The 144,179-nt window shown below is 35.6% G+C and overlaps 6 protein-coding genes and 1 pseudogene across 12 annotated transcripts in view; 2 read left to right on the top strand and 5 right to left on the bottom strand.

The window, feature by feature from the left end:
- Positions 1-1,487, bottom strand: part of LOC124635044 (E3 ubiquitin-protein ligase sina-like) — a 21,462-nt gene extending 19,975 nt beyond the window's left edge. The window contains exon 1 of one of the 6 annotated variants that reach the window (XM_047170813.1): positions 1,335-1,487. In XM_047170813.1, coding sequence (XP_047026769.1) covers positions 1,335-1,368 — 34 coding nt within the window. In that variant the 5' untranslated portion in view covers positions 1,369-1,487. Of the gene's footprint in view, positions 191-845; positions 988-1,334 lie in introns of those variants that run through there. The other 5 variants (XM_047170812.1, XM_047170818.1, XM_047170815.1 and 2 more) reach the window with 5 other exon arrangements.
- Positions 1,488-45,120: 43,633 nt separating this feature from the next.
- LOC124635199 (methanethiol oxidase) lies at positions 45,121-64,001 on the top strand. The gene is made up of 11 exons (XM_047171020.1): positions 45,121-45,213; positions 51,376-51,530; positions 55,058-55,243; positions 59,238-59,397; positions 59,492-59,603; positions 59,826-60,023; positions 60,385-60,482; positions 60,722-60,909; positions 62,007-62,162; positions 63,224-63,342; positions 63,707-64,001. Exons 1-11 carry the CDS (start codon positions 45,204-45,206, stop codon positions 63,753-63,755), a joined length of 1,431 nt encoding a protein of 476 aa, XP_047026976.1. The 5' UTR covers positions 45,121-45,203; the 3' UTR covers positions 63,756-64,001.
- A 27,602-nt stretch (positions 64,002-91,603) lies between these two features.
- On the bottom strand, positions 91,604-93,463 carry LOC124635089. Its single transcript, XM_047170875.1, has 5 exons — positions 93,322-93,463; positions 93,067-93,119; positions 92,644-92,826; positions 92,247-92,377; positions 91,604-92,039 (listed from the first exon to the last, which is right to left on the bottom strand). The coding sequence occupies exons 1-5, from the start codon at positions 93,341-93,343 to the stop codon at positions 91,664-91,666; spliced, it is 765 nt and encodes a 254-aa protein (XP_047026831.1). The 5' UTR covers positions 93,344-93,463; the 3' UTR covers positions 91,604-91,663.
- Positions 93,464-93,725: 262 nt separating this feature from the next.
- LOC124635087 lies at positions 93,726-96,446 on the bottom strand. Its single transcript, XM_047170874.1, has 5 exons — positions 96,294-96,446; positions 95,468-95,520; positions 95,050-95,232; positions 94,315-94,445; positions 93,726-94,231 (listed from the first exon to the last, which is right to left on the bottom strand). Exons 1-5 carry the CDS (start codon positions 96,316-96,318, stop codon positions 93,853-93,855), a joined length of 771 nt encoding a protein of 256 aa, XP_047026830.1. The 5' UTR covers positions 96,319-96,446; the 3' UTR covers positions 93,726-93,852.
- A 2,778-nt stretch (positions 96,447-99,224) lies between these two features.
- Positions 99,225-108,738, bottom strand: LOC124635395. Of its 2 annotated transcripts, XM_047171279.1 has the most exons (5): positions 108,604-108,738; positions 107,057-107,109; positions 106,403-106,585; positions 102,109-102,239; positions 99,225-99,769 (listed from the first exon to the last, which is right to left on the bottom strand). In XM_047171279.1, the coding sequence occupies exons 1-5, from the start codon at positions 108,626-108,628 to the stop codon at positions 99,394-99,396; spliced, it is 768 nt and encodes a 255-aa protein (XP_047027235.1). In that variant the 5' UTR covers positions 108,629-108,738; the 3' UTR covers positions 99,225-99,393. The 2 variants fall into 2 exon arrangements, with proteins under 2 accessions (XP_047027235.1, XP_047027236.1); XM_047171280.1 differs by lacking the exon at positions 107,057-107,109.
- A 5,277-nt stretch (positions 108,739-114,015) lies between these two features.
- On the top strand, positions 114,016-116,971 carry LOC124635183 (annotated as a pseudogene).
- A 2,172-nt stretch (positions 116,972-119,143) lies between these two features.
- LOC124635101 (sodium-coupled monocarboxylate transporter 2-like) lies at positions 119,144-127,823 on the bottom strand. The gene is made up of 10 exons (XM_047170890.1): positions 127,549-127,823; positions 125,594-125,718; positions 125,124-125,276; positions 124,676-124,895; positions 124,150-124,420; positions 122,517-122,605; positions 122,313-122,421; positions 121,890-122,051; positions 121,345-121,526; positions 119,144-119,468 (listed from the first exon to the last, which is right to left on the bottom strand). Exons 1-10 carry the CDS (start codon positions 127,752-127,754, stop codon positions 119,174-119,176), a joined length of 1,812 nt encoding a protein of 603 aa, XP_047026846.1. The 5' UTR covers positions 127,755-127,823; the 3' UTR covers positions 119,144-119,173.
- Positions 127,824-144,179: the final 16,356 nt, after the last annotated feature.

Raw genomic sequence — 144,179 nt, 5'->3', positions numbered from 1 at the left:
TCCGGCCCACAACAAACGTAACTAGTTCGCGTCCAATACAGTTTTATGCTTCGTAAACACTTTTTGATTCACACGTACTGATGTAAAGCGATTAGAACGTAATCGTTTAGCCATTTTCTTTGATAAGACAAGTAGTATCTGAAGCGTGATTGTGGTAACTCGGTTTTGTTGTTGGTTGGCGACACTGAACGAGTCTATATTTATGCCGCAAGGTCGCTACTAAGGGCCGCAGTGGCGAGAACGGCTGACCAACTGCGCTTCGGGTAGTCACGCATCTATACGCAGATTATGTTTGGGTGAATGCTTTAGTGTTTATAGGGCAGAATTAAATTATGACGTGATAATAAATTCAATTGAATGCACAGACTGGCTGACTTGGATATTCTTGAAATTGGAATCGATTCCAAACATCATTTGATAGCACATAATTTTTCACAATGATTAATAATAGGTACATCAATGATTCTGAAAAATTGATAAGTTCCTCCTTTTTTGAGGTCGATTAAAAAAACATTTTGCACTGCTTTATTTGAATGATCATGAATGTAATTTGTCCGTGAAAAAGTCATTTTACAAATACTATAAATACATGAAGATAATGTTCTTGGAGTTTATTTTATTTAGTTAAAACTATTATTATACCCCATGGATGGGTGACTACGCTTAAATTAACGAAATGGACACGTCAGTAGCGTTCGCAAAGCACTTCATTTCCACGGTGACGCGTTTCCAAATGTACCAAATTATGCTGTCCTCGTGTTCTACGTAGTTATCGATAATATGGATACCTGTCCTGTTCTGATAATACGCTATCTATACAAAAATACTGCATTGAATATACGCACCTGATTACGTCTTTGATAATGTCACTTTTATTTTTTAATTGTTTTTTTGCAACACTATGCACTAATATTTACTTAAATACTTATAAATCACTGATTTGTGGTTTAGATGATGGTTTGATTCTATCACAGACAATGCAAAACTTGGACTGATTGCCTATGTACAGTCTAGCTAGAGTATAAAATGCTTTGCCAAAATTATTCTACCATTCAATCGTCTAGTTGGACTTGTGTATTTAATACAATTATTATATTATATACAAATATTATACACCTGTCAAAAATATTTGAATGGACAACAAAATATTTATGTCTACATCGAGTAGTTCTATTAATTAAATAATTTCTTACTGAATAGTGGTAAATATGAAATGGATTATTGTTTTTGACTTGAAAAATGCATCTTGAATCTAAGTTATAGTTTTTAACTGCCAATTTTGTGTGTTTAAACTAACTGATGTCATTATTGTAAGTAGAAAAAAATATTTTCACCTGACAAATCCAATTTTGATCCCATAATACTCATTCACAAACAATATTTTTATTTCTTTCACTCACTGAATATTCTGACCCGTGGTCTGACCAGACTACTATCAGACTCAAAGTATGAATAGCTTGGATAAGGTGTATACTTTTATTTTATGTATTCGATTGTAATTAGATGACGTAGGTACTTACCGCATAGTGCGGGGAATCTTAGATAACCTTAATGTAATCTATCTTTAAAACAAATCTTATCTTTTAAAGGTACACCGTTGGCTTCCTTAGTACGAAATTAATTTTCTTTTTTAATTTTGTACAGTATTAATAAACACTCGATGTTATAGTATGATTTACTTGTATTAGTTTATAAGGGCTTTTTATATTCCTTACCTGTTAAGAGTAACCCACTTCTTGTTTTCCTTAGAATGTACTATTATATCAAAATATCTTAAAAACATGAAATTGATAATCAATCAGATATACAAAGTAGGTAATTAGTTTTATTTAGGTAGTTTAATTATTATTAAGTTCAGTTTAGTATTAGTTTAAACAAAATAAATGTTTTTCTATAACCATTTGAAATTCTAGTCTTTCAAATAAACAAGTTAACTCGAAAGCCTTACGTTACTTAAGATCAGTATTATAAAGTTAGTTACAATATTGTAAACACTCAATTCAAATAGACTTATCAAATAGCAGAAATTGGTTTTGTAAAGAATATTTGTATATTTTGATTAAGTTTATATACAGTAACGATTATATAATATGTCGGAGACTGTCATTAGTACGGACACTAAACGTCACGCAAGCGCGCCCTCTGGTGGCGTTTCCGGTGAAACAACAATTTGGCGCGCTTGGCAGTCGTGGTGGTCAGCGTGGCGTCTTGGTTCAGTCTTAGTTCAGTCTTGGTCGAGTCTTCATTGAGTGTTCGTTGAGTCGTCGCGTTACTGCCTTTCGTTACGTGTAGTGTACCTAGTGTTATTGCCTAGCGTTGTAGTACCGTTGTAGATCCATATTGTAAAGTGTAAAGGTTCTTCCAACCTAACAGACAGACATGTGTTGCTGGGGAGTTTGTTCCGCCACTTCTTCTCCCCAGCCAAAACACATAGGAAGTGGTGAAGGGCGGGCGTTTTGGGGGCTGTCTTTTGTTCTGACTAATTTGAATAAACGTTTTTGAGTTTTGAGTTTGATTGAGTTATCTCTTTGCTCGATTACCCTAGCTGATGTCGGACGATAGTGCCATCCTGATGTTCGCCTCCGACATATATAAATAAATGTATCATCTTTTTCAGAAACAACCTGGTACTTGAAATTTAATTTTTTAACGATATCCAGGAATTATGTAATAGAATATCATAATAGGTACTAAGCTTCACTATTTTCATATTACTCCTAGAGGGCCGAATACGTATAAGTTGTTGAAATAATCACAGTATTGATATATTTTGCTTTGTATCTCTCAATGTTTTGGCCACATTGTAAACTATCAGCCTTTATGACCAATTATGAAGTTGTCTCCAGTTCAAATTGCATGTCGTTATAATACTGAGAGCACTTACCAATAGGTAGGTCAACGGCGTCCATATTACGTAACGGGATAGCAATCAAATGCTTTCTTTAAAAAGCAATAATGAAATAAGTCATCGGACTAACAACAAGCTGATGTCATGAAAAACTAGATTGTTTCTTTAGCCAATTATTTCATTGCCATTATCATTTATATGGTTTATTTCCATACATTGCTGAAAATAGTTTTCTCCCAATGAGCATCAACAATTCTAGTTTCAGGCAGCCTGCATCCATTCAGCGACCGCCTTCTTCTTTATCATTGGACTGTGCAGGCAACTTCTTTGCTCAACTAAATTTAATATCAAACGACACTTGTTTTGCATCTAAACTAAAACAAATTGTCATTACGACTGTTACTGAATAGGCAGTAGTGTTACATTTCACATTTAGTCCCGATCTATTCAGAGACGGGCCCCTAATTGGACGGTTTCGACTCGATCAGACCCAAACAGCGTAAATGTACGTACATTGTAAATTGCTAATTTTGCTGCAGTATGTGTATTGAAAATGGGTCGTGTGTACCGAGTAGGCGATTTAATATGGATTACGTCACACTAGTGAAGCGTAATATAGGTAAGTACCTATGCAGTGCAGTTATAATACCCACATACATCCCTAATAAATATAAATATTCTATCATTTGCAGTATAGCTACTAACTGAGGTAAAGGAAAACTAAATCAACTTACAAATGTAACAAAAGTATTTTTTAATATTTTATCAAAACAGTTCGCTTGCTATACTTATCTAACTGTGATTCCCTCAGAACACATCCCTGTTTGATCGTCAATTGTCATTTGCCTTCCAGGGTCAACACCAACAAGTCTTTATAAGTCGCGGAAAAAAAATAAGCAGAATTTTTGTCTAAATTATGATGCTCATTTATGTAAAACAGTACTTTAGAAGACATCATCATACTCTTAATCTTACAACTTTAATTTAAATACCAAATAGACCACACCCTTAACGATACAGTTTAACCCTCCCCTAAATTATTACTAGTAATTCGTACTTGTCTATATCAATCGCACAAAGGCCGGTCAACTCTAATTGGGGTACAAATGTCCAGTCATTCCTCTTATTGGACGGCCTTTACTAATTTCACGGGTATAGAAGATGCTCTAAATAGTTTTATCAAATGCTCTCTGGTATTCGGGTCAATTAGATGTCGATCAATCAAGTGTATTGTTAGTAACAATTGATATCGTTGTTATTCACTTAGTAATGTAATTTATACAAAGTATTTACACAACAAACACCCTCAGTAAAAGCTGGTAGGTACTCAGCTGCTTCCGATGAAACTGGAAGCGGACCTCAACATATGTAATTGGTAAAAGGCTAGGCAGATACCTACATACAAGTTTTTATTTGTTTGATCTGATAATTATTGAGAAATAAAACCGTACGCGAGATTGTTCTGATCATCACTTAAGAGATAGGTTTACAATTATAACAGCGATTTCTAGCAGGCGGCAGCACCAAAACTACAATTTGCAGTAACAATACGGATGGGGTGGTCGAAAATTGCTGCCATCCACGGAATTGCATTCCAATTCTTGTAATATAATATTAATTGAATTAATTGGTAAAAAAACCGCAACTAAACAAATAAATAAAAATCAACAAGCCACAACAAAAACTAATAGCTCCGGAAATCCTTTTTTCCAACCGTCCATAACTGTCGTTCAGAAACGCAAAGCCAGTGACGTTGTGAATTTTTTAGTTTGACTATTTCTATTTGTTCCGGAAAAATACCAATTATTTTCTCTCTAACCAAAGGCTCGTCAAGGAACGGAAAGGAATCGGATTTAACTAACAAACTTTGTAACTCTAGAGTCGCACTAATTTGATGGTAGAAAATACGGATTCGTGTGTACTGAAAAATACATTTTCTTTACAAAGATTTTGCATTACAGTGTATTTTGCATTTACGTTCTGAAATTGGCGTAGGTAATTAATACGTCGAGTGTTGATCTGATGAAAGTACTAGGTAATTCTACTCGGTAGGTAGGTAATATTTGAAATAATACCGGACAAAAAAAAAGATGTTGAGTTCCCTCCAAATAAATGCTTCTCAGAATGTAGGTTCTCTATTAATCACTTTAATGCTGAGCACTCTAGCGCAATATTAAGTCAAACTGGTAGGTTAAGGAATGCTAGCGGCCCTGCTGTTAACATATACTCGAGAAGGCAATATGTTGTATATTGGAAATTCTTCCCCTCCGTATACCAGTCTATGGTGTATGCCTCATAAGCCTGGGGCGGAATTTCGAAAATAAAGTGACTTTTATGGTAAACTTACACACTTAAAAATTCAGTGTAAGGGATGAAGGAAAAAACATGACGTTTAAAAGAAAAAGTTACTCGAAAATCTATATTGCATCACGTTTAAAAAAGGTAGGTATATTCATACGAATCAATAGCATTCCATTAGATTCAGCCCAACCCGGACGCAGTTTTGCGTTCGAAATGAACGAACGTGTTAAAATTTCTTTTTTTTATAGGCATACCCGCATACGGCCTATTTTCGACCGTAAAAATACGTTGAAATCCGATTGGACAGCAATCACAATTTAAAAGAAAAAGATAAAACAATAAATATATTTTACAAAAACAAATCGAGTCAAGATTTTGGTAAAATGTGTTCGTAAACTTTACAGTATGTCTGAGTAACATAATCTGTGTTTCTAAACAAAGCTCAGACTTGTTCAAGTTTCACACACCACTTTAATAGTTTGAAGAATTTGAAAATTTATTTCGAAGCTCCTAGATCAAGTTTAAAAAATGCTTTAAAAAAATAAAATAAGGTAGGCACAGAAGTCGTTCTGGGGATTTGGAAGATCACCATAAATCATCCGAGAAGACCTTTTTTAAACCCTCATTAAAATGCCAAGTATAAGGGCTGAATCATAAAAACGACTTGAAAATAAATTCTGTTTTGTTTGCAAGAGTTTATCACGAACTGAAATATAATAATGGACTTAAACCCGATATGATCTGTACGTTATGGGCAAGAATATTAGCTTTAAAAAAAGTAGTTTTGGTAGCTGCTATTTGAGACTTAAAAGCAGCGTGTAAGACCACTTTCAGTGGCTTTCCTATTGGACATTTAACGAAAGCAAAAGCTCTCCAGCGAAAGTCTGTAATAAATACCAATGAACGATCCACAATACAGAGCTTCACAATCAAAAATCACTTTAACCTTAAACAACACTTCTGAAAATGACAAAGAACCGAAGAACTGACATTACGCAAGTGCTAAATTATTCTGTGTCCAAAAATCCATTTCGTACAACCACAAAATGGTTACTTGACAAATTATAATTCTTGAATAAAACTTTTTAGGCGTATTTTGTTTGAAAATTCGCCTTTGTGTAAGAAATTCACGAAATGTAGGTGAAACAATGTGAAGTTTCAAAGTCAATTACCATGTCTGAGAAAGAACGACAGTTTTGTAGCTTTCGTAATTTCTGTCTCGGATACTTTGAAAAGATTTGTGTTATTAAAAACTGCAAATTGGATGTTGAATATTTGTTGTATTAATGGAATACATTTTTGTAACACTGTTTGTCACAGTTTTTGGATGAATACAATACGTATGTCATGGTATTAATATCACTTAGGTAACCACGTCAATTTCACAGATATTTATTGATTGATCCATGCGAAGTATAATAAGAGGATATAGGAAGATGATAATCATAACACAATACCATGTTTTAAAACAATATCTTAAATTCCAGGTAAAGAAAAAACTGTTGTTGAAAAATCTTCTTTTAGTCGTAATCAAATAATTATTATTTATATAATTGATCTTATTATATGTATGTCTCTTCCAGACCTCGGGACTATAGAGTCCCGGATTTTTGGGAGGCGAACGTGGGGCCGAAGCCAACACGCTGAAGCCCTTTTGAGACAACTTTAATGAAATGGTGACACAAAACCAACGATTATCCCTGTATACACTATAGAAATGTACCCAAGGACAATCCCCGGTTCTGTGCTAAACTATTGCTAACTATGGATGAAAACTACTTGGGCTATTGTGATGGGATGCTAATGGACTAGGAATGGGGAAACTACGGGAACTATGGCACCTGCCGATGACAATGTATTAAATACATGTTAAAATGGCAGGTGGAGACTCGCCAACTCACTTACTGGGCCCCCGGGAATCAGTCACTGAAAAGCAACAAGAGGCCAACAGGGACATGAGCGGCTGAGAAGGGTCTTATTACTTATTTTATTTGAGTCACTCGTGAAGATCTCACAAAAGGTGCAATGAATTTAATTAAACTTGCTTTAATGAAACCGTTCTAAAAATGAAGCTTTAAGTTCAATTATTCAGCTAAAACGATAAAACTTAACGATCTCTATCGTAAACAAACAATTAAGGAGTTTAATTTATTTTTAATAGGTTCAGTAGTCTAATTACTCTCTTATTAAAACAAGAAGTGATTATTACTTTTTCGGAAAAATATAAATAATATTATCTTTATTCAAGAATCGATATTCAAGCCTCTTTAGTTGATCTTGTCAACTTTTACTTTGCTGGGGATTTTGTTTCACCATTTCGTCTAATAATATAAAAATACATAGAAAGTGCTGAAGGGCGGGAATTTTGTGAGTTGTCTTTTTGTAAAATTGACCTTCATAAAGTACTTCTAACGTATGTTTAACTATTCATTTTTTTACTCATTCATGTGTGCTTAATGATTTAGTCTCAGCTCTGGACAGAAACTTGTAAATGAACAGATATGACATACATAAGTAACGTTTTATCCTACTGAGTGGAGCAGAACCCAAAGTAGCTGCAAATGATAAAAATCCGCCAATTTCTGGTCTCTATTTTTTCATACTCTGTGGGCAAAACCAGACAGTAAAGTACACACTGTTCTTTTGCTCATAGTGTTCCGAATGAACATTTATCCCTTTATATCCTAATTTTCGTATACTCTTTAAAAAGCATTTTAATGCTGGTAAAGGTTTTATTATATTTTTTATCTGCGCGTTTATTAATTTTGGTCTGATGCACATTTTTATTACGAACGTAGATATTTCTTTTCTTTTATTGTAATACGACTATTACATTTTGTGAGTATCTTATTAATGTGAGCAATAAAATACAAGTTCGAAAGTTTCTCCAAGTTGTAAGCACTTCAATATTTTTTCTTGTTTACGTTAAATTGAAAATGCTGTAAAAAAATCTTAAAAAGTTATAAAAAAATCGTGTAATAAATCTAGTTATTTTACAAACGAATGGTTTTATCTAGAAAAAATCTTTCTAAAAAAGGATTTTAAGGGTCAGCGCCAAGTAAAACCTACTTATCTGTCTGGAGAACTTTATCATTAAGTATTAACGATAAGGTCTTCTAGTTGACCTTTCTAAATAAATGTATTATCGATCCAATCTCGAAGATATTTATTGATTTTATGCATTGAATGCTGTTGTAGGCTATTGTGGATTTATGAAGCTGAGATTCTTTGACTAACAATAGGTTCTAGGCTATCATGTATTTAATATTTTTGTTAAGAGGATTCAGACTTATACAGTCATTTATTTCAAGTGAAAAAATACAAATGACTACTTGACAAGGTGCCATTTCATTGTCCACGAAGCAGACACAATAGAAAAACAATCAGTGTTTCATGTATGACTCATGGAATAGGGAAGTTACTAACTGTACGCAAGAAGTACTCAATTAGTATTAAGAATACAGAATTCGTTTATTTAACTGTTAAATATCATCTCGGATGGTTCAGAACACTAAACTGACTGACTGATTGAGACATGTAGTTTAAAGTGTATTTACAAAACTACTTTTCAAAAACTTACTTTTCTTTTTTGACGACCTCGATGGCGCAATGGTCACCATGCCGGACTGCCCAACCTGAGTGGGTGGGTTCGATTCTCGGCTCGGTCGACATTTGTGTGATTAGCATGCTTGTTAGCCGTGGTCTGGGTGTTAAAATATGTATTTATAAATATGTATATATGTAGCTATATGTAGTTTATCAGTTGTGTTAGCACCCATAACACAAGTTAATTAATAACTTACCAGTGGGCTAACCGACCGTGTGTGAAAAGGCGTCCCGTCCCGTCCCGACATTATAAAAACTTGGAGAAAACATAGGATGTACAAATCTCACTAAACGCATTCCTTTAACAAGATCTGTACCAGTTCTAATCTCATTTGTAGGTACAAATAAATATTTACTTATAGTCCGTTCGTGACACAGCCCTGTCTGCCAGAATTTAATTGACAAACAGAAGCTTCTTAGCAACAGTGATAAACATTGTCAATATTATTTTCAAGTTATGCCAGTGACATTAAAATGTAGGCGACACGTGACAAAGTCGTGTGTAATCTCCTTATCAGTTGTTGTTTTTGTCTTACTGAGTTACTTAAGACGTGGTTTCACCACGCGAGATAAATGACCCCGAATGTTACATGCTGTGTTAATGTTTACCAAGTGTACATAAGATCGTTTGGTTACTATTTGAATATTTTGACGATGGATTTGTACTAAGTAATTATAAAAAGATATAATTCTTAGCTTACCATTCAATAAATGGCTCGGATTTACAGGCATAGCTTGCAAAGAATGTTAACGATAAAAAAATATATATTTCAACCGCTTCTAAAGTTACTTGTTTGGATTAAATGGTATAAGATAATTAATATTTTTATTAACTAATATTTTTCAAGTATCTAAGAAAATACATTGAAAAATATAGCAAAGATTTTAGTAAAACACAAGTTTAGCAAGGGTAAAATTTCAAAAAGGCATCAATATATCCCATTGAAAAAGATCCTTAGAGCAAGAGCGTCTTTATAAGAACAACGAAGGATTGTAACCATGCCAACTAAACTAAGCCTTATTGTAACATTGTGTACATACATTTGGTTGATGTTAATCCTAGCTTTTACCAAGATACGGTTTTTCTATCTGTTTTGTATTTATCTTATATAGAGAGTACATGGTACATTGTTAGAAAAAATATTGTTTACTCTGATTCTTTGTACTCTCTACCTATTTTATATCATAGACATGACATTTTTGATGGATGTGTTGTTGATCCAGATAAAACTCTGCTGTGCCTTCCGGTGTTCATATTGCAAACTATCTCAATGCAATGTAGTAAGTTAAAAAAAAAAAACAATCTTTAAGAAATTAATTAATTCCCCCTTCTATTTTTTCTTCCAAAGACTTACATATTTTTACAACCGATGCTTATAATTATTATTTCACAACTACTTATTCAGAAAAGATTTAAAATTCTCGTGTAGTAGAACGGCACTTTAAATTTATAGAGGCTGATTCGTGGATGACAATGAACTATGACATAGGTCCTGATATCGTCTACATAGTATTTTTAAAATTAAGGTTAAAAAAAACTTATTATTAGAAAAATCTGTTTATTTTTAAGTATAAAAAGATTTCAATGAAATGACTTGTTTTTTTTTTCAGTAAATTCAAGCCGATGATAGTTGGGAAATTGTATTTTTTACTTGATTATTAAAAGAAACATAAATAGCGTTATCCTAGATTATTTTTTTAATTCAATAATATTATTGACGGGGTTCTTGCTATATTTAAAAGCTTTATCTGATAGAAAAGTATTTTAATGTGATATCAAGTAGACCAATGTGAAGAACAGCAAAGTTCTCGAATTTAAAATATCGTTGTTATGTTTAAATCTATCCAGACTATTACGGAATAAACCCTTCCAAAGGGAATGCCCTTTTCATAGATGAATAACCTACAATGTCTCGAGGAGCAAAAGTCAGTCATAAAACTGAGATTCGAAATTGTAAACAAGTGGGATTCCCACTCGTGTATATTACATACGATACGTATATATAAATACAAAGTGCTGTCAGTTCGTTCACCGGTATATTGTTTGTATACAAGATTCACTTTTGTACGGGCGCTTTTAAAGTTATTAAAGGTAAAGAATGGATACAAAGATTGATACATTAAAAAAAATATTGGACTGAGAAGACTTTATTCCACGGTTGCAGTTAAAACTTCTTTATTTAACCTTTTTTTTAATTGAAGAAATATGTATAGCAATAGATATGCACACAATTACACATAGAAACATAAGATGAATTATGATGTAATCCAGGTGGACATTAATACTCCTTTTAGGGTGCCGTAGTAAACTAGGAACCCTTGTAGTTTCGCCATGTTTGTCTGTCTGCCCGTTCGTTTGTCTACGCTTTAACTCAGTGACCATTGGCACTAGACTTTAGTAGGTACCAATACGTATATCTAAGTTTTGGTAAGAAAGAAAAATGCAGATTATAATATGTCATCTAGAGATATAATTATTAGAATATGTTGACAAGAGCAAAGCCACGAAAATAACGTATATTTATCAAACATACAAACGTGACTGTTTCTCATTTCCAATTAGTAGTTAATTAATCTAAATATATTTGATAATAGTGATAATGCGTGGCTAAGTTCGAGAAAAGGTTTCCACTAGATAATTTCTAGAGCCTTCGATAATATTTTGATAAAGTGATTACGCTGAATAAGATAGACAAATAATTTAATATAAACACTGTAATTGTCTCTTTGAGATTTTAGATAACAATTTTACATTGTGCTATTGAGGATAGCACAATTTCATTATATTTTAACCTACAATAGTTTGCACAATATTTTCACATTTCTACATCAGAAAAAAAGAAACCCCCTTATTTTCTCTTACAAAAATAGCACGTACAATCAAAACGACAGCATCCCCGAGATTTCTGACAAGCAGCCCATTCAGACCACACAACTTGCGCCCACAACATCCAGCGATCCCTCATCCCGTCATACATATCGTATAGCGTTTATCTAAGAGGTGCATGTGTGTCGGCCTGAATATATTGCCCCTCTACATCAACGACATTCGTGACACTTGCGAAATTCACGACACTACAGGTAATGTTGTGTCGTTTTTGTTTATATACGTTGTTAGTAAAATGCTTGGCGACACAGTTGTGTGTTGTCTTAACTTTAACTCGTCTGTATATTGGTTTTAATTTTTCACAGTTGCATGTTCAATGATCTTCGGTCACCATGATTGTAAACATAAGTTTTTATTGGGCATTTCCATATTATATTTACAAAAAATACGCTGTTCTCTTGGTCAGCTTTAAACGGTCGAAAATTAAGATATAGGGAACTAAATAAAACTTACCGACATTATCAAAAAGTTTTAGAGAAAAGAGATCTGAGTCATATTCTATTTGGATGCTTCTAATCCAATCATAATAAAAATAAACGCTGGGTTTTACAGTAACTATTAAATAAAACGATAATGGTCTTCAAACACGTCGTGTTATTAGAACCAGCTGACGTAAACATAATTAGATTAAATTGAGTTTTTGAACAGTTGAACATAATTAAAGAATTTCAACAAGTATATATGAAGTATGAACTTGCTATAGCTTTGAAATCATAAGGGATAATGCAACATTCCAATAGTTTTTCTAGCTATTAGTATAGTAGTTTATAGTTTCTAGCTATTAATAAATCTAAATACAAATCTTTCCTCTTTTAAAAAGTTAATATAAAGACGAGTTAATAACTCTGGTACTTTTTCCGTAAAGTATAATATATACAGATATGGCATTCATAAACTGTTATGACGCAACATTTTCATGTTCAGTGATCTAAAATCCAAGGGTGCAAGAGATTTATTGGAGCCTCATATTGCATTGGGGGTGAAGACATCTTGACATATCTCCCTTTTAGAGTACATCAATGTTTGAAACGAAATAACTTGCTGAATAATATTATAAACATGAACGTGTGAGTAACTTGGAAAACTGGATGAAGCGATTGTGCTGAAATGGTGGGTCATAGGTTTTTATCTAGGGAAAAATATGGTGTTATCTAGTTAAAATTATAGAGCTGATGAATTTGTTCCAGTTCATTAGCTTTGAAAAAATATTTTCCTACGGGATGCAGTTGAATGCGCTGGCGATAGTTAGTAGGTGCCATATACAAGGGTATGAAGTGATATAAAATGAAACTATGAAAGTAAATCTAGTATTCATTTGCTATGCTTGAGCTTGCGCAGCAAAAAACCACTTCACATAATATTCACTCAAAACAATAATAAAATAATTAACCTTTGACTTACTGAGCCGATCTAATCCGCTTTGATTTTTGCATTTCACTGAATTGTTGCTGTGTTTTATGTATTTTGTAATAAGCATAAGATAAATGTATGGCACGTGTTAAGCTGCAATTAAAACAATACATTGAACATTATACCTCTTCTATTATCACAAGAACATAATATTATACACCTAAAATTACTAAGTAAATGTTCTTTCTTTCTCTAAACTATATTCTCCAAACATTTTCAGATGTTTGACGTAGACGATTTTTATATTTACTGTAGGTAAATAAGCTCTGACTCACTCTTCACGACTATTAATTTGAATTTTTAAAGAAAATCCTATGTTTTAATTATACCTACAATTTTTTTATTTATCATGCCTAACAGCTGTAGCCTGAAGTCCTGCCTATAAATAGCCACCATCACTCCCAGTGTTCACAACCCCATCGTCTAGGAGCCCATAATGACCCGTTGCACCAACTAATGCGGACTGCCGTGAGAATCCAACCAAGTGTCTGGTTGTTATGTTTTCCACGTCTAAAAAAATATAAATGCTTCCTTATTTATGTGACGAGTAAAGATAACAATACTTTTTTTTATTCTGCTACTTATTAATGGTCACTGCAGTTGTTTATGTTTATTTTTATAAGAGGAAAGTTTGTAGTTATTAATATTATTGTGTTAGTCATCAAGTGGTTAGTAAATAGACTACTCTGATGGCTTAGAACAAAACATAAGATTAAGATTAAATCATCAATGCGTACTCACTTTTGCCTACTCAGAATAATTTAATATTTTACGTAAGAAAATTCGTTAAAAAAGGACATTTATTTGATGTTGATAAATATGGTGATAAACAAAAAAATCACACCTGAAAATCTTTACTATGAAAAACAAAAAACGAAAGGTCACAACCGAGAACAATGGAAAGTTTTTCCGATATAATCGCGTGAACTTTCTATTCCTGTATGTGTCCTTCATTTCTAATAATTACGCCTGCTAATTATAACGGCTCTGATTGTGTCCACTGCTGTTAATAATACACTGTTATCACCACCAGTCTAGACAGGGGATGGCTGTACATTTGTGACGTGGATCCGTCTGACTTGATTGTACCACTGATTATTTTTATCGAAGAGGCTGAGCACACCCACTACAGCTTATTATATAAACAAATCCTATATAAACGAATCCTCAAAAATATATTAATTAGGCTAATGCTTCTTATGGCCATTGATCCTGCTAGGACAGCTGAAATTATATTTTACTTGTAGGTTTTAACGGTATTAAATAAAGACTATTTTAATTAAAAACTTTTTCTTTTTTAATATGTCGCTAATCATTTGAGAAAATTAAATAACGATTCCTTTGACATTTGCATTTGCCCCGGATTAGCTTTTGTGACTTGATGAAACGGTAAGAGGTGCTAACGAATCTTCACTGATAGACTTAAATGGTCAGAGAGCTTAAATGATACCATCGAAAGCTCGTTTAACTAATGATTAAGCGTTGGAAATATCTAAAGAGTAAATATTACTTATTTTTTGTTTACTCCCTCACACGATATTTGACATAATTAAAACTAATTACACACAAATCTACTCACAAACAATCAGGGTCCGTTGTACCAACCACGAATTTTTAAAAACAACTCGTTATCTAAATTCTATAAATATCAAATCGTTACAGACTTGTCTTGACACCGAGGGCCCTCCGACTTGTTGTTTTGAACTTTTGTATGTTCTGTTGTCACCGTTGACACAGGTTATCGAATCTATTTATTCAGAGACATCGACTGTATCGCAGTGTAGACGGAAGCGCCAGTTTCTCCCCCGCCAGTCAGCAGATACGACCTAAACTCCGCTCAACATGATCCCTCTCAACGCCAAGTTCGCTATTGTCATATACGCTGTATTTTTGGTCGCGGAAATTGTTGACGGAAATGAAAGGAATTCGGGAGACTCCCTCACCATGAATACCATGATAAGGGATATGTGCAGCAGATCACTGTCAAGACTCATATACCAGATTTGTACGGGAAATGTGCAGATTAGTGATTTACCGTCTGACAGACTGTCGAATGTGCGGGGGAAGAGAGCAGCCCTGTTGTTCAAGGAGAGACTGAAGAGACAGGTTGCTGACGAGTGCTGCCTAAATCCTTGTTCAGTGTCGCAACTTATTGAGTACTGTCCGGACACTTGGTGAGCCAACAGACGGCCTTGGAACTATCAGTGTAATGAAAGTGTTAGTGATTGTCAATCGTCCACGTGGAGTGACGTCGACCATAGAATCGATAATTTCTGATGTGAACTTCATTGATGACCCTGTGTTGTGCAAATTTTCCCTGATGCGCAATCAGTGGGGTCATCGGTACAATGTGACTGTAAAGTGCCGCTCGTGTACGAGGGGTCCTAACCCTTTGAACGTGGAGTTTGAAAGCTTGTGTAAAGAAGCGATAATTCTTCGAAAATGTACGTGAAGAGCTTTTAGAGAGCGCTACATCGGAATCGTGCTATTCGAAACACGCGACTCCAGCGGATTTACTCCGGAGAGGATTTTTGGTACATCCGTTTTGAGTTTAAGTGGAAAAGTATACGACTTTTGTTTTAATCCTGTAGCAGGCTTAGCCGTATTTTTATTCCTTTGAAACCTATCTCCGTCCAAAAGTAAGCCTCAAAAAGGTTTATTGCCTACGCTATTTTAATATCCTATTAATAATCATTATTTACTTTGTAAATACATCATGTATGCTTGTCATTTAATAGCAGTCTCACAATATTTATTATAGTTATATTTAATTTCATAAACATTCGCTTGTTGTTTTTTAATAATTCCTATTTATTAGCCTTTCAAATATTGTGTAAGAGGTAGTCAGACATTGAGTATTTCTCTCGAGATTATTATAATAAAGTACACTTCGTAGTGGAATGAGAAAACTTTTGAATATGCATTGCATTTCCTATTTTAAATGGTAATGAACAGAAAATATGTATGGAGTATTGAGTTGTTTCTGTTTACAATTGTAGCATATTTTTATAAAAAGCACTGACTTATTCATTGTTTAAAGAAAACTGTAAACAACAATTTCATGCTGTATTAATGTCTATTTACGTTAAGTCAATTACCGATTTTATTAAAACGAGTGTTAATGAGGGTAAGATCCCAAAAAGATTCCACGACAGTATCGAAGCTATTAATTTACTAGATAAACTATAATTACAACAACAATATAATTACTGAGTAAAATGAGTAATTTGTTATGATATAAGTCCTTGTGGCCAGGATAATGAGTCAGTTACTCTTGGTTATACGCACGCCCTACATTTTACATTTGTCTTGTTTACAACATTTATTTATAGTTGACCGAATTTCAACAAAGTACAATAAAGAAGATTGAAACAAACAGTCCCAACTCGAAGATAACAAATTGTGAAAAACAAAATTGTTTATTTCAATTGGTAATCAATAAAAATACTTGAGATATCAGTTTCGTAATGTAATCAAAGTTTATGTAAGAAGAAGTGTAACAACAGCCGTATGTATAATTTTAACTGTTGCTCTCAGTCAAAACAAAATAAGTATCTATGTGAATGAAACTTATAACCAAGACTCATAACGTAAACAGTATATTATGTACTCTTATAACTACCACAATGATCCTTCACAAACCATATTTATTTATTAAACAATACGTTATATTACGGATTGTTTTTTATTTATTTACTTATCCTTTATTTCACTAAACTACAACGAAACAAAAGACTATGAAATATTAAGATTAATCGTATAGTTGGCAACAATGGTCCGTCCTGTCAAAAGCACGCACGCTACTTTGACCTTTATACTCTATATGATATTAAAACGAAAATGGAGTACATAAATATCGTTAGAGATAACACAGTGTGTCTTCGTGTATAGATTTTTATCACGTTCTATATATCGGAGTGTTGTCCCTATTATTCCGTATTTAGGTCATGCATCGCTGTGGAGTGGTCTAATCGGCCTTTAATTTGATTTGCGTGCAGAATGGCAGTCCGATAAAGCGCTTAGCAGAGGCAAAATGGGATTTATGGTATGGATGACTCCAGCAAAAAGGGCCCAAATAAATCTTCACCCTAACTTAATAAAGTCCCCGTTGACGGTTTTATCTGAAGCTGTGACCACGAACAGACTTTTTTAAATAAAGTAGTATCGTATTTTTACCTAGAAAAGAGGGAATTGTTGATATCTGATGTTTGAACAGAAAAGTTTTCACTTTTTATATTAAGACGTAAAAGTTGGGAAAATTGTTCTTTCAATACCCTGTGAATAAGTTATTTTACCAAATTAAGAAATGTATAATATAAAAGCTATTAGTAATCTCTATTTCCTAACAGTCACTTATACTTATGTTATTTGAAAGAAACATTGGATGGATTCAAACCACTTACCTCTACGTGAACAATAAGATCATCAAGCCATCTTCCACTAAAGAAATACTAACTGCACCTAAATTACACACACTTCTGACCTTCACAATCCCACTGATACCACCCAGGCGTGAACTGGAATAATATTAAAATAATAAAAAAAGAAACATATTGCGCTTGTATTTTAAATCTAACATTTACTCTAGCGTCAGCGAGGTATCCGATTTTTGTTCACAGAATCAAATTCAAATGCAATCATAGTACCCACGTATTCGTTTTCCGATGCGTCTGGGCTGTGATTGGATATTTCCAATATATGCCTTGAGGCGAGGCACAGACACTGGAATCTCATATCCTCATATCCGTCACGTGAGAAACTCTTTTGAAAACGACATTTTTATACGTCTTGTTTTCAATTGTTGAAATGCGAGTTTAAAAATATATGTTTAAGGCTAAGAACCAATAAATAAATTCCATTTTTCATAATTATAAAGAAGAAACATCATCGTCATATGCCTAGCCTTTTCCTGACTATGTTGAGACGGCTTCTGGTCTGGATGCAGCTGAGTACCAGTGTTTTACAAGGAGCGACTGCCGATCTGACCATCTCAACCCAGTTACCCGGGCAACCCGATACCCCAAGGTAAGACTGGTGGTACGACTTACCTTAAAAAAAAAAAATATATAATATCTAAATTTTATTTGATTGTTTATTCATTTCAAATGCCGTAGGGAATATGTAAACACAAGGGTAATTTACTCAAGTTACAACCTATCTAATGTTATGATAGGCGTCAATCTATATGTCTTACTTGATTGGCAGGTGGAATATCCACCTGAAACTATTCATATATTATATATTAATTGACGTGGAAATTCTACACCTATGTACGGTGAATATAATGCTTCATTGATTATTATTTATTCTTGAGGTAGACTTTACTTAATCAAAATAATCGCGTGTTGAGTGTTTTATTTAAAATCCCCAACAAAAGACGATCAGGCTGGAACGACTGTAACTTGATGACGTCATAAAAAGGTTTGTAGTAGAATAAGAGATCATCATATCAGCCAGTTGAAGTAAACTGCTGAACGTAAGCCTCCTCTAAGGAACGCCAACCATCCCTCGCCAAGGTCATGAGAAGAAGAGATGATGTTACGCAACCCAATATAAAATTGGTAAGTACCATGATATCAAATCCCTAAAATCATCCCATATTATGGGATATATATGTAATATTATATCACATCTATCTATCCTAAGCACATAATTACGAGAACTTCCATAAAACATATTCACATAAAGCTCGACATTCACAAAGCGACAAAATTGCGTCGAGACAAAAACAGAAGCTGAAATTAAAATCTGTCTCGTTAAAGGGGCTCGGTAAATTAGTCCTATTCATACCGCGTAGTATAATCTGTGGCCGACGTACACTAGATGAGGCGATGTGCCGAGGGCTCATCTAGTCGCACATGGAACTAATATCGGTCAGGCTCTATGGAATTTTCATACATGATTAGTTCTTTGACGAGATTTTGAGCCAAAAGTAGATGATTTGGAATGGAAAAGTGAATAAAATGTGTCATGTAGGTTCATTAAAACTTAATTTAAATTTCGGAAACTTAAAAATTATTAAGTTTTTTATTTTTCAAATACAAGCAATTTTTATATAAAACCCCTACCCTATTTTAACTGTGTAGGATTAGTACAAAGATTTTTAAGGATATTCTTTAGAGTTTAATCAAATACTTTTTGTACTAATTTTCCAAGTTTTCGTTTAAAACCATATGAAAATTTGATTATCCGAACATAATCCTAACATATCATTATCTCAGTTATATTAAAAGACAATCAGATCTCTTTACCAATTTCTACGTATTAATTAGCAATGCCAAAGCGAATCGCGAGTAAAGCAAAGTAATCCATTTTGCTATAATACAAATAATAGAAATTGTTCGTACGTCTGTGGCGGTAGAATTGCTAACGTCACTATTGATAATTAGTTCCCTCCTTTGTTCCGCTGTTAGTTTACTCCAAATATTAGTTATGTTCAAGTTTGGGATACCTTTAAGAGCTCCACACTGAAAACTTTTAGTCGGCCGATAGTATCTTTGGACTTATAAATCAGTACACGGGTGGTAGTACAGAAATAACAGCTCAAACTCAAACTCAAACTCAAAATCGTTTATTCAAATTAGGCTGATAAATCGACACTTTTCGAACGTCAAAAACAAAAGACAGCCCCCAAAACGCCCGCCCTTCACCACTTCCTATGTGTTTTTGCTGGGAAGAAGAAGTGGCGCAACAAACTCCCCAGCAACCCCATCAGCAAAGCCATCAGGTATTTGGACGGTATGAGACCGACTGAAAACTTTGATTAGAATCAATATTTTTTTTAACTACCGGAGTTGGCAATGGTCGGCCGACTGTTTAGTCTGCAGTTTGCGGTTAATTTTAGGATTAGAGGTAGAAGACAGTTTCTGTAAGTGTTTGAAGAGAATCTGAGTAGAGTTCTGTTTTGATAACACTCAATGCAGGTGTTAGAGAGTTTTGAAATTTCAAGATTAGTAATTGACTAGCTTTCATTAAATATTTGTATAGCATGCGATAAAGAATAAAGCACATTAATTTTAGGTAACTTTAGATGAACTTATTATGTGAGAAAATACTACATACTATTAAAAATGGCGCAAGTTTGGTTCAGTCAGAAGCAGCGATATATAATTTTAATGCCTTAATTGCATTTGCGGTGCATTTTCCAATTATATAAATTAAAAATACTTAATTGAGTGCACCAGTTTAGTGCAGAATGGACAATGGGTATAGCTCGGTTAATGGAGACCCATTAATTTCGGCGTACGTGGTCTGGGCGTTCACCTATCCCGAAATACGAAGTTTTGCCAACCGATTTTATTTAAACGATCATTTATAATTTATCTACTGTTTAACCCAAAGTTTATGAATTAAACGTACGATTCTAGGTATATTGTAAACGGGAAAAGTTTGGTTATAAATAATTTATCGACATGTTTTCAAACAAAAACAATCGACGTAATGCAATCTCTTTGTCCTGTGAAGTCCCAAAAAATAAGTTCTGAATTGGTCGTAGCGTGACAAAACTTATATTACACCCGAAATATCTATTAACCTCTTATCGTTGATATACCTACTCTTTAATATAGACTGGCAGGTAAAAATAGATCGATGAAATAACGAACCGACAAAAAAAGGCGAAATAAAAACCAGTGGAATGCCAGGGACCGAATGAATGAAGGCAGAACGGAAGGAACGAAAGTCGAGCGAAACAGTGGGATGCAACAGCCGCATAGCTCGATCCTAGAGGCCGGATATTTCAAAATATGGCCGCCTATATTGTTTCAGATGACATTTTGTGGGGAAACCGTTGTTCAAATAAAAAAGTTATTTGAAACGGTGTTATTCTAATTTATAGCTAGCATTATTTATCATATATTCCTTTAGTATACCTATTTTACTACAAAAAGTTGTATTATTTTTGTGTTGGTGAAAACGGAAGTGGCGTGCACTTGGAGAGGCCTATGTCCAGCAGTGGACTGCGATAGGCTGATGATGATGATGATGGTGATGATGAAAACGGAAGTCAAAAACCTCAAATGTGTGTCAGCTCGTAATAATATATTTTTTCCTGTCCTTTAGGTATATATTACGAACACTCATTGAATATCATTGAATGAGCGCCTTCTGAGATTTCCATTTTTAAACGTAGTAACTCACTCCGCGAGTCCCTAATGGTGCCAACGCGATATCTAAAAATAAATAATTTGCAAGCAGTTCCCGATTCAGGTAAAAGGTACCTCTTTTCCCGCGTTCCATAAAAAATGTCTCTATCTTAAATCTTATTTCTTTTGCAAGTATTTTCATGATCGTTAATCTTACTAAGCTACATCGACCAGTTTGCTTGAAGGTACGTAATTTATTTGAAGTAGGTTTAACCGGCGCGGATAATCAGTTAAAAGCTAGGCGTGTCTGGTCCAAGGCTTTGAATAATCGGAGCAGGTGGGAAGTGCTTTAAGCTGTATAGGTGCTTATTATAAAGGCTTTTAGTAAGGAAATTGAACTAGGTTGTGGACTAAATTGAGTTTTTGTGCGTGGGCCAATCGAATTCCTTATTAGGAGCTTTTATCGCAACGGTTTTTTCATCTAGTGGCACCTACTAAAGCGCAACCATAGCGTTGAATATACCTCCTAGTGATCCTTCTCAGATCTTTTTCCTGTCCTGTTGGATTGCCTCTCAGTTGGATTACCTATAAGAGTGAGGGAAACTGTGTCTCCAAAAATGCTGATGAAAACTCATAATAAATATTGATTTAAACAATAACTTATGTAATACATAATTGAATCACATCCGTGGTAATAAGAATGTGAACAAAATATTTACCGTCACCTATAAATATGCGTAAACAGTTTAAATTCGGACTTTTACCCACGATAACTAAACGCACTTCTTAGTTATAACATAAACAAGTTTTATCGGCATACATAATATTTTCATATTGTTAACAAATTGTTTGTCGTAATTTTGATAGGCAGTGCCTTCAATATATTTTTATAAATATAAATATTTTTGACAAGTCACTGTTGTATATTTTCTTTCGTATGTATTAAAACATTGAATTAAGCGAACCAAACAATTCGTCAGGCCTTGCGTCTGCGTTATTCACTAAGAAGCAGCTTTCATTACCTAAACCCGTTTAGTTAGGTCTTTTGAAACTGAGGAAATAAAATCGGTCTGTTGCAGGCCAAATACTTGATTGTTATCATGTACGTATTACAATACATCTTCATATTTATATAAATCCCAAACCAACTGTCCGCCGACTAAAAGTTTGCAGTGTACTATTATGTATCAAAATGAATCTATTCTTGCCATTATTTTCTTGAGAAGAAACACGTCTGCACTTAAGCAGTGCAATTCAACGCAGAATTTGTTTCCAAATTAAATATGGCGGCTTATTGTTTTGTACCATCTGCTTATCACCCCCAACAATTTGTGATGTAATTGAGGAAAATCGCTCACAAAACGATCCGGGTGAAGGGTTATCTATCTGTGCGTATAGGCCTAGTGATCTATTGTTTTGAACAGATTTTAGGAGGAAAATCACGAGTTTTGTCTTATATTGGCTCCTGGAAAAGACAGTAGGATTTATGTAGATTTTTTTTATTGCGTTACAGAAATAGATTTAGTTTTTTTTTCTATTTTTACATATAGGTAGGTTTTTCAAAATACCTTGCTTAGAAGATATACAGATATTGTTATGCTGCGCTTCATAACTGACATTCTGCAGGTACTCTGTTTGCGCTACATCGCTTTCACTTTGTTGATTATTTAACAGTTAAACGCAATTTGAATTTAGATACTGCGTTCTAAAAAACATTCATCTGCATAACCTAGAATGGAAGAGCTCATTGTAAAAAGATGGTCACCCATCCAGAGACTGACCACGCCAAGTATTGCTTAACTTTAGGATGAATCGAACCGTGCGGCTTTGACCTAGCCACGAGCTCTTTAAAAAACATTAAGGGTATTCGTTTCTGATACCATCACTTGTTAACTCTCCCATAACTGACTGGAAACCTACTTTATTTACGTCCAAGTTCAACGTTACACACCTATCTTCCTAGCAGAAGTGAGAAAATGAAATTCTATTTACACAATAAACTGCATATAAATGTTATGTTTTATCGCAGGAGCACTCGACGCTGTCTCTTTATGTCAAGTTATGGCACCCATAGGACCTCTTGTTGTTAACATATGCTGAACTACATAGTTGTTTATGTGAATATTTAACTGTTACTTAAGGTTTCTAAGTGTGGAAGATATGTTTTGTACACAATACCTTTAGTTCAATTTAGAATCAATAACAATAAAGTTTTTTATTCAGTTTAACATACCTACTGCAAATAAGTTTCGAGTAAATTACAAAAGAAAATTAAGTCTTTCTTTCTATTTTATGAAACACTCTACTTTTGATTCTCTTCTTCTTCTTTCTTTCTTTTCTTCTTTTGATTTTCATGTTTCCTTTACAGTGAGTAAAATAATAGGTATCTAATAAAGTTCATGAAGGTTTTAAAAAATATACTTATTTTACACCTACCAGATGTCTAGTTCAAATATTCACGAAATAATCTCCAAACTTTTTCCCCGATGATTCTTCGTCGATTTTCTCCGAATTCGAATTCACGGCCTTTCAATTGTAATTCAGAACTATGCGCTGAAATAAAACAGAGATCATAGTCTCATCACGTCGCGAGGGATTGAAAGTTCGAGCAATAACCTTCTAACGCTCGTTTACAATGTCTTATAGAATTTGCAATACTCATGTCGGTAGTTAAGGCAAATGCTCACAAATTGCAAATAATTTTAGCCAGTAGGCAATTTTAGCCACATTTGTCCTGATACCTACGTGGCTGTAGAAGCACTTCGACCTTTACCATAATATCAAATATTGCTAACTGCTACTGAATTTTCTTTGCAAAATTTGAAGTAAAAAAGAGTGTTCCATTTTGCAGTTAAAGTTTAAGTAGTTAGACAAAACAGACGAAATTATTATTTATTTATTCAATACGTAAAACTCTTGATGCAAACAGCTGGTTCTCCCCCCGAGTTTCCCAAGCAAGTCGTAGGCAAAAGTTGACTATAAATAAATAAAAAATAGAGATGTCCAGTGCAAATAAGCCGAGGTTTTAACACACCAGACATGTCCTTTAATTCTAAAGTTTGTGTTTGTTTCGGTAGCCCGCAGAGGATTGGGTCTGTGAAACTTTTTACGGGACTTTAAAACTTTTTTTGCGACGTGATCACTCGGCCAGCGGTGTAAACTTATGTGGGTCTAAAAGGAGAATTATTTTTGTTTGAAAAGAACTAGAATTTATAGTGGTATATTTTTCTACTCGCTTGTTAGTTCGAGCAAATGGAATCATGAACGTTTGCTGTTTCTACAGTGCTAAAAGGACCGAATGTGTTTCACAGAACATGGTTGGAGAAAAATATTCCGATAGCCATTAAAATACACGTTGAGGTTATTTTAAACTTTATCTTTGTATAGCTTCTGCCAGCGGTCTCACCCGTATCCCGTGGGAACCTCTGCACGAACCCGAATAAAAAGAGAAAATGGGCTATCTAACACCGAAAGAATTGTTCAAATCGGACCAGTAGTTCCTGAGATTAGCGCGTTCAAACAAACAAACAAACACACTCTTCAGCTTTATAATATTAGTATAGATTTTCTATAGTGAAATCACTACATAACCACAACACTCAAACCGATGAAGTTAGTATTTCAAGCCACTATGCTAACCATTCGATAAAAAAAATACTACCCCTTATATAAATTGATTTACTTATCATACGTGCAGACTAGTGTTCTCGCCTATGAAAACTCAACGTGTGTTATTGGAACATTTGCCTCTTTATATTCATTCGACGATCCCACTTAGGGGGCTACATTATTGGCATCGATATAACACGGAGCATCCCGCATGTCATTTCGTTGCCTCCAGGCGCAAGAAATTGCATGAAATACATCTATGATACCCGACCAGTCTCACAAGACCTACCGCGCCCCCTTAAGAGTGAACAAACAGCTATTGCGCGGAGCAACAAGGTGTGAAATAAAGGGTCTGTTGATATTGGTCCTGTTGTGCTGTTCGTGTGTGCTTCGTGCACCCTACAGGGCATATTGGACGCAATCTGTGATACCTGACGTGGCTGGGAATTTCATTATAGTGTATTGACTGCTCATGACGAGAGTCTAGATTGAAGTGTGACGGCAATTGTTTACTGCAAATAGGAGATGCGTGTCGCACGGTGTACGCTTGGAGATTACGTCCTATGGTCCCAGAGTGCTGAGTCGTAAATATCCACCCTTTGTTGATGGTCTGAAAGGCAAAACGGCACGTTCGTCGCTAAATAAGCTGGTTTATGGCAGAAATGCAGTTGGTTTTGCTTTTTCAGTCGCTTTTGATGTGGTTGTTTGTTTTGTGAGAGAAGTGTCTGTATTTCAAGAGAAGACAACTTAAGTTTTTTATTAAATCCTACAAATAATTTTGAATTTCATAGGGTAAATTTACAAAAACATATTTGAAAATGTTTCAAATGCGCACAATGGGACTACAACTGCTGACGTAGCTATTTAGTATTTACAGTCTGAAAACAGAACCACCCAACTAACATTCCATACAATTTTTGCACAGTCCACCCAAAACTCATTTTTTTATAACAAACAAGCATTTTTTAACAAACGCCCCTATACGGGTACAATGAAACGAACGTACTACAAAAAAACGACAAAACAAGTTTTCAAATTATTACTCAGATTACAAACGAAATCCCCCAACAATATCCGGGAAGTCATGTCAACAAACAAACAAGGCTACGAACATACATACATGCATACAGACACACATACATACATGTCTGTAGGTACACAGGCCCTCAGGGGACATGACATAGCATTTTCATTGATTCCCTCAACGGTCATCGTCCTGTGTCCTACGATAGACGGTTGCCACTAGCATTTACCGCTGAATAATTTTATTGCTGTTTTATAACTTGCGATTTTTATTATCTAGGGGAATAATAAATCTGAGTTTGTGTTATATTGGGGGGAGTTTGTGTTTGTTTGTGAATATTTTTGAAGAAGTATTCTGATACCTTCATTATAAAGTTGGCATTTTTGTTTGAAATCGTTAGAATAATGTTCTCATTGTTAAATAGCTTATTTATTGAGGAATGGAGACAAGTCATTGTAGTTAAATTGCTGAAAAATCAGTATTTTGCATAGCCTGAAAACCACTTTTTACAGGTTCTCACAAAAAAATGGTCTGTGAAAAGTGGGAAAATAATAACGCATAATTTAACGAAAAGTTTCAAAGAGAATTATTAAAGACAATACACCAAGCAATACCGGGCTGCACTGACAGTAGTGTAGAAATAATAAATACTTTATGGGCAATTTGTGACTATAAAACTTCATAGATAAATTGTTTTGTACTTTTTCAAGTTCTGAAAATTACGGAATAAAGTCCTAGTGCTTCTACGCATTCCGTAATCATATTTTTTGCAATAAAAAATTAAGTGAAAAATGTCTTCGGAATCGACGTTCTTCTCGGAGAAATTCATGACCCTGTTTCTGAGAAGCCTCGAGATAAATGACATTATATTTAGCACAGTTACAGACATAATATAAATGCCATATTTATGAATACAGAAATACGATAAAGAATATGAGTAAAACCCAAATGCGCATTCAGTTTCACTTTTTGCAAATATTATGTGATTTTGGTGATCAAAACAGAAATTAACGAATGATTTTTTCGAAAATGGAAACCAGTTTACCCATGTTTGTTGTGATAGCCGTCTGAACCATTTAATCGATAAATCAGTAGCAGTGTAAACCCATGCACTGGTGTATTATGGCGTGTTCATCAATCTGCCGGGCAGCGTAATTACCCGAGGGAAGGCCCGATATAACGATCTATGGAGACACCACTATCAAGTGCTGTAGCTGTTTAAGTAAAGGACAAAGCCTTATAGGTATGGTGGTCTATATTAAATTGCGTTTGGGAAATAAATTTAAATTGTACTTACAGTACAGATTTTATATGTAACTTATTAAGAAAACGCAAGAATTCATCTGAAACTGAATACCGTGACTTAAATTCTGACAATCATCTGGATAGCTTCTCCTGAACTATGTCTTACATGGCTTCTAATCTTATTAGACGCAGCTGGGCACCAGGGTTTTGAAAAATAAACACACAATACTAGATACCCCAAATTTTAATGTGAAACACTTCAATTTGCGGTTTTTAGAGTCACAAAAGGCAAACAGACAGGTTGAAATAACAAAGAGCTACAAACAAAAAAATAATCAACACAATATCGTTAGAAAGCGAATTTTCTACCTCCATTTAATTGAACTATTCTAGGAAAGCGTCGATAAAACGTTCAACAACTAGTTTCAACTTTATACATTCTTTTTATCCTTTCGGCTGAAACTCCCCAGGCTGTTATTACAACTATCAGTTATAAAGAAACTATGAAACTATACCTCAGTGAAGGAAACTTCCATTCAACATGATTGGTTCCGGCCAAACCGTTGATTGTAAAAATTAATAGTTTCAAACTTCGCCTGCTAAGCGCTAGATAGACTAGGAATAACTTTTGGATCTGACTTTCAGTTAATTATATCTGTAGATCTAACTTTTTAGTGTTAATTTTATTTCTAGCAATCGGTTTTTTAAATAGTATTTCAAAATCAAGATAGATCTATGTGCTTCAACATATCAGCTATAAGGGAGAAAATAAATTAACAATTTCTATGAATGGATTAGTTTCTGGCCCATCATATAACAATTATAATAACCGTGATCAGAAAATACTAATAATGACCTCTTAACTTAGTACCTAGTGGTTCTAACCATAGAGTGCAACCACAGTTTTGCTAATGTCACGTACCAAAACTTAACAAAACAATTTTGGGATAATTTGATTCAATTCAAACCTATTAGCTGCAGAATAGAATGTGTATACCTAGTCATGAAAAGGTAAAATTTATCTGCTATATAGATCATCAGTTTATATTGTATACTTTCAATTATAACAAAGTCTTTCGACGCGTCTGTCTGTCTACAATAAACTTAAAAAAATATAAATGATAGAAAAACCACACAGATTTATTTCTAAAAGAAAACACAAACACAAATCAACAGTAATACTAAAAGTTCTACTTCACTTGAAGATCCAACTGCAGAGTTATTTACGAGCATTGTTAGCAAACCATTACTGTGTCAGTAAATTACCTTTACGTTAGTAAGACTCAATTGGAAGTAGTTTTATTGCAATGTTCGTCTGAGCATCCCCTATTGCAATCTTGGAATTCCATTTCATTAGATAATATGAGGGTAAGAGAATGTTTTTGGTATCTGGAAATGGGTGAAGTAATGATCAAATTGCTGTAGTTTTTTGATTTGAAACGCCTATTTATGTGCCTATTACTATTTATTTTTTGGTATCGGTACTTACCCCATTTTGTGGTTTCGGTATATTCTCCCCTTAGGATAAAAACAATATTGAGCGCTTAGAATGTGTCCTTATTTCAGTACTTTTGAATCACTAGTGTCTCTACTATGTTAACAATAGACTATTTTGATGTTTACACGTGTCATTCAAAACTTGTATCAATTTACACAAATCACCACATCCATTCTACACCGCTGAAACCTTCATAAACTATTAAAATCAATTACACTCAACACTCCAAAACAAAAGCTTTTCACATTTCCACGAAGCTGACAACAAACATTGAAAGATAATCTTCGATCCTCGTATGAGCTCCGCATCGCGCCACGCCTTGATTAAAAGGCTTTGTTTCTAAGAATGGCGCGCTAAACAAGAAATGTTTACTTCCCACTCGGTACAGACCCAAAGAAGTCGCTAATAACTCTATTACTAAGTTTGTAACACCACTCCGTATTGTTCACTCGTCGTATAGCCGGACAAAGGAGATTTACAGCAGCAGTGGGTTTACGGGTTTGCTCAATGTGTTAACGCGATAAATTCTCGAAAATGTGCGAAGTGGCCAATAAAGTACACTTGCGGAGAAAAGTAACACAATTTTGCACGAGGACGAGATACATTTAAAAAAATCAGTGATTTAGAGACAGCAGGGATTGTTTCTTTTTCAATTAGCTATATGATTGACTTTGCGTTTGAAAGAAGTATTCATTTACAATTAGGTATCTAATAATCAAAGTCGTACATATTCTATAATCAAGAGTAGGTACATAATCAGTACTTGTAGCAGTAGTAAATTTTGGAAATGTCGACTTTTATGATTGAAAGGGCGTTCCGCATGAAAAGTTTTGCCATCGATTTTATTTTCATCAATATCCCGAGAGACAGGATTTCGTTCTATTTTACCAACATAAAAAGTTTTCATTTGGTAGGTAAATATGAAAAAATACCAAGAAAAAAAAAGCAATAGAGAATATTGTCAAGAAGTATACGTAAATATACGTAACGACTTTAATGTCGATTGTAATGTTCACAAAATACATCATTCGAGCACTAAAAGTATTCAGATTGACTTTTACGTCGTAACACATAAAAGTCGGCCATTATCATTATCATTATTTTTCGGCCCAAATGTTCAGTGGCGGAGTTTTCAGCCTCATTCACTACGCCAAGGTCATTTGCGTCTCGGGAAAGTATTTGCTTGAAGAGAGACAACGTAAAGTTTTCAAGGTAAGTTATTTATAAGCGAAAGTAAATGATTTAAGGACAAAAATGCATTAAAATATGAAACCTGTAAATCCTAACTCTTCTTTCTCTTATTTTCTCTTATTTCTTCAACTTGAAATAAATATTTACGCAGTGGTTTGGTTTTCCTATGGATCACAATATACGTGGGTTTCCGAAAAAAATATTTTCCAAGTTAAAAATGAACTTAACTAACTAAAATTAAACGTACCTGCAGACGGCTTAAACTTTCAGTTACCTTCATCTTTTTAACTGTAACTACGTGTGTCCATCACTTAGTAAAAGGATCCGCAAAGTGGACTTTGAAGGGGGTTGACTATGACCAAGTTTAACGAAAAACTAACTTTTCTTTGTAAGTCAAATGCGTTCAGAAAATTGAGGCAGCTTCAGACAACTAAATTCAGCGGTACGAACAAGTTTCCAACAAGAATATAACATTATGTACATAAAATATAATTTTAAAAACTCCTATTAAAGTTTTCAACGTTCGGTATAATTTTATCATTTCGAGAAGTTCAAAAATTTTAAATGAAAGGAAAAGTTTGGATCTCTATTCTTGGTCTATTGATTTAATTGTTCATTTTTTGTGTAATTATATAACCTACGAATTTCTTATGCCATGTGAAGGTTGAAAAGCGGGACTGTCTAGCCATATAAGGAACATCAACTTTTATGTACGTTCCTGAAATATAAAAGCGAATTCCTTCGAGGTGCTATTTGGTTAAACTTTGTACTACTCTGGAAACTGACGTAGATTCTACTTACCCTATCTTATTGGGTGGGGGCTGGATGGTACTTGAAAATTCGGAGTTCTCAAAAATATACAAAAAATAACATCCTACAAAAACCTCACATTTTCTTGTAAAAAAAAGCTCTGAAGCACTCAAATAGTTTTAATGGTAGTCCTAACAATGTACTAAAAAGATTTCTCAAGATGTTAACACTTTCGATTCAGTTAGTCAAGGGAGGGTACAATTCACTCCCAGATGGAGAGGAAACTTTGCACTCTCGACTTCCCTCTCTGGCCGTAATGACTGAAGTTTTGTGTTTTTCTTGTCTTTGCCGCTTTACGACGATTTACTAGCACCATTGTTTTTTTTTGTTCACAAAACTTTAAACTCTTTGAAATAATCAATTTATGCTTAAGTAGCACTTGCTTCTGAGACTGACAGTTTAGTAGCTCCAAACAATTGCAAGTCTTGAACTGTATTCTGTTATTCTAGAAATAAAACAAGCAAAGCGAAGCTTAATATAAAAATGTGGGTATGCCCACAATTGAGGGCACAATTTGAGGGTTACCCAACGCATTCACAGTTGGATGAACCCGTGGGCCAACTCTAGTAGTAAATAACTAAACGCAGGGAAATCTACGGACAAAAAATTCATGCATTGCCCCAAACTTCGAACCTTATGCTCGGGCTCTAGTATAAGCTAAGCTAATACTATCAGCATTTATTAGTTCTTTGTTGGAACCTGACCAAAAAGTTATGATGTTAGATAAATTATATCAATTCATACATTGGAAAATGTTGCCGCCATCCCCAATACAATATAATATTACGACTTACCTACTTAATTTTCATCTAATCGCCCACAGTCCAGTTACCCGCATCCTGAAACTCAGAGAAGCGTGCCTCTCGCGTCACTTCGCCCGCATCACTCGCCAAACGTGAAAACTATCCAGTAGCAAGTCAAGTGGAATGGAACTACGCCAAAAGTAGCTTTCGTTGGAGTCCCGACTTTAGTGTGGCCTCCCACCGTTGCCAATGCGTTGTGGGATTTGATTTATTCCTATTCAGGCCTCAAGTGGGACTTTTGAACTCCACCGCTTGACCATTGCTTGGCAAAAGGGTTCCGTAAATTATGTTCGGCACTTTGTTATGCATGTTGATTATTCAAGGCCCTCGGCTGTGCAGGGACAAATATTTTATTTTTTATTCGGAAATATTTTTGCATACTATTTTTTGGATGATTAACGAGCCTTTCGGGCTCTTGAATTTTATTTTTTCAGTTCATTTTTGGTAGCGTATGTTCGGAACGAGTCTAGTTAATATTTGTATTTTTTTGTAGACGCAATATTGTTGCATAAAATGAAGCATGGAAAAATACTTGAGTGATTTTAAAAGCTAGGTGCCTTCTTACATACCTACAACTATGAAGGAGAAAATAGGTATACTAATTTATCATTGACATTCAGTAAATTAAATTGTAATCTAGCTGTAATTTAGAACCACGATAGCTTCTAATCACTAGTTAATAGCCCTCGAGGGGACCGCTCCCTAAACGCCCAGAGCCTATAAACAATACTAGCACTTCATATATTATGACATTATCATATTAACAGCAACACGCCTATTTGTCAATTTGACCTTTCAATTCTTTTCATAATATTCACACTACAACAATAATGGTACCTACCACACACATAGTAAATTCGACCCCCTAATGGACTTAACCAGAGAACTATAAATTCCAACCGCCCCTTTCTAAAAGGATAATCACACAGACAACTCAGAAGCAAATGGGAATTTAGGACTCCCAGGGCGAAGTCCTAATTGACAAAACATACTCGATTACAGTTCGTCCCTTCAAGTTGGTAGTGAAAACAAATTGGTGTGGCAATGACTTTTGTAACAAAATTAATTAGAGGCTGCGTGATTCTGAACGTTTTTTGTGACGGTTCAGAGCAGCCGTGACTAAGGATTTGTGAAGTAATTTTGCGGTTGGAAAAATTACTTTTTCGTTTTCAAGGTTGAGTTAAAGGGTAGCAAATACATGTTTGATCCTAGATTTGTATTTTTAGTGCATTAGCTAAGACTTTCAGTCCTTCTTTTACATGAAAACGAGTAGTGTTGTGGCAGGGCAAGCGACAATATATCTACTTTAACTCCATTGTTTACGTCACAAGTTCTTCAGCTGTGATAGGCAAACGAACTCACACTGCGCAAATTGTAATTTATATACCGTTTATTGAAATAAAAACCATAGAGAGGAATATAAAAAAGTTACCTTTTCCGATACAAACAAGGTCAGCAAACGCCAAAAAAGTGTTAAAAATTTTCCGAAAGGTTATTTATACCATTTGAACCGACAGCTACTCGATCAATCGATTACAAAATATAGAAGGAAAATTATGACATCAACTTTTTCAAGGACAAAATACATAGCTGGGTTTGTGTATTTTTACTCCATCAAAATGGTTGGTAAATAGATATAAACTTTACCATAGGTGCTGTTAGTAAGCTTCTGATCTAACTGGAGTAATTCATACCTAGATTGGGATGAACATAATACCCTGTAGTACCAATAATCTTAATAAAGGCAACCTATAATCGTAGCGATCTAATTTTCATCAATTAATTTTTTATGTAAGTTTGCCGTCCTTAACCACTATGTTTTTATTAGGAAATCATTTATGATGAGATCCTAGAGAATATACCTCTCTACCTTTGATAAACAGATCCAAAAAATATTTTTTACCACGGTATTTATCATTCCTTACTACTTTAAGCCTAGCAAGAAAGGAAATTGTACTAAATTGCTTTTTTTCAGCAATCCATAAACTGAATGGCAGACTGATTAATTATTTGTAGTGTCGGATAAAGCTGTATAAAATGACGTATGTTTTATTGGAAAAGACGATAAAAAATGGCTTCGAGGGCAGACTAAGTTCATCGATTAATCAACAAACCTTTTCCAATAGTCTGGATCTTAAGCATATTTGAAATATGAACACAGTAATAGGCAGAGAAATTCAAGTAATCACTTTGATAACGGATGATGAGAATAAAAATTGAGCTCTTGAAAATTGCTGTTTCATATTTTAAAGAAAATTGCTTTTTCTCACTACTTTGATTACTTTTGTGTTTATTTTTTTGCTGTATTTTGTCAGTTAATTAAGTCCGCAGATTCTTTAATATTTGGCCTAATTATATTTCCTAAGGAACGTGTATAACGCTATACCTACTCGTATGTTACGAGTATCTATGGTGAACATCCGGCACATACTTGACAAATAGGAAAATCTTACAAACACATTACTTATACCATTCTTTCAGTCTATCTTCTTAGTATAACATATTGGCTGCTTTCTAGCGTTGTATTATTTTACTTTCCATGTGGTCATTCTAGGGCTACAAACCCTGAGATAAATGTAAGCAACAAAGAACGGGTTCCTCGCCCTCTAATTCTAAAGTTACAATGTAATAAACATCAATTAAACACACGCCTACAAATGTACCCACATCAAACTAAGTAACAGTACTTGACTATCGTCGCTTCAACCGTTAACTTGTTTCATTTAATACAGAACTTGTAAAAGCTTGGAAACCATGGAAAACAAAATAACTCTATTGGAGGTGCCATAACGGAAAATCTCCTAAAAAAGTAGCGCGCTAAAATGCAGGTGTGTAGGGGACGAGGAAGGTTACTGTTGCCGCCCTTATACCTACGCATTCTTTGGATCCGAACATTTTTTTAATACCAAAAATCGTTGACAAAATAAATGTCTCATAGAATCCGAACGCCTCGTTTAGTTCACTCGTAACTGATAGTTTTGGTCATGTCCACTGTACATATTTGACTTAGAAGAAGACGCCTGACCTACTAGCGTTATGGCATATCCACTCATCTTTCCTTACTCCGTGTTACAAACTCATACACACTAAACACTCGAGTTAATACTCCGAAGTTTGCCAAACAAACAAAGCACGATACAATGTGAATTAATCGATGCAAAATGCTCTAATCGATGGTCATATTAGTGCAGTCGATGTATCGAGATATGAGGTGCAGTGCAAGAACAACAATTTAATAGGAACTGTTTTTGTGTGATTACAGAGCTGGGTTTTACGTCCATTAGTACCTATTTATTAAATGTATTGTAAATGAAATAAGACAGACAAAAAAGGCTTACTTTATACGGCACACATAACATCTGTGCTATTCGTATAAAAACAACGCGTACTTCACAAAAAGAAAACTAATTTATTACCGAAAACTACACTGTTTTTTTTATTATATATTTCATTCTGAATACATGTAGTCCAAATTTTTCGGAAAACTTCGTTACTTTTGCTTTGTGTTTCCCGGTAATTACTTACAAAAGGTAACTGATATGCGCTTAATAATAATTGTCGCTTCAACAAACTTCTAAAGAGTTTATAAAGGACCAACTTTTGCTACTGGCATTGTGTTCCACTTAACAATGAAAATAATGCTAAAGGTCGTTTGGAAGTAGTCCTTTTTAATGGAGTTCTCATAAAGGATGTGGTTCTCAATTCGAATATTTGTATTTTTTTTTAGGTTTGATATCATAAGATGACTACTCCCGTGGCTCGCTGTGGAGGAAGTGTCAGACTGACTAGAACCTACCGTTGTTCCGTCTGTAGCCCTTTATGTACCTACCATGGCCGCGGTCAATCTTTCGAACAATCCCTCAGTCTGGCAGGTTTAAAAGAGGTCTGTAGATTTTAATTTAGGGAGTGCGTATTGTAAAGTCGTGGTGGCCTAGTGGGTAAAGGACCAACCTCTCAAGTATGAGGGCGCGGGTTCGATCCCAGGTCAGGCAAGTACCAATACAACTTTTCTAAGTTTGTATGTACTTTCTAAGTATATCTTAGACACCATTGACTGTGTTTCGGATGGCACGTTAAACTGTAGGTCCCGGCTGTCATTGAACATCCTTGGCAGTCGTTACGGGTAGTCAGAAGCCAGTAAGTCTGACACCAGTCTAACCAAGGGGTATCGGGTTGCCTGGGCAACTGGGTTGAGGAGGTCAGATAGGCAGTCGCTTCTTGTAAAGCACCGGTACTCAGCTGAATCCGGTTAGACTGGAAGCCGACCCCAAAATGATTGGGAAAAAGAAGGCTCGGAGGATGATGTAGTTGAAAGTGCTAGTCATGAATGATATTAACTAGACTGTGTTATGAACTCTGAGGCTTTCAATGTATTTCTAGAGATAAATTATGGAATTTTGCCGATTGGTAACACAGAGAGAGAATATAGTAAAGATTTTCACACATTTTCCATAAACATATATAAGGTCAAATCTTTTTGTTAAAAAAATTTCAACTTTCTGGGACTGCATACAAACCATACGACAACTGGTTTTACTTTAAATGTGAGAGCAAGACGTGGCCACTGGCAGTTGCGTTGTTTCACAAAAGTCACTCAGCGTGCTATAGAGCTAAACTTGGAGTTTCTTGGAGGATTCCAAATGGAATTATCCGGAAATAACCGGAGTCCCTGACATAGCTTTCACAGCTAGAAGTGCCAGTGAGTCGGCCATGTGCGTCGAAGGAACGATGGCTAGTGGAGCAGACTAAATCGTGTGTGCGAAACGTTTATTGGCAGGGAGTTTAGAACATCTCCGGCCAAAGTAGTTTCTAGTTATTTAGGTGAGACTGAAATATATGTAACTATGTCGAAGGTAAAATATATTGAATACGAGTAATAATAGGTGGTTTGGTTATTAGTGTACCAGCCAAGCTACAAAATAAAGAACAGCTTAACTATACATAGGTACACACCATCTTAAACTCTCGTGTTTATCACGACTTCAATTCTCACAAAAAGATAATAATCATTCCACAAACCAATCCATTTCAACACACAGAATTATCTACCGATCTTGTTGCCATAGCTGCCGTTAGACATTTTATAGGCTTTGTCCGCCAAAAATCAATTTGAGACAAGGAACTTAAAGAAGGGGTCGCTTATCTATCGCTGGCAGCTGTGCTGAACAACTCTCCTCGTGGGTCCAATGTTTTTATTAATATCGAATTTTTTGTCTCTCCATCTTATTTTTTTGGGATTACGGAGAATATTATGAGAGAGATATTAACTGCGTTACTCACACTTTTGTCGAAATTTGAATGGATTAACGTGTTAGTTTCTGAAATTGTATTTCGTTGATATTGAATTTGTTTAATATAAATGCATGTGTGACTTTTATTAAATTATGTTTTTCATTCAAATTGAATTACTTTATTGGTATTAAAAAACTGTCTCAATTTAAGTCCGTGTATTTGTTTAACAATTTAGCAGTTTTTAAATTCAACAGTCATGTAATTCTTGTTCAGATGAATCTTATGAAACCTCTTCTAAGAATGACCTCCTTCTGAAATATTACACTAGCATTTTAAAATCTATACATATAATAAATCTGTAGAAAAGTAATTTTTGTACATTGAAGAAATTGACAAAAAAAATAGCCAGCATGTTAAAGGATAACTAACAGAACCCATTTCCATCATTTTTGTCATTTTTGTCTGTTTGTCTGTTTGTCTGTTTGTCTGTTTGTCTGTTTATCTGTTTGTTTGTTCGGGATTCACGTAAAATCTACGAATTAAATGCAGACAATGCTTATATACAAAAATTCTACGTAACTTGGGGTATTACTTAGTTTTTGTTTCATCGAAATCGATTCACTCTATCAAAAGATATGATTAATTTTGTGAATTCAAGATGTAAAATATTACGACACGCAATCTATTTATCATAACTGTACATTTGAATGTTGTACTTATATTAATTGATCGGCCTATTATTAATCTTTACACCGAAAATCACACCTTTATAAGTAACATCGGAAGAAAAAAAAAATGAAAATTTTGTTTAGCCAAGGTTAAAGTAGCTCCATCTGTGGTAAATAAAATACATCATCAATTTGTCAAAGGAGCGAGGTGGTAAATGACAATATTACCATACATTCTTTATAGAGGATTATTATTTCAACACATGGAGTTGTGTATTTTCTGTAATTCACCATATTTTAACACGAAGTGTAATTTTTCGATAGACATTTCAATAGTGTTTGTCAGTTTGCCGTGCCACATCAAAATCCAACTATAATTATTACCTTGATGAAAGGAAAATTAATAGTTCTCGGCCAAATTTAAAACGGTGCCATCTAAATAATTTTTTGAACATTATGTCAAAAATGATGACTTTAGTGGAACAATTAATTATCATTTAAAGTTACAGATGGAGTTCATATCAGGATTTTTTCATAAACATAGTTTAGCTTATCTTCCACTAATGTGGTGGCCTTAAAACAAAGTACTTTGAGTGAGTAGTATTAAGTAGACCTTAATTATTTTTTCTGATGCAAAATATGTAAACTTAATCCTAGAAGAAATGAGGATCTATCTCTCGCAAGCGCTGCTAAGCGTGAGGAAGGTAATGTAGGATTCTGTAGCTTTAAAAACAAGCCCAGATACAAAGTGCAGATAAGAAATGGGAGCTCTCTCTATTTAATACCATCATCATCCTCCGAGCCTTTTCCCAACTATGTTGGGGTCGGCTTCCAGTCTAACCGGATTCAGCTGAGTACCAGTGCTTCATAAGAAGCGACTGCCTATCTGACCTCCTCAACCCAGTTACCCGGGCAACCCGATACCCCTTAGTTAGACTGGTGTCAGACTTATTGGCTTCTGACTACCCGTAACGACTGTCAAGGATGTTCAATGACAGCCGGGACCTACAGTTTAACGTGCCATCCGAAACACAGTCATTGGTGTCTAAGATATACTTAGATAGTACTTACAAACTTAGAAAAGTTGCATTGGTACTTGCCTGACCTGGGATCGAACCCGCGCCCTCATACTCTATTTAATACCATACACACGTAAAATGCTTTATGCGTCTGAAAACGTACAAATTACGCGTCGCATACCAGAGACATGCTTACTTTCAACTTCTGATCGCAAATACACTGTTCACGATTACGAACAGTCTCAGTAAGACCCGAGCCAAGTCTAAAAAAACACTAACTACGTTTGATATCATTTAATCACAAAGACAGAATTGTTCTCTGTTGCAAATCCTATCCACCTATATCCTATCCTAATCCAGAATGCATTGCAGGTGTGCATTGCACAAAAACCAATGGTATCCTATTCGAGAAGTCAAAAGAGTTGACCTGCCAACGTCAGCTTCTGCGCTAAGCAAGTGTTCTTAATAGTACCATCAGAATTGATCAGAATTACATTCATCGTTGAATGAGGTGAATAAATTTTCAGAAACCACAATAACAGTAGGAGCCAAAGCGTATTATCGCTTCATAGAGCTCTGATTGGTCCCAGGTGACCAAGTCAGGTCTGATTTGTTCGTTCATCAGATCTTTGAAAGTGTTTCGGTGGATACTTACTGTCGTCCTGTTTACGTGTGACACAAAATATGGTATATAAACGTCCTCCGCAAGAGCGAAATTTTCCCGGTGTGCGGTAGTGACGCACAGTATACAACACTTATGTTTCTTTTGATTTGCTGGCTCCACCAAGAAATGACAAATTGCGAGCGTACATTCTGAAAATCTTGGCAAAACTACAGGTTTCAAGTACGAACACATGAAGTGGACTCTCACAGATACGTACATTTTGCCTATTCGTGAACTAATGCAAACATTTCGGTGGAGTCCCGGCTTAGGCCTCCCCCACATTAGGCGTGCGCGATCCTCGGGCGTGTGAGTAGCGCGGGCGCCGCGCGTGCGTCGCGAGCGCGTTGCGTGAGCGTCGCGTTTTGTTGCCCTGCGGCATTTGCAGCGCGCTCGCGGCGCGCAGGCGCCGCTCTCCTTGACGTTTAACTGCTAAGGCGGTTTAGCGGGCGGCGGGGATAGCAGGCGAAGGGGTAAGAACGCAACTCGAGCGCCGCGTGCTCGCCGCGAGCGCGTCGCTTGCACTCTTCACAAATGCCGCAGGGCAGCAAAACGCGACGTTCACGCAGCGCGCTCGCGACGCCCGCACTACTCACACGCCCGAGGATCGCGCACGCCTAATGTGTGGTCAGCCTTACCATGAGTAAGTGAAACTATCCTACCCTATGCGCCTGCTGATGATGATGACTCATTTTATCTTCCATCCAGCTATTCCCCAACTATGTTGGTGTTGGCTTCCAGTCACCGAATCTGTTTTAGTACCAATATTTTGCTTGGAGCGACTACCTATCTACAATCCAGTCAACTACACAAGACGATATCCATATTATGGTAAGACTGACAGACTTTCTGGCTTCTGATTAGTCGCAGCAGCTGCAGAAAATGTACAAATGACAGCTTTATCAGACTCAAAGCATGTAGACATAGATTATAGCTGTTTCCTGTGAAAATTACTTACGCCCCATACGTAATAATTTTCCAAATTGGCTGAACAATGTCACAAACTTTACTTCTTTTGTTTAGATAAATGGTCACATCCACAACACAACCTTGATCAATGAATCTATGCGACTGCGAAGTGCTAATCCTAATTATACTGTCACGTGAAAGAATGCACCTACGGGATAAGTAGTATTTTGACGATTCTATATTGCCCACGCAGACGAAGTTGCGGGCAACAGCTAGTCTACTAAATAAGCACTTTGATATCAAAAAACAGTTACCATAAAAATGTTTATTTTACAATTCGATTCAACATTTTCAATTTTGTTATAGGTACGAAATTATTTTACAACAGGAAATGTAAATCCATCAGCAATTCCGTTTCATTTAGTGATCCGACATCCTTAGAGGTTATTTACATTATAAGTTCTTGGAAAATGTAATTGTTTACATTAAGCTTCATTTGGAATACTAAGAAGAACTTTTTGAAAACAGCCTTGACTTTAGCAATGGTACATTCCTTGTTGTTTAAAGTGACGAAAATTATTGGGTATTTCTTGTAATTCCAAGGTCCTGGTTTCCACTTTTTGCATCTAAATCATCTCTAAAAGTTGTTTAAAGCTGTGAGATAAATCATGTCAGAACCAAACGTACATCATCTCCAAAGCCTTTTTCTCAACTATGTTGGCATCATACGTAGCATACGTACATTCAATCTAAATCAGTATTCTGGGAAGGACGCTTTATCTTAAGTCCTAAACACATAAAAAGTGATCTAACAAACTAAACTTTAAATCATCACATTATTGCTCCTAAAACTTTAGAAAACCTTGAAGAGCGCTATTCTATGCCGTCTATCCTTGTTAAGTTTTGTATGTACCTGTAAGTCTTCCATATTTTATGTAACTAACAAATAAATAAAAGGCACAACAGAAAATATGTAGGTACGATAGAACTTTATAGAATGTAGTTTTTTGTGTCAATAATACGACTATTGAAAATCCATTCAAATACAGTCTATTGGTAACAATAATGGTCAGCAATGGGAATGACATTTGAATTTCCTAGCTTCGTATTTTCTCGAAATCGGACCACATGTCGAACTCGAACTCAATATACATTCGATTTACTTAGATAACCATCATTGTGCGATTTAGTGTATTTGACTCATTGTTATTGCAAAGTCGACAAATATCTAGGTACATCATAAGATTACTTTCACACTAGCGGATTTCGTCGCTTGATATTTCTTTGTGAGACACGTTCCGAGTGGAAAAAAATCTGTCACGCGATTCCAAGGATCATCTTTAGAACCGGTAGCTGTGCATTGTTTGTCCGTAAAATTCGGGAAAACCTAGCTGAAAATTCCACTAGCCTCGAAACGGTACTGCTAATTACAAACCCACTATTCCCCTTAAAATATCAGAAAATACTTTATTTGTTTTAATTTTTGCTCATCAACGTCCCAAACATAGTTCAAAAAAAGAATAGATGTCCATTCATCCATTAGTAGCTACTGAGTAACAGCATGCTAATACAAAGCATATATATTAAGTCATAAAGTTCAATTTTGCTTAGCTTTGTACACTGTAACGCCTGCGAACAATGTGATATTACAAGTAGTAGAGTAAAACAATGTTAGAAAGATATCGACAGGCGCTTTAAACTTCGACCCCTTGTAACGCAATAAAACTAAAGATATCGAAGAAATGTTACCTTGGGGGAACGTTCTGTTTTACTGTTAGTGGTTGATTATTTAAATCAATGCTTACTTAGTATTTTTTATCATGCCTTCACAATGTAGTTTATGTTTATAGTTTTTCTTCTTTGTTTATTTTGAAACGTTAAACAATATAAAATTGCAATGACGTGGAATTTCAAAGTTGGGTTGTAAATCAACCAAATGAGTCCTGAGTATAATTGACAATACGTGAAAACCCATGTAATAAGATTGTGCCTCATGAAAAATACTTCGATGAACACACCGCCATAATATCAATGCGATATTACATTTCATATAATCAAAGTATATTTCTCAATTAAATGTCTTCTACCATATGGTAGGTAATATGTAAAATAGTAAAGAATATATTCCAATATAAAAAGGCTATAAGTACCCTACTTTTAGGATCGACATAAATCGTGACCGATAGTGAGATAGTGACGTGAAAATATGTCTGCTTCATTTTGTAGTAGGTGAACCTTCTCGTTCCCCCTCCATTACTTACGCACCTTGAGCCTCGGGTACATTGAGTCCTGAAAGAATAAACTTCAAACTTTCACAATAAAATGTCTCAAGCACTAATTTTTGGTAAAAACTTTCCGAAACCACAATAATTCACGATAATAGTCTCCAATGAAGTTCACGGTGCAGGCAATAAAAATGAGAAATAAAATTCCGAATAACAGTTTGCGTTTCAAATAAGGAATAAATTATCTTATGCGTGTACTCTACGCTGCTATTGTCATCTCTAATAATAGCAAATTCCTAAAACAAATTAATTTAGCACTCTCTCGGTTTCCAGACATCGAAAATGACAGTTTAATCGCTGTCATACAACATTGCGGTTTAATTACACGATCCGACCCGCGTCGCAAAGTGTTTAAGTATAGCTGTCACATCCAAATAAAACGCCCTTTCCCACATCCAAGAGGAAAAGTCATTGGGGAAATTCGTGGGGTGCGACGCACCGGCGTGTTTTCACTCCAGCCAGTGCCGTTTTCGCCGACGCCGCGAGAGGGCGCCGTCCGCGCTCCCGTACCGACCACGTGACTTGTTGCTCGAAACACAATCCCGACGCTCGCACACAAACAAAACATGCATCCCGATGCAACGTGACGTGTTTATTATGATACCGACATCCTACAACTTACTGACATGAATTTCATAGCCAAACCCCTCTATAACCATGCTCGTCTCCTCATGCTATTAAGTTTCGTGCTCGCAATTTTACTCACCGGTGTTTTTTTCCGCACAAAAAATAAGCAATCACAAATCACAAGTTTGGACGAAGTTCAAGAGCTTGAGGACAGCACTGAATACGAGTCTATGATAAATACGAGCGCAACGGAGCCGAGGAAAACGCGAAGAAAAGAATACCTGTACCGCCTTTTGACAAATACGACCCGTTCCCTCATACAAATGGAAATAAAAGCTAGGAGACTGGAGGAAAATATGCGTAGGATTAAGGAGAAGACTGCAGATTTATTGTGGAAGAATAAGGACAAAGCTTTGTGGCATATCTTGTTCAAGAATATAAGCAGACATATTTCAATCCGACATGAATTCCACCAGCACGCGAGTCTAAGACGGATAATGCTGGACAGTAACACCCACTCACACAATAGGAAGGCTGGAAGGAGAAAACTTTTATTGCGTAGACGAAGATAAATGCATCGATAGTTGCTAAGTTTACACATAGACGTTTGTATACAAATTACGTGGGAGACTTTTTAAATTCTGAACTGACAATAAGCGTATTTTAAGTCGTATTGTGTTTCTTCGGAGTGCGATTGGAAGCGGAGTGCAAGGCGATTGTATCACAGAGCACGTATGTACGATATGTCTGTCTTATTTCTTCATGTAGCATTTTATTTTGTGGAGCTACATCTTCGCCTTGCAGGTTCTTAACGATGTTACGCTCACAGAATTATATTATTGCTCACATTTTACTCGCAGGAAGATTTCGTTTTGTCTTGCGTTTGGCTCAGGTATCTTGATTAATAGCTTTCTTGATGATTTCGTTGGAGATAAAAAGGAAATTCGAATATTTTCCGTGGAGCAGACTGACGAAGCTAATTTTGCTTTGACAAGATTAATTGGTGGAGTATTATTTTTGTATTAGGATAAAGTTTCTTTTGAAGTACAAGGTATTTTTTGGAACCTGGAATATCGTTTTTCTATTCTTATGCTTCGAATCATTGAGTTTTATAATTTTAAGGATAAAGAAGTCTAGTCTGGTATTGTACGGGAATACTTTATTATAACTATGTTTTATCTGCAAGCCTTTAAAAGAAAATAACTACCAAATTATAAAACCTTATTTCTAATGCAAAAAAATTACACATAGGTTACCTCACTTTTAAACGTTAACTGGAGACCAAAAATATTAATAAAATTCTTTTTAAAACCGAAAATCTTTGCTTTTCAAGTTTTATATTTACTACATAATCTAAAAACGCGGGCGCCTCTGCGACATAGAGTAGTAATCTAGGGTTAAGAATTTATTTTGCTCCATTACCTAAGGTTTACAATTCCATTATATTATGTATTTGCTGGTTGATTTCTTTGTTGTTATACTCTTTATGTTATATGTTATCCTTGGCTTCATGAAATTACTTTTATGAATAACGTTAAAGGCCTTTATGTTTTTTCTACTCGCAAGAAAAGGAGTTTAGTACTTTAGTTCGACATTTTCTTTTATACGCGGTTTTCTTCAATGTATATAGAAATTATTTCGTTTATTTATAAGAAATAATTTTCTCCATTTTAATGTGGTTTCTGGTAAAGGGTTATACAAATCTTACCTTACTTAATTTAGATAAAAAAATAATAATAAAAATCAAAGTTTGGGTCCACTTAAATTCTAATCAGCAGCGTTTCACACACGGAGTGACTGAGTATCTGACGTCCTTAACTCAGTTAACTGTGCAACCTGATACACTTGGTAAGACAGGTTGCCAGACTTTCTGGCTTCTGTACACCGGTAACAAAGGCCAAAGATTTATACCTATGTGACATCAGGGAATAACAATTTAAACTTTTCTCCGAAAATAGAACTCGCTATGACTGGTCAGCCATCTGTGGACAGCGCCAAGCGTTGGTTAACGCTTGGCCAATTCATTATTAAGAGTTTTATTTATTCCATGAGCTCAAGCGGGTAGTCAGAAGCCAGTAAGGCTGACCACCATTTTTACTGAGGGTATTAGGTTGCCTAGGTAACTGAGTTGAGGAGGTCTGATAGGCAGTCGGTCCTTGTAAACCACTGGTACCCAGCTGCAACCAGTTAGACTGGAAGCGGACCCCAACATAGTTGGTAAAGAGTAGGCAATCTGCCTGCTTACTTACATACTGACTTAGAATGAGCTCCTCAAAAACTAAATAATTCATCAACTATTACTACTGGAAAATTATTATCAAAACATTCGACTCAAGTCAAGTTCAATATTATTTACATACACATTTTGAATCTTGTTGCTACGTACAATCATAGCTGCGCATGAACCGGTACATCTTATTCGTTTTTCTAAAGGGGATAGAAAGAGATGACGATATCTGTTAGTTTATCATCAAGTTTGGTTTGCATAATCTACTAGTTGTTAACCCATCATCGCTGTGAACGGCTGCCAGTTAAAAATTACAAAAATGTCTTGTTGTAAGTACTATTTTTTGATTGTTTATCAATTTTAAACCTAAAATGCACCTCATTTTAAGGTCCATAGTTGTTTTATATCAGATTCTTTTAGTTGAAAACTGATATTCAATGTATTTGCGTCATTTAGTTAGTTTGTTTTGTTAAGTTGATTGTTTGTATTTGTTGTGAGATTGTAATTGAACTGTTTTCACATCATTTCGTTCTGATATTATCGTATTTTGAAAAGTAACTCATATTTTTAGTGTAATATATGCTTGGCTAAATTGTCGTCGTTGTTTTGAATGTGTTTTTATAACACGCTAGCCGACTTCACTAGCAGTTTCCCGAGGTTCTGCTTGCGTCTAGATGTAACTTTTTCCTGCAAATGGCAACCTATGTCCTTTCGCAAGAATTACATGTGTACCTACCAAATGATGGATTATTCCTACTGTCAGATCGTAATAACATCATTCACAGAAAAGAATGAGTCGATTAATTTTGTAGCACTATGGGTAAATTGTCTTTACCCTTGCCAGAAAATGTGAAAAATAGTAAATAAACTTAATAATGAAGATAAAAGAATAATACACATACAGTGACAGTAATCAATGAATCAAGTAGTGATCCTTCACCATTTTATATGTCAGAGTTATTTACTGGGTACTCCACAATCCAAACACTATTAATTTATATTCCATTGATAAAAGAGAGTAGAATAAAAGCATTGTGTTTGTTTTCCGGTGACACAGGATGCATCTTAACGCAGACCATTTCCACTTCACCATCTCACTGATTGGGGTTCCAAATGCAGGGGGTTTACGCTTGTCCAAGCAAAGTAAATTTAAAATACTAAAGTGAATTTTCTCTTAGCAGCTTTTATAATGACACATGATGAGTAGGTATCTTAGACCTGCTTTTTACCAATTTTAAATATTTTATGATAGTTAATTAGTATTCATGTTTTAAAAATATCAAAAATATATTATAATTTATGTAAGTTAAGTTGTAAATATAAAATACGAGTGTGTGTCATTCATGAAATATCTAGTTCACAACAAACATAATTTTCCCATAAAACACAGCAGCACGATCAGCCATTTTGAACTCCAATATGCTCAGAAGTCATGTTCCACCCGGCTGCTCTATTCGGCTATTTGTCAGCTCTTTAACAAACTTATTCGTCCGTGTCACATGATAAGCGAAATAAAAGACCAGTAAAAGGTCATGGTATGAAAAAAAAAGTGTCAAAAACATCAAGCGGGTTGCAATTTATCATCCCAGCCTCTAGGCGTGCCTTCAAAGCGACTTAAACGTCCCTCAAACGAACCCTAGTGATTTTAATCTCACTGTTTAGATAAAGCTCCTTTTTGTGGATAGAAAAATTTAAAGAAGTCCTTTGAATATTAAACTTGGCATGGATTAAAAATGTCCCTCAGAGCTACGGAAATAAGTGGAGACGAGCACTTGTATTAATTTCAGGACGGTGTCGATATAATCTTAAGTGGGGTCCTGATAAGATTGAAAATCTGTTGTCTTTAATATCTTTGAAACAAAATTGATTTATTCATCTCCGCTGAGATTTCTGTTCGTCTCGGATACTCAAGAGAGGCGAATTTAATTTACTTAGAATTCTTTTTCGAGTTCGAGTATTGAGTATACATACTATAGATTAGATGGTAGATAATATCATCTATCGACTGTTTAACAGAAGTTTAATTATTTCTTACTCATATCTTATCACATATACACATACGAAGTTTTGACTGTTCAATAAAATCAATATTTCAAGTCGTTCATTTCCTCACTAGTAATTTGGCCATGTCCATACCTTTTAAAGCTCGATATAGTCTATGTAATGGTTGTGTGAGCTTCACTCATGGTAACAAAATGGAAATGCAACAGCTATTTGTCATCTTTATACGCTACCTACAAAACGCATCGTGTCCGCTGTCTAGCACTACGATATGAATTTTTATTCAGTTCTGTTCTATGTACGAGGTGTATGTGCCTCGTTGGTCTAGCTGTCGCAAGTGTGGCTGCTGAGCACGAGGTCTCGGGTTCGATTCCCGAGTCGGGCCGAAATCGCTTTGTGGGTTTTAGAAGACTTTCACAAAGCAGCCCGAAGCCTGGAAGTTGGTGATTGATTCACCCGTGCATCGGAGAGCACGTAAATGTCGGTCCTGCGCCTGATCTCTTTCCGGTCGTGTCGGATTGCCGTCCCATCGGGCTATGAGAGTGAAGGAATAGGGAGTGCACCTGTGTCTGCGCAAATGCTTGTGCACTATAATATGTCCTGCGCAGTTGGCTAATCTCCTTACATGAGAACAGCCGCCGTAGCCGATAATCGGCTAGGAGGACATCATCATCATCATCATGTACGAGGTATGATATCTTGAATGTTTTTGCCAAAATATAAAATGTAGCTTCAACATACGTAACTGAAACTTTTACTACGAATTGAATTCAATAGTGTAGTTAAAATGATGACACTGAACTTTACGAAATCTTAAGATTGTCTAATACTTAGCAACTTTAAATATCTTATCATTAAAAACTGTCTCGCAACTCTACGTATTATAATAATACTTACTGTTCCCAGGACGTCCTGAACGAACTACTTTCCATTATTTTATTCCATTATTTATTCCATTAAATTGCCCTCGTTTTCAGGATACCACATATCACTACAAAAAAAAACATGCAAATCGCCTCAAAGGACATTGTTCCGGCTCCATACATGTTCTGCCTAAGAACCGTTCGAATCGAAAGTGTATCGAAACTTATATAAACTCTTAAAATTATATGGAATCCTATGAAATAAGTTTTCACGAACGGACACTTCAGGAAACTAAAATAATTACGAAAAAAGTTAATATTTTGAGGTTATAAAAATACGGGGAGCAGTCCATTGTTGTTTGCAATGAAGTATATCTTCGTTTTCTGATACCAAAGAGCCTCCAGCAGATCCACAATTTATACAATATAAACTATATTCTGCATCCATTGTTGTAATTATAATACAACTAAATTCGATCACAGACAGAGCAATATCCGAAAATGCCAGGAAAATCCAGTCCTTTACACACAGCCGAGTCTACCAAGTACGCAATCTAATCGGAGTCCGTAATCAAGCCAAAGTTGTTAGAATAATTTAACCATCAAACGCATAGAAAATCACAAAAGAAACAATAGTCGCAAAGCAATCAAAAATTGAATGAAACACTGGATAAGGTATGAAGTACACCAGTGTTGCCAATTACGAAAACTATAATACTCGAATGCCAAGCCAGAAATTCGCGATTTCGCTTAAAAAATATAGAATACTAGTTTTTTTTTTCTAGGTAGTCAATTTAGGCATTTAAATGAATAAAGTGTTATCAACTAATTAAATAACCGACTTCAAAAAGGAGGAGGTTCTCAATTCGATCCGTATTTACCGAAATCGCGAAAACTTCCGAAACTGGCAGCACTGGCTGACGGAAAACATTTTATAAGGCATCAATAATTGACTCAACTTTTTATTTGGAATTTATTTATTTGAAGTGTCCGTGAAATACTAAAATATGTTTCAAACAATATAAAAATAAATGAAAATTATAGTATAATTCATATTCACATCGGTTCTTAGGCCAAAATTGAACAATGTCCTTTATAGTAAAAAAAAAAACTCAAAAAACCATTACCATCTCTCATATTTGTATTATTAACAGTTAAGATATCAGTTATTCAACGTTATGCGTATCACGGAACGCAATGACATAAGTACGTATTATGCCGTTGTTATGTATTCCTAGTTCATCGCCTCTGCATTAAGCAAACTATCAATGTTTGACATTCAGACAGCTCGTCGGATAAGATAGTTTGCTTGTTTATAGGTGGATAAGTAGTGTTTTCAAGGTCATTTTATATGCGTAGTTTTTGCAGGGGTACCGATATTGAGAGTGTTTTGGTTGGGACTTATAACTCGATTGCTAGATCTGTTTAATTCGTATGAATAAGGCAGTTAGTAGGATCCTCCCGTCAAAATCTGTAAATATTTTTTGTTTCTTTTGTTTTTTGCGAAAGCAAACGATTAAAGCACGTTTCTGATCTTTGGATTATTAATAATTACTTTATTATTTTCGTTTGAATGAAACAGCATGGAATATGCACTATTTTCCAAATCTATAAATCAAGTTTCGTTACGACATAATATTGTAAACACATTTGTATACTAACATAGTCATCAACACCTAAGTGTTGTTTTTGATTAACTTGTAACTTACCATTTCCTTTTAACGACAACCTGCTATCTACATCACAGTCCTTCATTTATCAACTGAAGCACTAATACAAATTAAAATAAAATAGTAAATTATGATCGCGTGAGATAGCTAGTGTTGCCTCGAAAAAAAGATCTAATCAGATTAAGGGGTAGACTAGATAAATTGTTTGCGTAACGGGCAATTAATGTAATAAATAAAAGGGTTCCTTGATAAAACATACAGACCAAACATTGTAGTCTATTTATCTAGTACTAGCCGTTTTCCCGCGGTTTCACCCGTGTCCCGTGGGAGCTACTGCCCACACCGGGATAAAATACTTATAGCCTATGTTACTCGCAAATAATATAGCTTTCTAATGGTGAAAGAATATTTAAAATCGGTTATTTTTGAGTTTATCCATCACAACCAAACAAACAAACAAAGTTTTCCTCTTTATAATATTAGTATAGAAAATATTCTTCGTTCCATTTAGGTTTTGACGGTTTGACATAATTTTAAATTTATTTAATGCTGTTGTGGAATATTCCTTCCTTCAGTTCTATATATGTATGTACTAAATAAAATACTAAAAAAGTCGTGGTGGCCTAGTGGGTTAAGGACCAATCTCTAAAGTATGAGGGCGCGGGTTCGATCCCAGGTCAGGCAAGTACCAATGCAACTTTTCTAAGTCTGTATGTACTTTCTAAGTATATCTTAGACACCATTGGCAGTGTTTCGGATGGCACGTTAAACTGTAGGTCCCGGCTGTCATTGAACATCCTTGGCAGTCGTAACGGGTAGTCAGAAGCCAGTAAGTCTGACACCAGTCTAACCAAGGGGTATCGGGTTGCCCGGGTAACTGGGTTGAGGAGGTCAGATAGGCAGTCGCTTCTTGTAAAGCACTGGTACTCAGCTGAATCCGGTTAGACTGGAAGCCGACCCCAACATGATTGGGAAAAAGGCTCGGAGGATGATGATGTACTAAATAAAATATTCCAACCACTTCGCCCCCTTATTGTATCGATATATCAATGCATAGAATATGCAAGGCCATATATTTACCTACAACTATAGTTCGGCCATTCAGAGAATGCGTTCCTGACACGTCGCGATTGAACTGACGACGTAACTTTGCAATGGCGTTGCAGTTACGATAAAAATATTTTTGCTGGTTGTTTACCGTTTTAACAATTGAGGAGCATTAAAACAACATTATTATATCAATAATCAATGAATGTAGTTACGTCGTCAGTTCAATCGCGACGTGTCAGGAACGCATTCTCTGAATGGCCGAACTATAACAAGCCATGCAATTTGTAGGCGAAACAATAGGTTATTGATGGGATTAAACCGAACAAAGGAGTAATTTATATGCAAGCATTACCTGACGTGATTACCCAAATTGCGTGGGGCGCCATCCCCCGATGTTTGTCCGCACCCCCCGTTTACGCGGGAAAAGAATAACGTTTTGATGCCTATCGACGATTTATATGGACTGACAGTTCGCTTTTTGAAAGAAAATTGAGCACCCTAAAATAAATATTTGGAGGGAAAAGCCATGAAATTGATTTTCATTATTTGGCTCGGATCAGCTTATTATTCAGGTGTTCGGGGATTTGTTAAGACTGCTTTGAAGGTTTTGAATTGAATATAAATTAGATTTAAATTAACTTTTTTTATCATCTAAAATAAAAGTTTGAATATTCCCAGTTTCTGATTTTAGTGTGAATTTAGACTTACGCCGCTGGGAAATTTTACCGTGGAAACCTTATTGACAAAAAAAGTATTAGGTATTTCACTAACCTAAACAATACTCATAATTAATTATTGAGTATTGTTTAGGTTTTCATTCAGCAATTATTGTCCATTAACACTTTAAACAACTTGTACCTATTTATAATAATTACTGACATTATTTTTACCCTACTTTTCTTCACAGGTAAGCTAGGACCGGGCTACGCGTCTCCTTTAGAAGCCTTCACGAAGGGACCTAGGGAGAAGTTGATATACGTGGTCTGTGTTCAACCAGACACAACCAAACAAGACTATTTAGCTACCGTTGACATTGATCCAGAATCTCCGACCTATTGCCAGGTTAGTATGAAATGTTCAGACTGAAAACTATAAGCTGCCTTCCTAGAAACCGAGTTCAATGTGTTCGAAAAAAAATGCGATCCCATGCGAACTTTTTGTATTTTAAGTAAAGATTCCTAATTCAGTAGGTACTAGCAATATATGGTAGGAATAGTATTTGGCATACCAATGAACAATTTTTTGATTTGAAGCAATAAAATTCGGCTTATAGGTACAAAACCAACAAGGGGTTAGAAAAATTGGAATTAGAATTGGGGATAAAAATAGTTTAAAAAAAAAACTAAAAAACACGCTTTTTATAGAAAAACGAACTAAAAATTAGAAAATAAATTTTAATGGATTTAAATTAAGAAAACAGTGTTAAAAATTTCAATGAATATAAATTAATAATAGTGTGAATACAAAAAAAAATATTTAAAAAAGCGTGGGGTGCATGGTGTCAATAGTTCTAAATATTTTATTGACAGATATGAGTACAGTGATTTTCATTTCGATAATATCTTAAAAGCACCCCACGCTTTTTTTAAATATTTTTTTTGTATTCATACTATTATTAATTTATATTCATTGAAATTTTTAACACTGTTTTCTTAATTTAAATCCATTAAAATTTATTTTCTAATTTTTAGTTCGTTTTTCTATAAAAAGCGTGTTTTTTAGTTTTTTTTTAAACTATTATTTATTTTCTACTTTTTAGTTTGTTTCAAAACTATTATTTGTTTTGTAGAATTAAAATTCTCTTTAGTATACAAAAAATTGTCAATATTAGAGAAAACGGCTAAAGATAATTATTGGAAATAAAAATTTACATCGAGTCCTGCCTTATCGACTGTAGAGAAAAATTCTAGAAAATTTTAATTAATTTTCTTACCTTATCGACTATAGATGAAAATTATATAGGTAAATTAACAAAAATCATATTTTGCAAATTGAAAAGCCTAGAAGTCGGTGTCTAATGGATGTTACTAAGTTAATTTTGCCACCGACTTCTAGGCCGGTGCACCTAAAATTATTTTTTTTTTTGCTTTTTATTGTTTTGGGAAGTCGGTTTAATTTTTTTGTAAAAAGGTTATTTATTCAAAGCTTTTCAGTGATACGAATAGTTGTCACTATCCATACATGTGGGAAGTTCTCATCAATACAAAGAATATAAGTCCAAACGAGGTATTTTACATGTTCAGTTGTCGAGTTCCCTCGACTTTCTCTGGTCTCCATCATCAGGTCAGCTCCAAATCTTCACTGTTGCATAGGTCTTGTCAATACGAATAATCTAAGCCCAAACACGAGGTAGTTTACATATTCAGTTGTCGAGTTCCCTCGACTTTCTCTGGTCTCCATCATCAGGTCAGCTCCAAACCTTCACTGTTGCATAGGTCTTGTCAATACGAATAATCTAAGCCCAAACACGAGGTAGTTTACATATTCAGTTGTCGAGTTCCCTCGACCCTCTCTGGTCTCCATCATCAGGTCAGCTCCAAATCTTCACAGTTGAATAGTGCTTTTAGGCGTACACCTGAGTGTCAAGTTTTTACCCTATGTATGCCTACAACTTTTGAAGGTTGCCCTCGATTTCTCAGGGTTTCCATCTTCAGATCCTAACCTGATGACTATGGGACCAACTGCCAGCTATTCCGAGTCGAACAAAAAAAGAATCACGTAAATCGGTCTATAAACCTCGGAGTAATCGATGTGTATGTGTAACCTCCTCCTTTTTGGGAAGTCGGTTAAAAATGGAATAATTTTATCAAATTAGTGTATTGTCATCGGTCCTCAATAAATCTACAAAGTTTGAACGAAATCTGGCCATTTAAAGTGGGTCAAAATCGCGCCCAAAGAAGTCGGTTACAAACATACAAACATACAGGTGAAGCTAATAAAAAGCGTGTAAAAACGAATCTAGCTCTGACTGTTTATGAGAAATACCTACTCAAAAATAAATATTATTCTAACTTTTTCAGTAACTTAAAATTCTATTTTTCAAAGGTCACTTACTTTCAGCTTTTTAAATACATCGAAAGCCCTTAAATTGTGACCATTACCATCAATACATTTAATCAAGCAATAAAGTACTTTGACTTTGAAATCAAAACTTAAGCCGGGGCAACAATTTACCACTCTCATTTCCGTGAATATTATACGAGTTCCTATTGAACGATATTCGATATAAAGGTATCGGAAGGATTTAATTGATTACTGTAACCTCGATACCCGAGCTTGATACTTGCGAGCAACCCGCGTTAACCTGGGAGGCAATGTGATAGGAATGTGAAATTAGAGGGTACCTACTAAAGAACCTAGTGGTTGAATTTTATCGATAGGTGTGATTGGTGGGTTTTTGTAATGTATGTATAATGTATTCGATCACATTTCTCATTATTGGTTATGTGCCCTCTAGACAAACCCGAAGACAAAATTATTATGAACTATATAACAATTTTCTGTAAAATGAGATGAGGCATTTACTAATGTTAAAATTCATTAACAATTTTGTACAATACAAGGTATTTTCCTCATACCAAACACAATTACAAACACGAAAAACAAAATCCAATCGTATTCGAATAATAATTACCTTCCAAATCTGTCTGCGCAACAATTTTCCCAGAAAGACGTTACGAAACAAGCAATATTATACAGAAGAAAATACCAATTACGCACTACTTTTGTATAAGCGAATAAAACCTTACATCCTGCCATTTAGAATACTTGCACACTGAAGATTAAATAGTCGGCCGAAGGTTGAACCGATGACCACCAATTTTTCTTTTTCAAGAAAATCATTGCTTCTACACGAACTTTTCAGTCGGTCTGATACATCTAACTTAATGATCTCAACTTAATGTAATGTGTGTCCAAATCGTCTACCGGCCGATTAAAAGTTTCCACTGTGCGAAAGTTTCACATCGATTTTATTCATACTTGAGAAAAAGATAAGAATTGCAAAGTTATTATTAGAATAGGTACCATTTTTTTTTTCAAAAATAAACCGAACTATCGGCCGACTAAAAGTTTGCAGTCTGCTCTCAGTCCGGCGATGTCGCTGGGCAATAACGTACCAGTAATCCGAGGATTTCAGGATTTAGTAGGAAGTATTATTGTGTACTTTGCCATTGCAATGCCAGGCGAGACTAAATTAACAGGCGGAATGCAATATATTGTGCGGGATTTGTTACTTGGATTCTACGATAGATGTCTTGGGTTTTTTGTTTGGTTGGTAAGAAGAAAGAGCGGCGTGTAAATGGGGTTATGGTAGTTGGGGCGTTATAAAAGGATAAGCAATCGAACTGGTATTGTAACTAGGTTAAGATGAATGCAACAAATTAAAGGCTTTTTGGAAGCGGTAATTTCTATAATGTTCTATGGTTTTCATTCTAGACATTAAAGAAAATAATTGAATTATAATTTATTAACATTATATGTATAATCACGAGCAGAAAGCAAATTATTTACATAAAAATACTGGCACCCAAACTGGGACCAACCTTCATTCAAAATCCCCAACACTGACACAAACTCCTTGGTCACAGGTAATAGCGCGCACACACACTGGCAGCACAGGTGACGAGCTTCATCACAGTGGGTGGAACGTTTGCTCCAGTTGCCATGACGACCCTTCACTCAAGAGGGACCTCCTTATCCTGCCTGCTGTGAAATCCGCGAAGGTTTTCATCGTGGATGTCGGCACGGATCCTCGAAAACCAAAATTGCATAAAGTAAGTGGTAATTGTACGCTCTGTGCGTTGAGTGGCTGGTGAAACCTTTTTTCGTTACTGTACAGTGACTATTGGTACGTCATTAGAGTTGCAATTGCAAATTTTTATTTACCGTTTTTTAGGGTTCCGTAGCCAAAATGGCAAAAACGGAACCCTTATAGTTTCGTCATGTCCGTCTGTCCGTCTGTCCGTCTGTCCGTCTGTCACAGCCGATTTACTCGGAAACTATAAGTACTACAGTGATGAAATTTGATGGGAATATGTGTTGTATGAACCGCTACAAAAATATGACACTAAATAGTAAAAAAAAGAATTGGGGGTGGGGCCCCCCATACATGTAACTGAGGGATGAAATTTTTTTTTTCGATGTACATACCCGTGTGGGGTATCAATGGAAAGGTCTTTTAAAATGATATAAAGTTTTCTAAAAAACATTTTTCTTAAAGTGAACGGTTTTTGAGATATCAGCTCTCAAAGTCGTAAAAAGTATGTCCCCCCCCCTCTATTTTTATAACTACGGGGTATAAAATTCTAAAAAAAATAGAGGTGATGCATGCTAATTAACTCTTTCAACGATTTTTGGTTTGATCAAAGTATCTCTTATAGTTTTTGAGATAGGTTGATTTAACTGTAATTTACGGAACCCTTCGTGCACGAGTCCGACTCGCACTTGGCCGGTTTTTTTTTTATCATAATATTCGCGAAAAAGTTTTCTAATACAATTTTTTGCCACCACAATTTTATCCCATTAAAGAAATATTATTACCAATAAAAAGTAGTAAAAGTATCAATTCCTAACTACGTTGCAGAGACCGCATCTCCATACCGCTATGACCTTAATTGCCTTGATTGATACTCCAACTTTCATGGGAAGATTACCTACTATATAAGTGCTTTTAATTTCTAGAGAGGATTGCAAATCTGAACTTTTAGGTGGTGTTTATAAGGATGATTTTTGTGCAATGCGGTGGTCCGGGAGAAGTTTTTAAAGATGTATTGAACGGGAATTATGATTTAGAACGAAATGAATATAATTCCTAGTAATTTTTTCTTCATTCAACAACAACAACATCACATCGCAGTAAAATATAAAACACAGAAACAGTTCAAAAATAAAGACATTCCTTTCGTGGAAACTTTAAACCGAGCTACTGAAGTTCCTAAACAGGTGTGTAGAAGGAATCGAATCTATTTTCAAGGAATCTATTTCCAAGAAAGCAGTAAATAAACATTGGCATCAATGCCTCGAAGGTGCGCTTAACAATAGGTGCAAAGAGTTTAAACAACACAAGTGTGGACAAACAAGAACTTCTGGAACCGGGCCAGAGTTCAAAGATATAGTCGATTGAGTTGCATGTAAAGTTGCAGTGTTTTGTAAGTAAAATGTTTAGTTTATGTGGGAGTGTTTTCTATGAATTGAGTATGAGGAAAATTCAATAGATTATGAGTAGATTTTTGAATTTTTTGACGAGAATCTAATAACATATCAAAGGTTAATTAAGAAAGCAGGTAACTAAGAAGTTCTAAAGGCTTAAGATAAGCTAGAACCCACACAGAAAATTACGATAAAGAGGACCTAACTCTTTACTGATATAAATAGTAATTCACAACAAAGCAAGCTTTATTTTAAAATTTACCTGCATAACAAAGTGGTGGCTGACCACAAACAAAATTAATTTATGTGGTGGTGTTAGGGTGATTAAGGCATTTATCGATAAATCAATAGCGGGCCCAATTTACGGGCTGTGCAGGATTCCTGAACGCTGTTCGCCGATCGTAATTTAAATTCTCACACGGAGCACTTATCCGTGTTTTTTTCTAGATTGTTTGTTAGATTTATGGTCCAATTTTACGATCGGCTTGGCATCCAAGCGTGCTTCCAAGATTGAAGAGTAAACAATTTGTTTTGGTCCTTAAAAATGCAGTTGTGGTCGTGTGGTCTTGCGAACTTCGTACGTGCGATATAGTTACGGGTAGCTAGCTGGTCATAAAACGGCATTTTTATGTCAACAGATCTGGGAAACTTTTTTTAATTCTTAGCTTTTTATGTTCCGGATTTTCCGAACCAACTACAACTTTATTGCGAGAGCGTAAAAACTGAAACAAATGGTTGTTCGCCGAAGTAAATTGTTGTTTTACTCTGAATGCAGATTTACGAATCAATTTATCGGCAGAAATTGAATCAGGGAAAAAAGGCTACTGTTCAAGCCAGTTGATTGAATTTATTTGATTTTCTTGAGTGATAATCCAAATGATGCTGAAAGCTAGCTAAGTGTTTATTGGTTTATTCCATCTTTTATGATTATGATACACTTTTGTTTTCCTGTAAAGTTTCATGCTTTTCACAAACCAAGACAGTCTGAAATTCAATCACAAAATTAGGCAAATGCCATATGCCAGACGAAATTAAATATGTAATTTCATATTCGATCTAAAATATTAAATTCCTATATTGACTATAGCTTGTCAGTATTTTTATACCGTATTTCATAGGTATATACTCCAATTTCATTTCAAATAAAACTATATAACAACAACATACGAACATGTTACGCCAGTCTATTTAACTTGATGTAAAATAAAATGAGAATCTCCACTGCATTATTAAAATGCAATTTCATTTAATAAAGCCACGCTTCAAGTAAACGTCGTGTAAATAAAAACGTCAATTTTATCATAAATTGCATATTACATCAACATGCTGCTCAAAGAGAGTCCTGGTTCTATCAAATAACGTACTTAATGTAGGTACAGTTTATTTTCTTTTTCTACTCTAGCGAAGTCAATATTTATTTCATGAATCAATTTTGATGTTTCAAGCTTTCACGATTGAAGATTCAGGTGTAAGAGTTCGGAGTTTTTGAAATGGATTCTAATTAAAACCTCTCAGTTTGAGCCGGACTATAATTTTGAAGTATCCACTCAACTTACGGAAAGAATAAAAAAGAAACTCTTTTCCGGTACTTGGTTTGTTCCCTTGAAACTTTATAGGTAGCTCCTAATTTCAATTTAATTGTTTTTTGTTTAATAAAGAGTTCAAGGAAAATTAACTTGGTAACGGTACAAAATAACCAACATACAAATATGACAAACTGCTCTCTCAGATAGCAAAACATTAAGTATATTCTTATAAATAAAAAAATATAAAAATCGAAATGTACCGAGAAATAATCCATTTAAATTCCAATATTGGATAAGTACAAACGTTTCCTCATTTAATTAATGGGTTCTTATCTAGACATCTGTGGACACACTCTGAATTTAGTTTCTATACCACGAAACTTTCGAGGTTTTCATTAACCAAGTTTATAAAGGTATGCGCTAGTGCGCTTAGCTTCAATTCCCGGAAACACCCCAAAACTTATACTTCCAAATTATCCCTCATCGCTGATTGCCTAATGCCCAATATCGCCATAATTATTGTTCCAAGACTCAAATAGTTGGATGGCGCAATTTTCCCAACTAGCTCTCCCGAAGTCCAGAATCTGTCGTTAAACTTGCAACATTCCGAGTCAAGCCAGACAGTTCGCGAACTCGTTATATTGGCCGTAGGACCCCAGTTTGTCCTTTTCACACATAATACTTTGTACTCAGAATTTGGAAGTTATATGGAGTTTCGTGAAATTATGAATGTTGGCAGTTAAAGAGTAACTCAAACACGCAAGCTGCCTGGTTGTTTGGTAGCAGACAGGTCTAGCAGATTTTATAAATCTTTCAAATAACACAATTTTCACAGTAGGTATACCGTTTTTACGAAAAATAAATAGCAAACTCGAGTCAACTATTTCTACAAATGTTAACTAAACTGTTTACTAAAATAAAAACACATAACAAAATGTAAGACACACGAAAACACCTGAAAGTGTTTCTCCTAAAAGTTTATACCAAAGAGGCCAACTTAAATGTAAATCCCTTACTATCGGGGAAACTGCTAAAGAGCTCATTCTCTCAGCTCCCTTATATAGAGGGTTCATAGCGAAAATCTCATTACCAGGTAATCGACGGCTCAGAGATGAGGTCATTCAACTGCAGTTACCCGCACACCACGCACTGCCTAGCAACCGGCGAAATCATGATTTCGACGATGGGAGATAAAGACGAAAACGGAAAAGGGGATTTTGTGCTCATCGATTCGAAGACTTTGAAAATGACAGGTGAATTGTGAACGCGTCTGTACACAGCTTGACGGGAGGGGCCAGTTAATGTGGGCCATATTGAAAAAACGTAAATCTTTTCGTGTATTTTTAGGGGCGTGGACGAAGGGAAGTAAGCATGCCAAGTTTGGGTATGATTTCTGGTACCAGCCTTATCATGATGTTATGTTTGCTACTGAGTGGGGCACGCCAAGGAAATTTAAATCGTAAGTGCATTATTTTGTACAAACTTTTAAATGTAATTTATATACTTACCTTCTTCACTGTACGTGAGCGAATGGATTTATAAACTAGAATGTTTGTTTAATGTTTTCGAATTCTTATTTGAGCACAAGCCAAAACATTTCTCGAAAATCTCGGTCAAATTCGGGATACTATACTATACCCATTTATTATATCCAAATATAACAAGAATTATCTGTCCCCAGTGGCTTCCACCCCGAAGACATACCAAACAAGGATCACTACGGCACATCGTTGAATATTTATAAATGGTCAACGCAAGAGTTACAACAGGTCATAGATTTGGGCCCGGAAGGCTGCGCTCCCCTTGAGATCAGATTTCTCCATGATCCTAAAGCCGCGCAGGGATTTGTCGGGTGTGCGGTGTTTGCCAACGTTTACAGGTATGTATGAAATTTGCGCAGTTTTGTTAAAGTTACCTTCGTGTTTTGGTACGTTTGTATCGGATTTGTTGAGCTTGATTGATAATGTTGTTTCGTGATTCTGACACCAGACAGATTATGTAAATGTTCATTTATATATTATTAGTATTTTAAACATTCAATAGATAGTTTAAAATAAAGTAACCAATTTACTCAAATGTACACTGAAAATGTAAATGCAAGATAGTACAGAGTAGCTGTATCTATCTCATCAGACTTAAAAGGAAAACGAGGCAAACCAAGGAAAGGACCGAAGATCCTGAATATTTCACAGCTACTTAAAGGAATAACTAAGTAAAAGCTTTCAATTAACTTTATTTAGGTTCTACAAAACATCAGACGGATCGTGGAAAGCCGATAAAGTCATCGACATACCAGCAAAAAAAGTTTCTAAAGATGGCGTTGAGTCCGAGCTTAACGGTAACTTTTCTGTTCTTCTTTTATTTTTCTCTAGTTACCAACATTTCCTTTAGGGTAAATGTCTTGTTACGCTTCAAAAGACTTGGCAAATACGCCACACAAGTTTGACTTTGTAAATTTCTATTTAAATCTGCAGAGTCGCAATGTCTCTTATAATTGAATATCGATTTTGCTTGATACAGATTTTACCAATATTTTTTGCGGTACCAATGAGAGTTATAAATATAATTTCGTTACAGGTTTATTGGGTGATGTGATTATATCTCTGGACGATAAATATCTGTATGGAAGTTGTTGGTTACATGGAGAAGTGAGGCAGTATGATATTTCCGATCCCGAACATCCAAAATTGACAGGGAAGCTTCAACTGGGAGGCGTAATTGCTTCTGACCCTGGAATGAAGCTGATTGAGGACAGAGAGTCCGAGGTAAGGCATTCCTTTTTTCCAATTGTAGGTAATAGGTGAAATTAACGCCTCATGACTTCACACAATTACGTTCTCGCTGTGTCATTCTTTTCATTTAGAGTTTTTACCCTCTGATGTTTGCTAAATTGCTTTTCAACGTTTGTTCCATTAGTGTTTGTTTATTGTCGTTTTATTTAATGGCATTTTATTGTGAAACACATTTAGTTTATTACTTAATTCTCTCATATCACTCGGGTTATGTGCACCAAGCCTTTTTTATATAATATAGTGTTTTCGGAGTCTCGTGCAAAGCTTATCGATAAATGTTAAGGTTTTGGGTTTCAATCTTACTAAAATTTACACACAGAGACGGATGAGTATTCTTCATTATTAAAATTTAGATTTCGTCAAGTCATAAAAAGCTTTGTTTACATTCAGGCCATTACTTTGCATTATAATTATGTTATCAACAGCGTCACACATTAACATTCATTTATTTATGAAAAAACATGTCGTGTTTATCTTATATACCAAACTATTAGGTAGTATTATAATGACATTATTGACCACTGATATTTCAGTAACACTCAATGATGACTGGCTTTTTTTATCAACAAAATACATAAACAGTTTATAAATAGACCAGCGTTTATTAGACATGTTTTTTTAAGATAGGTACTTTTCATTTAGATATCATTGAATATGATGAAGTAAGGTCAGTAACTTCAGTCAATTAGCATTCCTAAAATACAAAATAACCTTGACATCTAAAGTAACTGAACACATTTAATAACATACTTAACACTTAGTGAAGGATTTCTTTGACAATCCTGCCCATTTTCACCAACAGATACCTAAATTTAGGGATCCCCTAAGAGCATTTTTAGCGAACACTCGATACGAATTTTCATTTACACCAAAGTTTAAGTGTCTCTTATAACCTTTATTATTGGGGGAGCCCTTATTCTAACTGACACTTAGTTAGGGAAACGTTAAGAGATTGTTGGTGAAAACGGACATCCGTCACTAAGGAGTGACTTAAGTAATCATTAAATGTCTCTGAGTGCGGGGCTAGTCATGAAATCATGTAAGTTAACATTGTGTTGTTCTATAATCAGGTACTGGTACAGCCTCAACTGGTTACTGTAAAAGGCCAGGTTCTGCAAGGATCGCCACAAATGCTGCAACTGTCGCTTGATGGAAAGCGTCTGTATGTCTCATCGTCTCTCTTCAGTACGTGGGACAAACAGTTCTACCCCAAAATGACTCAAGAGGTAAAATAATCTAGATGTAACATTTAGTTTTCATTAAGCTTGACGCTTTGCGTTACCAAAAGGCTAGCAACTACCTAAGACAAAGGATTTAAGCATTGCCGTCCAGGATTGAATGCTGCCAGCCTATTGGGCATGTTCCCAGTCGACATTGACGAGAAGGAATTTTTGGCGGTTTTTAAGTTTTAATATAAAGACTTACATTATAATAGGTTATTTCAAAAACTTGTAACTTACTCTTCAAGCTTGTGGTTTAGCCTAATATTTCGCCTTTCCAAAACTACGCAGTTTCAGGTGAATTTTGTTGAAATTCTTCAACTGAAAGCGGCGCCCAAAAATGTAGTCCCAGAGACTTTATTAAAAGTCACATGGCCGAGTATGCGAAGGCTGTAGACAAAGTATTTTATTGGATTACGTCCACATTCACCCCAGCAGACCGCAATAAACAGCCCTTATCTCTTATATCAAACCTTCGACCCCCGTCTTATTTACCGCGCCCTTGCAATGTTTTACAAAGTTATTTTTCTTAGATACATTCTGTGAGATATACGTCACCGGGGATTGATGAATAATTCATGAGACGCGTCGCATATTTTGTCATACAAATAACTGACAGCCGTTGTAATTTTAAACCAAGTTGTGCCAACTTTCCCTTTTTTTCCGCGTTATTTTGAGCACACGTGGATTAAATGGTTCCTCCGATTAGTATTTTTTATAAACAGACTTTATCGCATTCAGAGCAAATGTTGCATGGTAAATAAAGTAACAAAAACTGGAGCTCACTAAATAAAATTAAACCGTTTAATTCATTAGACCGAATGATTTTTACTGAGCTGAATGCTGAATTTAGAAATCTTTATATAACGAAAATAAACGTTCCTGCTTTTAGACGTTTCCATTGAAAATGAAATCCTGAAATAGATCCATTGTATTTCCCATCAACATTTCACGTTACCAGAAATGAACCGGATCCTAAACGGAATGGATCCAAAACGGAATGGATCCAAAAATTATTTTTCTGTTGGATGCCGCAAAATTCAAATACATTTGTATTGTATCGCCAGGGTGGGTGGATAATAAAGTTGGACGTGGACACTGTGAATGGAGGCATGAAGTTGGACCCGGAGTTCCTCGTTCACTTCGGAAACGAACCGGACGGGCCGGTCACGCCACACGAAATGAGGTACCTACGAACTTTTTAGCGTAATGTTAAACCTGTATGAAATTTGTATGAATAGCTAGTGATACGCTTGGTTTTTAGTTTAGTTTGCTGTTGTTTGAAAATGTATTTAGTTTTAGTTTCGAGTCTTGTTTGGATTCTAATTTTAAAGTCTGAAATATAACTGTCTGTTTTTACTGTGAAAAACTCTTGCTGTTTTGATTAAAACTTTCTTCTTTTGTTTCAATATTGAGTAAAGTTTATTTTCATGGAAATATGATAATTAAACAAGGATAGAAAGTTCCGTTGAATAATTGTCTATGTATCTGACAAGTCTGTCAAAAAAATTGGGTTATACAAGTTCTAATATTAAAAATATATTTCTCAGGTACCCAGGAGGAGACTGCACTTCTGACATTTGGCTAGCCGAAGACTAAATACTCTATAATTTCTAAAATCATGTGCCAATATTTTTGTATGCGTGTTCAAACAATAACCATATTTCATATATAATTAAATCTACGAATTTCAGTATAAGTAACAATATAAAAGTAAATAAATAAAGCATAATTTCAATCTGTTTAAGCATCGACGTAATAAATTATATTGTAAACTTGTATTTTGTATAAAAGGAACGCAATGCTCTTAGGTAGGTTTTAATGAAAATATATGATGCATAAATATTTAATGAAGTTTTATTTACTAAAATAACTAGGTATATTGCCGTTTAAGATAGCTGAGAGCTAACGAAGCCTAGGTATATTGAAAAATAGGTAGCTTCCTGCCCTGATCACAATATACTGTCGGTGCAATATTATTATATTCTACCTTTCCACACCTTTAAATATCCGTTATACTGACATTTCTTTCTCATGCATGTCATCTCTCAGATAATCCTTTAATTTTTCCTTCTCTCTTCCTCTCTCTTTCCATCCGTCTTCTTTCATACTTAACATACTCTTGGTAAGTTTTTCGTAAATAATGTCATTTTATAAATAGTTTTTCATTTCATTATTAGCATTTCAGAAACACAGGAGACCACTGCATCGTGAATACGAATTAGCAACTTTTCCATGTAATTGTCGGTACTGGGATTCGGGGAATACATTTTACTGCACTATTGTGTTAAATGTTCCCGTGAATATGCATTCAAACGTGCTGTTTTGTGGCCTGCTTGCGACCGTATAATTAGTGGAATCTAATTTTCGGGAAATGTTCTCGAAAACGCAGAACGATGGCCATCATTGGTTTAATACAGTTGAGGGATATTTGGACTAAGGCTTGTTTGACCGTGAAAGTATGAACTAATTCCTATGGCTTTCTAAGAAAATATAATTTTGGTGGTCAGTACCTAGCTCAAATATGTATCGACGCCTTAGAGTGAAAACCTCGTTAGTGCAAAAGATAAATTTTCAGGATAAGGATTAGTATTAGATATTTTTTACGATTATCTTCCAAGAAATGCAATAAAAAAATATTGAGAAAAAATGCATGTATAACTTTAACAGTAGCACTTGTGATCACCATTTATGATTGGATCGCCATTATTGTCGATAGGTATAATTTAATAATGTTTTGAAGTTTATATAACTGAGATGATGTTCAGTCAAGCAATGCAACTTCAAAAATGACGACTCTAACGATCAAAACTATCAGATGTCTGCTATTGTTATTCGAGATGCTTGTGATTCGTATAGTGATTTTTGTACCCCGTCATATCGAGACCCTGAGGATTGTATATTTATATCCAAGTAAATACACAGTCTGTTAACGTAGCAACTATTCAAACCCTACAAAAAGATAAAAATAGGAAACGAGAGATGTCAATTATTTCTATAGACAAAAATGTTTTCAATAAAATCATTTTACAGAATCAATCATATTTAAACACTAACCAACACCATCTTTCTGGGAACCAAATTCAGTAGACACTTCTATCACATAAATAAGTTAGTACAATAGATCCTATTCCGGGAGCCTTCGAAAAATATATAGCACGTTATTTATTTTATAGCCAAAGTACTCGTAAAATAGACGTGCGGTATCGAAGTTTACATATTGTCCCCCGAACGACCTGATATGAAATTTATGTCTAGCCCTAAACAATATTAGGGCACCTGATCTTGATGGAAGGTCATAATAGCACCCCGATATTGAAAAGGTGATATAAAAGTGATGTAGTGTATATTGATTCTATATAAAGGTTCAACTAGTGCTTTGTGAGCGTCTTATCTGACCTTGCATTGGGAGTCAAAACTTAAAACTAAGATGGAGTAAAATCCCATTCAAAAATATATACTTTTTGGTTTTTATTTATTAAATGTTTATATACTTACCCATGTATTTTACTGGCAAAAATTTTACACTAACTTTCCAACATTTTACTGCCCCGCCCGATTACAAAGCAGTGCAAAATTCACAGCCGTTTGCAAACTTTTCAAACGCCATTACTTTTTTATCAATTGCCTTCCTAATTACAGTTTCTTGGCTTAAGAAGACCATTACTGAGGTTTATGGTTCTGTGCAGACCCAAATTCTAATCTTGACATACCAATCAATGGGAATGGAACAAAATAGAGATTTCTTTTAGGATAATGAAGGGACTTAAAAGGGTCCTGAGTCCATGTAGCGTAAGGTCTATTCAGATTATATCATCTTTGTGGCTTGTAGGAACCTAGTTTCTTATCCTAATTCTATTGACACCATTTTCGCTCAATTATTTTTATTGGGCATACGTCAGGTATGTTATGATATTGAAGCCTATTTACGTATCGTTTTATGACCAAATGGTGATTTATGGATTCTCAGTTTCAAAAATACTCAAGGCACTTTTTTGCTGATGAAATAAACTGGGTCTTTTGGGCAGACTAATGTATACTTGTATCATGTTTCCTCCTCGAACCAAGAGGGATTTTGTGTTGGTATTTTCACAGGGTAAGGTAAAACATATTAAATTATTCATCAGACGCTACTTTTCTGTAAATAGTTAAGTGATTAGATTCGTACGTGACACGAGCCTTGCCTTACGTGTTAATAGGCGAAAAGCTTCAGTCTAAAGGTGTCAATCGAATTTTATTGAAGAAGAAAAGCGAATACAGGTAGTTAAGATAGTCTTAAGAGCATACTGCCAATTTTTTGTCGGCCAATAGTCTGTTTCGGCTTATAAATCAGTATGAAGATGAATGGTAGTACGCACATTACAATGATCAGGTATTTAGGTGGTATCGGCCCGACTGAAAATTTTGATTGAACATATTTTTCTCTCACTTTATTCTTTTGTTCTCTTGTTTTATCATGTTTTTTATGTTTATTTGCTTCCGCTGTGTCATATATGCGTCATAAACGCGAATGAACTCTTTGATTTGATTTTGATTAGAATCAAGATTTTGCCACCCATTTGGTCAACCGTCGGCCGACTGTTTAGTCGTCAGTATGGGTACTCTAAAAGTGTCGATCGAATTTTATTGCACAAGGAAAGCGAATACAGGTAGTTAAGATAGTCTTAAGTGTGCTCAAATGGTTATGTGAGACCCCAGCGGTTTTGTGGGGACTTTTTGAAGAGGGTAAACCTGAACACATCAATGGGATGATAAAAACATTAGCATTATCAGCTTTTTACGGTAGCCACATGAAAGGAAGAATTTTTATTTGGGTAAGTGTAAAATAGAAATAGCTTCCTTAAATCTATATATGTATATTAAATCATATATACTGAACTTCGATGAAGATGACAAAGTTATGGATAAATACCTACTGAAATGATACTCAATTTTAAAAACAACAGCTTAAACATTATGCTATATTTCTTTGAAACATTTCAGCAAATTGGTGCGGCAATAAGACTTTTACGTAAGCCTTAAAGATAAGTGACGCTTAAGTATTTCGAGGTAAGGTAAGTTTAGACCACTATACGACCGATTAGTACTCTCGCTACATCTATATCTACGCTGTATCCTAGAAGTACAAGCTGTTGATTTGCATCCGTGCCATATTCAAGGACGTAATTATGCTAATGATTGTCGACCCAAATCAACAAAAAAATTGGTACGTAATTTTTTTTTTTTGGAATTCCGTCAATGTCATCTAGCCGTATTTAAACTTGGCGCGTGTGTTACTGGCCTTAAAACCGTGCTGCGCCCTCACACAAACGCAAACACAAAGCATACGCAACGTTTATTCATAAATTTCATTCATAAAATTGGATTATTTCTGAAATACTTCGACATTACAATGACAAAAAAAGCAGTGCATATTAGTTACTTCCCGTCTACTGTAGTTCCAATCGATTATTTACGTATTGTATGTCCTCCTCCTGAAGTATGGCACAAATGCAAATCAACAACTTGTATTTATACCTAAACTAGCTACTAGATGTTTTCACACAAAGTACTTTTAAATTTATTTTAATCAAAACATTATTCAGGAATAAATAGTTGAGAGAGTCCATTATATTATTTTCTCATCGGTAGTCAAAGGCAGTTTTTATGCCATTTAACTGGCTTCCAAGCACAACGGTACAGCAGTTTTTAATGGTTCAAAGGAGTTAATTTTCCTTTTGCAACAACTTCGGCCTTTAATAAAATATACCAGCTTTATGCGGAAAATGCTTAAAGTATTTAGCTTATTTTACTTACTTATATTTAGCGTCAGTAGAGTTAGGCACTAAAAATAACATAAAGGCGTTAAGGAAAGTGTTCGGATTCATATTTAATTGAGATACATAATTATAAGTATGGAAAGCATGCAAAATTTTTCCTTTTTATAGCCGGCTACCCCAGCTTTAACGCTCGTGAACCAATTTACCTATTGGTGAAAACTGCATGATTATTCAAGCAGCCGTTTCGAGTGTATCGTGAATAAACAGACAATGATATTGTATACATAGTTGAACTATCTAAATTCACTTTGATGTTTATATCTCAAAGCTTTGTAGGTACCGTACCTACGATGCTACGATCCAATTGTTCAATTGTCGACGTCCGTCTTCTATTTCAATACAGTCAAATCTGACTACTGTAGAGTACAGTGAGCCACTTGACTTTGGTAACTCTCCTCTGAAGGTCGAATGGAACAATCTGTTCACGTGGGATTGGTGTGTATACCTTAAGTCGAAGTTACCACTGTACTCGAATGGGTACAGCTGTTCTGCCTAGTCTTATTCTAAGTATGTATATAGCTATAAATACTAGTTTTTTACATGAAGTGACTGCCTATCTGACCTCCTCAATCCAGTTACTAGGGCAACCTTCTCCCCCCCTATTGAGACTTGTTTAAGTAAAAACCTTATAAAACAATGCTAAACATTTCTGATATTGCAGTCAAACTCAAAAGTAACATCTTAATCCAAGCCTAATAATACACAATTCTGATTCTAACTATAACTGGGTCATTTTCCAACACGGAAACCCAATTACTTGGAGTCTGACCTAAAGATTTAACCTCAGCTGTACCGAAGCGAAGCCGGGTAACTATTACCAGATCAATGAAGCGGCTGGTCTTTAATGGGATCTAAAATTTTAGGAGCATTGAGCTTCCGAGGCTGGGGGAAAAAATCTTGAAGCCACTGATTAGAAGTGTTGTGGAGATGCTGTCTAGATAATGAGAGTGCAACCTAGAGAGTGCTTGTGGGTTTAAGATATTAAACAAAAGGTGGTTGTGGTTTTAACAGAGTAAACAATTAGAAAATCGCTTCCCGCAACTGGGAAAAAGTAGTTTAGGTTGTAGACTGTGTGTGTGTGTGTGTCATTCAAATCGGTTTAGCCCGACAGACAAATAGACGGAATCACAATGGCATTTATAATATTAGTTAGGATTAACAAAAAGTAGTCCATTTACCATTTAAGAGACATCTTTGTATTTAAATAACTGCACTTTAGTCATTGTAAACGTAGGTACCTACCTACATACAAAATCGGATAGGCAATCTTAAAACATCTATTGTACACTAAAGTATTTAGGTGCAATCTCAACACGTAAACGAGATTGCTAGCCTGCAGAGATGAAATCAAAATTTACTAAAATAAATAAAATACGGAACTCTGCAGCACGGTGCAAGTTTACAGCGAAACTCAAATAAGTCCGTCTGTAAATTCGTTTTATTGTGTTATCCTGAAACTAAAGAAATTGAGTTATAAAACGGCACAAAGATTTATTATGACGCCTTATGGTACTTCTCTTCTATACCTAGTTATAAAAACTGACCTAAATCCAGGCTTAATCCTTTATGTTCCTTATTCTGAATAACTGATTTAGATTTAATGGCCCTGAAATATCTTTAAGCCTTGAGATAGCTGTAAAATAAATTATGGACAGAGGAAAAGTGTTCTTTATTTTGCTTATCTGCAATAACAGATTATGTGCTATTATTTGTGTTGAGAAAAATAAGATTGAGCTTTAAAAAGTAAGACGTTTTCATTCTGGTTCATTTGAGTTATAAAACAACAGCTAAAAGTAAAGATGTGTGCATGATGCAATAAAAAAACAAGATAGAAACTAATTTGTTTTTTCAATGCAAATAATTCAACGACAAAAGCAACATTCGTGGACAGTTTCTTGTGAGCAATTTTACAACTGACTATAAAAAAGGACCAACTGCAAAAAAAGGGTGCATCCAACATTTAGAAAACATAAAATCGCCACCCTTTAAACTGCCTCAAATTACAGCGACAACGTCTAGGATTTCGGACATAAGGAAGCGAATAAGTCTTGGAAAACGTCCCATGTCGTCCATAAGACGTTTCCTTGCGTATTTCACATAGCAGGACCCCATCCGTCTCACAATATGTTCCCGTAATGTTACGAGTTTCGTAATTTGATTCTGCTGAAATATTAACACAGAAAATTCGCTACAGAAGATAAATGGTGTTGGATGAGGGGAGGTCTAAACACATTTGTATCATTGTCACCGTTTCTCCTCAATAATCACGTAGCTATATTAAGCCTGCCTACCTGTTGAAGCACATTTTGCAACTACTGGCTGATTTATTCCGCGCCGCATTGTTTAAGATTAAATTTTCAATTAAGTTGAGCGCTCATAACATTTTAGCATTGTGTGTCGAGTGTAATGAGAACGGTTTGCTTGAGGTTTTAATTCAGTTTTCGGCTTAATGAAGTAGAACTTTGAATAATAAAGAACAAGTAGGTATTACTTAGAGACTCCAACGATTTTTTCTTCAATGATTCAGGCATATAAAAGTGTGAATGTTAAAATCGTTGTCGCGTAGTCATGTGTGTATTTTTCAGTCAAAATTATTGTCTCACTTCTATCTAAAGTATGTGCACTTCTACGTATATTAAGTATATAATATCATGGTCTTGGTTCTCTGCTGCCCACACTTCCAATATCCTATGGAAAAATAAATTATGTTGAAATTGCTTGTAAACAGTTTTCCGATGAAGGCTATTTATTTTTTATCTTTTACATAGAATAGGTTATGTTGGAAAACAATTGCTTACTTAGATAAAACACAGATTTATTTGTAATGTATGAAACAGAAATATAATATTTTATAGATTACCTATATTATGATTTTATAGACTTATTTCCTTGAGAAATGTCGATGAATTGAAGAGTAAATAACAAGCATAGCTTATCACAGAAAAGGAAATTATTTCACAATATTAGAACAATCTGTCTTGATTTAATGAGGAGAATCCTTGAAGGTAAAACAGACTCTTAATTATGATTCCACATTATATGCTTACAGACGATGATCTTCAAACATTAATTAATTTTCCTTTTGTGTGTGCTTAAGTACTGACGAAGTACCTTGTAATAATGAAAACTTGGAATGTTTCATACACATGTCGACAATGCGGTCGTATATAAAATTACTTTGTAAGATGATAATACCCATGTAAGTACCAATAAAAAGAAACACATACTCATATATTGTGATACATGCATAGCGTTTTCCGAAGTAGGGCGAGGTCGGCTTCCAGTCTTAATAAATGAGGTTGCATATCGATACAGTACTTATAAAGATATTTCTGAAGCAGCTTGGGCCTTTTTTTTTTAACGACGTCAAAAATCATCATCAATACACTGTTTGCATTTCCACACGTGGCGTGTTTTTTTTCAGTGATACTGTTAAACGTTTTCTCCAGTCTTACAAAAACATTTTCGTTTGCAATCAAAATTGAACTTTGATCCTGTAGTCATAAGGTTGGGTTTTGAGTGTCGGTGGAGCAAGATAAGGTTTTTTAAACTAAAGGAGGTATCAAAGGGGGTACGTTTAACAATAGGAGAGGCGTGTATTGAATGTCACATTTTGTATAGGTGACACAAGTTGCAAGAAAGTGGCTGAAAAGCTGTTGTATTATAAGGCTGCAGTCGTTCAAAGGGTGTGATCGAGTTTGTATACTCTAGGGTGATTTTGTGAAATAGAAACACAAATTGATTTTGCGTATCTTGTTTTTGATGTAGTGTGAAACGTTTGTTGGGGATTCGAATAAAGGTGTTCTGGGGACAGAATCCTGGTATTTGATATATGAAAGTAAAGCAGTATTTATAGAGCGCAATTATCTTGAATCTATTGTGGTACTTGATAAACAAATATTGGTACATATTAATCCTAAATGTACACAATATTTTACACCAAACGATAGCAACTAATTAGCTAGCTAGAGTATATATTAAGTAATAAAGGTAGGCAGTTTGTTTGGAAATATCGAAAACCAATATCGAGGAAGACTGCCAACACCAACTTTTCAAGTTGTGCTATTATTAATTGTTATTCAGAATATAACAACGCCATCTGAAACAATATTTCAATTTCTCGGATTTATTCAACCATAATAATTTTCATTTCTCTAAAATTAAAACTTAAACAATTATGTGCTAACTTGCGTAGGTAGGGACAGTCGGCAACAAAAGGATCTAAACGAAAATAAATGGTATCAACATTTGGGAAATAATAATGTTTCAAGACATTTAACATCCATCCTTATTAAACTTTTAAAAACCGCTTTTATATATCTTTTTCTATGTTTTTATCGTTGCTGAAATACGTCCACTGTTGGACAAAGGCCTCACCCCAAGGTTCGCCAATTTGCTCAATCTTCAGTAACCCGCATCTTAGCTAGATCGTCCGTCCATCTAGTGGGTGGCCTGCCCACGCTACGCCTTTCGTGTATCTTCCGTTTTATTGTGTATACAAATGTGTAACTATATGGTTTCTGTTTATCGAGCCTTTACTAACAAAGGTTTTATCGGTCTAGTTTTGTTTCTTAATATTCTTTTCTTAGCGCCTCTAACATTAGTTGGCTGAAGTTGGCGTAATTCGGTATTTTAATAACCCACGAGAAGACTCAGCTTATTTTACCAACTACACAGCCCCTTAAATTAAATCAACAATTAACATTTAAGCAAATTAAAGTAAAACTACCTAACCAAGGGTTTCTATTATGTGAAGAGTGACCGTGTTGATTTTACATAATAAACTACTAACCAGTCTGTTTTAAACGAATTTAAGGGTGGTTTAAAATCTACGCATGTTTCGTTCACAGGCAAAAATTAGGGCTTGTTTAGTTCCTTGTTCACGCCGAGTAACTTTGTTTTAAATTAAACAAAGACATGTGTTACTAGCTGTACTTTAGGCTTCGTCTACCTAGACTTCCTATCTGTCATCCTCACTCGTGTACAGTCTGAAATGAATCACGTATGTAATTAACTTTTATTATCGGTTATATTACAATCTTCATCTGCCTAGCCTGTTACCAAATATGTTGGGGTCGATTTCCAGTCTAACCCCTTGCAGCTGAATACCAGTGTTTTATACAGAGTGACTTCCTATCTGTCATCCTCAACCCAGTTATCTGGGCAACCCGAAACACCTTGGTCAGACCAGTTGTCAGACTTTCTGGCTTCTAACCACCCATAACGATTGCCAAAGATATTCAAATGACAGGTTCACCCAAACAACTTCTCGCTTTGCCTTCCGAAACACGGAAGAATTCTTCATGACAAAACGCTCACCCATCCATAGACCAACCACGCCAAGTGTTGCTTAAACTTATGATTATTTAATATCATGAAGCTGAATAATATCTGAATATCATGAAATTAAAATTACATCCAATTTTAATAAAGCACCATTTTTTTCTCCGGACCGTATCCGTACATCCTTTGCAATATCAAATCAGGATATTGATACGCACACAAACAAAAGGGTACCATGCGTAAAACTCATTGTATCACAATACACTCACACACGCAAGCAATTGCGTATGTATTTTATCCGCATCGTCTAAACGACTGAAGCGATTTGTACTAATGGGGTGTCATTGTGATCGGGATTGTGTTACGAGCATTATAGTTACGATAACTGCTTGAACCAATCGATATGTTATGGCGATACCGATTTGTGTAAGTAGGTACATTGTATATTGAGTACATCAGTTATGTAGTATGGATGGATGTCTCACTATTTTTTTTGATTTTGCAAGAATATGTTTTGGTAGAAAAATTGCAAAACAAAATCCTGTTGTCTTGCATTCGAGTATTAATGGATCGCCAGCTTTTGGTATAAGAGATAGACTTTTTAAACTATGATTAGGTACCTACATCATGATACATCCCCAAGAAATCTTTTATACAGTGTCAAATTCTTATTGAGCAATACCAGATTCATGAATGGAGAACATGTTATTCAAGAAGTGTTTCTTCAAGCATTTACTTGAAACAACGACTGAACAGCGTTTAGCACTCATGCTGCTCCTTAATACTGTCGGCAGACGCAGTTTACTTCTCAAACAACGTTCCCGATTCTCAAGTACTGCAGGGTATGTAAACTTTGATTTAGGCTTGCTTAAAAATAGAACGGATGTGTGATAGACATAGGGAAATTCTTCTTCATTGCTTCACTAAATGTGAATCGGAAAAAATAAACTAGATAAAAATTTTTTTTAGCTCGTTTGACCAATAAAAATAATGTATTACTTAGCCGCAGTTCTGACATCTCATTAAACTTCATCAATAATTTTTCAAGCTATAGAAATCAGAACAATTTTGCCTTCTATGAAAATACTAATATATACCACATCTATTTGAACGTAGAGCCGTAGCTTTAACTTAAGTTATTCCTGTCCCACCTCCAAATATATCTAACAAGACCCTTCACTAACGAAAACAGTACACAACACAACAGCACAAACAATAACAACAAACCTACATTTAATTCAATTCGCACCTCGCCACTTTCACATAATCCTACGCCTGTTTAATATTCGGCCCATTCCGAGTGTAAATGGTAATGAGTTACCCAGTTTTAGCTAAATGGAGATTCAGTTTATACGATAGTAACTCCCGTAATCCACCGACTAGCTATTGAAAACGCGTTTAGTCGTCCACGAGACGTTTACGAGACGATCGATTTATGGATGTCGAGTAAATTAAAGGAGACTGTAGTCAGGTAAAGTGGGAAGATGGTGGAAAACTGTGTATCTAAGGCGTTATGGGGATTTAGGTGGCTGTGTCGTATCGGGTAATTAGTTTATCTTGTTAGGGATACTTTAGTGCTTCTGATGGGTTAGTTGTATAGATTGCTTTTCTGTATAGGAACATTCTTTACCAACAATTGTATAATTTGGATTCCAGAGCAACATTTAGACTTTTGCACTTTGATGTCAATAAAAAATTATCAGAAAATACATTTCAGGCCAACGTTAAACACAGAACATACAGGTATCCAATTAAGAACCTGATGCTCAGCAGTAAAGGCAGAAATCGCGTACATTTACTTTAAAAGTAATTAAACACAATACATCAAATGCAACTGCACCTGCCGTGCACTGCACAATTTAACCGTGTAACTTCCCCATCACGACGCATCGCGCTAAAGCTTAAATCGCTTCACTTTCCGCTGTAAAGCGTAAAATAAATTAGTTGTGTACAAAATTTTTCCGCTAAAGGATTTTAATGAATTTTTAAAACGGTCCCGGGGCCCGTATCGCGCCGACAACTTTAATTAAAAATCCTAGAGGCGTAAAAACGGCGACGATTTCAAAATAACTGGTAGGAAAAGCGCGGAATGATTTCGTTTAGTTTTGTTTCGTGCGAGCAGATGTTGTGGCCTGCCGTTCCGATACTGCACGTATTTCAAAAAGTTTAAAACCGATATCTGGCCATCGATATTCTATTTTGTGAGGGTGCTTAATTTTTACGAACCTTTGTTCTATTTTGTTTAAAATGAATATGGATACTATTCAGTATGCTGATGTGTCCACTATCGATGAAACAAAACGCAAAAATGTTTCATATACAACAAAAACACCAAACAACTTCAGGCCCTACACCTCTTACTCTCGCAATCTTTAAGCATGCATAAAGTAGGTTTCAAACTACCAAGTCTTCAACACAATCCTACAAACTTCAAAGGCTCTATATGCTACCACATCTCTCGAAAACATATCTGTCAACACGAGATCGCACTTCGCACGAGATCTGGAAACTTAAATACCCATTTCGATCAAACTCGAATCGAACGTAGCAATTCGAAAACTCGTCGAGACGTAATTTCACGATATTATGCCGCAAACGAACCGGGGGAAACGAAAAATTGCACCTAATGTAAATGTAGACTACTCTTCAAGAATTCTCTTTGCTCTTAATGCACCTGTATTAGCCGAGATCACAGCATCCCTCCCCCTAGAATTATAGTGTTACGTTCATCTTAATTAGATGGGTTTATAGCCAGGATTAAGTGTCCCCTTTTAATCTTCAGATGAAAGCTGATGGAAACCTTTTTGCAAAACCCTGGAGAAACGCAATTACGTATCTATTAAGTATTAACTGGTTATGTGATGTATAATAGAAAGGGTTAAGCGATTTTATGACCTCTATCTCGATCTTAAATCTAACGTAGCTAGTAATATAGGGTAAGGAAGGGTTATTTAAATTGTTCCGTTAATTATTCAGAGTGTTAAAGTAAAGAGGTCTGATTTCAAAGAGATTTTTATCAAGATTAACAATTTTTTGACGAGAACAAAAGTACGTTGAGACAGGAAGTTAGGGAGCGACTTGCAAATGGAAGGGAAATAGTGGAACGGAAATGACTTCATTCGGATTCCAAGAGTCTCGTGTTGTTTGTAGAATCGGCACCGATAGGTGTGCTTTAGAAGGGGCGCTTAGTTTAAAGGAAAAGTTTGTTTAAAAGACGTGTAACTTTCTAGTAGATAGCATGTGTTTTTTCACTGACGTAGTTACCAGAAGAGAACGTAATGTAATGAGAGTGACATTATACAAAAATATATCACCGTGAATTTCAAGCTACATGTTTTTTATAACTTTCCTGCTAATAGGTATATTTTTTAGTTTGTTTTGATGTGTTTTTAGCAAGCTATTTAATTTAATGTCTAGTCAAAGGTAAGATACATGTTGTGTATCTTATATTTGCGTTGTGTATCTTACATAAAACAAGGGCTCTCAAGTTTACTAATAATAAATGTCTTCTTTATTTATACTGGTATCCCTTCTCGCAGACAATTAAGCAATAAATTGTGGCTGAAGGTATCGTTTAGGCAGTTTACTCCAAGACTGAAAGCCTTATCTTTACTGAAAGCTAGATATAGAGTTAGGGGAAGTTAGGAATTAATACCTACCTAAACAACATTTGATACAATACATGATTGTATCAAATAAACTGGTCAAAAATAAATTACTTTATATTCGCATCCTGGTATAATATAGATTATATCTAGCAGTTTAGAACTCAAATAAAGTAAGTGACAAACAAAACCTCGTTATGATAATATTATATTTCATAATAGTTTAGATTCTAGCCAAATCGGTGCAGCGAAACTGCTACTTAAGAGAATAAACAATTTTCATTAATTAACTTAGCTAAGTTATGAATATTAAATCAGCCTGTTTGCTTTGACCAAGGATTACCACCGTCAGTTCTCCTGCATTTGAAGAAGTAATCCAATTTAACAAGCCTTATAATTTTGGATTCACCTACTTACTAACGTTGGCTTTAACAAGCATATTTGTACTGGTAAGAGTATTCGCACATTAGAGACTAAATAGTTGGCCGTTGGTTGGCAATTTTTTTTAAGAGGATCTTGATTTGGCAATTGTTTTTAAAGAATATCATGGTTCCAATGAAAGTTTTCAGTCGTTCTGATACCAGAAGTCAGCAGTGGCGAAATCGAGATCGCTCTGAGACAGCTCAAAAATGGAAAAGCCCCTGGCGAGGATGGCATTACAACAGAGCTTTTAAAAGCAGGAGGTAAGCCCGTACTGGGGGAGCTCCAGAAGCTTTTTAATGCCGTCCTGTTTGAAGGGAGAACTCCAGAGGCGTGGAGTAGGAGTGTTGTCGTCCTGTTCTTCAAAAAGGGAGACAAAACCCAGCTGAAGAACTATCGACCCATTTCCCTCCTAAGCCACGTATATAAGCTGTTCTCAAGAGTGATCACGAACCGACTTGCGCGAAGACTCGACGAATTCCAACCACCGGAGCAGGCTGGGTTTCGGAGCGGATACGGCACCATAGACCACATCCACACAGTGCGGCAGATTATACAGAAGACCGAAGAGTATAATCAGCCCCTGTGTCTAGCATTTGTGGACTATGAGAAGGCCTTTGACTCGGTTGAAATCTGGTCTGTTCTGGAGTCCCTGCAGCGTTGTCAAGTAGATTGGCGATACATCCAAGTGATGAGATGTCTTTACGAAGCCGCTACAATGTCCGTCCAAGTACAGAATCAGCAAACAAGGCCCATACCGTTGCATCGAGGAGTGAGACAAGGGGATGTTATTTCCCCGAAACTGTTCACTAATGCAATGGAGGATATGTTCAAGACGCTGAACTGGAAAGGACGCGGCATCAACATCAATGGCGAACACATCTCTCACTTGAGATTTGCTGACGATATCGTCATCATGGCGGAAACGCTGCAGGACCTACAACAGATGCTGAACGACCTGGCTGAATCTTCTCTACGCATCGGCCTACGGATGAACTTGGACAAAACCAAGGTCATGTTCAATGAACATGTTCTACCGGAACCGATTGCGATACACGGCGCCGTTCTCGAAGTTGTTCGGAAATATGTATACCTCGGGCAGACATTGCAGTTAGGTAGAAACAACTTTGAGGACGAGGTGAATAGGAGAATTCAGTTGGGTTGGGCTGCATTTGGGAAGCTACGTCGAGTCCTAACATCGTCGATCCCACAGTGCCTAAAGACAAAAGTCTTCAATCAGTGCGTCCTACCTGTCATAACTTACGGAGCCGAAACGTGGACACTGACGGTACGGCTGGTCCACAAGTTCAAAGTCGCTCAGCGGGCTATGGAAAGAGCTATGCTCGGCGTTTCTCTGAGGGATCGCATCAGAAATGAGGTAATCCGTCAGAGAACCAAGGTCATCGACATAGCCTACCGAATCAGCAAGCTGAAGTGGCAGTGGGCTGGCCATATTAGCCGAAGAACCGATAACCGTTGGGGTAAACGAGTTCTAGAGTGGAGACCACGCCTCGGCAAACGTAGTGTAGGACGTCCTCAGGCACGGTGGAGTGATGACTTGCGCAAGACGGCTGGCAGGAGCTGGATGCGAGAAGCCGAAAATAGATCTCAGTGGCGTGCACTTGGAGAGGCCTATGTCCAGCAGTGGACTGCGATAGGCTGATGATGATGATGATGATGATGATACCGGCTACATACCTGATCTTTGTATTGTGCGTAATACCATTTATATTTACACTGCTTTATGAGCTCAAACAAACTATCAGCCAACCAAAATATATGATTTGTTGTGAACTTCTTAGCAACACTTTTTACGGTTTCGAACCCAAAGGGTAAAACGGGACCCTATTGTTTTCGCTCCTCTGTCCGTCCGTCCGTCCGTCCATCTGTCATCAGGCAGTATCTCATGAACCGTGATAGTTAGAGAGTTAAAATTTTCACAGACGATGTATTTCTGTTACCGCTGTTACAAAAAATACTGAAACCTAGAATAAAATGAATATCAAGTCAATCTCCCATACAACAAACATGATTTTTTCATCATTTTTTTGCTCATTTTTACTCTGGTACGAAACCCTTCGTGCGCGAGTCCGACTCGCACTTGGCCGGTTTTTTTATATTTTTAATTATTTAGTAGCTATTTCATGACCTTTCTTCCTTTACTTTTTTTATGCCAATAAAATCATTTGTCTGTCTTTCTAAAAGTTTTCAGTGTGTGGTGCTCATAATATTTAGCTAAAACTGAACAGTTTCAGCAGTTACAGCATTCATTGTTGGGTCATAAACCTGTTTACAGGGAGTTGTTACCATAACGTATGGGGTAGGTAACGGTGCGTGAACCAACATTGTCGGTCCTTTATGGTTATCCAACAAAGCAAATAGTTCCGCAACCTTTGGTGGAACGTAATGTTTAATGAAGGAGCCTTGTTTTGAATTTGCATTAATTTTATATTTATTTGAAATAGGGTGCATTGGGTGCGCATGAGATACTTAAGGAGGATTAAAGATATGAATATTATTGCAATCAGCTTTGAAGGTGAAATCTATGTGAGACAAAGAAAACAAAATTAATAGCTCAATATTAACTTGAGCATCATTGAAGATGTTTTATTGAATGTTAATCAATAGGTACTTACTATAACAACACGGCACAATATAATAATTATGGTCCACATGTCCATAATCTCATAAAAATTGACATGTTTACCATGACAAGGTTAAAATATTCAAAACCTAATTATTCAGTTGACACAGAAACATATTAATGCAATCGCAACATTATTTGATCCCTTTATTATTTTAACACCCCGCCAGCAACACAAGGGTAATTAAGAAAATTTGCCCGTTTCACCCCAAATTCCGCGGAAAACTCGAATGTATACAACTTCCTTGATTAATCATACTTATTGCCACAAAGGGCACCGAGCTTAGAGTGTTAACCAACTGAAGATGCCAACAGCACAAATCTCCCGCGAAGTTAGGCAATAAAAAATGAAAGACCACTCCAGTGATGTCCAATTTTCAATCACACCATTACGCACTTACACGAAAAAATAGACAAACACAAGCATAAATAAAGATACCGCATACCTTTAGGTAACAGACGCGAAGGAATGGCACTGGCGTTTCCAGTTGGTTGAATTCTCTAAGGCACCTTTAGATGGCCTCAAGGGTGCTGTTTCTGGAATTGACGCAAAACAGTCAGATGGTACAACGTTACGACGACTAGACCCCATGATATGCCATGTATGCGGTTTCTTAAAGTTGGCCCAATGCAAATTGGAAGACAGTTCGTATTTAAAATTAGTTTTGGCCATAATCATAGTGCTGTATATATTTTAGGAAAGAGAAGTGGCCAACAGGTCAGTAGGTGAGAGATTTACCTAAATATGAAGTATATCATAACTTCAACATTTTGTCCTGAACACATCAATTCATACAATCAGGATCATACAATTCAAAAATAAAAGAAATTGTTCAGGTTACAGTATTAGTAATATCAGTAGATAGGTTTGAAAAAAAAATGCTATACTATACATACACACTGAGTTGCCATTAAAAGATAACTTTTTTTCTCATGTAACGTAAAGGCAAAGGAATCTAAGTGGACGTTACGAGCAGATGTTACGTTTTTAAACGGTTTTATTTAGCTTACCCCGTTTGTTTTATTTATTCATTCTTGGGTCAAATTTAGTAATTCAAATTTCACCCTCTTCCTGTCAACCGATTAATCTGAAATTTTGTATACACCTTTAATTCCGATGACAATACAATATAGTAATATCAATAACATTGTAAATCCAATATGGCCGCCGGCACAAAATGGCGGATAACGTAGATTTTATCAATCCCATCAATATGGGTATCAAATGAAAGGGCTCAACAAGCAGAATACAATATACTATAAAAAATTGAAATCCAAGATGGCGGCCGCTACAAAATGGCGGATAACGTAGGTTTTATCAATCCCATCAATATGGTATCAAATGAAAGTTCTCAACCAGTAGAATACAATGTACTATATAAAATTAAAATCCAAGATGGCGGCCTCTACAAAATGGCGGATAACTTAGGTTTTATAAATCCCATCAACATGGGTATCAAATGAAAGGACTCAACAAGTAGAATACAATTTACTATAAAAAATGAAATCCAAGATGGCGGCCGCTACAAAATGGCGGATAACGTAGGTTTTATCAATCCCATCAATATGGGTATCAAATGAAAGTTCTCAACCAGTAGAATACAATGTACTATATAAAATTAAAATCCAAGATGGCGGCCTCTACAAAATGGCGGATAACTTAAGTTTTATAAATCCCATCAACATGGGTATCAAATGAAAGGTCTCAACAAGTAGAATACAATTTACTATGCAAAATTGAAATCTAAGATGGCGGATAACGTAGGTTTTATCAATCCCATCAATATGGGTATCAAATGAAAGGGCTCAACAAACAGAATACAATATACTATAAAAAATTAAATCCAAGATGGCGGCCGCTATAAAATGGCGGATAACGTAGGTTTTATCAATCTCATCAACATGGGTATCAAATGAAAGGTCTCAACTAGTAGAATACAATTTACTATGCAAAATTGAAATCTAAGATGGCCGCCGCTACCAAATGGCTGATAACAATTTTTTATCAATCCCACCAATACGGGTATCAAATGAAAGGGCTTCACAAGTAGAAAACTGTCAGTAACTCCAGCGGGGCCCAACAGGGCCAAGGCCTGCCTGGGCTGCGAGATTGTTCGAAAGAGTTACCGCGGCCCTGGTACATAAAAGGCCTACGACGGAACAAAACGGTTTCTAGTCAAGAGTCTGACACTCCCTCACCGCTGCTGACCCACAGCAGGAGAGGTCATGTGATGATTTTTGGGGTTGTTAAAAAAAAAGTATCTGGAAGGGCTATGTATTGAGGAATTAGATTGTAATAAATTGTCAGGTAAGAGACCGTGTAATAATGATACACTAAATGAATTAGATAGAATGAGGAATATTCGGTACGCATTTTCATTAAATACTAAAAACTAGAAAATAAAAAATCGGTAAAAAAACTTTTAAGTTAAACGGTTTTATCTTATGTGCACTGAAAACTAGAAAATAAAAAAATAGTTACTTACCTGTCAACCTACGTAGGTGGTCCCGGTCATATTAAACTAAAATAAAAACGTAAACTCTATCGTTCGAGCTTATGTCATTATCTTATTTTTATTTATAATAGGTACAAGTTTAACAGTCAAATATGTCTACACAATATATAAAATCAGTTAGACACCCGTAGCAATGCACTTACGCAACCACCCGCTACATTAACAAGTCAACACATTAACACGTAAATAAAATATAGCATTCCACCAAAATCCGTCGCAGCTAAGGGCAAACACACACTGTCTATATAAAATAGCATTTTGAATTATTCACGTCGCACACCCCTGATGAAGGGGTTGATTATCCCCCACGCACTGGATCAGGAAGGGAAACCCAGCTTCAGGGCTGTGCAAAGGAAAAAATTAGTATCTGACATGTGGCGTGACTTCGCATAAATTATTATGCGAGTTGGTCCCAGATTTATTCATAACGTGTTTGTGGTCGGATTGATTGGAAGAATCAATGGGATCCTAATGTAAAGGATGATTTCGGACGCCATTTTGAATTTTAATAACTTTCTCAATTATATCAAAGTAATTAATGTCAGTGTCTAGTTCAGTAATTAATTTGGTAGGATCAATTCCTCCTAATTTAATTACTTACTGAAAAAGCTTCATGTCGTTTAAATCAGTTATAAAATGTAAAGAGAAAGTTTCATCAAAGTCGTTCACTTCTATAGCGAGTTAACCGTTCCCAGAATCACAATTTTCAATACGAAATAACCGAAAATCTCCCGTCGCCATTAAAACATCTTTTGAAACCCAGGTTTTCAATTACGTCGTTCTTAATTAATTTATTTCAACATAATCAATTATTTCTGAATAATTTAAAGTTACCTCGTTTTGCTTCATAGCAGTAGAAATTCTGGGATAGTGTAGATATTTGATTGAAACAGCAAAATTGCTGTTATTAGGGTACCTGAGATATGATCGCTGGATCGTTGATCCCCCAGTCTGAATACCTCCAAAGTGGCCAGTTTAACTTGGTAGGCAGAGGAATTCAGAACTAAATTGAAATGTACTGAATCCGATATGTTATTGGCGTTTCCCTATACAAGTAGCGCCCCCCAAAGCAATAGGATTATACTGGTCGCCTTGCAGTCGTATCTTGATTGGAACTATTGTTCATTTCAAGGGATTTATGGCTGATTTGTGTGTGATAAATACGTGAAGGTAGCTTTGAATGTATGGGGAGCGATGGGGACTTCCTTGATTGCTGTTAAATTGTTTAGTAGAAGTTTCCATTTAGGGGTTTGCCATTTAAAAGGGGTGTTTTGGCATATGCAGTAATTATCTCTTGATTCTAAATTAAATTGACGTGTATTGTTCATGAAGACAATATACTGAATCTTAAGTTATTGTTCATTGCTTGAAATGGAAACTAATTCAAAATAAGAATTCTAAGCTGTTCATTTTTATTGGTTCCTTATCTTAATAGACCAATACTGGTAATCATAACTAACTCAATATTTTTAATGAATATTAAAGCAAGATGACTTGTTTCACTAATTAAGAACAATGTAGCAATGCAATTAAAGTTCGGCCATTCAGAGAATGCGTTCCTGACACGTCGCGATTGAACTGACGACGTAATAACATTCATTGATTATTGATATAATAATGTTGTTTTAATGCTCCTCAATTGTTAAAACGGTAAACAACCAGCAAAAATATTTTTATCGTAACTGCAACGCCATTGCAAAGTTACGTCGTCAGTTCAATCGCGACGTGTCAGGAACGCATTCTCTGAATGGCCGAACTATAAGTTAAAATAAAAATAATTAGTGTCTCCACTTTCGCAGGTGGGGAGTGGCTCACAATTTATAGGACGGCTTGAAAACAAGTGGCCTGAAGTTTCTGTAATGTGCCTTATGTTAACTTTTTATTTTCCTTACAGCCTTATTTATGTGAATAAGTTTGTGAGTCCGTAGCCTAGTTTTGGTGTTTATGTAACTTAATTTGCAAAAACGTGAGAAATAATTTTACGATACACATTTTTCTTGGCAACTTTTTAGCAGTTGGTTTCTTTTTACTTTCGTTAATATACGAAAAAGGCTAGGGAAGAGTTGGTTCGGAAAAAAAAATCTTTGGTTAGAAAACAGATCGTTTGGGTTTAGGTACCGTTTTGTCCTAAGTTTTAATCAACTCTTAGGGTGCTTACATAAAGAAACAGGTTTCCGGTACAGACAAACCTGTACGGGTAGGTACCGATCAGTGCAGGTATAATATTTCAATACAATCCTATTCACTCACTTATATAAAGAAACAGGTAGTTTACCTGTTTCAACTTACTTGTTTCTTTATAAGTGAGTGAATAGGATTGTATTGAAATATTATACCTGCACTGATCGGTACCTACCCGTACAGGTTTGTCTGTACCGGAAACCTGTTTCTTTATATAAGCACCCTAATACAGACATCCTACTATTGACCGGCAACAAATTATGTACCTACGTACCTAGGTATAGATAAGTATGGTCAAAAACATAACGGAATAAATATTCCTTGCCCGATCTTCAGATTTACTAGGTCGAAAGGAATATGATCATTATGTTTATTGTTTCATGTATTTCTCAGGTTTTGACCTACATAAATCGAGAATATTCCTTTTGCATATAAATAAGCTACCCTCGTCAGGATAAGATGGACGGTGTGTGGAAGCCGTTTTCTTTTCTTCAGTTTTTTTTTGCTATCATTTCCCCGGAGTTTTTGGTCTGAAATGTAAGAATGTATGGACAACAAATTAAAAATACTTAATTATTTTTTATTTACCACTTGCTGTTTGATAGAGGTTACATCCACGTTCTTGAGGGAACATCTTGATGTGCCTGGACAAAATACCTATAGCCTTTGTTATTCGGGAAGAGTGTAGCTTCCCGAAATAGAAATCCTTTTAGATCGATTCTGTCGTTTCACAGCATTTTGGTACAAACAAACAAACGAAAAGAGATAATATAGCTTTCCAACAACAACAAACCGCTCTGATTAATAAATATAGTTCACTTCATTATTTGAAGAATAGATCTCAGTATCAGTATGAACACGAACATGAAAAGCCTTTTACGTTTCATTGATATAAAATAATTGGGTCTCATAAAGTGGTACTTTTCGTTGAGTGGTACCTAACGAGCACTGAAGTTTTTATCAAGCAATCCTCAACCCTAATATGCTACTGCTATAAAAGTGCCCACCATTGCATCAAAATAATTATTACGTTTTATTATGAATTATACGAGTAAAATTTTATGTTTCACAGCAATTTGACCTGCTTGTAAGTACATCACTAAATATTTTATCGCTCAACCCTCTTCCGATAAAATCTATAATCACATAAACACATTTTTATTTTATACCTCGAACCTAATCCCACACCTAACCCTTAAAACATAAATAACAGTTTTCACCGAATTGCCAACTTTATATTCACCAAACTACCCGCGGGGTACTTTATAGCGATTTACTGATGTTTGGGCCACATCGACCGGCTGTCTAGAAAAATGGACGGCCATGCATTAGCAGGGGAGGGTTAAAACGCTTAGTTGCTCGTATCGTCGGGTAAGGGTGATTTTATTTGACGGTATATCGGTAAGTAGTGCCAGTTCAGGTTTGGTATAGCAATTCAGGTTTGGTAAATTGAAAATTTGCTGGTGTAGTATTTTTAAGAGTTGGTCTACAATAATGCACTCCTTCTTTATTCTTTGTTTAGAACTCCATTGGGTTGGGTTTGAAGTTTTTAGCTTTATTTAGATCCGAGTTAACTTATTGTAAGTACATGAAATGATTTCAGAAAATATAGATTTATGAAACGATGGGCTAGTGATTAGTAAAACTGCTTCTACATAAACTTAAGTCTATTAGTTATCACTTATCACGGTGTCCAAGTAACGATGAAAACGATATTTTATACGTTGAGAACACTTCCAAAATCCCCCGTAATCCTATCGAAAAAGAAGAAAGCATATTCTTCATACACAACACTTTTCCCTATCATCTTTTTGTGAATAGAAAAAAGCTATTCAGTACAGGCCGCGAATGGCTACACCTATTTTTCGCTGATGGCAATACCGACCAACAATTGCTTTGTGTTGCCATCAAAAGAAAAATAGTAGGCCCCTAGATTGCTTTCAAGCCCTTGAGGTTGTCAGATAGGACGGTTATTTACATCCCATTGGCAAAAAACTTTAGTTTTTTTATTTAACTAGCTCGGGGACTGTGAAAGAATTGTGTTTATTTATTTCTTTCACAATAGTTTTTGTTTATCTACGGAAGAAAATTTATGCGGTTCTTGGAATCGTAGTATTGTTTACTGAGATACCTTTTAGTATTGTATGAGGAGAAATAAATAGTGTGTGGGTATTGAAAGAGGTTGCCGCTTAATGTTGATGCTGTGAAAGTGTTTTTTATTTACTTTGGAGTGAAGTATGTTTATGCTCTTTAGTTGGATATTGTTTCCAAGATTTTCATTGAATGAATTTTACGTTACTTACTTTGAGTCTTTCAGCTGCAGAAATTTACGTTGGTATGACAGTGACAGTGCTTTCACACTAGCGGATTTTTCACTCCTTCGCACGCGCTATATCTGTACGATCCGAGCAGTGGCACTTGTATAAACCGAGCGAAAAATCCGCAAGTGTGAAATCGCTGCAATAGAATGAATTTTAATATTCAGTGACGTTTATATATTCGGCCATTACATCCATTATAGAGTAGATGATTTTTTTTTCATACCACACGAAAATGATAATAAAAAATATTTCTGGATGAAATCTTACCATCAAATTATTTCTGCAAATCCACCTTTTACTCCCCCAATTGATAAAGACTTCACTTTTTATACCCCAAGTCCATCATTCCATAATGTCAATGTAGCACCCATAAAAAAGTACAGACCAACTAATAAAAAGGTACACAAAATAAATTCCGTAGTAAAACCTAAATAAGCCAATAAAGTGGTTTAATAAGCACGCATTTACGTCGAGAACATATTTTTCGGGCGACATCAGTGATATTTACTTTACGAGTGGGTCGTAAAAGGCAAATTTCATCGGGATCTGTCCTTAGCGAGTTTTATGGTGACGTATGGTGGGGGCACGTGCCATGAAACAAATGCACGGAACCGTCTTGACGATTCGTTGGAATTGCCAAAGAGGTATGTTCTCGTGTCTACTGCGGTGCGTGAATCGGTGAAGAAGACGGGGAAGATGTACATATGTATCTTTTTTGTATAATAAAGAGTATTTTTTGAGTTCTAAAATGGCAATAAGTTTGGTAAACAAGGACGTCCTATGTTTGAATTGTAATTTATCTATATTCATCTATTAGCTCTTGACAATTACATACATCCCTAGTTCTACGTTTTTGTAATTGGGCATTTATTTCCGTATACCTTCCCATTTCCATTCATATCCATTTTACATAACAGCTCTAGCTTGTGACAAAAATCCCTGAATCGTCTCTTTTGTCACAATCTTTCACTAGCAGATACAACAGATGATATCCTCTTCTCGTTTAATACGTATTATCTATAACGCTCCCCCTAAAATTGTATCAGCCTTAATCCAACCCTGAAGTGCGTATTACGGGGTATTCAAGACCCCTACACATTGAAGGGGTTCAGTATTGAAAAATGCCGTGCAAAGAGGGGGCGAAACAATTCGAACCACAATTTACAGGCTTACCTGCACTTGAATGCGATATTTTGTCAAAGTTACAATTGCTTGCAAACAAGAAAGTATGTTACTTGAAACTTAAACACCATATGGGCTACAATATTTTCAATATTTTTTCAAACTAAGATTTATTTTCCAAAATGTATAATGCTCGTTCTGTCTAGATACGAAAAAAATATCATTATACATTATTAAATAAACTGTTAATTCAACTTAAATAAACTAAAACAGTTTAGCTAAATGAACTTAAACCAAGCACACTTGAAAACTTTTCCCGCCACATCTGCGTACATTTTTTTTGCCCTAAAGTTACCTGTCCCTTTTGGGAAAATGGAGATAATAATTTCAAGCACCGCGAAGTAGTTTTAGGGGCTTTTAAAGGTATAAAAACAGTTTGGATTTTTCCACGGTTTTTGAAGCAGAAAATGGGTTAAAATAATATACTTTGCTGAAATGTTTTACGCGCAGCATTTTAATGTATTCGCCATTTTAATGTAGCATCATAATATTTGTTTCTTGTTGCAAAGGCTTCTTCATAAAAATATTTTTTTATTACAAACGTTGTCAACAAGTTACAGACGACTTATATTAATATTTTTATTGCTTGTTTGAGTGAAAATCTCTTATAAAGTAGGAGGTAATTCAACATAAAGATCTCACATATTCTTTAGTTTCAATATAATTCTTGTGCCAAACGGCCAATTTCTTCATCAAAAGTAAAAGTCAAAGTAATGTCTAAAGTAAAAGTAACGGTCAAATTCGTTTTTTCAAGGCTAAAGTGACAGCAAAACTAATAAAAAAAATGAATTTGACGGTTACTTTTACTTTAGACATTACTTTGACTTTTACTTTGGCTTTTACTTTTGATGAAGAAACTAGCTGTTAAACATTGAATATATTTGGTTAAAAATTTTGGAGTTCGTTAAAGAATACCTTAAAGTTTATGTGATAGGATTTAATGTGATTAGGTATGACACACCCGATTTACGAGTATTTAGGTAGGGACGGAACTGACTACTGTTTGTTAAATTATATAATTTAAATACAAGCTGTAAGAATAATATACCTTGATATGCTGACACTAACATACTAGTAATAGAAGGTTTATGCCTTGCAAATTTTCAATAGTCGCTGTGAAAGTCCTGTTATAAACTCCACACAAACTTCCGTTCCTATCCACGCAAGCTACAGATACAATCCTTCACACTTCACTTAAAATTCCTACAGTAGACGTGTACGTATAAAGGGACGTATTGCACGGTTGTCATGGCAACAGTAGGCACTTAGACAGGGGGAGGCTCAATATGAACTGCACCATTTGAATTTCAAGTGCTATGCAAAGCGAATCCGATCTGAGGATCCGTCGAGATCGCTTTAATGTGCTTTAGTAAACACGGATATTATTGTCTCACTCGAATACCAATTGTTTTTGAGGCTACCACCGTAATTTATAGAAAGTAAAGGTAGTAGCAATCTCTATCATAGGCTATACAACTGCTGCGGAATTATCCGAAAGAGTTACCGCCGCCCTGGTACATAAAATGCCTACGACGGAACACGACGGTAGTCAGTAAAAGTCTGACACTCCTTCATCGCTGCTAACCCACAGCGGGAGGGGTCATTTGATGATTTTTGACGTCGTTAAAAAAAGACCATACAACCGAACATTCTACTATCGAACTAATGTCATAAATCCGAAAGTTTGTAAGGCTGTATGTAAGTATATGTGCATGAATGATTGAAACTCTTTCACGGCAAAACGTTAATTTTAAATTGGGCTAATACGGACGAAATAGGGAATATTTTTAATAAGTAGAGGTATTTATATTCAACCTTTAGGAAAAAGCAACAATAGTATAGTTTTTTATTTATTAAACCAGTTTGTTAAAAAAAAAACCAACGAATCTAATACCCAAGTATCAGAATTACTGTGTAAACAATGTGAAGTAAAACTACCTTCACAATGCAAATTCCCGCTGTAATTGATCATTACGTCGCGAACGCTTCGCAAACAATTGCACGCGGATCCGTTTCAGTCATTTCAGTACTGCAGGCGCAACGGAAACAAATAGATAGCAGAATTGTATCTCAACGCTTTATGATGTTAATTATTTTTTATCATTAAAATTCTCGTACATACGAGAAAAGTTTCTGTTCCAGCATAATATATTTTTTTTTTATTGATGGGTCATTGAAAATGAAAACTTAGTAATAAGAATGTATTGTTACACGTTGTATAACAGAATGTGATTCTGAAGTTTTATCCAGCTTACTTAGGTACCCTATCAAGGCTTTAAATTCGTTGTTTAGAAATATTCGGTTTTCACTAAGTATAGGTACGTATTTTTTTTATAACTGCCAATGTTGTTGGAATCAACGCTTAGCTTATTTGTCGAGTAAGACATTTTCGGGTGAGCAAAAAGTTCAGCTCAAAACCAATACACACAAATCCTGGCCAATCGCAAAAAGTAGCCATCTCGTACTCGTTGAACAAATGTTTGATTTTATTCACGAACAAGAGCAAACTCCATGGCCGGTTGAAGACACTATTAATATTTAAACGGACAGAGCTTATTTCATACGTCAACGAGTCAGAAAATTAGAAAAAGAAAGCATTCACTACTTTTATTCTACGTTTGATAGAAGTTACGTTTGTCGTAATTTTGGTAACACATGCTTCCCCTGTTAGGTACTTGCTTATTGTCTCACATATTTGTTTAGGTCCAAATATTTTCCGTTGTTTTCTTAGACCTAAATTGTTATTATATTTTTCTTCTTCATTTTAGTACAATATATTTCTTTCCTAAGATATATTCATACAAATAACATTTTTATATCAACACGTTTAATAAATCTGAATTATGTATGATTTTATGGACAAATATGGCGCTCGAGTAGCTTTTAGTTGAGAAATCCAACTTTTGCAGACTTTCGAGATTAACAATAGACAGCAACATTATCTTCAACATCTATTAGAAACACTACAATATGCAAATGACCAGCGACTTGACAATAGCACATTAATAGACTAAGCTCTGCGCGACACGAAGCGACAAAGCGACAAATTCAATGTCGAATCCAAATCAATTAACTAGAACCAATTTGGGCGAAGTTGGACGATGCAATTAGGGATGTCGGGCTATCTGACCGAGCTAAGACTGGTCCAATGTTAACGACGTACGGGCTATCCGTAATGATTTCCATTTGTTACCCGTCTACAGTTTACTCAATGTAGTCTAACGGCCAGTTTCTTCATCAAAAGTTAAAGTTAAAGTAATGTCTAAAGTAAAAGTAACGGTCAAATTCGTTTTTCAAGGCTAAAGTGACAGCAAAACTAATAGAAAAATTGAATTTAACCGTTACTTTTACTTTAGACATTACTTTAGCCATAACTTTAACTTTAACTTTTGATGAAGAAACTGGCCGTAAGTGATATTACATGGGACAATGTTTAGGACGTTTAAACAAAAGAACGTCAGTCTAATTATAATTTTTAATGTCTCGAAGGCTTAAATTAGAACAATGTGTGTCAAAAATTTTCTTTCTTCCTTAATTTAATCTATTCTTTTTGTAACCGCTTCACAAAAGGTTGTGACCCCTCTCTCTGAAAATGGTTTCCCATTGAAGATACAATCCTTCAAAGAAAAGGTGGCGACTACGGTAAAGCCTAATGATCTCACAATTTTCTGGGTACCAATGGCTGAACATAATGCAGTACATATCTTTGGTACTCTCGTGACTGGGTTCCTTGGCTTCATGAATGAGTACTTTGGTCCTAAATCTTGGATAGTCAATGGAGTTACTGGAACGTTCTTTATTTTCCTTGCTTGCTCCACAGCTGTTCGGCATAGTAATTCTCCGAGATGTTTTTGTCTATGATGGCGGTGACTTCCCAAAAACATGAATTCGCAGCCACAGTCAACGTTGTACCTATAAAAATACAAATACTTTTTATCATAAATATTAAATACCATCCTTGGTGGATAGGTGCCTAGATTGCATTTTTTTTATTACAGTTATTTTTTAAGTAGGTATTTTTTGAATCCTATCGTATAAGTACCTAGGTTTGTATATATTAACGATTCGTATGTTACCTACAATTTTTTTGTTTCATTCGGAATACTTAATTATAATTACCTCTCATAAAAGTTACATCTGGTATCAAATTCCACCATAAGGTCAACCAGAGCCCGAGACGATGCTTGTTTACAGCGTTCTTCAGCAAATGTTTCAAAAAACGTCTTCTCTGATCCTTCTATAGGCACTTCCTAAAACATTCAATGAGGATTTTTATTCATTTTAAGCCCACTGTCTTAGTGAAAGATTGGTCATTCGGTCCCTGTTACATTGAGACTAGGTAAGTTGACGTACTATTTAAAACGTTTTTGGCTACATTTTGATTATATTCCGTTATAAATATTTATCTACAAAATTAATGTTATTGTAGCTATTTCATTTTATAACTCAAAAAAGTTAATGTCTTTATTAGTTCCTTTATAGTACAAGTATCTCAATTACTATCATAAAAGCTTACCTGCAACTTATTGAACATTGCCGAAACCACTTCATCGCTATCATTAGAAACGGCAACTAATGACATTCCGTCCAGTGCTGCGTCTGCGCACAGTTCTAACAACTCTTCCATTGCTAAAGGATTCTTGTTCACCTCTGTACCCATGCATACGGACTCATCTTGGAAGAAATGATCGTTTATTATCTGAAATACCCAAAATAGTGTATAGTTTTACTCAGGTTCCTAGTCTAATTTTCCTATGACAGAAGTGCCATTAATATGCAACATGTAATTCAATGTGTTTATTTAATTGCTCTGCCTTGTGTAAAAATTATTCTAACGCATTTTTGCCAATCGTTCAAAGCGCGCCTTCTCACGATTTTTTTCCAACAAGCACCTGCTCTATAAGCATTAGTTATTTACGGGGAAAGTCGATCAACTTACTTTTAAAGCGCCAGGTAAAGTTGCCGATGATAGAGATTCAATTCTGTATTTGCCTAAAAAATAGCAACTCTTCAATATCCTGAATATATTTATACTGACTAAGTGATGGATTAACGCACAGCCTACATTTTCTTTATATGTACCTACTAATTAATAGTTTTAAGCCTACTAAGGAATTTATATAAAAAAAAGTTTAAATAAGTATTAAATAAATAAGAACACAATGGTTTTTTTTGTAAAATAATTAACACTTACCATCTGTCGTAAACTTCACCATTGTTTGTCCAATAATCAAAATATTTTTTTCTGGAACAAAGGTCTGCTTTCCAAAATACGCCAGTGCCAAATACCGAGCTTGCCCTTATGTGTCGGTATTTAAATGAACAGCTGTATTATCTGCACAAATATTTTATGGCAGCATAATAAATAAACCGACATTGTTATTTAGAGTTTTTTGACTTCCCTAATTTGTGGGCCAATGAGGATAAATGTACCTTTGATGACACACTGTGTTATAAAAATACAATAAAAAATAATATGAACCAGGGTTGGCTTAATCAATGATTTTTTTTATTTGGCAGTAAGTACATTATTTGGCTGCGTACCCTTTTTTTTACTAAATTATATTTTTTCACAAATACTACAAAGGAAACACTACCTATAGAATAACATTTTATTTATATTTTTCTAGACATTTTTTAGATTAACAAACTAGATAAACCGGTAATACAGGATAAAATTATGCAAATAACTGAAAAATACGTATTAACTACTCTGTTTCCCCGACTAATCAATCCTTATTGCAGCCCCTTCACAAGTGGTTTCAGCACCAATTCTCTCCGAATAAGGTTTCCCGTCAAAAACAAATTCTTTTAATGGGACATCTATGATAACTTCGAAGCCCAAATCTTGGCCGACTTTCTTAGACCCAACTGCTGACCACAATGCATGGCACAGTTGCGGTGGCTTCTTCACAGGTTTACTTGGCTTCATAAACGAGTACTTCGGTCCTAGGTCTTCAGTTGTCATAGGAGCTACCGGACCGTCTTTTAGTTTCTTAGCCAGCTCCATCGAGGTTTTGCAGACCAATTTCGCCAGGCCTTTCTGTCGATGTGCACGGTGGGTCCCTAAGAACATCAGTTCGGAACAACAATCGACGCCGTACCTGAGAAAAAAACATTTTCCTTATAAACGAAATAATTATAACTTGCAGCTGCTTAATTTTGTAGGTTTTTAAAGGTCACTTACCTCTCAAAAAAGTTACATCTTGCGTCAAGATCTACCATGAAATCCATCATTTCGCGAGACGATGGTCGTTTGCATCGTTCCTCGGTGAATATCTCGAAAAATGACTTCCCAGATGCCTCCGAAGGTTTTTCCTGAAATTTTCGTTTGACTGTTCAAAAACAATAAGCCTTATCTTTCACTAATCCCTAGTATTTTTTTCCTTTTCCAAAAATTATACGTAGAAAACCTGAACCTCACTATGAAAAAAGAATTATGAGAAGTGAGTGAAATGCCATATGTTCGAGAGATCATCGACGCCATCAATATACAGACAGACCGCCGTATCTACAATTAGCTTAGAAACAATTTCCGTTCTTATAATAATGTTATCTTTTTAAAACAGACAATCATTATGGAGTTGTTTCTATTATAAACATTAATCACTTATCGGCTATTGTTATTGTTTGTTCAAATTATCACATCCAGGTCAAAGTTGAATTATTTTATCTAATTTCTAAACAACATTTTTAATAGATTTACGTAACTATTGAAATTCTATGTGCAAAAAACATATTTAAACAATTACGATACAATCAGAAATTACGATACATATATTTAATAATAATAACATTCTTAGTTCTGACACTACCGATCTACAGGCCGACCGATATGAAAAATTCTTTCACTGTTTAATAGACCATTAATCCATGAAGGCTACGTGTTTTATGCTAGTACAGATATGATAAACATACCAACCTGCAATTTATTGAAAACCACAGAGACCACTTCTCCGCTGTCATTATCAACGGCTACAACTGATAAGCCGTCCAACGCTGCGTCTGCGCATAGTTCTAACAACTCTTCTTGTGCTACAGGATCTTGATCTATAGCTATACCGATACAAACAGCTTCATCTTTCAAAAAGTAGTCTTTAAGTACCTGAAACATTAAAGTTATGGGTAAATAAATGATGTAAATGACCGATGGGGTAGGTAATAATGTTTTTATTCACATACCTAGGAGGATAGCTCGAGTATTCGTATATGTACAGTCAACTTCAGGTCAGTGGTAACAGTTTTATAGGTAAATCGTACTTATTACTATTGAGTTAAGGTGTATGACAGTTACCACTGATGTGCAGTCTACTGTACAAGGTAGATAATATAGTACTTACTTTTAATGCACCAGGAAACGTTGCAGCAGACAGAGATTCTATTCTGTATTTACCTGATACGTCACAAAATAAACCTCATTAATCATTTAAAAGCGAATCATAATTATAATGCCTAAGTACCTAAGTAAGGGTGCACCGCAATTATCTAAACAGGTTTCATTTTACCTACACAAGGAAAATGTGATGCACGATCACTTCAGTTATTGTTATTTTTTTCTCATCAAACCACAATAAATTAATTTACTTACTTAGAAACACCAGATAAATAACTATCATACATAACTATTTAACGTGCCATCCGAAATAAATCCGAAAATCCATACGTTAAACTGTAGGTCCCGGCTGTCATTGAACATCCTTGCCAGTCGTTATGGGTAGTCAGAAGCCAGTAAGTCTGACACAGTCTAACCAAGGGGTATCGGGTTGCCCGGGTAACTGGGTTGAGGAGGTCAGATAGGCAGTCGCTTCTTGTAAAGCACTGGTACTCAGCTGAATCCGGTTAGACTGGAAGTCGACCTCAACATGGTTGGGAAAAAGGCTCGGAGGATGATGACTTATAAAAACCTGTAGGTACCTAAATAAACAACTATCATACATAACTATCTAAAATTATCAAATCCTCCTGCCTTTATCCCAACTTTACTTGAAGTCGGCGCATTATATTTTCTTCTTCTATCGTAGACAGAAAAGATCTGCCCTCATCTTACAAATTATAATCTTCCTAACCATATCGGCAAAAATATGCGGTCTATTGGTCAAAATTCATTATTCACAATTTGCTATTCATTTACCTACATTATATTATTATAAATAGATAGGTACTTACCATCTTCAGTAGTATGCCACTGCATTTTGATAAAATTACACTATTAACACAGATTAATATTTATTAGAAATAAAGGTTGCGAAAAGTGTGTAAATTGCTTTTAAATACCGCGATAACTGACGCCCTTAGAAGTATAGATATAGATTCTAACAAGGAAACGCGTGTAATACACAAATGAATAGGGCGACACGACTAATCCACGCGACTTCTATCGATATCGATAGTTTTTGTCACTTGTGAGCGCTGCATAGTAAATTGTACCATGCAGTTTTCAACCACATCATTTTATCCGCACTGAGTCACTGCAGATTACCGTACCGATCCATCCGTTGTTTTTCGGTTAGATATCGAAATTTGACGTAATTTAAGTCAAATTAAATTTCTAATGACATAAGAACGTTATATCTATCATATTGTTATTGCAACCCGCAGTCATATTATATTTATTTATGGTCATTCTACGTATCGGTTCCATTTTGCAAGTAACACTTAGAATAAATTTGTTTCACTAACGAAGACACGAAAATATTAACTATCGATAGGTGAGTTAGTTCAAAATATACTTACTTTTCCTTACAGGTGAGATCTTTTGATTTTACGACATTAACTTCAGATTATTTCTGCTATAATAATAATAGATAGTGAGAAGAAAAGTGTTTAGGGGGGATTCCGTACCTTTTTCTTTGCCACCATGCCTATCTGACATTTCTATCGATAAATCGTTTTATTTAACCAGTTGTGTTCAAGGCCGTATTTGTGTTATGGTCGTAAAAACCATGGCCATGGCCATGCCTTATATTATGTATTTCTTTTGAATTGCTAATTATCGTTCGTTTGGGGATTTTTGAATAATGAAGGAAAACAACGTTGTTCAAATTATGTCTTATACATTGTTACTTTAAAGTTTTTTCTGACTTGGGATTATTGTTATACCTTCCATTGTGATATTGTTGTAACTAACGTCATTGCTAAATGAGCATGTTTAACATTCTTTAACGATTCTGCTAACCTTAAATGTTACGTTAGGCTAGGTGCTGATTGCAACTTTTCGTCACCGTGACTTTTTGTCACTGTCACCTGCTGTCACCCATGGTGCGCTCACTGAATCTGTTCTTGGGTGACAAATCGCATTCATTTTCGTATGCCGGCTGAGTGACAAAAAGTCACCAGTGAGCGGACTCCCATTGTAATGTACGTACGTGTACGCGAGTGACAGTCACGTCACTCCGGCATTGCCTGCTGCTGCAACTATTTGTCACCGTCTTATCACGTCACCATATTGAGCGCACTCAGTATAGTTTTCATTGCACTTGACTAACGGCCAGTTTCTTCATCAAATATAAAAGTCAAAGTAATGTCTAAAGTAAAAGTAACGGTCAAATTCGTTTTTTCAAAGCTAAAGTGACAGCAAAACTAATAGAAAAAGCGAATTTGACCGTTACTTTTACTTTAGACATTACTTTGATTTTTACTTTGGATTTTACTTTTGATGAAGAAATTGGCTGTAAGTGACAAAAAGTCACGGTGACGAAAAGTTGCAATCAGCGCCTAGCCTTAGATTAGTAGCAGTTGAGATAATTTGTAACATGAATAGTTTAAACCTCTGAATTAGTTCCATTCTAAGGCTCAGTTCAGACCTATTTATAAAATATTTTTCGTATTACCTCAAGTATTTTGCGACACCTTCATTTTCCCCATTCTTTTTTTTAAGGTCATGAAGAAATAAAAACTACTAAAGTTCTTAATAATGGCTGACTTAGGACCGGTAAAATTGTTTGACAAGACCCTGCGCTATGAAACTTAGACACCAAACTAACCTATTGAACAGAATAATAGCTTCCATATGATAAACTACTGGTGGGTCATATAACCAAATTCCTAGAGAATTTCTGAGATCTATATTTCCAGAAAGACTAGAAAAGATAGGACGGTTAGTAGATCTGACGAGCGAAGCCACTCACACACTCCCAACCGGTCTTTTTAGAAATAAAATACAAAACAATATATAAATAGATTCACAAATGTGTATACAAAAGAATAGGGTATCCACGCGACTTTTATCGATATCGATAAAAATCTCCATCACTTGTCAGCGCTGCATAGTAAATTGTCCCATGCAGTTTTCAAGTACTTTACTACAGATTCAGAATACATAATCTACTATTTCTACTATGGTCGGTTCTATTTTACATGTACTAGAACTACTACTTAGAAAGATATTAATAAAATATTAACTTTTGAAATAAAGCTAGTTTTACTAAAAATAATCATAACATCTGAGACCTTTTGATCTTAAGTTTTTGTACAAGTCGATAATTGCAAAGGACAAGGAATATACAATTTCAGATCATTCCTGTTATTATAATAGATTTTAAGAAGAAAAGTGTTTTAGAGGGATCACCATGCCCTCTTTAAATTTATCGATATATCGTTTTATTTAACCAATTGCGTTCAAGGACGTATTAGTATTATACTCGTAGAATGACCAATCATTATATTGAATGAACACCATATTTTAATTTCTAGTCTCATTTTTAAATTACTGCTACTTCTATTAAGCTGCTAATTGTGTTCATTTGGAGTTTTGAATGATAAAGAAAAACAATGTTGTTCTAGTTATATGTCTGTTACATTTTTCGTGACTCCTGAGTTATTTTGTTACATTTAAACAAATGTCTTTGCTAAACGAGCATGACTAACATACTTCATTTGACCATATCGTTACGAAGGCTTAGTAGCAGTTGAACTAAATTGCAACATGAATAATAGTTCAAATCTCTGAAATAGTCCCATTACATTGTAAAGCTCAGTCCAGATTTATTTAAAAATTCTTGGCGTTTTTCCTCAAGAAAATTTCGACACCTCCATTTTTACCCTACGGGTCTTAGACCAAGACATGTAGCTCGAAGGAATAAGAAATAAAAAACTGTGTCATATTAATATTACGTATAAACATATATTTATTAATATTGATTAATATGTACGTACATTATAGTACATCTATGCGATTAAATATTGCCTACGATTTTAAATGCATTTTCTACTTTTCTAATGATCACTAGTTTATGTTTGGCAACATTTGTTGCCACAGACTTTAGGTTTAAACCCTCAACGCAGCAGCTTCAGCAAACACCTCTTTGCCCAACCTTTCCGAATAGGACTTTCCATCATAGTAGAAGTCGTTGAAAGACACACGTATACCGACTTCAAAATTAAGGACTTTCCCAATCTTTTGAGTCGGTTCAGCTGTCCACAAGGCTTGACAGATCTTCGGTATCTTAGCCACTGGCTTTCTAGCAACCATATTCGAATAATTAGGTCCCAAATCTTGCACCGTCATTTGAGAAACGGGACCATTCTTCAACTGCTTCGCTAATTCAATAGAGATTCTGCATAGAACTGTGCCGAGTTTGTGGTGTCTGTGCTCGCGAAGTGTTGCTAGGAACATTATTTCGAGACTACAATCCACATTGTATCTGAAAAAGAAAATGGGACATTTTTGAAAGTATTCAAAAATAATAGCCAGTTTTGGACAGCAAAATTATTTGACGAGACCCTGCGCTATGAAACTAAGACACTAACCTAATCATCAATACGTAGAAAATCCCATATTTTTTTGAAGTAAATCCATATAAGTCCATCGTAATTCTTCTCGAGGTTATGTTTCAGCAACTTCCATATAAACTACTGGTAGGTCGTATTACATTACAAATGCCAAATTCCTGGAGAATTTCCGAGATAGTTCCAGAAAGACAATAGCAAGATCTTAATGGATCTCAACTGGCAATCAGCTAGGATGTTCTTTGTTAACGTTATATATACTGGCGCTTTATTAAGCAGCTGGCTATTCTAGAAAACAATTAATGTCGCCATTTGAACTTTAAAATAGAGGATGGTAGCTTCAAGGAGTTATTTTAGTGAGTTCGTTTTTGTCGTCTCGATCGTAATTAGGTATTATGATATTTTTTTTAGGAATACGAATGTATTTATGGAGATTTATGTATAATTTAAAAACTTATTTATTTCTATTACAAAAAAACTGCAAAATAAATATTATATTATGATTAATTGTAAGAGTCTTTTGTTTTATGCTGAGTTCACTTTTAAAACAATATTTAAATAATATTACATTATTTTAAAAAACCCTTATAAATATAATAAAAGTGCCCCTATATCGGGAACATGTAGCAGCATTTTATTGTTTAAATAATTTGTATTTTTTATTGCTTCCTAACATTCTAACTTCAGGGTTTTTAAAAGCAGATTTTTTTCAAGTAGTTCATAATCTTTTTCTACGTGATCAAGAGTAAAACATTTTGCACCTTTTAGTTCAGACTATAGAGTTCACTATCATATAACAGCCGTTCATTATGTATTAGTATGTCAATATTGTGCTTCCCTACCTCGTGATCATCGCCTTGCGTGATCTACGGCGTGGTAAGTACATACTTGTATACTATTAACTTGGCAATGACAATGACAGACATCACTTACTTGTTTGTATTGGAATTTAGTTTAGTAACTTGATATATTCTAAAGCTGATGACTTGGCTTTATACTAGCCCCCCCTAGTTACAGCCACATATTATTTTTGCAGATATGTAAATGAAAAGTAGCCTATGTCCTTTTTCAAATTTTAGACCATGTGTGTCCCTACTTTTGTCAATTATTTCAGCGGAGTAAATATTGCGATGTGAGCAACGTCAAAACTTGCGAACATAGGTCTAAAACTCGATCGGATCCTTAGATGTTTTCACTTAACACAAAATTCTGGGATTAAAAAGGTCCTAAGGACAACGACACGAAATCTGTGTACGGGTTTCAACACTAAAATATAAAACCCAATGGAGGCATATAACCACAATATGCATAAGACGTACCCATTATCTTGGCAGTTTCATTATGTCAAACGAGATTAGCAGATTTAATGAGATTCTTGCATTATGGGATCAGTTGTATGGAGATGAATTTGACGAGTATATGTACAGTTAACTGTTTGTTAGCTATAAAAAAATAAATAGATAAATAAGCTCATCGGCTGTGCATGAGGTCTAGGGTTCGTTTCCTGGATTGGGCCGAAATAGCTTTGTGGAAATTGTGGATTAAATAAACTTTCACAAAACGACCCGTAGTTTTGAAGTTGGTGATTGATATACTCATGCATCAGAAAGCACGTTTGTCGGTCCTGCGCCTGATCGGTCGGATTTAAAGAATGCACTTGAATCTGCGCAAATGCTTGTGCATTATAATATGTCCTATGCATATGACTGATTTCCTTATGAGAACATCCGTTGTAGCCGATATCGACCTTGGCCACCATTCTTACTCAAGTGGACTAGAAGATGCGTAGGTAATATTCATCATGCATATTGTAGAACCTGCCTGGTGCACACAATTGCACCCATTTTATTAGTTGATTCTAGTTAGTTTGAAAATTGCTCGAGCCATCAAGAGGTGCTACTATACAATTCTGCTTTTGATTTTGTGCATCCTATTTTAAAGTCAAAGTCAAATCAAAGTCAAACGCTTGGGATCTTTGGTAATTCTCATAATATTTTTTTGATAAGGGTTCATTGATGATGCTATTTCGGTCTTTCTTAAGAACCTGAAATTAATGAAAATCTTTGATTTAGATGATACTTTGGTACGTCCTATGCTAAAGTATAGTCCATATGCCCAAGTTTCCTGTGCCGTGGACATAGTCAAACAATCTGCGTAGCGCGGCCGCTTAAAATTGGTCTATTTGGAAATCATTGGTAGAGGCTATGTTCAGCAGTGGACGTCCCATGGCTGAAATGAAGACTGTTATCCTTACTTTTCAAAGAAATTACATCTGCCGTCTACTTCTGCCATCCACTCGATGAGCGCCCGTGAAGATGCTTGTGTGCAACGTTCTTCCGCGAAAACCTCGAAGAAAGGCTTCTCTGCAGAATCTGACGTTGCGACCTGAAACGTATAATGTTATTATTAATAATAGATATATTAAAGACAAGCTGTTCCCAAACACACATGTGTGATGTGTGACTGTTTACACACACACACACACACACACACACTCACCTACACAGGCACATAGGTACTAACATATGAGATACAATTAACTATTTTCTTTTCCCTTTACAGATACACAAGTAATGTAATGGGACTGAGCGGAGCCTTCAACTACAGGCATTTCTATGCCAAAAAAAACACGCTTTTTTTAGAAAACCGAACTAAAAAATAGAAAATAAATTTTAATGAATTTAAATTAAGAAAATAGTGTTAAAAATTTCAATGAATATAAATTAATAATAGAGTGAATACAAAAAAAAAAATATTTAAAAAAAGCGTGGGGTGCATGGTGTCAATAGTTATAAATATTTTATTGACAGATATGAGTAGAGTGATTTTCATTTCGATAATACCTTAAAAAGCACCCCACGCTTTTTTTAAATATTTTTTTTTGTATTCACTCTATTATTAATTTACTAGCTTCTGCCCGCGACTTCGTACGCGGATCCTGTCCCTTATGCCAGCGACTATGGGGTCAGCAAAATCAAAGATCTGAATAGTCGCAATAGACGTGACCATAGGGATAAAAGTAGTGATTCTAATTAGACCGCATTTAAGTTGTGTGTGGCAAAAATATTACACGTAGGTATTATTTCGTAAAAAAACATTAAATAGATGACAAAGTCGTGGTGACTTAGTGGAATTCGTGGTGGTTTAGTGGGTAGAGAACCAATCTCTCAAGTATGAGCGTGCGTCTTTGATTCCAGGTCTGGCAAGTGCCTGCCAATGCAACTTTTCTAAGTTCGTATGTACTTTCTACGTATATTTTGGATACCAATGACCGTTATTTGGAGGGGATGTTAAACTGTAGGTTCCGACTGTCATTGAACATTCTTGGCAGTCGTTATGGGTAGTCAGAAGCCAGTAAGTCTTATCAAGGGGTAACCGGGTTGTGGAGGTCAGATAGGCAGTCGCTCCTTGTAAAACACTGGTACTCAGTTGCATCGTGACTGGAAGTCGACCCTAACATAATTGGGACAAAGGCTCTTGAGATAATAACGACAATAATAATGAGATATATGCACCGCAAGACATCTGAGGCTGATGACGGGGAGTAGCGACCCCGCGGGGCTATATATACTGAGTTCTCCAGGGAGAGTATACTGTCCCCCATCTCCGGCCGGTCGGAGTGAACCATGACGGGGGTAGGTCTCACGCCTCTGGCTTGGCTTGGCCGTCCAGAGTGGAGTCGCTAGAGCAGGATTAGTGGCCCTGCTCGGAGGGTAGGTGCCTCATGGTAAGCACAGGGAGCGCGTAATCCGCGTTTAAAGTCCGCCGAGGTATCCTCACCCTTCAGCCGCTCATGTCCCTATTGCCCTCTTGTTGCTATTCAGTGACTGGTTACAGTAAGTGAGGTGGCGAGTCTCCACCTGCCGTTTTTACATGTACCTAATACATTGTCATCCACGAACATCCCATCAAAATAGCCCAAGTAGTTTTCCTCCATAGTTAGCAATAGTTTAGCACAGAACCGGGGATTGTCTTTTTTTTAACGACGTCCACCGGGGATTGTCCTTGGGTTCATTTCTATAGTGTATAAAGGGATAATCGTCGGTTTTGTGTCACCATTTCATTAAAGTTGTCTCAAAAGGGCTTCAGCGTGTTGGCTTCGACCCCACGTTTGCCTCCCAAAAATTTGGAACTCTGTAGTCCCGAGGTCTGGAAGAGATATACAAAATAATAATGAAGATAAAACGCAACAAAGTTAGAGAGTGGAGGCTCGTGACGCCACGTCTAGGTATGTAAAATTTGTACTAAGCAGTGACTTAACACGAAATTCAAGCGTTGTTGTATCTTCGTTATTATTTGTTTGTGAGAGAGAGAAAAGAAAAATGCGTGTCCATTATTTTAGGGTTATCTAAAAGACGGACTAATTACTTATTTTGATTCACTATACCTATTTCATAACATTCATTTCTATACATTTCAAGTGTAGTATTGCTCTTGAAGTTCCACATCAGGTGTTCCAGATCTTCGATGTTTACACGTCAATAGAGAGTGCTTATCAGATTGAACCACTTTTGCTAAAACGTCATATCTTTATAAGCTATAGTCTAGCTGGGCTCCTGGGTTTCCACATTAGGTGTTTTACATCTTCAATTTTTATAAGTCAACAGAGAGTGCTTATCAGATTGAACAACTTTTGCTAAAACGTCATACCTCTATATGCTATAGTCTAGCTGGGCCCCTGGAGTTCCACATCAGGTGTTTTAGATCTTCAATTTGTATAAGTCAATAGAAAGTGCTTATCAAATTGAACAACTTTTGCTAAAACGGCATACCTGTATATGGTACAGAGAAGCTGGGCTCTTGGGGTTCCACATCAGGTGTTCCAGATCTTAAAATTTATAATCTCAGCTGAAAATGCTCATCAAATGAAACAATTTTTGCCACGGCACCATATTTGTATCTCTTATAGTTTTATTGGTCTGTTGGAGTTCTGCATCAGGTCTTCAAGTTTCGAAGATAAATTATAGCCTATATGTTGACCAGGCCTAATACTGATACAACAAAGAAAAAATCATTGAAATCCGTTCAGTAGTTCGGAAGATTAGCGTGTACAAACAAACAGACATACAGACATACAGACATACAGACATACAGACAAACAGACAGAATTTTTTTTTTGGATTTGTGCTCCATTACTGTTTCTAAACCCCACCCATTATTATTTTTTTAATATATTCAATGTACAGACACAGTTTTTTTACAGATTTATTATATGTATAGATATTCATTGAAATTTTTAACACTATTTTCTTAATTTAAATTCATTAAAATTTATTTTCTATTTTTTAGTTCGGTTTTCTATAAAAAGCGTGTTTTTTAGTTTTTTTAAACTATTATTTATTTTCTAGTTTTTAGTTTGTTTTAAAACTATTATTTGTTTTGTAGAATTAAAATGCTCTTTAGTATAAAATTTGTCAATATTAGAGAAAACGGCTAAAGATAATTATTGGAAATAAAAATTAACATCGAGTCCTGCCTTATCGACTGTAGAGAAAAATTATAGAAAATTTTAATTAATTTTCTTACCTTATAGATAAAAATTATATAAATTAGCAAAATTCATATTTTGCAAATTGAAAAGCCTACAAGTCGGTGTCTAATGGATGTTATTAAGTTAATTTTGCCACCGACTTCTAGGCCGATGTACCTAAAATTAGTATTTTTTTGCTTTTTAGTGTTTTGGGAAGCCGGTTTAATTTTTTTGTAAAAAAGTTTTTTATTTAAAGCTTTTCAGTGATACGAATAGTTGTCACTATCCATACAAGTGGGAAGTTCTCATCAATACAAAGAATATAAGTCCAAACGAGGTATTTTACATATTCAGTTGTCAAGTTCCCTCGACTTTCTCTGGTCTCCATCATCAGGTCAGCTCCCAACCTTGACTGTTGCAAAGGTCTTGTCAATACAAATAATTTAAGCCCAAACACGAGGTAGTTTACATATTCAGTTGTCGAGTTCCCTCGACCCTCTCTGGTCTCCATCATCAGGTCAGCTCCAAATCTTCACAGTTGAATAGTGCTTTTAGGCGTACACCTGAGTGTCAAGTTTTTATCCTATGTATGCCTACAACTTTCGAAGGTTGCCCTCGATTTCTCAGGGTTTCCATCATCAGATCCTAATCTGATGACTATGGGACCAACTGGCAGCTATTCCGAGTCGAACAAAAAAAGAATCACGTAAATCGGTCTATAAACCTCGGAGTAATCGATGTGTATGTGTAACCTCCTCCTTTTTGGGAAGTCGGTTAAAAATGGAATAATTTTATCAAATTAGTGTATTGTCATCGGTCCTCAATAAATCTACAAAGTTTGAACGAAATCTGGCCGTTTAAAGTGGGTCAAAATTGCGCCCAAAGAAGTCGGTTACAAACCTACAAACATACAAACATACAGGTGAAGCTAATAAAAAGCGTGTAAAAAGGAGACTCCTCGACATTAAATTGTAAGCAAAAATTACTTAAAATAAACTTTTTTTCCCCACGGTTCCACAAACATAGCTTCAGCTGTTATGTCCCACAGTTTTATTCGTGTTCTTCCAGAAGTACCTACCTGTAATTTATTAAAAGCAGCCGAAGCGACTTCTCCAGTATCAGTAGCGACTGCTACCAATGAGGCACCGTCTAATGCTGCGTCTGCGCAAAGTTCCAACAGTTCTTCGGCTGCTACCGGGTTTTTGTTCACCTCAGTGCCGATGCAGACTGACTCATCTTGACAGAAGGCTTCTCTAATTACCTGGAATATTTTGAGATCACTACACAAAAATCTGGGACCACTATATACTTGGAGTAACTTGGATATCGTGTTAATTATTTAAATTATTATTTTTTTAGATAGTAAAAACTCATGCGCATAAGTGTAGGTATCGTAATTTTTCAACCACCTATTAATTCTTATACAATTGAATTAACGGTCATCGAACAGAATTTATTCTTATTTTCACAGGTTAACTGCGAAAATAAGAATAAATTAGGTACTTCATAATAAACAAATGCTGAGATTCTTAAAAATATCCCACTGTAATACTTCCTTTTATGAACCTATCTGATAAAGTCAGATTTATAAGCATTTCATAATTTAACATAAAATATAATTCTCTACAAAGTTTACAGGTGGAGAAATATTGCATTCAATGCCGAAATGGAGCATTTAAATTAAACTACGGAACAAGACTGAAGTCTTTTTGTATTTACTGAAAATACTCACTCTTAATGCACCAGGGAAAGTAGCAGCTGATAGAGATTCTATTCTGTATTTTCCTGAATGGAAAAATAAATGAAGACTGTTAAAATAGCAGCTTTTTATCTTGTAATGTCTCTGGAGTTTATTTCAGATATTTTTTAAATAGTAAATTAAAGAACTACGTAGGTAAGTACATACTATTTTATTTTTCTTACTAGGTATTGAGCATTGACTTGGAGACTTAAAGGTAAGATGGAGACGACCAAAGAAACAATTGATGGTAGATTTGAAAGACGATATGGATGAAAGGAATGCTACCAGTGAAATGACGTCAACTGACATATGGAAGAAAACATGCTGCGCTCACTTAAATAAAATTGGGATAAGGGCAGAAAAAAATATGTTTTTAATTCCTATCAAATATTATCTACATCTATTTACAGTAGCCGGGGTTTTATAATATCAGTGATTTCAAAACAGTTTCGTTTCAGAGGAAGGTATTGGATTTTTCGGTATGTAAAAGGAATTTTAAATTGAAAGCCGATAAGACTCGGTCTTGGCTTATCACATGAGACTATCTGGAAAGAAAGAGGTCGGTGGCTAGACGGTCTTTAAACAGATAATTTAGTCTACCTATGTAAACTTAAATCTATTCCATTCAATCCAGGTATATTCCTACAAGAACTATTATACTTTTTTATGTAACGACGTAAATAGATAGTTTGAAAAAAGTATTAAGGTGGTTTATTTTTTTCTAAAATTTGAATGAAAAATGTTCATAACCTGAAATATTATATGTGTACACTACACCATTGGAAAAAAATAGGTAAGGAATGTTTACCGTTTCAGATTTTTGCTACACAATTCATATAATTCATCAGTGTTAAATATACCAAATCAAAATTCGGAAAAAAATATAGTGACTCGCGTTACTAACACGATTTTACGTTATCATTGATAAATTAGACATTATCAACAGCTATAAAAGGTACACTAATCCCTTTACAGTAGTGCAATTTACTACAATTTAAAACTACAATCTGATCGTTGTATTTTTTTATAATCTTGTTTATTTTGACAGTTTACATTTATATTAGCCGGTATCAATGATAACCTGCTTTCTGTACTTATGTTTTTACTATAATAAAGTAATTATATGCCGTTATCAGCATGTAACTACTATTTGTAGGGCCATGTTATTTAGGATGGTATATTTGTCAATTATCATTCAATTAGTACTCTTTACATTACCCTAAAAAAAATGTATTTATCACTAAAGTGATGAGCACACGAATATAACTCTTATTTACTGATCAGCTTTTCACAGCTCAACTTGTGAAAACAGTAAAATATATTGAACTAGGCAGAACCTACTTACATAAAAATAAGCAGCAATAAATAAAACAACTGATTTATACACAGGTCTCATACCTACATAATTCTTACCAACCAAGTTGTTTTTATTCAGTACCAAAACCGGTCCCGTTATCGTACAAACCTACTGAAATCCCAATTTGATGATTATTTGAAAAACATATCTACTACATTAATAAATATAAGCGTGAACTAACCATCTTCTGTAGTAAACCACTCCATTTGAAATCAGAAAACTATATAATACACAACACAACAAAAACAATAGAATTTAAAAATTTAAATATGGAACGTGCGCTCGCGCCGTTCTCTGCAATCAACTGACAACAGCTGTCAACTATGTAATCCACTCGAATAGTGTCAATTGCGTTTGTGTGCTAAGGCCACTCGTCCCTGTCAGTGAACTTGTTTGTACTTCTAACCTTTACCTACTGTTAATACACCGTTTATTAGTATTGTTTTTTTTTTTATCTTAATAGTTATGTGATTGTTTTATCGCTGTACTTTTAACTTAAGGTTGTTTTTCTTACTTGTGTATGTCTATCTATGTTTGAAGAACCTTTGCAGCCACAAACAGAATCTAGTGCAGTAGTGATTAAATAGAAAATAATATTTTATAAAAAAAAACATGCGTCTTGTTAAAACACTACCTTCATCAGTATAATAGGAAAGTAGTTTAAACACGGTGTTTCTGTACCTAATTTACGTACCTTAGGTAATATTTAACAATATTTATTTAACACACTTCCTAAAATATGACGTCATTAAGTTCTCAAAAGAGATCTTAGAACTCCGAGAAAATTCTTAAACATAATTTTGATTTATTTTATGAATTTATCTTGAGCATGAATAAATTAAATTTTGTCTCGTTTAATCATAATCTGTGTTTTTGACAACTTATTTAGTAAACGGCCGATTAATTTTGTAGAACACAAAAGAAAATATTAAACAGAAAAAAATTAAAAAGAAACTCTTTCATAATAATGTGATCTCAATTCAAGACACCGCAGGCTCTTTTTAACCTAAACAAACAATCAACTTTCTGCTTGTCATAATTATTATTTTTAATATTGTCGTTGAATACCTATTGTTATTTTCTTCTCTGAAGCTTCAATAAATAAAGTAAATAAATCAATTACTTTAACGCAATTACCGTTTTGATTCTATCTGATGGGTCTTTTATTGCATTCCAAAAAAAATGAAAGCATTGAACATAGCCGCAATTTTCTTTGAATATCGGCGAATGATTTACAATGCAATAAAGTAACAGTTTTTTTCTTGTAACACATACAGAATAACTTAGTAAGACAGCAGCATTTTTCATTTAGACATGTTCATTCGGTACCCATCCTTTGGCTAGACACTTTCGACCTTCAAAGGGAAAAGTCTACCCCATTTTGTATTCAGAAAACCGTCACGTGTACGACCTAGCTGCTACACATTTTATCTTGGCGGCCAAGTTGAAATATTTCCCTGTAGCAGTCAGAGAGACCAAATTTCTCGTATTCCGTGAAATATTGAGTAGGACTGTTCTACTAAATCACACAGGACGAATAGCATGAATGTCTTTTTTAAGAATATAATTTATACTTCGGGTACATAATAACACACCATGAATTTAAAACGACAACTTCATCAACACCACCCATTTTATTATCTTACAGCACAGCACTAAACTCTTCTAATACAGAGAGAGAAATTGGAGTTAATCATCAAGTCTGCTTAATGCGGGTTGGTGATTAGGGACCTTTCCTCAAGATGTTTTCCTTCACATTTTTAAACAAAAAAAAACTAAGAATGTAGCTGCAACTGCTTTAGTTACGTACTTAATATATTTGCCCCTTCTAGACTTGAAACAAATCGCTTCTTTTTGTGGCTTTGGCTTTATGGACGGCAATCTAACGTATGCTGTATGATTTCCAAAGTAGCTGTGAAGGCTTTTGGATATAAAATTAATCCATCACTACCTTACACAGACCGACTATACATAGCTTAACTTTGATCGATTGGATTGCATGACCATTAGGAGCTGAGATGTGGTCCCATCTACTTCTTTAAGAATTTACGTGTTATAAACATGTATATAAAATATGTATTTATAAATATGTATATATGTAGCTATATGTAGTTTATCAGTTGTGTTAGCACCCATAACACAAGTTAATTAATAACTTACCATGGGGCTAACCGACCGTGTGTGAAAAAGGTGTCCCGACATTATTTATGAGCTAAAGTTTTCTTCCGAAATACTTACACCGCAATAATACTAAAAGCTGCAACACGAAGTTTCACTGATATGACAAGTCGGGTTGAGACGATATAGCCGATTCAGTTGAGAGCAATCAGCAGCCGAGCCACGCCGACGAAGTTCAATTTCTCAAGTTCTAACAGCTATTCTACCTCTAAAGTGTTCTCACATTTTAACTAGAAGGATTCCTTAGCCCTCTCACAATAGTTTTAAGAGCTTTTTACATTTCACACGGCGGGTTCCTTGATCTTGATACGATTGTACGTGCTAAGAACACTGAACAAGGCAATGTTGAAAAAAGTACAAAATTCGAAAAGTTTTGACAACGATAGCAAGTCTTGGGTTAACATGACTGGGTAACAATTTTATGGCATAGCTATTTGCCTTGTCAGCATATTTTTTGGGGGGCGTTTAAAATGTCGGCTGAAGTTATTTGAGATACGTAGTCCAGTCTAATCGGTATAATTATGTTGAAGATTATCATTATAGCTCTTCTTATTTTTTTTTTTGTATTTTGCACTACACAATAAACTTGTGTCAGTGAAAGTCTTGCTACCAAATAATAATAAAAATTAAAGCTGGAAATTGCCCAGACATGGCACCCAGGCATTAAAAGCAGCATACAAACAAAACACAACGCGTTCCTTTTTTAAAATTAACTGCCAAAATAAAAAAGGTCGTCAACGTACATACAACCTTCATGGCAGTAAAAACGTCTGCGAAATCATTGTGTTGCTCGTCATGAACTAAACTTAATGAAACACATCGCAGGGAGAGCCATCACGAATTCTAAACACGAACCAACCTTGTTAACTGTACGACTGTCAGCCCACTTCATTTCCCAAAGAAAATTGCGTAGATAATGTACGTTTTACGATAGATAAATATGTATAACAACTTTGTGGTGCTTTTCGTTTTTTTGTTAAAAAAGTTTTGTGGCAATATTCTTATTGTGTAAAATGTGACTAGTAATAAAATACAATGTTTTTAGCCTAACATTAATTACCACTTTTATACTATTGAAAACATAATTTGTTCTCAAGCCTATATAAGTAAGGTAAAAACTATTATATCAGATGTTCTGAATTCTCAACGTTTTGCCAAATGTTCCTGCTAAAAAGGAATTATCCCCCCAAACTTCCAAAGAGTTCAGCAATCCTTGAAACTAATTATTTCTGTCAACCAAACAGAATATTCTAGAAAGAAATCCTTCTGAAAAGTTTTCCCCTGAAAAGCTTCCATTCGGACGGGATTCGTTTCGCGAGACTAAAGGAATCGAATTGATCCGAGTAATTGATTTAGTTAGCTATGTCCTTCTCGATATTCTATCGTGACGGTCCTTGTTCGATGTTTGCTTTGGTCATCCAATTTGTTTTATACTTAGATAAATCAGTATTTTTTTCAACCTTATTTACCTCGACCACTTTAAATAATGATTGTATATAGTATCTTTATCTTGGATGGTCCAAAGATGGTGGCAGATTAAAACATTTCACAAGTTAAATCCACAGCCGTTATTGTGAATCCTGAAATTGAATTAAGATAAAACGACACCGCCAGTCCCGATCATATTTCATATTCTCGCCATAAAAGTATAAGACGCTATCAGCCTCCAAATTGATTTCTTACAAGACCAACTCATGTTAACCACGCGTGGCTCATACATTTTAATCGAGACGACAACGTGCCAAACTATCACAGAATATTAACACTTACTCACTATTCAATAACGCTCATTTTGCCATACCAACACAACATTAAGCGAAATAGTCCAAACACAGCTTTCAACGCAGTAAAATTTTATGCAAATACTGTGCAGAATATACGGTTGATATGCCCAATTACTCTCTTAGGCACTTTAAAGTACCGTGGAATCGTCGCTTTTAAGGTTATTTCGTAAATGGTGTTTTGTCAAAATAAGTAAAAAAGTAGCAGACGTGAGAACTCGCAGTGTTTAGAAGTGACTCGGGGCTAATTTCGCTGACTTCCTTTTGTATTCGTGTTTCCATTTTCTGCGTCGTGTACCTAACACTCGGCTCGTTTAAGCAGCGTCATTGCTTATTAACTTTGTCGAGTTTTATTATAAAAGCCTTCTATTTTTTTCGCTGTCTTAAAATATAAATGTATTTTTATAGCTTTTTCGGTGTTCACTTTTTTGGTGTAAGTAGGTATAGAACATGGTCTAACACTTATGTTTTTGACATAATAATATCTCATATACAGTTACGTGTATTCACTTAGCAAAATATTAGCGCCTGATAAAAATATATAGCAAATTGTATTTCAACCTCTTTTGTTATAGCCGGTGAACCATATAGACATCACTTTTTTCTCACTAATGTAACTTATCCCAACTCAGGTTAATTTTTTTTTTGTGCGTTCGTAAAACCGATAATCTTTCTATTTATGAAATAAAGTGTTTCTTCTTTGTAACAAAAATGCTATTGGATATATACAGGTTACAATAAATGTCAGTTATGACCAGTCAGGGATAACATCTTATCGCGAAAGAAGTAGGCTACCTGCCCACGTCCGATAAATCAGTGACCGATGTTTCGTAGGAGAACATTTTACATAACGGTAGCAATAACGCAACGGACACGACTTACAAAAAATCTGTTACGATTATCTGCTTGGTCTTCAGCAACCCGCTTCCTCTGCTTCCCGGCGTTTTTTTTGATCGTCCGTCCATCTAATGGGGGGTCTCTCCACGACTCCTGACCACGCTGCGTCTTCCAGGTCGTGGTCGCCACTCGAGAACTTTTCTGTCCTATCGGCCATTTGTTCCGCAAGCTATGTGCTCTGCCCATACCCACTTCAGCTTTGCAATTCTTCGGGCTATATCGGTGACTTAGGTTCTTCGACAAGTCTCCTGACTTCTGATTCGATCTCGTAGAGAAACTCCTAGCATGGCTCTCGCCATTGCTCTCTGAGTGACTCTGGTCTTATGAGACCCATAGTTAGCGACCATGTCTCTATGCCTTATGTCATGATTTTCACATAAATATACATTGATCATGAACCTTCGTACTTCGACACTGCGTTTGTATTAGATGATTGACATTATATATATATGTACTGGTCAACAACTTCGAACGTGCAGTCTCCCACTTTTACAGGAATAAGGCTATTTCGTAGTCCAAAAACGACAAGTATAGTGGCTGGTTATACTCTTCAGTCTTCTGTTTTATCGTAAATATTTGCAGCAGTACTGACGCGTCAGTACTGGACGTCATAATCGCTAAAGCTAGTTGCGCAGTTAAGTGTTACCGTCAACCATACAGTCCTTACTATCACTTTTAAAATCGACCACTGTTTTCGTGTCTGATGATGATAAATGTGAGATAATATCTTAATGATTCCTATATCTGCACAGAGATAATGAAATTTACACATAAAAATAATATTTAAAGGTAAATGCATGCTGAGTAGTTACAACAGAATATTCATTCTTTGTTAAGCAATGGAGTGGTTTACTACAGATGATGGTAAGTCTCTTTCATTAATTATAACATGACATACAAAATAGTTTTTAAGTAATACTTTATTTCACCGTTTCCGTTTCTTCTCCTAAAATTGTCTATAGGTACGAGAATCACTATCCACAACACTTTTGCCACAAGCTTAAACTACTTAACTATACCTAAATAAAATTATATCGTCTTTTTTGTATGTATATTTATGAATATAAAAAAAACAACTAAATATTTTATTGTTTCCTTTTTTTAGGAAAATATAGAATTGAATCTCTGTCAGCTGCGACTTTGCCTGGGGCTTTAAAAGTAAGTCAATTTCTGTAAAGATGTAATTATTTATATTTAAAAAAATATCTATTTTTTGGAAAATAAATTATTGTATTTTAACACCCTTTCGGCTTGGTACTTTTGTGAAATCTTATAAAAAGAAAAAGAAAAGAAATATAAATAAGAAAAAAAAAATATAATTAACTTAAGAAAAAATATATAATTAACGATATAATTTCTTCGGTATTTCAGATGAAGGATGAACATTTTTTCAAAGATGAACCCGTATGTATCGGAACTGAAATGAACATAAATCCTTTAGCAAGGGAAGATATGTTAGAACTGTGCGCAGACGCAGCATTGGACGGCATGTCGTTGGTAGCTATTTCTAATGACAGCGAGGAAGTCGTTTCGGCCCTTTTCAATAAGTTGCAGGTGAGTTTTATGATATCATCCTCCGAGCCTTTTTCCCAAACTATGTTGGGGTCGGCTTCCAGTCTAACCGGATGTAGCTGAGTACTAGTGCTTTACAAGGAGCGACTGCCCTGCCTGACCTCCTCAACCCAGTTACCCGGGCAACCCAATACCCCTTGGTTAGACTGGTGTCAGACTTACTGGCTTCTGACTACCCGTAACGACTGCCAAGGATGTTCTATGACAGCCGGGACCTACAGTTTAACGTGCCATCCGAAACACAGTCATTGGTGTCTAAGATATACTTAGAAAGTACATACAAACTTAGAAAAGTTGCATTGATACTTGCCTGACCTGGAATCGAACCCGCGCCCTCATTGCTGTTGGTTCTTTGCCCACTAGGCCACCACGACTTTTTGGTGAGTTTTATGATACTTATTTAGTAATTAAGTATAGTATATAAATCATTTACAGCATTGAATCATTTTAAATCATTAAATAGTGTTATTGATATCTCTGCAAAATAATTTAAAAGGTGCATTATGTATGACAGATAAGATAAAATGTCTGTAATTTGATACATTATAGTTCGGCCATTCAGAGAATGCGTTCCTGACACGTCGCGATTGAACTGACGACGTAACTTTGCAATGGCGTTGCAGTTACGATAAAAATATTTTTGCTGGTTGTTTACCGTTTTAACAATTGAGGAGCATTAAAACAACATTATTATATCAATAATCAATGAATGTTATTACGTCGTCAGTTCAATCGCGACGTGTCAGGAACGCATTCTCTGAATGGCCGAACTATAATATTACAAATAAATTGTCTATTGACAAAGAACTTGCTCAACCAAGGCAAGTATATTATAGGCTTAACTTATGATTCATGAAATTAAAGTAATAAATTAATGTGTTTATAACACACATTCAGAAAAAATAGAAACTATTTTTCTTAAATTTCAACAAAACAAAATACATTATTATTTAAAACCTAACCACAAGCGAAAATATTTCAAATTAGTTAGCAATGTTACATCCGTAAATTAATTTATTAAGTATATTGTTATTTACAAAAATCTTTTAGGAAGTACCCACAAATACATCGGAGAAGACATTTTTTGAAACATTTTCCGGAGAACGCTGCAGACATGGACCATCTCGTGCTGTCGTCAACGTGATGGTAGAATTAGATGCAAAGTGAAATTTTTATGAGAAGTATGTCTTTTATAATCTGATTTAAGCAGAAACATATAGTAATATTATTAATTAAATCAAAATTTTGTTTCTAATAGATACAACGTTGATTGCGGCTGCGAATTTATGTTTTTGGGAACCCACCGTGAACATAGAAGGAAAAACCTCGGAATGTTACTGTGTCGAACAGCAGTGGAACAAATAAGAAAATTAAAGTACGCTCCAGCCACTCCTTTGACTATCCAGGACTTAGGACCAAAGTACTCGTTTATGAAGCCAAGGAAACCAATTACGAAAGTACCTCAAATATGTCATGCATTGTGTACAGCGGTTGGGAGTCAAAAAATTTTCAAGTCTTTGGGGTTTGACGAAGTCGCCACGTTTCCATTGGCAGATTTCACCTTTAATGGAAAACCTTATTCGAAGAGAGGAGTAACAGGCTTCTGTATAGCCTATGCGATGAGAATCAATTATAGTAGGGAAGAAAGCGACTTCTGACCACAAAAGATCAAAAATGAATTTCCCAAAAACACTTCTTACAATAATAGCCCTATGACTGCAATCTCCTTCGTGGAGTAAACTGTAGCTAAAATTAGAGATAAGTCTCGGAATGATTTTTTATTTAAAAACCTCTTTGACACGTTAAACGTTTCCTAAGAAGTCTCATAAGATGTAATGCCGCGTTCTGAGATAATAATAATGGCGTCCGAGGCCGATTTCGGCTACGGTGTCTGTTCTAATTTCAGAAAAGCAGCCAGCTCCTCAGAATAAATTACCTATACCAAGTGCACAAGCATTGCGGAGAAACAGGTGCACTCCCTATTTCTTCACTCTCATAGTCCAATGACATGGCAAACTAACATGACCGGAGAGAGATCGAAGATGCAGAACTAATATTAACGTGTTCTCTGGTAATTTTTGTTGTTAAATAAATAAATAATAGCTGTGTCAAGTCTATAAATAATGATTTATCCTTTTCTGTACCAAGACAACACATTGACATCCCAACAGCAATAGCCAAAACGCATCGATCAAAAACTTTACGTACCATGACAGAACGACAGGGTGTTCATTCGTAATAATTCATAAATAATAATGGTCAACCGATTAGCGCTGCGGTAAGCCTTTTACGGCATGGGGCCTGCAATGCCATGGGACATTAATTCCTGGGCACCGTAGAGTGACGTATGTGTCTAGCCGCTTCGATCCTTCTGCGTAACACGATACGACTGTTCGTCGACACGTAGGCTTAATTTAGTTTTGTAATGATATCACGTGGGGAATAAAGGTAGTATTATGTCCTTTGCACTAGTGACTTCGTAAGTTATCCTTTGGTTGGAACGAAAAACCTACCACTTGTGGAGCATCGACAGAGAATCGTACCATAATATTATGTTGTAAGTCTATTCTATGTAAGTCTTTAACAAATTATAAGGTGGAACAACCTGTAAGTATAAACAAAAAATAGATAAAATATCCACTAAAGTGTAGCCAGAGTACTACCAACTAAGACCGTAACGATACTTAATTAATTTAGAATCAGGAAGATGAGGCTTGAACCATTCTCAGATTTAAATGAAACCGTATATTTTGTAAAACTAAACTGGAAATCTCCTCGGAATCATGAACAATCTTAATTACAAGCTCTAAATAGAATAGGGGAAACAATAATAACTGGATACTTAATTAAAACAACAATTAAAAAACAAAGTAAGATCGCGAACACGGGATGGGAATAAAAAATCGTCCTTCATTACTGTTACATACGTTTTCTTTTAGGAGTCACTCGAAGGCACTCTCAATTTTCTAGTCTAAAAAGCAACAAATGAGTCCTACAAAGTTACATCCTTGGTACTCTCTTCACCGAAATCCAACTTTATTTTATGAGCATCAAAAATGAATTTTGCTTGTAATTTTTGGTGGAGTTGTGCCGTTTAATCAGTGAACATAGTACTCGAGACAGTAGGCTCTCAGGCAGAGTTGCGGTCTAGGAATTAATGTGGCGTGTCTAAAACGTAGCACGCACCTCTACCGTGCATGTTTTTCCCTTTGTCTTATAGAAAACAATGTCTGTGGCTGTGAAGAGACGGGACTTGCTTTGTAGGCGACGAGGCAAATAGCTCATGATATGGTTTCAGAACTAAAAGGCTTCGGATTCTTGTTTTCGCCAGCTTTACGTTTTGTTTTTCAAGACGCTCTTGCAGCTTGCTTTGAAATTGCACTACTATACTTATAAACATCGATATCAACTTATCCTTAACCTAGAAATAGTAGCTTTCCAGTTCATTTTGAGCAGTACTGAGTCGGATTTGTGTTAGGGCTCAATTTTCAAAAGGGGTGTTGTACGTTGGTGAAATGTCTGTTTCGTTACATTAGTTTAGCCAAAACATTGTCAGTTCACTATATGATACCATGTAAAATTATAAAACAAAACAACCCACTTAAATTAATAGCCATCAAAAATTGCCAATGTTGATAGAAATAAGTCAGCGTAAAAATGCGATCTAAAATAAGAAATGCTTATACCCAGCAGTAATAAGCAGCATTAGGCAGGAGATGGATAGGAGTATTTAAAGAATTCACATTGACATAATGACACTCAACTATGTCATCGTAATATCATGAATAATGGGAGGCAGTGGCAAAAATTCGCCGAGAGCAGTCGACCGTGAAATCGCATTTACACTTCCACCATTAATCGAATGTCTCGAAGGGTTTCGGGGAATCCAAGGGCTTTATACCAATTGTTACCATTAGGCCTTTGATATTTCTCGTTACAATTATTTATTCGACAAATCAGTATATGGCTTTATTTGATTTCTTGAAATCATCGAGTACCTAGTTCAGTCACCTTTGGATGTAAAAATGTTGTAGAAGTAAGGATTTTTTTTTCAAGGAAAAAGGTTTTCTTTTGTGTGAACATCAAAGGGATTGAAATTATGAATACTTACTAACGGTTCCTATCGGTTTTCTTCACATACTGAACTACCTCACGCACACAAAATTGATAATCAATCAAATGGCAAAATTTAAGTCAGTAAGGAAGTGGTGCGAGCTAGAAGTATGGAGTTATAGGAACTTCCCCTCGAACATTTTTGGGTATACACACCGACATAAAAAATACACACACACATATACCTACAAAAAGTTCAAAACATTTTATTCATCGATCAATAACCTCTTTCAAATGTTTCAGGGCCTCATCCAAAGCTACGTAAACTTCTTGCGTATTCGGCCGCGCCTCCAGCGAGGCCGTCGGACTCCTAATCATTGACTTGTGAAGAATACTCTGTGTTAACGGACAGAACACATCGGGATTCATTGAATCAGACTTGGATTTCCCCGTGAGATAACTCATTAGTACTCCAATCAGGATTACTGAGACGGCACCCGCAAACGGACAGTAGGTGAATGATATTCGGAAAAGGGATTGCAGTGGCTTCTTCGGGAACTGGTTTCTGAAAAGAGAGTGTTAATATAGTTCTAAAATATTTCTTAACAAAGAAATTACACAAGTAGATGAATAACTAAGTGATATCAATAGACCAACTTTCCCTTTTAATAAATGAGGTAGGGTATCGCAGAAACTTTGGGTCTACTGCCGGTGGACTGAGAAAAAGTGGTAGTCTCTAAACCTAAAGGTCAAAAAGAAATTACTTATCTTCTAGAAGAACTCAGAACTAACATGACCCTTAGAAACTGACAGGTATCATATTATAGTGTAAACGTAACCTACCAAAAAACTTAATTAAGTCAAGACCGCCACTAGCAATTTAAATGTATTTTGCTTTAATTACTAGTTATAATTAAGTGTGTAGAATGCAATCCGAAACAATTTTCAAAGCTATGTGCAAGTTAATGAATTGTATTTGTGTATACAGAAATAGCAGTGAGTGATACCATTGGAATGGAAATAATTGTGGCCGATTATAGGCAAATTGATGTTTACTAATTATTTGTTGGAATATAAGCTACAAAGTTATTATGTGTATTGTTCATATAATTATATGAATATTCGTTTATCCTATTTGTATTTTTCAAGCATCAAGTTCTAGCAGTTTTTTACTGTGAACAATATATTTTAATCATAGTCACAAACAAGCACCTCGTATGATTAAAAACTTTCTCCAAGGAACTTCTAGTTAAAGTTAAAATAATAGTTCAAGGACCGTTTAAAAAAAGACCACCAAGAAAAGTCGTAAAAGTAAGGGGATCTGCTAGTAGTAATATGGGTAAAGTTTTAATAAGGGGGAAATAAAACTGAGCCAGTTCGCATCCAACTTACGACGGAAGATTAAAACTTCCACTTAGCCACCTCTAACCAAGTGTGAAGACTTGGGGGGCTGTAAAAATGTACGTCATAAAGTCCCTGATAAGGTTTTATTTCAGTGCCTAATTGAGTTGGGGAGTTAGTTTTGGTCGTATAAGGTCGTATGTGGCTCGTATGTCCAACTATAATCTTTGATAGATCCCTAGAGATTTGAGAGTGTATTGGATGAAGATTTGGCGTCATCAGATATTTGAAACGATACTGTCTAAATGCTTTGTGTGCGTATTTTGGACATATTTATTTATTGTATCCTTTACATTACGTAATCGTTATCCGTTTTTTTTGTGGCAAGGCATTGCATTGGCCTCACTCGGTCTTCCTTAAGGTGTATGAGCAATTCATGACCTTAAAATCCAGGTTTCCTTGACTATGTTTTCCTTCATCGTTGCATCATAACAGTTATTTGTCTGACGTACTGACTTTGTCTGAGATGGAATAAGCTTAAAGTTAGCTGGACCTAAACGCTTTATAAGCTATTAAAATCTTGAGGACATGCTAGCACCATAATATGAAATGCACTAAATATAACTGTATTAGCTAATACAAAGCAACCCATCCTAGTAATTTCTCATGCACAAACTCCACACTAATAGCGGAGTCATAGAGGGAATAGTTTATTAAACCTAAGTAATCCATTACTTGGATTACAGATTTATAGCCCCACAGGAGAAATTATTAGAAGGACTTTTATAAGGCTCATTACTGAATGAATATTTATACTGATAGCGTTTTAGAAAAAAAAACCTACACACTGGTTAAAAAGCAGCTGTTCAGATTCTAAGTTAAGTAGGTACACGATTACGCACATCACTAAGCTTTCAAGTAGTTTGAAACTATAGGTATCCGGGATCCACGAACCAGCCATGGTAAGTAAAGAACAACTTCATCTAGATATACCACTCGAAAACCCATTTAGCACACTAAATACGTACCTACTGCCATTAGTAGGTATGAGTACATAGATAAACGAAAATTCATGTATAAAATCTCATTAAAATACTTACGCGGGATTAGGCACTACGGTGGTTATATTTGCCAGTACATGCGTGTAATTAGCTTTCCCGCAACCAGAAGTGGCTAGTGGTTTGCCCTGGAAGGTCAACGCACCGGTGGCGAGCGCATTTTCTGCCCCGATGAGCAGCCAACCGCAGAGTATCAGGCTTAATAGACAGCCACTTAATGCACCCTAAAAAATATAAGGGAAATCAGAAAATACTATGAAGGTAAAAGAATAATAAAAAATATTTTTTATATTTTCGCAGGGACAGTACCATCTCTATTTTTATACGAAAACTATCTGATACGGCGCCATCTGTGTAACAATTCTGTAACTAAAATGAGTCAAGGGCTACGATGAAGTAGAAAGGGCTTTGAATCAAATATCACGCAAGCAGTTGGAAATCATTTCGAATTCAGTCAGCAGATGGCGTGTAGGCACAATTGTTTTGAAAATACATGAGTAGGTATTTTTTAAAAATTAAGTTCAAATAATGTTTTCTGTTACCCAAAGGAAATATTAATAACCTATTTAATAAAAATCAAAACTTACAGAACAATTTGCTCTAGAGAATACAATGCCCAAAGTGAACAGTCCCAGCAAGGTTCCAGCTGTGACTCCAGTGACCCCTGAAGCGACGTGCTGCAGCCGATCCAGTTCCTTCGCAAACCAGACTACTGACCCACAGTATATGCCGACCAGGACGCAGAGACACTGTAAAAAGGAAATAAGTTATAAATAGAGTACGTGGTTTGTATTGTACTTGGTTTGTATTGTAATCATCAGCGTATTTTATGAATAAATATTTTCTATAGGGAAAAAAAGCTTCAATGCTACTTATATCCGTAACGATTTTGATTTCAGAAAATTCAAGTTAAATACTAAAGTGGATTCTTCATGGCTGATACAATTTTTCGGATAAGTAAATACCAGTCAAACTCAAAGATAAGTTATGAAAAATAAACTGAAACTTACTTTCATAATCTTGCAACAAGCAATCTCATTAGTACTTTGAGGCATCCATGGCCGTATAAATTCTTCAAACAGAACCCCCGATATTGAATTTATTAGAGACGCTATGCATCTGTAACAAGTCACATCTGAACGGTAAATTAATATAAACTTTATGCTGAACTGAATAAGGATTATAATGCAACAAATTATATTCGTAAGTCTCACCCAGTCGTAGCGCTGAATATTGAAATAATGAAAATTCCGCATATTCCAGGAAACATCAAAGATAAATTGTTGAGAAAATGAGGGACAAGCTGAAATTAAACGATACAAAAATTGCTTATATATATGTTACCGTAAGATTACAAACATCGTTAGATTACAATCTATCTCGAGAGATTGTAAACTGTCGAATTATTGTGAACCGTAACATCTGATTGCAATTTAACGCATTATTTTTCGCTATATTATAATCTATCGATGAGAAATTGTCAAATTGTCAACTGTCCGAAAGCTCTCTCTGATTGGTCAGTCTTTTTGTAAGATCGACCAATCACGACCAGCCGTTCTGTTCCCATGGAGTTCCCGTAGAGTTAGGAATGAAATAGAGGTGTCAGTTAAATAAAATAAATGCTCTTCAAAAATTCTTCAAGTATTAAATTTATATAAAAATAACTCTTATAAAAATACAGTTAGGTATTTTGTCTTCAAATACAAACTAATATTTAAAAATAAAATAAAAGGGGTGCTAATTAAACAGGCTTCTTTTTTAATATCATTATTCGCCCCCAAAAATGTATGTTGCCTTCTAAATTACTAAGTCAGCCACAATTAATAAAGCGTCGAGCATCTAAATAATACTATCTTAGCCACGAGTTATCTTCCACTCTAAATACAACTCAGCATGATGGTTATTTTTTTGCATCTAAATTTGTAGCATGCATTCTAACAGTAAACTTCTTAAATACTATTAAATGACATCATAAAAATATTTATTTACCTTCTAATTTTTTAACTCGTATCTACTGAGTTTTTTGTTTAAAATATAACACATCCCATATTAATTGACCCAGCATGGAAGTAAGCATGCAACATGCAGCAAGCATAACTTCTGTCACGGCTCCGGCGCTGCGGGGCTCCGGCGGTCCCATGCGAGCTTATCGTCGCAGATGGTTTTCACGCTCACCACCGCAGCTTCGGCTTGCTGGCCGGCTGAGCCGGCCAGCCTCAGCCGCGGCGGCGAGCGCTGAAACTACCTGCGCCTCAGCTCGCAGGCCGCCTCGCCCCTCCGCGCCTACGCGGTTTTGAATTGCACTCTAGGGGTAGGGCAGACAAGACTACGTGGAGTCGGTTTTGCAGCGATTCGTTTTCGTCACTAACTTCAATTTTTAATACAATTTTTAATTGTGTGTAATTTGAGTCTTAAAAATTAAGTACAATTTTTGATTTTATAAAAAATTAAACCGTCACTTATTTTTGCACGTCAAAGAGCTGTGACACCGGGAGTTGCAAAGAACATTGTCTTTTTTGACGTTCTACCAATCAGCGCGCAAGATGCATTCCGTTCTACGCCAGTTGACAATTTGACCGCTCTACATCGCTCTCGATCTTACAAAAAGACTGACCAATCAGGGAGAGCTCTCGGACAGTTGACAATTTGACAATTTCTCATCGATAGATTATAATATAGCGAAAAATAATGCGTTAAATTGCAATCAGGTGTTACGGTTTACAATAATTCGACAGTTTACAATCTCTCGAGATAGATTGTAATCTAACGATGTTTGTAATCTTACGGTGACATATATACCACGTTTTGCAGGTAAAAGATCTCATAAATGTGTAGATTATTAGTTACCTGTTCATGTTTCTTTATCTGCCCAGTAAGCAATGGATCACAACCAGCATACCACGCATACAATGCCAGTCCAAGGACACAGGACAGAAGCTTCATAAGTATCACACCAATACAAGAAATGCTTAAACATATTCTAGCTTGACTTATTGTGGGCACAGCTAAGAGTTTCTGCAGAGTAGACTGGCTTAGAGCTATCTTCCATAACCAATTTGTTGATAGAGCTAGGGTTACTGCGAAAAATGATGTGTGGTGAGCCAATTCGGGATCTGGGCTGAAAGAAATAAGAACGAATTTGATTTTTGTTCAAGTTAGGTCAGTTGTTTTTACGAAACGGAGTACGGTGGTTTCACCAGCATTCCGAGGAAACTTTTTCCCGGATAAAACATATCCAGTGGATAGGTATAGTGTAGTTCCCTAATAGTCAAGGAATTATTCAAATCAGCCAAGCAGTAGCGGATCCTATTCATGTCAAACAAACAATCAAATCTTTCATCTTAATTATTAGTGTAGAAAGGGAGTCACTTACTCATAAAGAACTAATCTTCCACCATGACTGGCGATTTCCCACATCTTCTTGAATCCCATTGGTATGAGTGCTAAGCCACTTGGGAGGGCTGTACCGGCTAGGGCCAGGAAAGTCGTCATGATACCAATAGCTACTATTGCTCGTAATCCACCTACTGCACTGAAAGTTGCACAGGCCACGCATAGGACTGCTGTTATTCGTCCCGTTAGAGGATTTGTTACTGAAAATAATGGAAGCACATTTTATTTTCAATTTTAATCAGGTTAATCAAAAGAGTTCCTAAACTTAGACATCAATACTCGAGCACAAAAAGAGTATTTTGGTATGTTTCTCTTCACTCCAGCAGATAGGTAGGTACTTTATTTATCTTCTCTAGTCGAATCAGATTTAAATCACTGAGTTCTTCAATTATTTCTAGTGATGTGCTAAATATTCATCGTATGCTTACCTAATCTGAACGCCAACAGTGGCACATAGGGCACAATAGGTAGCAGCATCAGTTTGCTAACCACAAATAGTACTGCAGCTATAGTCCGAGTATGTGTTGAGAACCTAATCTCCAGATATTCGAAGCTTGATGATAGTTGTAGCTTATGGAACACTGGAAACAAATAAGCATTATCACTTTATGAGCCAAAAAAGTTGACCTGTTGGATAGGATGATCTCTGATAATTTGAAACAGATTCTGAAATACCTACTCTTTCGATGATTGAACCTGATGTGGTAATCTGGATTATTCAAATTACTCAAAAGGACATAAGTAATACAAGAATTCCCTAACTAATATATGACTAGTAATACTAACAACCTTTTTACCCTTCATCGTATCATTAGGCTCGATTTTAATCATGTCCTTTGAAAGAATGTCAATAACATTGTCAATAGTAAATACTGCAGTTACATAGATACGTACGTACCAGGTAAATAAATGACAGCAGTGAGGAAAGTTACAATGATGAGCGAGAGAGCTGAAGCCCAGTATTGTGTTCCTCTGAGGTATATTTCCACTGGGACACCCAGTAAAGTAATGCTGGTTAGGTGGCTGAAATAAAATCCAGGTGAATTTTTACACAGATGAAAACAATAAAACTTTATATTAAAGAGACGCCAAAACGATAGGCACAAATCGATAAGATCAATAATATAATATATCGACTTAGAAAGTAAATTATAAAACTAACAATATTAGTTGTGACAAAAAACGAAAAGAAGAAATACGAGGTGATAACACTGTTTGTTATGGTATTATAGTAATGTTTCTTCGTAAGTATCTGTAGTGTTTTATAACACTTTATAATCTGATCCATTTTCAGTAATAAAGCAGACCGATTTGTGATGTTCTGGGATACCATGTTATATTCGTTAATTATTTTAATGCAGATAATAAAATGCATATGGGTGAATTTCAACAGGTCCAATAAAATCTTCATTTCCGTGGATTTTTTATACTTCAACTTTAGAACAAGAAAAAATAGTGTTTACTAAAGTTTTTGATAAGATATGTATTCTTCCTTAATATCTAGTAGATAGCTTAAAAAACTAACGAGATATACAAGACTAAAATTTTCATGCCACGGCGGTGAAACATGCATGCACGGCAATGAAACATGCGTCCATGGCAATGAAAACTATTCCTGCAGCCATCGTTTTGACATATCTTTCTCTTTCTTTTCTTAAATACTCCTCTAGTAAAACAACCTAAGTGAACCTGAACCTGAAGTGGTGTGTGTAAGTTTATCATTTAGTGAGGTGAACGTGGAAATATCTTTTTGTAGTTGACTATATAGTACAAATTGTTTTTTTTTCTTAATGATGCCGTGGCGATGAAAACATAAGTCACGGTAATGAAACATGCGGCCACGGCAATGAAACGAAATTGTTTTACAAGGCATGGCAATGAAAATTTTTTCATTGCTGTGTATTTTTTTTCATTTCCATAGCAAATTTTGACCACGGAAACCACGGAAATGAGAGCACGGCAATGAATATCAAGGCAAAAACATCAAAAAACTAAAAATCTGTTAATAATTCACAGTAATTAACACGTCACAAATAAACATAAGATAGATGGCATTGTACCGAATGATCAATTAAGAGGACAAACTTATTCAAACAGAAGTAAGACCTATCCACGGCGATGATAGAAAAAATGTCCAGTGATAAAAAAATTGCATACTTGCATTTATGGCGCGAAAACGCAGGCACGTGCACACGTCATTCCACGTCGAACACTTGATGTCCACTAATATGCAACATTTAGCGCACAGCGGGAGGGACGCAAACCGTTAGAAAAAGGAATATTCTTAAATATGTTTAGGACATGGCGATGAATGGTGGTTCTGGGACAAACTATTTTTTATTTACCATTTGTTGTATTGTTTAAATATTTCAACAAATGTAGTCCGTAATAATACTTTAACTATTCACGAATCAAATAAAAGTAGGTTTTAATATAAATAACTAATACATTTTGATCAATAAGGTCTAGTACACATCAAGGTGACGTGTGGACAAACACGGCAATGAAAGATTTTGAGGTTTATTTTTTTTTTTTGGAGAACCAATTAATCCTATTAACAAAATATTTAGTGCTACACATAGATTACTATTTCACCTACTTAGAAAAAAATATTAGAATATTATAACAATGATTTTTAATACCGATTTCATCGATGCCACGCAATTTTTGGTCCCGGGAAATTCACCCATATTAGTATTTTAAACAGAGTAGGCCCAGCATCATAACAATCACATAAATAGATAAAATATCTAGTTAATATTGGTAAAAATCCCTCTCTACCTACTCAGATAGGTTTTGGAACTTAATCAAACGTTTAGCTCAACGTAAACCATTTACAAAGGTCCAACTTACCTCGAAATAAGGGCCAATGTAATCGATATAACCGACATATTCTTCCCACCAAACAGAAACCCAGCCACCGTGTTATACTTCCTATTAATCACATTGTAATACACAATAATTCCTATTATCACACCTAATATGATCCCGAACAAGCAATATTCAGCCACATTGAAGTAAATTGGAGAAACGGGAATAATGGTTCGTACTCTTATCATCTTTGAAGAGTTAAATACGTGTGGTAAAGGCAAGTGTTTTCATCAGAGTGTATGTTCTAACATCAATGAGAGATATTATAGATAAACGTGGATTTGTATTCAATCTTTGGGCAAATAAGTGAACTGTGTGACTGTTTGCAGTTGCTGTGAGAACGTGAAGTTCTATTTTCTATGTGGATGTTTGAGTTAGTACTTTGGTGTGTGTAGATGCGTTTGATAGGACTTGAGTTGCACTGGTTAGTGCATTGTTAGATGGGTGATTTTTAATATCACTGTTATTCTTCGAGCAAAGAGACTCACAATCTTCGTCCGTGAGTAAGTCAGTAATATCAACTTTCTTGTGACTATTTTTAGATGGCACATTAGTCGGGAAATCCCCTAGATATACCTACCGAAAAATACCTTTATTTCTCACTCTCTCCAAGATTCAACTATCGACACAAGGTTGATAATGACAATAGCTATCGGTGCTTACCTACTGCTTGCATATGCTAACAATAAAATTAAATTATTGCAGGTATTATGAAATCATCTTACTCACGTACCGTCAAGAAAAAAGATTGTAGAGATGTAACGGGAACCTGAACGAGCAACTAACACCGTAAATTTTAGATAGAATATACTAAAAGTGGCTTGTAAACTCACTCGCATCTACCAATAAGTAGTCAAGTGGCTAGATCAGAATAAAAAAAAATATCCTTTTCCTTGCTAGCCACCGGTAGCTTAGATAACATTCCCAATCACTCATCATCATTACATGAACGAGATTTGATAAGTTGGTTGCATACTATTAAAGAGGAGTCTAATTTGTTAACAGTACCTGACTAAGCATGTGCTGATGCACTATCTATATACTCGACAAAGTTAGTACTACATACTGGCGTTCAATTACCCGCAGACGTTATATCTCTCTGTAAATAACAAGAGCAAATAAAGCGTAAACTAGTACAAATACTAAACGAACAATAACTCAATAACGGTTGATAAAAGTCATATTTTTTATATGGTTAATTGAGTCACGATACTTAAGGCACAAACTGACTATCTTAAAGACAGGGTTTGCAGATAATCTGTGCTAAACTGTCAACCCACTATCCTAAGATCTATATTGCCTGAGAATAGGTACCTAAGTGGATACCTGCCTTTATTAGGTCTCGTTGTATTTAACTCGCACCATATTATGTAGGTAGTAGGAGAAATAATATGATTGCTGCAATAAAAATGAATAGGGAATTAATTGAATTAAAGTTTTTCTAAAATAAGCAATACTCGTTATTTTAAAAAGACGCCATCTAGTGGGCAACGAATACACAACAAACGTTTGATAAAGCCCAATGACACAGAGCTACGATACTACGACGACTGAAATTATTTATCTCTCTAGAGAACTAAGTACTGAACCAAATACTTCCCGATGTAGTAACTAGATGGCGCTTTTCTAAGTCTCGCATTAATTGAAAGTGGATTTTTTTAATATTAAATAAAAAATGTTATAATAACTTTACCTCAGCTTATTTGCTTTATGTGTTGTAAAATGCCGAGATTTCTCATCAGTAATCACAATGTCTACCCTATTGAAGGTACGAGGTAGTCTGGGATACCTTAGGTGATCTTCACACTGCCCCGCATCACGCTGCATCTTGCGTGTCGACGCACCTACGCGCGTTCCTGCGGGAGTGCAGATCTGCATCATCGTGCGGGTTTTTCACGCACTCACGCGCGTAGGTGCGTTTTGTAAATTCACGCACAGCGAGTTCCATTTTCAAATATAGGTGATCTTCACACTGCCCCGCATCACGCTGCATCTTGCGTGTCGACGCACCTACGCGCGTTCCTGCGGGAGTGCAGATCTGCATCATCGTGCGGGTTTTTCACGCACTCACGCGCGTAGGTGCGTTTTGTAAATTGACGCACAGCGAGTTCCATTTTCAAATATACACGTCACGCCCATTCAAAATCACGCGCGGCATTGCGGGATTCAGTGTGCCATACCTTGCGTCTCGCCCCGCACCTACGCGCGGGGGTGCGTGTTTCTCCGCATGTATGTGCGTGATCCGCATGAACGCGCGTGGATGCATTTTCAGTGTGTTGGACTATGCGTGTTTTCCATACAAACGGAGATATTTCCATACAACGGAAAAAAACGCATCCACGCACTACGCTGCATCATGCGGGGCAGTGTGATAATCGCCATACACGTCACGCCCATTCAAAATCACGCGCGGCATTGCGGGATTCAGTGTGCCATACCTTGCGTCTCGCCCCGCACCTACGCGCGGGGGTGCGTGTTTCTCCGCATGTATGTGCGTGATCCGCATGAACGCGCGTGGATGCATTTTCAGTGTGTTGGACTATGCGTGTTTTCCATACAAACGGAGATATTTCCATACAACGGAAAAAAACGCATCCACGCACTACGCTGCATCATGCGGGGCAGTGTGATAATCGCCTTAGATCCCACCCAAAACAAAAATGTGAAAGACTGCCATGTTCGATAATATGGGAATGCTTCGCCTATAAAAGAAGTGAGATCTGAATAAGTACCAAGTTCCATACACATACCTCAGTTAAAAATAGTTACTTTTTAATGATGTTACTTGGCAAGTTTTCATACACCTTGTTATAAACCTACTAAACGCAATGAATCAAGTATTTAATTTTCTATTAAAACTTGCAAAAGTAACTATTTTTAACTGAGGTATGTGTATGGAACTTGGTACTTATTCAGATCTCACTTCTTTTATAGGCGAAGCATTCCCATATTATCGAACTTGGCAGTCTTTCACATTTTTGTTTTGGGTGGGATTTGATTTATTTTTGTAAGGTTGTTTATTTTATTTTTTTCTTATGATGAAGTTAGTTAAAGAAATGTCTCATTTATACTATCTTTTAGATTTTTTAATATGCACTATGTTTCTTACAAAGAAATGAACTAGATTAACTATGACTAGATTTACCAACTGACTGACATGACATGTTATCATATATTATGTTCGTGGATCAAAGTTACACATTCGTTATTTTCGAAAGTGATTCACACTTGGCCGTTTTCAGATTTTTACTTTACTTTGACTAAATACAAACCTTTGTACCATTCGAAGATATATTATATAAATATAGATAAATTTAGTTCGTTTTAGTTCCTTAGGGGTATAAATTTACACCGGGTATAAAACACCTTCATTATTTTGAAACCGACTCACACTTGGCCATTTTCAGATTTTTCCCTTTACCTTGACATAAAGACCTACCTCCATGCCAAATTTCAAGTCAATACGACCATTGAAAGTGGTCTAGGTTTTTGATGAGTGAGTCAGTGAATCAGTGAATAAGTGAATAAGTGAATCAGTCAGTGAGTGTATAGTAAAAATAGCGATTTTCTGACGTCAATATCTCAAGACCTACAATAGGTATATTAATGAAATTTTGTATTTTAGATAAGTGAGGGGGTCTCAACAGATACTAGAAATTTGATATGCGTAAATAAAATAGATTTTGAGTTACAGGGGGGTCGAATTTGGTCCGAAATGATTCGTGTAATATAACCCACGGCCGGTGTGTCGCCTTTTTTGCTCGAACTTGGCGGACACACTGCCGTGTGTCTAGATTTCTTCAAATTCAAGAAACTTCTTTTGACATTTTCCATACTTCTTTTCAATATTTCAATACGTTTATTATTTATAGATATAATAGCCCATTGGTCTTTAAAAAGCGTTGTAGCGTAGCGTTTATCGTTTATTTTCGGACTCAAAATCAAGGCTTTGTAGCAATTTTAGTTTGGTTTCCGAGAATCCACAAAATTGATATTTATAATGAAATCAACTATTTACCGGAATAGAATTCCGAGTATCCTATCTAATAATATTTCCTCAGTGACCGTTAAATCTTGATTATTAAAATACATATATTTTTTTAGTTGTATTTTCGGTAAGTTCGGTAAGTTCTGTGATCATTCTGTATATAATTTACCATGGTATGCTAGTAAGTACCTAATTGTCAAAGGCATGAAAAAATATATGCCATAAGCTATTAGGAAAGGGCTTAATTGGCATTAACCTAGTTCAAATTCGGATTATACAAAGGCACACCTTGTTCAGGAAAACTGAAAATCCACAACACTTTGCCTGACTCGACTTGACGTTATGATTTATTTTTCAATCAGTTTTACAGTTATAACATCTATGTCTATTTCAAGAATTCAAAAACTGCATCCTTCCTCACAAACTTTCACGTTTAGGTAAAACACTAGCAGTTTCACCCAATTCTATCCCAAGGAACTTAAAATCCACTGAGTAGGTTCTTTTTGCGTGCAAAAATCACCAACATCCACACCCTTTTGTGTTTATAATATTAATTATATAGGTACGATTAGCAGGACAATCCTTAAGCATGTAGGTATTTTGATACTAATACATGTATTATCTTTCAATAATCTAACTTGATTAAAAGATCTACCAATTTACCTATCTACACATCAGCTACGTAGTATATCATGTAGTTTTATGTAAAAAGGCGTGGGAGGAGGTTATATTATTATGGATGGAGGGCTTCTACCGACATTAGAATATTGCTCTCACACCTGTCCCCTAGGCTGAGCCCGTAAATACAGTTTTTTCCATAGTTTTATAGCCATCAGGAGGTTTGCTTGCTGATTTTGGGAAGTAATTTATGGTAATGCGTGAACTATGTGTCATAATTTGCGTTTGTAATGGTGAATAGTATGGTTTTATGAGATAGCCATACTCTAAGGTAAAACGGGAAGGAACGGGAAAGTCAACTTCATTGCTTCATTTTAAAAATTCATTGCTAAAGTACTGTAAAAGTGTTACTAATAATTAAATCACGCATTGCTAATTAATAATTATTTCTTTGAAACAATATAGTCTTTATTCCAAACGAGTATAAAAGCAAAATAAATTCCTTTGTATGTATCTCAAACTTATACTAATAACGTGGAATACATCAGAGGCAGAATAAACAGACAACATCGCTCTGGAGCTTGTTAAAAACTTTTGATGAGAGGACCATTAACATCGAGTAACCATCGAACAATTTCTACGCGACTGTACGTCCTATAAATTCCCACCACGTACATACGAATACACAAATCATCTAATACACAATATCGCAAATATTTCTTGTCCAGAACACTGGGTGACACGGGGCGCCCGAACAAACGGAAGTTTGAGGGGGCGGGCGCGAGGGGGACACAACCGACGAAACGCTAGACAGGGACAGAAATACACATTTGAATTACGAACGAACAGTACGGCGCTAAAGAAAAATTAAATTATATTTCCCAATGGTGTCAGCCAGTTATTAAGTGGCCAGACGCCATTTTGAATTATTATATTTTTTATTTCTTTTTCCCAGGTTTCCCTTTTGTACGAGGAATTCCTTTTATTTGGAATAGTTGTGGGAGCGGATTGCAAATGGATTCAGTTGAAATGTGTTGGCGCTGTAAATCAATGGCTGTACTTTATGGGACGTTTGGGATCATTATACCTTAATAAACCTTAGTTTTATAAATAAATCTTTTTCTTTGGTAAGTACTTGGATGTAAAACACATATGGGAGGATTTATGATCTATTTAGTAATCATAATATGCAGACTATATTTTTATATCATCCTATTTTTTTTCTATACCTTCAAGTTCAGTTTTTCGATTTAGCGAGTCATGAGGCTACGAAAACAGCCTTTTAAGTATCCAAAAAACAAAATATACTCATTGCACCCCTAAACACAAAGCTCTTAAAACCCACTTCACGTATTTCAAACTAAGGGGAGGTACACATTTATCTCACGACACCCAAATTGCAACATAGTAGGTAAAAAACCTTTGCATTTTTTCCGCGGTCCGAGTTTGTGCCTGAGGCGAGAAAATTATAAAAGAAAAGGGGAGAATGGGACAAAGCGACGCAGCCTCCACACGCGTGATTGCACTTCCCAAAGGGCAGACGTGAGATGCTATTAATTTTACCCAGCCCGTATTTAAAATAGGATATTTTTTCTTGTACAATTTTCTATTTCAGGGCCTTTGATGTTGAACAGATTGGTCTGTTCGAGTTAGGTTATGGTTATCGGGGGTATTATCTATTTTGACAAATTGCGGATTTTTTAATTATATGTTTTATTCAAAATTCACACTAACACCTAGAATTATCTGCTTACCTACACAAAGACTATACAAATTAAACTTAAGGAAGCTTCTTACAATTAACCTGCAGTGGGGATATACTGAGTATATGTGATGAGTTTTCTCTTCCAAAACGAGTGTACAATTTATAGATATAGTACAAATCAGCAATAAATGCTGGATTTCCTACGATTACAGAATGAGACATAATGACATTTACTTTAACGTCTCGATTCCCAACCTAACAGCAACTAGAAAAGGGGGCAATTCCAGCAAAGAATGGTACTTTAATCAAACATTTAGGGTTGAAGCTTAAAATAATCTCGGGAGGAGTTACACTGGGCCCCGGGCGTATGATAAACCGGCGATAACCGGATATGAGAACGAATGAACGAATGAATTGCTCGCTCCCAGCTACGTTTTTTGCGTACTTCTGTAGTTTTTAGGATCCCATCTTTGTGGTAGTCGCAATGAGGGTGGAGACTGGCGTTAGATGACGATTATCATGTCTTGGTTTAACGCGACAAGATTTTGAGTCAATAATAAAAAAATCGTGTCCATAATACAATTAGTTATTTCCAGTGATGTGTTCAAGGCTTGGCAGGAAAGCAGGAGAGAGACAGACTTCGTATTGCAATAATATGCAAGGATGCAGTAGGTAAGCAATAGTGCCAATCTTCAGAAGCTTCAAATTTATTTATGACAAAATACACAACAATTGGTTAGTAAGAGTAATTTGCTCTTGAATCACCAAAAGATATGCCCCTAACAGTACCAACTAACATTTGCCATAACCTAATCTTAGTCCCAAGACAATACAAAGTTCCCAATAACGTATCGGATGCAAATCGAACGCCACACCAATAACCCCCTCGTTCATTTAAAGACACGTTATCATACAGTTTCTTCTACTAACGTTACTTCCCTTCCTAAGGAGTGTCATTAACATAAATTTTACGCTTTCCAAGATAAGCTTGGACTGTTGCCCGGCCCTCCTATTAGATTCTTTCCTTCGACGAAATTTACGCGATATTATTACGTATGTTATGAGGAAGTACTATAGTTTTTTGGTGTTATTACTTATCGTAAGTTAGTGCTGTCTCAGATAGATGGTACCTACTGGAATTATACGGATAGTTTTGATGGGTTTTATGGTGACGTGGCTTTTTATCTGTGACTTAGAAATCATTGAAGTTTTCTTCTGAACACGTTAAAAGAAAGTATACAATATAAAGGTATGTGATTATATCACCAATACATCTTTACTTTGACATCGATATCTAGATAAGTATTGAGCTGTACCTCATATTTGGTTGACAAAATCACAGTTGTGTTTTTTTAGCAGCGTCCACTGCAGCTAGTTCATTAAAAACTAAAAAAATTAAAGTTCTGTCCATCCTTTAAAGTTTTCACATAATGTAAAGTCATTATATTATGTTAACAGTCACGCCCGTCAACTGTTCTCCGACCTCTACTCACAAAACCTAAACAATTCTCATTTCAAACACACCGTTTGAATTAGGCATCGTAATTCCTCGTCTCTTGCACGCCTTCAAAAGTCGAGAACGAATAGAAAAATGGCTAGAGGCACACGACACCGGAATATATTACGTAATCCCACTCTAGTTTTGTATGTGAGGTAACATATAAATGTGTTGGTACAGCTACGTCTCCCGATAAATAGGTGCCCCAAAATATTTTTGTTCTGAAAATCGCTAAATAAATTGAATTGGGCACGACTCTAGGTGCCGCGTGTCGAGGTGTTAACTTACAATGAGCTTATGAAGTGGGAGGTAAGGTAACTAGTTTCATGGAAATTGTTGGTGATGGCTATGAAATTCGATTGGTGTGAGTAGTGCGAAGTATAAAATCCTGTGCGTAGGCAGTCCAAAACCATAATTCTAAAAGTCAACTAAAAAAAAGGAGCAACCAGAGCTTGCTACGATACCTATTTGGAATCCAATGATAGATTGGATCCAATGATAATATGTTATGTACGAATTAAAGGTAGAAAGTTTAATCGTCATTTTCCTTAATAGATATACCTGCAGCACTATTATTCGTAGAAATTATTAAAAAAAGAAAAACAACTATTAAAAATATCCACAATGTGCACAAGCCCTAAGCATCTTACTAACTAACCATCATAAAAGTCCCCAAACACACTTTACCGAATACAGTCACACACACAAGCAAACAAAAACAATAGCGACACACGCACACTACGAAACGCCCGCTATACCTTTTAGTGTCAAAAGTGTGAGAATATGGGTAAACAAATCCTCCAATTTCCATCACATTTATTCGAGGCGTTGCTCTGACGTCATCCCCCCCTCCCCCCACCTGATAGAGAGGAACATGTAATTTCTTTTGTAGATAGTGTGAACCGACACTCCCTATTGGCTCTGATGCGGTGTAGTGATAGCAAAATTTCGTCAACAGAAGGGACGTGGAGCCAATATTCCTAATATAGGTACTACCTACTACTGGAGTTTGTATAGAAGTGGAAACGAAATAAAAGATAAGACAAAACTTAGGTTTTCTTTGATGGTACATATTTACTTTATTATTTAAGAGTAGCTTATATCTAGTTTTCTACACATTTATCATTTTCTTTTTTGGATGTAGTATTAGTTTCTTGCACTGCACTGAGGGTCCAATCCTTGAGTATGTAAAACAAAATAGTTTCATCCCTAGACGCTGGTCGTGTGGCCACCCTTCAGCTTCATGTCAATATTGTTATCAAATGTCATGATGGTAATGTCATCTAGGTAAAGGAGACAAACGAGGTATTATGTTAATCCCATTGTAAGTATGACAATCATTCTGGCTAGTGCAATCATTTATTTAATAAACCTTTGAGGACAAATTGAAGCAACTAAGGGAAAGATTTTTGGTTTTAACAGAAGAATCAAAGAAGTAATCATATCTTTTAATCCTCTAATAATCACAATAACCTACGAAACCAATATCGCTCTAGAAATCGGTTACTAGAGATTTCTACGGAGTTAACTTTCCGATGACTAATATTGTAAATATTTGGTTTCGATTTTCAGTGCATTTGAAATTTTGTCTAACTTTCCCAAAACACAATAGGTACCTACTAATTCCAGACTTATTTAACCACTTTTAAAAAAATCTTCAAAGATAAAATGTACAATAGTAACCAGACCAGCACAACCTTTATCACAGATACTGCAGACAAATAGATTGTGAACAACAGCCGAGTAAATACAAGACCACGACGTATCTCTTTCAGTACAAAGTTTGAAGTATTACTGTAAAAGCTTCCTGTAATAAAACATGTTTATTTTTGTATTGGTATAGCTATAATGAGTATGTACTAATGGTTGTTATATACTATTTATTTTAATATTTTTTTCCGATCTATCTGGACAGGATGAACTGTTTCTATATAATTCTTCACATTAAACCAAATCCATTGTATCATTTCTCATGTCTAGACTGCTCCTATCTAAAAATAAGCGTTCTCTTGTATCCTGTGTTTGAAAAGATTCAGTGGAAGACCTGCTTAACTTTTTTTGTGGTGGAACCATTAAAGGGCAATTTATAGTTGGAATGAAAACACCATCAAATAGAACTGTTACTGTTACAGCCTTTTTATCGTCCCACTGCTGGGCACAGGCCTCCTCTCACACTAAGCTACCACGACTTCTACTCAAATAGCACTATTGAACATAACAGCCACAATACCATTGTCTCTTCCTCAACAAATATTTCAAAGGCATTTCACTTTGTACACGTGTCACATTCATTTTCGATTTGTTACCCAAACCCAATATCCTGAACGTCGATATTTATTTAACATATCATATCAGCATTAGCTTGATATATAGGCGTTGATCCTCCGTTGGACTCAGGGCAGCCCTGCGTGATTTATGCCTACATTAGCACATTGCCAAGGAATAGTGACGTCATAATACTAGAAAATACTGGTTATTTTTGTTAGGACGACGGGTAAGGAGTATGGATGGGAGTTGTAAGTGGTTGTTGAAGTAAGTATTTGGTAATTGAAATTAAAATAAGTAATTTGGTACGTACATATTTAATTTGATTTTGCAACTAACAGTCACTTTTAAGAAAAGCTATAACTTTGCTTGTCATTGTTATCATCCTACCACTTATACTCCCTGGTAAGTAGAAAATTATTTTTTTAGTGTCATATTTTCTTATTCTTGAGCCACCAAAACCGCGCCTCACCAATTATAGATTTCATCAGAACAAACAGTTTTTCATGACATCCCAAAAATAACCTTCTCTTCCGCATCCCCATGCAGAAAACTGAACATAATACCGAAAGAAATATATGCACAACCTCCCTTCGCAAAGGCAAAACACGAAAGTAATATTCAAATGAAACAACCTACATAAGAAAACTATCAACGTAGTGTTGAGTGCCTGCGACGCATCGCGACGAATTTTCTAATCGTGTCCACACGGGACGGGAAAACATCATATTTCACCGGGCCCGGGGGTGGAGGGGAGAAAAGGGGGTGTAGGGTGACGGAGATGAGTTTTTTACGCATTATTGCTACACACGGAACCAAAATTGAACCCCTACGCAGCACTAACAAATTCTAATTTCGATTATTTGTGACACTTTACGTTGATGACTGTTTGTGATGAAAATTGGGTTTTCTCGTGTTGGGCAGTTTTGCTGTTTATAGTTTATTTGGGGTTTCGGAGATTTTAGTAAATGCTGTGAATTATTCATTTGACAGTTTATTAGTCATCTTTCAGTTTTATTTTTTTGTTTTGATTGCAATCGTTGTCAGATCCAAAAGAGAATCTATGTTTCATAATTTCTTCAACACTTTTCTTAAAGTCACTACTATTGATTCTCATGATCGCAGACTGTTCATGCGTTTTTGATGACTGAAAAATGCAATTAATTATGACTTTTCTTCTTCCAATGAAGATATTCAAAGTATTCACGTAAGAAGTTCACGTTATTTGACTTATCAAATAACTAGAATAATCAAAATCAAAATTGCACCACATCCATAATGTTGCATCCCCACCAAATTCCGGAACACTCGACGAACTAACTGTAACTACACTGAAAACTTGTAGTATGCGCACCGGAGGAAATGTTAACAAACAAATTGGAAATAGTCCGGGAGATAGCAACGTTCCTAATACCCAACTTCATTTCAGAGGCACGAGCTTCTGATCGAACGAAAACATTGTTGTGTGCCCTTAACGTGGCTTGTTATGTGTGCTGGAATAGACTTGGTGTAATTCTGGTCTGCTTGTCTAAAGTGAGGGTACCTACGTGTGACTGTAAATCAAAGTATAAGTATGAATAAAGCATTATTGCACTTGAATCATCAAATTGTTGACTTAACGGCGGCAAAGTTATATGGCAAGTCACTAACAGGTATCTTCGAAGTGGTTTATAGAACGTAGTTATTTAACGAAACTGTACTAATTTGAAGAATATTTAAAGGTTTGCTATTGCACCTCGACATTATTTACAAGAAGTATCGGAACTTTAATTGAAACAATTGCCTTGACTAGTTATAGGCTCCAACTATTTCGAACCCAGTGTGTAGTGATTCGCAATTTTAAATACGTCTTGGTGACCTTATGTCATTATACGAAAACTCAAAACTACCACGACAATATTTTTGTCTTTTCCACATCCCTTACATCTGTGTCCCTCGCGATTTTCTAACATGCAGGCTGGAGGTGTATTTTTATTAATAAAGAGCTTATACTGAACGCCTCTTCAGCGAAAGCTTTTAAGCGCTCCAGCGTTCAGAGAACGTTTTCAGCGTGTTTTTGATAAACAGATGCTACTTGCACCGATATACTTGTAAGAAAATTATTGCTTCGTCCAAATATTTGGCGGTACATGAGGTTTTTGGGTAAAAAGTTTTAAGACGAGTCTTTGGGATACGGGAACTGAGAAGGCAAAGCCTTGTTAAGATAATGTACTTACTTCTAACGAAACTAATTCTTATGTGTTATAAAATAAGAACATTGAATTAACGGTTGCTGCTCTCCTTGGAAAAATCACGAGATTGCAAACGCGGTTGTCACCAATTTTGGTCAGTTACCAGCCGTCTGCTAATGGTCACAAGAAATGTTCACGTCGTTTGCATGTCAATACTTACAACAATATTAAAATGAAATTCTTCAAAAAAAGCTTCACCTATGCACAAAAAATATAGATACAACTTTAACAACTTCAACAGATCCTCCCTTACTCATCATCACAAAGTCTAAAATATGACGCACTTCTAATCTCTGACGTCAGTTTAACACATCAGCATTCGCATAATGACCGGGCACGTCACTAATCATCTGGTCAACGCTAATTCCTCGGTTAACAAGCGCGCAGTATGCAAAGCTGACGGACAAACATCTAGTTTGCTATTAGTCTTGTACGTGGAGGTGTGGGTAGTTGGATGTGGTATGTTTTAGGAGTTGTGTGCTCGCATTTGTTAGTGGGTTGAAGAATGCTGTATGGTAATAATGTTGGATGGGGTGCGACTAAAATATCTTCTCTATCCCTTTAAGGCTAACTAAAAGGTACCAGCAGGGGCGGATTCAGGCCTCAAAGATTGTGATATGGCTGAAAATTCACATTAATTCACATGCATTAATTCAGGGACATCAGTGAATGAATAAATAAATAAATAAATAAAAATAAATAAAAAAATAAGGGAGTACTATTAGAAATGTTGATTAAATGAAAGCCGCAATGAATTCAGACAGAATGTTTATTAGCGTTTACACTTATTTTACTGCACATTATATTGATCCTACGCACGCCATTATCAAAGCTCACCGGAAGAAGGGGGGAAGACAGACACTTCCTGTCATAGTGACGGTGACAACCACAGATAAAATAGTAACTTAATCTATAGTAGTATTCCAATACCCCCGCTCAAGATCAAGTCTAATTTTTTTTACAATCGTATACAAAAAAAATAATTAACTTGATATTGAACACATCCTTAACTTATTTTTATTAAAAATGGCAACATTACAATCTGTCATTATGATAGGTGGATTTATAAGAGTGGTACATACGGGAACCAAATAAAAGGAATATTTCTGAGTATACATAAGGGGAGTAGGTATATAAGGGATTTCATAAGAGATTAAATAATGGAGTATTTAATAGAGTGCACAAGAAGGTATGGAAGGTATTAGAACTTAAGATAAAAAACTCAAATAATATTTCCCATTTCACAAAACAGTCACTGCCATATCCACATTTTCCCGCTCAACGTTCCACATCCAACGTAAGGGGGAGTGTCCACTGTCCACTGCGACGTTGATGTATCATGTCGGATCAACGGACGAGCAAGCGCGTCTGTCCTCCACCTAATCTCCATACATTATGGCCGTGGATATTGTTCAAATAAATGGTACTTGAGACTTAAGTTTTGACAGTAGCTGGTAGGGTTGTCCGTGTAGATTTTATCAGGTTTTTTTAGAGTTTAGGTTCGAATCGAGCTTTGTTTTGAATGCTATTACTTACATAATAATAATATTTTAACAATTACATATAATCTTATTAATCTTAATCATACAGCTTTATGTTAGTTTAACATACTAATTCCTTCAATAGCCCCATTGGTAAGGTGTATAGTTGAGAAGTTATTCATGAACTTTACCCTACTATGACCTTTTGATTACTTGACATACCTACCAATTTTATATTCCAGAATGTGTCCTATGCCTTATACTATAAATCAAAACGTGTGAATGTTCTACTTATTATAAACACAATTAAAAGCCGAAAATCGATCTCAGTGGCTTGCACTTGGAGATGCCTATGTCCAGCAGTGGACTGCGATAGACTGATGATGATGAAAAAAATAAAACGTAATAATTATCACATAATTGTCATATAACGACTAATAAAAAAGATTTTTCAACAATAGAATTGTACAAATTATTCAAATAGCAGTAGTAATACAAAAGTAACGAGCGTCGGACGGCGCGGGCGCAACGTATGGAGATTAATTTGCGCTCGACGCCCCCACTGACCGCACCTCAGCCTCCCACTACGGTAGTTTAGCGAGGATATGCCATGCACGACTACTGAATCTGATTAATTTGACTCATCAGTAAAGAACTGAGTACTTTCCATTCAAAAAACAATCAAATATGCAAAAAAAAATGATTTCTTTTCTTTACTAAAGTGTACCTAAGTTTGTTAAAAACGCAATTAATATCGTAATAATTATCACGACTAATAACAAAGATTTTTCAACAATAGAATTGTAAAAATGATTCAAATAGCAGTTGTAATACAAAAGTAAAGAGCGTCGGACGGCGCGGGCGCAACGTATGGAGATTAAAGGTTATGGCACATTATAGCGGCACCGCAACAGCATGGCTCCACACCAGCATTTAAGGTGTCATTCAATTTAGAGCATTAAATCGTGTATATTATAAGATATTTCGTAATGTCAATATAAAAAAGCCAACGGCGAGCAGTCAGCGTGCTTGCCGCTTCCACACAACTCGACTCGCCGCCCGCGTGCTGCAAGCGAGCGGTCCTCATGCGTACAGCGCGCCGACGGCGTGCTAATTGCGCGCCGACTCCGAGCCGGCAGCGAAACAACGTCATTGCGTCGTGTTCAATCATAACATCAATCATAATCGTCTTAAAATAATATTGAGTTTGCGGTGACAGCAAGCTTACACCTCGCGGCCGGCGCGCGGCCGGCGCGCCAACGGAGCACCAACGGCGCGCCGACGGCGAGCGGACAGCGCGTGGTTAGCGCGCTGACAGCTAGCCGTAGTCTTAATTCGAGGCGACGCCGTGCTGCTGCCGTGCTGTTGCCGTGCTGCTACAATGTGCCACAAGCTTAATTTGCGCTCGACGCCCCCACTGACCGCGCCTCAGCCTCCCACTACGGTAGCTTAGCGAGGATATGCCGTCCACGACTACTGAATCTGATTATTTTGACCACATTTTGACTGATGAGTAAGGCCCAAGTTCACCGACCGCATAAACTTTAGTTTTCTTAAAACAAGGGTTTACTAATTGATTTTCACTTTCAAGAATCAATGTAAATAGTTTTTTTAGGAAAAACGGATGGTTGTGTTGTTGGTGAGCTAGGGTTATCATAAGATAAGGCTTTCGCAAAATGAAAGTCTACCCACCACAATATACTCATAGGTAAGCCCCACTTTCATTTGCGTAGCATTTTTGTTCGAGAGCATTGTAGGTCCATGCAAATAATATGTAATGTAAACGATACATTGGAACAAAAGTAAAAGCTAAAAACTTCTGAAAATAAAATTTGAAAACACAATTAGCGACAATTTTTTATACTTTGGTTGCCACTGACGTCGTTAAGAAAATGTGTACATATTGTGTATAACGTGTAAGAATATGTAAAATTGTCCATAACAAACTTAAATACAAAATTAAACAATAAGAACGGTAGGTCCTCACTAATATAACGTAGTTGGTTAACAAACGAACAACCCCATCCCTCGCTACCCTTGTAGCAGTCTTGCTAGGTATATAAGGTAAGGAACGGAGTAATTTACTACGACTCAGCCTTTTTGATACTTGCAAGTTTGTGTTTTATTACATTATATTTTTAAGATTGTTTTTTTTTGTTAAGTCTTTAACCACTCGTAATAAGACAATAGAAAATTAATTTTAGCTACCGGCTCAATTGTACAATGGGTTAACACATAACTATGTACTTACACAGCGTAGTTACCCGAAGACATAATGATATTATTATGTACTATAGTAGTTATCATATGAATATGCTCACTGCTCAAACGCAGTCGAAATTAAAAAATCCTACATATAAAATTACTAGTCTTACTTCTTTAACTAAAAGAGCCTTTTATCACACTATAAATGATTTTGACACTATATAAAATGATCTTTTGTGGTCAAATTAACACCAAAAACAGTGCAAACAAGTATCAAGACTGCACAATCGCACTGCAGTCTGAGTGTCGAAGATAAGGCAGGCTGGACGAACTATTAACAACTACGTCTGCTGAATATGAACCCGGTACCACAGCCAACAGAGGCCATTTAATGAATATTTGATCTTATTGCACTGTCGTATGGCTGGACACATTCGAATCAATTTTACTATGTTCATACAACAAACCTACAGAATAAAAAAGATGGCGGGGCGATTTTTTGTTGTTTTCTTTTTTGGGAATATATTTTTTTCTTTTTTGGATTTATAATATAATAGGTTATCAAGCTGGTATAAATATTATATAGCGAATTAATATTTTTCATTGGAGGAAAATATGTATT

The sequence above is a fragment of the Helicoverpa zea genome, chromosome 12 (assembly GCF_022581195.2).
Source record: "Helicoverpa zea isolate HzStark_Cry1AcR chromosome 12, ilHelZeax1.1, whole genome shotgun sequence".
NCBI classification, from domain to species: Eukaryota; Metazoa; Arthropoda; class Insecta; order Lepidoptera; family Noctuidae; genus Helicoverpa; species Helicoverpa zea.
Note: the sequence above shows the minus strand (reverse complement) of the source record. Positions and strands in the feature narration are given on the sequence as shown.

What these genes read in the sequence shown, in the direction of transcription:
- LOC124635199 (XM_047171020.1), top strand. An exon ending in GAAGACTTTGAAAATGACAG is followed by an intron (nt 59,398 to 59,491) that starts GTGAATTGTGAA and finishes GTGTATTTTTAG; the next exon opens with GGGCGTGGACGAAGGGAAGT. An exon ending in ACGCCAAGGAAATTTAAATC is followed by an intron (nt 59,604 to 59,825) that starts GTAAGTGCATTA and finishes ATCTGTCCCCAG; the next exon opens with TGGCTTCCACCCCGAAGACA.
- LOC124635089 (XM_047170875.1), bottom strand. Translation starts at nt 93,343, where the DNA reads ATGGTGAAGTTTACGACAGATG. An exon ending in CAATGTTCAATAAGTTGCAG is followed by an intron (nt 92,378 to 92,643) that starts GTAAGCTTTTAT and finishes TGAATGTTTTAG; the next exon opens with GAAGTGCCTATAGAAGGATC. An exon ending in AGATGTAACTTTTATGAGAG is followed by an intron (nt 92,040 to 92,246) that starts GTAATTATAATT and finishes GTATTTTTATAG; the next exon opens with GTACAACGTTGACTGTGGCT.
- LOC124635087 (XM_047170874.1), bottom strand. Translation starts at nt 96,318, where the DNA reads ATGCAGTGGCATACTACTGAAGATG. An exon ending in GTGGCATACTACTGAAGATG is followed by an intron (nt 95,521 to 96,293) that starts GTAAGTACCTAT and finishes GTGACGTATCAG; the next exon opens with GTAAATACAGAATAGAATCT. An exon ending in AGATGTAACTTTTTTGAGAG is followed by an intron (nt 94,232 to 94,314) that starts GTAAGTGACCTT and finishes TTTTTTTCTCAG; the next exon opens with GTACGGCGTCGATTGTTGTT.
- LOC124635395 (XM_047171279.1), bottom strand. Translation starts at nt 108,628, where the DNA reads ATGGAGTGGTTTACTACAGAAGATG. An exon ending in GTGGTTTACTACAGAAGATG is followed by an intron (nt 107,110 to 108,603) that starts GTTAGTTCACGC and finishes TTTTCCATTCAG; the next exon opens with GAAAATACAGAATAGAATCT. An exon ending in CTTTCCCTGGTGCATTAAGA is followed by an intron (nt 106,586 to 107,056) that starts GTGAGTATTTTC and finishes AAAATATTCCAG; the next exon opens with GTAATTAGAGAAGCCTTCTG.
- LOC124635101 (XM_047170890.1), bottom strand. Translation starts at nt 127,754, where the DNA reads ATGATAAGAGTACGAACCATTATTCCCGTTTCTCCAATTTACTTCAAT. An exon ending in TGCTGTCATTTATTTACCTG is followed by an intron (nt 125,277 to 125,593) that starts GTACGTACGTAT and finishes ATTTGTTTCCAG; the next exon opens with TGTTCCATAAGCTACAACTA. An exon ending in ACTGTTGGCGTTCAGATTAG is followed by an intron (nt 124,896 to 125,123) that starts GTAAGCATACGA and finishes CATTATTTTCAG; the next exon opens with TAACAAATCCTCTAACGGGA.